This window comes from Scyliorhinus torazame, chromosome 24 (genome assembly GCF_047496885.1).
Source record: "Scyliorhinus torazame isolate Kashiwa2021f chromosome 24, sScyTor2.1, whole genome shotgun sequence".
NCBI lineage: Eukaryota > Metazoa > Chordata > Chondrichthyes > Carcharhiniformes > Scyliorhinidae > Scyliorhinus > Scyliorhinus torazame.
The window spans coordinates 50,762,291-50,888,822 of NC_092730.1; the positions used below are offsets into that span (position 1 = coordinate 50,762,291).

General features: G+C 46.6%; 40 non-coding genes across 40 annotated transcripts; 36 read left to right on the forward strand and 4 right to left on the reverse strand.

The window, feature by feature from the left end:
• Positions 1-8,900: 8,900 nt before the first annotated feature.
• Positions 8,901-8,983, reverse strand: trnas-uga (transfer RNA serine (anticodon UGA)). Its single transcript has one exon. It is a non-coding gene; the product is annotated as a tRNA-Ser (tRNA).
• A 690-nt stretch (positions 8,984-9,673) lies between these two features.
• On the forward strand, positions 9,674-9,746 carry trnak-cuu (transfer RNA lysine (anticodon CUU)). Its single transcript has one exon. It is a non-coding gene; the product is annotated as a tRNA-Lys (tRNA).
• Positions 9,747-18,236: 8,490 nt separating this feature from the next.
• trnaq-cug (transfer RNA glutamine (anticodon CUG)) lies at positions 18,237-18,309 on the reverse strand. Its single transcript has one exon. It is a non-coding gene; the product is annotated as a tRNA-Gln (tRNA).
• Positions 18,310-24,374: 6,065 nt separating this feature from the next.
• trnas-uga (transfer RNA serine (anticodon UGA)) lies at positions 24,375-24,456 on the reverse strand. The gene has a single exon. It is a non-coding gene; the product is annotated as a tRNA-Ser (tRNA).
• Positions 24,457-35,223: 10,767 nt separating this feature from the next.
• On the forward strand, positions 35,224-35,295 carry trnam-cau (transfer RNA methionine (anticodon CAU)). Its single transcript has one exon. It is a non-coding gene; the product is annotated as a tRNA-Met (tRNA).
• Positions 35,296-42,746: 7,451 nt separating this feature from the next.
• On the forward strand, positions 42,747-42,818 carry trnam-cau (transfer RNA methionine (anticodon CAU)). The gene has a single exon. It is a non-coding gene; the product is annotated as a tRNA-Met (tRNA).
• Positions 42,819-45,616: 2,798 nt separating this feature from the next.
• Positions 45,617-45,699, forward strand: trnal-cag (transfer RNA leucine (anticodon CAG)). Its single transcript has one exon. It is a non-coding gene; the product is annotated as a tRNA-Leu (tRNA).
• Positions 45,700-49,604: 3,905 nt separating this feature from the next.
• trnal-aag (transfer RNA leucine (anticodon AAG)) lies at positions 49,605-49,687 on the forward strand. The gene has a single exon. It is a non-coding gene; the product is annotated as a tRNA-Leu (tRNA).
• Positions 49,688-51,906: 2,219 nt separating this feature from the next.
• trnal-aag (transfer RNA leucine (anticodon AAG)) lies at positions 51,907-51,989 on the forward strand. Its single transcript has one exon. It is a non-coding gene; the product is annotated as a tRNA-Leu (tRNA).
• Positions 51,990-63,415: 11,426 nt separating this feature from the next.
• On the forward strand, positions 63,416-63,487 carry trnag-ucc (transfer RNA glycine (anticodon UCC)). Its single transcript has one exon. It is a non-coding gene; the product is annotated as a tRNA-Gly (tRNA).
• A 1,172-nt stretch (positions 63,488-64,659) lies between these two features.
• On the forward strand, positions 64,660-64,742 carry trnal-aag (transfer RNA leucine (anticodon AAG)). The gene has a single exon. It is a non-coding gene; the product is annotated as a tRNA-Leu (tRNA).
• A 675-nt stretch (positions 64,743-65,417) lies between these two features.
• trnag-ucc (transfer RNA glycine (anticodon UCC)) lies at positions 65,418-65,489 on the forward strand. The gene has a single exon. It is a non-coding gene; the product is annotated as a tRNA-Gly (tRNA).
• Positions 65,490-66,649: 1,160 nt separating this feature from the next.
• Positions 66,650-66,732, forward strand: trnal-gag (transfer RNA leucine (anticodon GAG)). The gene has a single exon. It is a non-coding gene; the product is annotated as a tRNA-Leu (tRNA).
• Positions 66,733-67,407: 675 nt separating this feature from the next.
• Positions 67,408-67,479, forward strand: trnag-ucc (transfer RNA glycine (anticodon UCC)). Its single transcript has one exon. It is a non-coding gene; the product is annotated as a tRNA-Gly (tRNA).
• Positions 67,480-68,640: 1,161 nt separating this feature from the next.
• On the forward strand, positions 68,641-68,723 carry trnal-aag (transfer RNA leucine (anticodon AAG)). The gene has a single exon. It is a non-coding gene; the product is annotated as a tRNA-Leu (tRNA).
• Positions 68,724-69,397: 674 nt separating this feature from the next.
• Positions 69,398-69,469, forward strand: trnag-ucc (transfer RNA glycine (anticodon UCC)). Its single transcript has one exon. It is a non-coding gene; the product is annotated as a tRNA-Gly (tRNA).
• A 1,160-nt stretch (positions 69,470-70,629) lies between these two features.
• Positions 70,630-70,712, forward strand: trnal-aag (transfer RNA leucine (anticodon AAG)). Its single transcript has one exon. It is a non-coding gene; the product is annotated as a tRNA-Leu (tRNA).
• A 1,907-nt stretch (positions 70,713-72,619) lies between these two features.
• trnal-aag (transfer RNA leucine (anticodon AAG)) lies at positions 72,620-72,702 on the forward strand. Its single transcript has one exon. It is a non-coding gene; the product is annotated as a tRNA-Leu (tRNA).
• Positions 72,703-73,377: 675 nt separating this feature from the next.
• Positions 73,378-73,449, forward strand: trnag-ucc (transfer RNA glycine (anticodon UCC)). The gene has a single exon. It is a non-coding gene; the product is annotated as a tRNA-Gly (tRNA).
• Positions 73,450-74,609: 1,160 nt separating this feature from the next.
• trnal-aag (transfer RNA leucine (anticodon AAG)) lies at positions 74,610-74,692 on the forward strand. Its single transcript has one exon. It is a non-coding gene; the product is annotated as a tRNA-Leu (tRNA).
• A 675-nt stretch (positions 74,693-75,367) lies between these two features.
• Positions 75,368-75,439, forward strand: trnag-ucc (transfer RNA glycine (anticodon UCC)). The gene has a single exon. It is a non-coding gene; the product is annotated as a tRNA-Gly (tRNA).
• A 1,160-nt stretch (positions 75,440-76,599) lies between these two features.
• On the forward strand, positions 76,600-76,682 carry trnal-aag (transfer RNA leucine (anticodon AAG)). Its single transcript has one exon. It is a non-coding gene; the product is annotated as a tRNA-Leu (tRNA).
• A 675-nt stretch (positions 76,683-77,357) lies between these two features.
• trnag-ucc (transfer RNA glycine (anticodon UCC)) lies at positions 77,358-77,429 on the forward strand. Its single transcript has one exon. It is a non-coding gene; the product is annotated as a tRNA-Gly (tRNA).
• A 1,161-nt stretch (positions 77,430-78,590) lies between these two features.
• Positions 78,591-78,673, forward strand: trnal-aag (transfer RNA leucine (anticodon AAG)). The gene has a single exon. It is a non-coding gene; the product is annotated as a tRNA-Leu (tRNA).
• A 674-nt stretch (positions 78,674-79,347) lies between these two features.
• Positions 79,348-79,419, forward strand: trnag-ucc (transfer RNA glycine (anticodon UCC)). Its single transcript has one exon. It is a non-coding gene; the product is annotated as a tRNA-Gly (tRNA).
• A 1,160-nt stretch (positions 79,420-80,579) lies between these two features.
• Positions 80,580-80,662, forward strand: trnal-aag (transfer RNA leucine (anticodon AAG)). The gene has a single exon. It is a non-coding gene; the product is annotated as a tRNA-Leu (tRNA).
• A 675-nt stretch (positions 80,663-81,337) lies between these two features.
• trnag-ucc (transfer RNA glycine (anticodon UCC)) lies at positions 81,338-81,409 on the forward strand. The gene has a single exon. It is a non-coding gene; the product is annotated as a tRNA-Gly (tRNA).
• A 1,160-nt stretch (positions 81,410-82,569) lies between these two features.
• trnal-gag (transfer RNA leucine (anticodon GAG)) lies at positions 82,570-82,652 on the forward strand. Its single transcript has one exon. It is a non-coding gene; the product is annotated as a tRNA-Leu (tRNA).
• Positions 82,653-83,327: 675 nt separating this feature from the next.
• On the forward strand, positions 83,328-83,399 carry trnag-ucc (transfer RNA glycine (anticodon UCC)). The gene has a single exon. It is a non-coding gene; the product is annotated as a tRNA-Gly (tRNA).
• A 1,160-nt stretch (positions 83,400-84,559) lies between these two features.
• trnal-aag (transfer RNA leucine (anticodon AAG)) lies at positions 84,560-84,642 on the forward strand. The gene has a single exon. It is a non-coding gene; the product is annotated as a tRNA-Leu (tRNA).
• A 675-nt stretch (positions 84,643-85,317) lies between these two features.
• trnag-ucc (transfer RNA glycine (anticodon UCC)) lies at positions 85,318-85,389 on the forward strand. Its single transcript has one exon. It is a non-coding gene; the product is annotated as a tRNA-Gly (tRNA).
• A 1,160-nt stretch (positions 85,390-86,549) lies between these two features.
• trnal-aag (transfer RNA leucine (anticodon AAG)) lies at positions 86,550-86,632 on the forward strand. Its single transcript has one exon. It is a non-coding gene; the product is annotated as a tRNA-Leu (tRNA).
• A 675-nt stretch (positions 86,633-87,307) lies between these two features.
• On the forward strand, positions 87,308-87,379 carry trnag-ucc (transfer RNA glycine (anticodon UCC)). The gene has a single exon. It is a non-coding gene; the product is annotated as a tRNA-Gly (tRNA).
• Positions 87,380-88,540: 1,161 nt separating this feature from the next.
• Positions 88,541-88,623, forward strand: trnal-aag (transfer RNA leucine (anticodon AAG)). The gene has a single exon. It is a non-coding gene; the product is annotated as a tRNA-Leu (tRNA).
• A 674-nt stretch (positions 88,624-89,297) lies between these two features.
• trnag-ucc (transfer RNA glycine (anticodon UCC)) lies at positions 89,298-89,369 on the forward strand. Its single transcript has one exon. It is a non-coding gene; the product is annotated as a tRNA-Gly (tRNA).
• A 377-nt stretch (positions 89,370-89,746) lies between these two features.
• On the forward strand, positions 89,747-89,829 carry trnal-aag (transfer RNA leucine (anticodon AAG)). Its single transcript has one exon. It is a non-coding gene; the product is annotated as a tRNA-Leu (tRNA).
• A 3,465-nt stretch (positions 89,830-93,294) lies between these two features.
• On the forward strand, positions 93,295-93,366 carry trnag-ucc (transfer RNA glycine (anticodon UCC)). Its single transcript has one exon. It is a non-coding gene; the product is annotated as a tRNA-Gly (tRNA).
• A 1,154-nt stretch (positions 93,367-94,520) lies between these two features.
• trnal-aag (transfer RNA leucine (anticodon AAG)) lies at positions 94,521-94,603 on the forward strand. The gene has a single exon. It is a non-coding gene; the product is annotated as a tRNA-Leu (tRNA).
• A 10,311-nt stretch (positions 94,604-104,914) lies between these two features.
• On the reverse strand, positions 104,915-104,986 carry trnag-ucc (transfer RNA glycine (anticodon UCC)). Its single transcript has one exon. It is a non-coding gene; the product is annotated as a tRNA-Gly (tRNA).
• Positions 104,987-117,800: 12,814 nt separating this feature from the next.
• On the forward strand, positions 117,801-117,882 carry trnas-cga (transfer RNA serine (anticodon CGA)). Its single transcript has one exon. It is a non-coding gene; the product is annotated as a tRNA-Ser (tRNA).
• The last annotated feature ends 8,650 nt before the right edge of the window (positions 117,883-126,532 follow it).

The following is a 126,532-nucleotide window of genomic DNA, read 5'->3' on the forward strand; positions in this document are numbered from 1 at the left end:
GCACTTCAGCAAGCCCATGCCTTGGACGATGATAGACGAGCACAAATCCTGAATGCGTTGAATGCCACATTTCAAAAGCCCATAAACATCTCTGCTATACTGAAGAGCCAGAGGAATTTCTGGAACCTTTTTAATGACATCTCCCGTGGGCAGTCAGGTGACATGCTGTCCCAGAGTGATCAGAATTCCCTTCAATATTATGCTGTATTAATGTATTGCCTACCACCTTCCGTGCCTACTGCTGTGAAATGTGGTAACATGAATTGGACAGAGAACGACCCTTCCCAGATGGCCCGGGCAGTCAGATTTTATTGTAAGGAGGGTGTAGACCAGGAAGGAGACTCAGTTACAAAGATTAAGACTGAGTTTATAATGAAAGAGGATGATCTGAGACCCCAACCAGCGGCAGATATAGATGGAACAATGCATGTTTTAATTGTGGCCGTACAGATCACTGGCATCAGGAACGGCCCTTTAAAAGACGGGCAGCAGAAGGAGACTACCCGACCCTAAAGGAGGGGGTACCCACCAAGGGGAGGACAGACGAGGTAGACCTTATTATATTATTAGCATTGCGCATGTCAAGGAGACACAGCCGGAGTAAGAGATACAGACAGTGAGAATTTGGTAGTTTGGTGCAGTGAGGTAACCAGGAAAGCTAAGTGGTTAATCTAATTGTGCTGTTTTTCAGTTGAAAGTGCAGGGTAGATTAGTGTCTGATTGGCTGCAGCTGCCCCCACCATAAACTTAAATTAAACTAATTAATTAATTAGTGATGGCTGGTCAGGTGATGTGCTTGAGCTGCTTGATGTGCGAGCTGGCAACTCGAAGAGCTCCGGCTCAGAGTTGATGAGCTGGCGTCTGAGCTTCAAACACTGAGGCACATCCGGGAGGGGGAGACTTACCTGGACACTGTGTTTCAGGAGGCAGTCACACCTGTCAGAGTAAGTAGTTTAAATCCTGCCAGTGGCCAGGGACAGCAGGGTGTGACTGCAAGTCAGGCAGGTAAAGGGAACCAGCAGTCAGGAATTCAGGAGCCTCAGCCCTTGACTCTGTCCAACAGGTATGAGGCACTTGCTCCCTGTGTGGATGGCGAACAGGGTTGCAGGAAGGATGAGTCAGCTGACAAAGGCACCATGGTTCAGCAGGCCATTCAAGGGAGTAAATAGGCAAGTCGTAGTTCTGGGGATTCTATTATCAGGGGGATAGATAGTATCCTTTGCGAGCAGGATAAAGAGTCCCGCATGGTATGTTGCCTGCCCGGTGCTAGGGTGTGGGACATCTCTGACCGGCTTGAAAGGATACTGGAGAGGGAGGGGGAGGATCCAGTTGTTGTGGTCCATGTCGGTACCAACAACATAGGCAAGTCTAGGAAAGAGGACCTGTTTAGAGATTATAAAGAGCTAGGATTCAAATTAAAAAAACAGGTCCTCAAGGGTCATAATCTCCGGATTACTGCCCGAGCCACGTGCAAATTGGCATAGGGAGGCAAGAATAAGGGAAGTTAACACGTGGCTGAAAGAGTGGTGTGGGAATGAGGGGTTCCTTTTCATGGGACACTGGCATCAGTTTTGGGACAGGGGGGACATACACCGTTGGGATCGTCTCCACCTGAACCGAGCTGGGACCAGTGTTCTGGCGAAAAGAGTCAATAGGGTGGTCAATAGGACTTTAAACTAAAGATTGGGCGGGAAGGGAAAGTCAGGGAACCAAGAGGTGAAGTAATCAGCGGGGAGCGTAGCTGCTGAGGAATACAAAAAAACACGAACAGACAAAACTCAAGAGTGGTTACGATTGTCCCCATCCCACAAAATATGACACAGCGTATGGAAAGGCTCAGTAAACCAAGGTCCACCACACTAAGAAAACAAAACGGGACGATCAATAGAGAATTACTGGTGCTATATTTAAATGCGCGCAGTGTACGGAACAAGGTGGATGAGCTTGTGGCCCAGATTGTGACTGGCAGGTATGATGTGGTAGGCATCACAGAGACATGGTTGCAGGGGGTCCAGGACTGGCATTTAAACATCCAGGGATTCACAACCTCTCGAAAAGAGAGAGAGGTGGGCAGAGGGGGCGGGGTTGCCTTGTTAATTAGGAATGAAATTAAATCATTAGCACTAAACGACATAGGGTCAGATGATGTGGCGTCTGTGTGGGTAGAGTTGAGGAACCACAAAGGCAAAAAAACCATAATGGGAGTTATGTACAGGCCTCCTAACAGTGGTCAGGACCGGGGGCACAAAATGCACCACGAAATAGAAAGTGCATGTCAGAAAGGCAAGGTCACAATGATCATGGGGGACTTCAATATGCAGGTGGACTGGGTAAATAATGCTGCCAGTGGACCGAAGGAAAGGGAATTCATTGAATGTTTACAGGTGGGCTTTTTGGAACAGCTTGTGAGGAGCCCACGAGGGAACAGGCCATTCTGGACTTAGTGTTATGTAATAAGCCAGACTTGATAAAAGATCTTAAAGTAAGGGAGCACTTAGGAGGCAGTGATCATAATATGGTCGAATTCAATCTCCAATTTGAGAGAAAGAAGGTAGAATCAGATGTAAAGGTGTCACAGTTAAATAAATGTAACTACAGGGGCATAAGGGAGGAACTCACGAAGATCAACTGGGAGCAGAGCCTAGTGGGAAAGGCAGTAGAACAGCAATGGCAGGAGTTCCTGGGAGTAATTGAGGACACAGTACAGAGGTTCATCCCAAACAAAAGAAAGGTTATCAGAGGGGGGATTAGGCAGCCATGGCTGAAAAAGGAAGTTAGGGAATGCATCAAAGCAAAAGAATCATAGAATTTACAGTGCAGAAGGAGGCCATTCGGACCATCGAGTCTGCACCGGCTCTTGGAAAGAGCACCCTACCCAAGGTCAACACCGCCACCCTATCCCCATAAACCAGTAATCCCACCCAACACTAAGGGCAACTCTGGACACTAAGGGCAATTTATCATGGCCAATCCACCTAACCTGCACATCTTTGGACTGTGGGAGGAAACCGGAGCACCCGGAGGAAACCCACACACACACGGGGAGGATGTGCAGACTCCGCACAGACAGTGACCCAAGCCAGAATCGAACCTGGGACCCTGGAGCTGTGAAGCAATTGTGCTATCCACAAGGCTACCGTACTGCCTTTAAGAAGAAATTAATCTACACTATATCATTCTACCGTAATCCATGTACCTATCCAATATCTGCTTGAAAGTCCCTAATGTTTCCGACTCAACTACTTCCACAGGCAGTGCATTCCATGACCCCACTACACTCTGGGTAAAGAACCTACCTCTGACATCCCCCCTATATCTTCCACCATTCACCTTAAATTTATGTCCCCTTGTCATGGTTTGGTCCACCCAGGGGAAACGTCTCTGACTGTCTACTCTATCTATTCCCCTGATCATCTATCAAGTCGCCCCTCACCCTTCTCTGTTCTAATGAGAAAAGGCCGAGCACCCTCAATCTTTCCTCGTAAGACGTACTCTCCATTCCATGCAACATCCTGGCAAATCTCCTTTGCACCTTTTCCAAAGCTTCCACATCCTTCCTAAAATGAGGCAACCAGAAAGATAAAGCCTATAATGTGGCAAAGAGTAGTGGGAAGTCAGAAGATTGGGAATACTACAAAAACAAACAGAGGATAACAAAGAGAGAAATAAGGAAAGAGAGGAGCAAATTTGAAGGTAGGCTCGCCAGTAACATTAGGAATGATGGTAAAAGTTTCTTTAAATACATTAAAAACAAACGGGAGGCAAAAGTTGACATTGGGCCGCTCCAAAATGACGCTGCTTATTTTGTGATGGGAGACAAGGAAATAGCTGAGGAACTGAATAAGTACTTTGCATCAGTCTTCACAGTAGAAGACATGAGTAATATCCCAACAATTCCAGAGAGTCAGGGGGCAGAGTTGAATATGGTAGCCATCACAAAGGAGAAAGTGCTAGAGAAACTAAGAGGTCTAAAAATTGATAAATCTCCGGGCCCAGATGGGCTACATCCTAGAGTTCTAAAGGAGATAGCTGAAGAAATAGTGGAAGCGTTAGTTATGATCTTTCAAAAGTCACTGGAGTCAGGGAAAGTCCCAAAGGATTGGAAAATCGCTGTTGTAACCCCCCTGTTGAAGAAGGGAACAAGGAAAAAGACGGAAAATTATAGGCCAATTAGCCTAACCTCGGTTGTTGGCAAGATTCTAGAATCCATTGTTAAGGATGAGATTTCTAAATTCTTGGAAGTGCAGGGTCGGATTAGGACAAGTCAGCATGGATTTAGTAAGGGGAGTTCGTGCCTGACAAACCTGTTAGAGTTCTTTGAAGAGATAACAAATAGGTTAGACCAAGGAGAGCCAATGGATGTTATCTATCTTGACTTCCAAAAGGCGTTTGATAAGGTGCCTCACGGGAGACTGCTGAGTAAAATAAGGGCCCATGGTATTCGAGGCAAGGTACTAACATGGATTGACGATTGGCTGTCAGGCAGAAGGCAGAGAGTTGGGATAAAAGGTTCTTTTTCGGAATGGCAACCGGTGACGAGTGGTGTCCCACAGGGTTCAGTGTTGGGGCCTCAGCTGTTCTCTTTATATATTAACGATCTAGATGACGGGACTGGGGGCATTCTGGCTAAGTTTGCCGATGATACAAAGATAGGTGGAGGGGCAGGTAGTATGGAGGAGGTGGGGAGGCTGCAGGAAGATTTAGACAGTTTAGGAGATTGGTCCAAGAAATGGCTGATGAAATTCAATGTGGGCAAGTGCGAGGTCTTGCACTTTGGAAAAAAGAATAGAGGCGTGGACTATTTTCTAAACGGTGACAAAATTCACGATGCTGAAGTGCAAAGGGACTTGGGAGTCCTAGTCCAGGATTCTCTAAAGGTAAACTTGCAGGTTGAGTCCGTAATTAAGAAAGCAAATGCAATGTTGTCATTCATCTCAAGAGGCTTGGAATATAAAAGCAGGGATGTACTTCTGAAGCTTTATAAAGCATTAGTTAGGCCCCATTTAGAATACTGTGAGCAATTTTGGGCCCCACACCTCAGGAAGGACATACTGGCACTGGAGCGGGTCCAGCGGAGATTCACACGGATGATCCCAGGAATGGTAGGCCTAACATACGATGAACGTCTGAGGATCCTGGGATTTTCTTCATTGGAGTTTCGGAGGTTGAGGAGAGATCTAATAGAAACTTACAAGATAATGAATGGCTTAGATAGGGTGGATGTCGGGAAGTTGTTTCCACTAGCAGGGGAGACTAGGACCCGGGAGCACAACCTTAGAATAAAAGGGAGTCACTTTAGAACAGAGATGAGGAGAAATTTCTTCAGCCAGAGAGTGGTGGGTCTGTGGAATTCATTGCCACAGAGGGCGGTGGAGGCCGGGACGTTGAGCGTCTTTAAGACAGAAATTGATAAATTCTTGATTTCTCAAGGAATTAGGGGCTATGGAGAGAGAGCGGGTAAATGGAGTTGTAATCAGCCATGATTGAATGGTGGAGTGGACTCGATGGGCCGAATGGCCTTACTTCCACTTCTATGTCTTATGGTCTTATAGACCGACTTCTCCCAGGCAAACCCTTTCCCAACACAAGATTGACTAGCTAATTTAGTCATAAGTAATCTCCAATCGGACAGTGAACCTATTATCTCTCTGCAGACAGGAGATCAACATTACCCATTTGTAATCGACACTGGAGCAGCCATGTCTTCGGTGCAATCAGAACTTCGACTACCACTATCCGACCACACCCAGCATTTGGCGGGGCCCCAAGGATACGTGTGTGAGTATCCTATTTCTGAACCTGTGACAATCATTTATGAGAATAGGTCTACAGATCATCAGTTTGTGGTGACTACTGGATTCGACTGTAACTTGTTGGCCCGAGATTTATTGTGTATCTTCCAGCTACAGCTAGAGTGCAGAGACGAAGGGGTAACGGTTCAATCATGGAGGATGAGACAACAGTGCTATATTTCCATCACACCCTAGTGGTGGACGTTAGACATTGAGCATTCACTGCTCCACGTTACCCTGGCCTATGCCAGAACCGGACAGAACAGAGAGTTGGAGGACAAATACCGGACGTTAATTTGGACCGAATGACCAGTCAAGATTACAGCCACAGTCACGGGAAAAGATTTTGTTACAATACCACCACATTTATGGGCACAGTCAGCTTCTGTCGGCCCTCATATTACACGTCAGGTCCATGACTACCATGCCAAGGATCTGGGGCCTATGGTAAGGAGGGCAGTGGATCATTCAGATCTAACAGGGTACGCACTTCAAGCCATGCCAGACGCCACTTCCATAAAATATTTTGAGGTCCCTGAAACGATTAACACTCGACTTCAGTTAACCCACAGCTCTGGAAGAATAGGGGATTCCGTACCTCGGCCATCACGGAAAAGATCCCGCCGGGGTTTAGTTGATGACCTACTGCGGGCTCTCCTTATGTCCGCGCAGATTTCCGTCATTAAATGCGCTGCCCATACAAACGGTAAGACCCCAGTTGACGTTGGTAATGAACAAGCAGATTGTGCAGCGCGGACAGCCCTCAAATTCAGCGGTGCCTAAAATGCTAAGTCAGACAAAACGATCTGCTTTAAATAGATCTGCTTCTGACAAGCCAGTGCCAACCATCCAAGACGTCAGAAGGTTACAGCAGGACGCTCCTGAGAGTGATAAACAAATGTGGAAACGGTTAGGTTGTACATATGATTCTGTTTATTCTTTATGGACCACGGCAGCACATCTGACTTGTATGTCTGAGGTACTGGCTTTGTGGGTCATCGAATGTGCATACTTTACAACGCATTGTGGGGCTCGGGGGACTAGTGATTTGTTGCTGGACACTTGGTGGCACACTAAAATGCAGGGGCTGGCCCAGAGTATCAGTAATCGGTGTTTGATTTGTCAGCAATATAACACCGGCAAAGGTATCCCTTGCGGAATGAGGCAAGCCCCATTGCCCAGTGGTCCCTTTGAGACGCTCCAAATGGATTACATTGAGTTGGAAAGGTGTGAATGTTGTCAATGTTTTAAATATGTTTTGGTTATTGTGGATGTGTTCAGCAGATGGGTTGAGGTGTAACCGACTACCGAGATTTTGAAAGATCGCGCCCTAGTTTCGGGGGCCGTTCGGAGGAGGAGGAGCAGTCTCTGTCAGGGAGAGAACCTGAGAACATCTAAGACACTCAGAAGGTAAGAAGGTAAGTAAGTCATTTTTACTCATTATTACTTTTATACCTTTTTCAAATTGTGTGTGTCGGGGGGAAACTGAAGTGACATCACAGAAAAGCTGTGACCTGAGTGGCTGGTTGGGAATCTACACTGAATTAAAAAAATTAAGCATTGGTAACTAATTAAACATAATTACTGAATTATAATTTAGAGAGGCATCTAAGCCACAGATCGGAGAGTACTATATTTAGCTTTCGCATTTATATTAGAAATCTAGTGCTAGGAAACAGATAGTTAACAGTAACTTTTAAAAAATTAAAATAAAAATAATAATTTAAAAAAAAAACGTTTAATTTTAATTAATTGACGCAATGTCAGTTAGAGGGGTGCAATGCTCTGACTGTGAGATGTGGCAGGTCCGGGAGGCTTCCAGCGTCCCGGATGGCTTCATCTGCAGAACGTGCACCCAACTGGAGCTCCTCACAGACCGCCTGGTTCGCTTGGAGCAGCAATTGGATGCATTTAGGAGCATGCAGGTGGCGGAAAGCGTCATAGATCGCAGTTATATAAATGTGGTCACACCCAAGGTGCAGGCAGAGAAATGGGTGACCACCAGAAAGGGCAGGCAGTCAGTGCAGGAATCCCCTGTGGTTGTCCCCCTCTCGAACAGGTATACCCCTTTGGATACTGTCGGGGGAGGGGGTGTATCCTATCAGGGAAAAACAGGAGCAGCCAGAGCAGTGGCACCACGGCTGGCTCTGATGTTCAGAAGGGAGGGTCAAAGCGCAGAAGAGCAATAGTAATAGGGGACTCTATAGTCAGGGGCACAGATAGGCGCTTCTGTGGACGTGAAAGATACTCCAGGATGGTATGTTGCCTCCCTGGTGCCAGGGTCCAGGATGTCTCCGAATGGGTAGAGGGCATCCTGAAGGGGGAGGGCAAACAGGCAGAGGTCGTTGTACATATTGGTACTGACGACATAGGCAGGAAGGGGCATGAGGTCCTGCAGCAGGAGTTCAGGGAGCTAGGCAGAAAGTTAAAAGACAGCACCTCTAGCATTGTAATCTCGGGATTACTCCCTGTGCCACGTGCCAGTGAGGCTAGAAATAGGAAGATAGAGCAGCTAAACACGTGGCTAAACAGCTGGTGTAGGAGAGAGGGTTTCCGTTATCTGACCCACTGGGAGCTCTTCCGGGGCAGGTGTGACCTATATAAGAAGGACGGGTTGCATCTAAACTGGAGAGGCATAAATATCCTGGCCGCGAGGTTTGCTAGTGTCACACGGGAGGGTTTAAACTAGTATGGCAGGGGGGTGGGCACGGGAGCAATATGTCAGAAGGTGAGAGCATTGAGGGAGAACTAGGGAATAGGGACAGTGGGGCTCTGAGGCAGAGCAGACAGGGAGAAGTCGCTGAACACAGTGGGTTTGGTGGCTACCACGATCTTTTTACCCAGAAATCCGTTCACCTGAATGAAACCAAACCACGTTTCCATTCGCTGCCGTTGCTGCTTCTCCTTCCAAACGTTGCAGGAAACGTTATTATTTATTGGTTGTTGTTTTGAGTGCGAGCTTCTTTATATTTCGTTCAGTTACCAAATGAAAGGGTAAATATCTGACTGAACTCGATATAGGTTCAAACCGTTCATTTCCAAACATTCCGATTTATTCTCGAGTCAGTGGCTTGTGCGGGGAGTTCAGCAAATATTTCGAATCACAGTCGCTGCGAGCAGGGCTCGACTCTGCACGGGGAAATCCCATTGGATTTCAAGTCCAACGCCTTAACCACGTCGGCTATCGCAGCTGCGTCTAGTGCGTCATTCATTAGTAATTTGGTCGATAGAATACATTCTAAAACCAGCCTGGAATCACTCCAGGAAGTTACTGCATTCAAACGATCAACGGGGCCCCGGTGTTTATGTGATATTGAATCTTCGTGGAAAATGACCATTGGATTTGGAGAGAAGCCTTGAGAGACTCGAAAACCTCACAATTCCACCGATTGAATAGATTGTGGAACAACATCAGTTACATTGGAAATATATTAGAAATTCAAATGGAACAGGTACACAGTTTACAGTCTGGAAGAAAATTTAAATGATGAAATCTGGAAATTACAGCACAGAAGGAGACCTGTGCAGGCCGAACGGTCACCTGATGACCCGATGACGCAACTAAAATGATCACGTGTCGGGATTCCGGCAGTTCCCCGGATCGCGGTCAGAGCACAAGCCAGGAGGACCTGCTCAATTATTAAGTCAGTTGTTTTTATTACATGTCCTCGGTCGCCAGTCATTGAGAGACCAGCATTTCTACATGGTGTCAGGAATGGGCAGTATGGCAGAAGGACTTCACCGCATCAACCTCCTTGAATCATAGAATCGTAGAATCTCCAGCGCAGGAGGCCATTCGGCCCAACAAGTCAGCACTGACCCTCCGAATGAGAACCGCAGCAACTCTCTTCAAAAAATGTTTAATTGACACTGCATCAGCAGACCGGCTAGCTCAGTCGGTAGAGCATGGGACTCTTAATCCCAGGGTCGTGGGTTCGAGCCACACGTTGGGCGCTTCCTAGTTATTATCCGAAAATATTGATGCTGAATGAACTGTCTTCATAACAGGAGCACAAGGTTATGACCCTTGACTGGGAATCCAGAGGGTCTAAACGAACATTTCGAACAAAACGAGAATTAATAAATATGGAATTAAAATTTTGTCTCATTAACGGCGCAGAAAGGTTCTGCTTCCGACGGTTCTTATTTCCACAACTGGGAACACATTGACGCAACTACAGTGAAGATCTGTCACCGGCAGTGTCACGGACCTCTGGCACAGAGTCTGTCCCTGTTGCTCAGAAGGGAAGGGGGGAGAGGAGCAGAGCATTAGTAATTGGGGACTCTATAGTGAGGGGCACAGAGAGGAGATTTTGTGGGAGCGTGAGAGACTCACGTTTGGTATATTGCCTTCCAGGTGCAAGGGTACGTGATGTCTCGGATCGTGTTTTCCGGGACCTTCAGGGGGAGGGGGAGCAGCCCCAAGTCGTGGTCCACATTGGCACTAACGACATAGGTAGGAAAGGGGATAAGGATGTCAGGCAGGCTTTCAGGGAGCTAGGATGGAAGCTCAGAACTAGAACAAACAGAGTTGTTATCTCTGGGTTGTTGCCCGCGCCACGTGATAGTGAGATGAGGACTAGGGAGAGAGAGCAATTAAACACGTGGCTACAGGGATGGTGCAGGCGGGAGGGATTCAGATTTCTGGATAACTGGGGCTCTTTCTGGGGAAGGTGGGACCTCTACAGACAGGATGGTCTACATCTGAACCTGCGGGGCACAAATATCCTGGGGGGGAGATTTGTTAGTGCTCTTTGGGGGGTTTAAACTAATGCAGCAGGGGCATGGGAACCTGGATTGTAGTTTTAGGGTAGGTGGTTTGAAGTGTGTCTACTTCAATGCCAGGATTATACGAAATAAGGTAGTGGAACTGGCAGCATGGGTTGGAACCTGGGACTTCGATGTTGTGGCCATTTCGGAGACATGGATAGAGCAGGGACAGGAATGGATGTTGCAGGTCCCGGGGTTTAGGTGTTTTAGTAAGCTCAGAGAAGGAGGCAAAAGAGGGGGAGGTGTGGCGCTGCTAGTCAAGAGCAGTATTACGGTGGCGGAGAGGATGCTAGATGGGGACTCATCTTCCGAGGTAGTATGGGCTGAGGTTAGAAACAGGAAAGGAGAGGTCACCCTGTTGGGAGTTTTCTATAGGCCTCCAAATAGTTCTAGGGATGTAGAGGAAAGGATGGCGAGGATGATCCTGGATAAGAGCGAAAGTAATAGGGTAGTTATTATGGGAGACTTTAACTTTCCAAATATTGACTGGAAAAGATATAGTTCGAGTACATTAGATGGGTCGTTTTTTGTACAGTGTGTTCAGGAGGGTTTCCTGACACAGTTTGTTGACAGGCCAACAAGAGGCGAGGCCACATTGGATTTGGTTTTGGGTAATGAACCAGGCCAGGTGTTGGATTTGGAGGTAGGTGAGCACTTTGGGGACAGTGACCACAATTCGGTGACGTTTACGTTAAGGATGGAAAGGGATAAGTATACACCGCAGGGCAAGAGTTATAGCTGGGGGAAGGGAAATTATGATGCCATTAGACGTGACTTGGGGGGGATAACGTGGAGAAGTAGGCTGCAAGTGTTGGACACACTGGATAAGTGGAGCTTGTTCAAGGATCAGCTACTGCGTGTTCTTGATAAGTATGTACCGGTCAGGCAGGGAGGAAGGTGCCGAGCGAGGGAACCGTGGTTTACCAAAGAAGTGGAATCTCTTGTTAAGAGGAAGAAGGAGGCCTATGTGAAGATGAGGTGTGAAGTTTCAGTTGGGGCGATGGATAGTTACAAGGTAGCGAGGAAGGATCTAATGAGAGAGCTAAGACGAGCAAGGAGGGGACATGAGAAGTATTTGGCAGGAAGGATCAAGGAAAACCCAAAAGCTTTCTATAGGTATGTCAGGAATAAGCGAATGACTAGGGACAGAGTAGGACCAGTCAAGGACAGGGATGGGAAGTTGTGTGTAGAGTCTGAAGAGATAGGCGAGATACTAAATGAATATTTTTCGTCAGTATTCACTCAGGAAAAAGATAATGTTGTGGCGGAGAATGCTGAGCTCCAGGTAAATAGATTAGATGGCATTGAGGTACGTAGGGAAGAGGTGTTGGCAATTCTGGACAGGCTGAAAATAGATAAGTCCCCGGGACCTGATGGGATTTATCCTAGGATTCTCTGGGAGGCCAGGGAAGAGATTGCTGGACCATTGGCTTTGATTTTTATGTCATCATTTGATACAGGAATAGTGCCAGAGGACTGGAGGATAGCAAATGTGGTCCCTTTGTTCAAAAAGGGGAGCAGAGACAACCCCGGCAACTATAGACCGGTGAGCCTCACGTCTGTAGTGGGTAAAGTCTTGGAGGGGATTATAAGAGACAAGATTTATAATCATCTAGATAGGAATAATATGATCAGGGATAGTCAGCATGGCTTTGTGAAGGGTAGGTCATGCCTCACAAACCTTATCGAGTTCTTTGAGAAGGTGACTGAACAGGTAGACGAGGGTAGAGCAGTTGATGTGGTGTATATGGATTTCAGCAAAGCGTTTGATAAGGTTCCCCACGGTAGGCTATTGCAGAAAATACGGAGGCTGGGGATTGAGGGTGATTTAGAGATGTGGATCAGAAATTGGCTAGCTGAAAGAAGACAGAGGGTGGTGGTTGATGGGAAATGTTCAGAATGGAGTTCTGTCACAAGTAGAGTACCACAAGGATCTGTTCTGGGGCCGTTGCTGTTTGTCATTTTTATCAATGACCTAGAGGAAGGCGCAGAAGGGTGGGTGAGTAAATTTGCAGACGATACTAAAGTCGGTGGTGTTGTCGATAGTGTGGAAGGAAGTAGCAGCTTACAGAGGGATATAAATAAGCCGCAGTGCTGGGCTGAGAGGTGGCAAATGGAGTTTAATGTAGAGAAGTGTGAGGTGATTCACTTTGGAAGGAAAAACAGGAATGTGGAATATTTGGCTAATGGAAAAGTTCTTGAAAGTGTGGATGAGCAGAGGGATCTAGGTGTCCATGTACATAGATCCCTGAAAGTTGCCACCCAGGTTGATAGGGTGGTGAAGAAGGCCTATGGAGTGTTGGCCTTTATTGGTAGAGGGATTGAGTTCCGGAGTCAGAAGGTCATGTTGCAGCTGTACAGAACTCTGGTACGGCCGCATTTGGAGTATTGCGTACAGTTCTGGTCACCGCATTATAGGAAGGACGTGGAGGCTTTGGAACGGGTGCAGAGGAGATTTACCAGGATGTTGCCTGGTATGGAGGGAAAATCTTATGAGGAAAGGCTGATGGACTTGAGGTTGTTTTCGTTAGAGAGAAGAAGGTTAAGAGGAGACTTAATAGAGGCATACAAAATGATCAGAGGGATAGATAGGGTGGACAGTGAGAGCCTTCTCCCGCGGATGGAAATGGCTAGCACGAGGGGACATAGCCTTAAACTGAGGGGTAATAGATATAGGACAGAGGTCAGGGGTAGGTTCTTTACGCAAAGAGTAGTGAGGCCGTGGAATGCCCTACCTGCTACAGTAGTGAACTCGCCAACATTGAGGGCATTTAAAAGTTTATTGGATAAACATATGGATGATAATGGTATAGTGTAGGTTAGATGGCTTTTGTTTCGGTGCAACATCGTGGGCCGAAGGGCCTGTACTGCGCTGTATTGTTCTATGTTCTATGAATGTGCTCTGTATTTCAATGAGATCATGATTGATCTGATAGGATATGACGTGTTATGATCTGGTATGGTGGCACGTTGTCACAGTGCCTACCTCACAGTGCCCGCGATTCCGGTTCAATTCCCGCCTTTGGTAACTGACTGTATGGAGTTTGCACTTTTTCTCTGTGTCTATGGGTTTCCTCCGGGTGCTTCGATTTCCTCGCACGTCCAAATGTGCGTGGGTTAGGTGGAATGTCCATGCTAAATTGCCCCTTTGTGTTTATAAAGTTGGGTAGTGCGTTACAGGGATGTGGTTGGGGCATAGGGACTGTTTCAGAGGGTCGGTGCGGAGTCGATGGGCCGAATGGCCACCTTTTACATTTTAATGATTTCATGATAATCCTCATGCCCACTTTCCCGGCTATTCATCTCTAGATTTCATGATTAACCTTTAAAACCAATACTCCAACCAAGCCTCAGGTACCAGTAACTCAATGGTCGTAAATTTTCCGTCTGTCAATCATTTGATCTGTCTGAGGGAAGCCACATCCTGGAAACATCATACATTGACCCAGTTCTAAAGTAAATTAAGTCGCTTTAGTCCCTGATAACCATAGGCTGCTTTCCCCGTTGACGGTGAGATCTGACTGATGGTGATTTAACCTGAGGATCACGATACCTCAGGCGAATGGCAAGGCTGTGAAGGCGGGGTTTTCCTGATTCAGTTCTATTGTAACCGTGTGATCTGAATCTACTTAACCTGGTTCTCACTCTGTTAATATTGTCTCACGCTGAGGTACACCTCACCGATTGGATAGACGAGTGATCGTTCCTCAGTCTTGTCGTGGACGGACCCGCTGAATATTGAAGCATTTTCTGGAAAGTTTACCTTTCAACCAGGAATAGTCTCATCCCAACACAATAATTTATCTTTAATCTGCTCCAAGTATACTTTCATGACTCGCTGAAAGAATATAATCCCTATTTCCTGGGGAATGAAGCCAGGCAGGAGTAGAAACCTGTAACTGAATGATCAGAAAATGTCCATCGTGAAGTGTGTGCTCCGATGATCGACGGATTCCTCTGTGAAGCCGGGAGCGTTTGTTTTTGCTGTGAAATGCTGGTTGATTCCAGTCTTTCAGCGGGGGCCTTTCACACTGTGTGGAAACATCTTGGAAATAATATTGAAGTGTTTCATATCAGTCCATTCACAAAAGTCCCTGAATGTGATGGGAATTCATTTTACTGAAAAAAACTGCATTTCCAATATTGAACACGGGGCTGAAGACAAAAAGCGGATATTGTCCATCAGTTCACGAATGCAAAACGAATTAAGACTTTTTGACGCATACACTTGTGTGTTGAGCTGGCCGAGTGGTTAAGGCGATGGACTGCTAGTCCATTGCGCTCTATAACGGCGTTCGAATCCCATTATCGTCGATTTTTCATACGCTGTTTTCTCGGAAGTGGGACTCATTTTTCGATGATGGATCTGCAATCACTGACGTGCAAATCCATTCCAGGTTGTGAGGCCGGATTGCATCGAGCTGTGTTGGAAAAGCGAGAATTCAAAATTCAGTCTTGGTCTGATTGAGATGAATTGATCGGGTAGTGAGAGAGGAACCACTTTGATTTGACTTATTGTCACATGTACAGTATTTTTCTGCTTCCAAGGAACATACACATTACATACATAGTGGGCAAAAAAAGAATAATCGACGCAGTGCATTGACAAATGGTACATCGACAAACAGTAATTGGTTACAGTGCGGAACAAGTGGACAAACAAAGTAAATCCATGACCAACAGCAGCATAGGGCGTCGTGAATAGTGTTCTTACAGGGAACAGATCAGTCCGAGGGAGAGTTGTTGAGGAGTCTAGTAGCTGTGGGGAAGAAGCTGTTCCTATGTCTGGATGTGCGGGTCTTCAGACTTCAGTGCCTTCCACCTGATGGAATAATCTGTAAAAAGTCAAAACCTGGGTGGGAGGGTTTCTGATAATGTTGTCTGCTGTCTTGCGGCAGCGAGAGCTGTAGGCAGAATCACTGTGCGGGTGGCATGCTTGTGTGATGGGTTGGGCTGAGTTCACCACATTGCAGTTTCTTGCGAAGTTGGACCGAGCAGTTGCCATACCAAGCTATGATGCAGCCCGATAGGTTGCTCTCTATGGCGCATCTGTAGCGTTTGTGTGAGTCGATGCAGACATGACGATTTTATTTTCCTTCCTTAGGAGGTGCAAACGATGTTGGGCTTTCTAGATTGTTGCATCACCGTGAGTGGACCAGGACAGACTGTTGGTGATGGTGACCCCCCGAGATGTAAAGCTATCGACCATCTCCACTTCGCACCCATTGATGCAGACGGGTGTGTGTGTTGTGCAACGCTTCATGGCGTCGATGATCAGTTCCTTGGTCTTTCCGACATTTAGAGACAGGCTGTTTTAGGTACTGTTATGGGCGAGGCGTTTTCAGAAACCCAAAATGTATCAGAGAGTTCAACTAATCTCTCCCTTTAATGGATGTGTTGCTTTTCCTGGCACATGGCTTTTTCCCTAGGTGTGGGATTACAATTATGGTCACGTGGGTTTTTAAACAGAAAACACTGTTTATTCCATGAACTCAACTTAACATCCCCTGCAAACGAAGACACTCCCAATCACTTTTCAAACTTGCAGCTTTCTGGAAACCCACAGACACACACAAAGTGCTTTTTGAACTCAAACTAAAAACCTGCAAAATGGCTGACCTAAAGCCCAGTTCCACCCACTCTCTGACATCACTGTTTTGTTAAATGTACATTGCTTAAACATCCATGTCTTAAAGGTACACTCACATGACAGTGCACTATGCAACCATGTGATTTATCTACCTTCTGTATCTGATTCGTCATTGTTTGTGATACGACCTACCGCAGTGGTATCATCCACAAAATTATAGATTGAGTTGGAGCTAAATCCTGCCACACAGGATATGCCTCCATATTCAGCGGGTCCGTCCATGACAAGACTGAAGAACGATCACTCGTCTATCCAATCAGTGAGGTTTGCCTCACTGTGAGACAAGATTAGCAGAAGGAAAACCAAATTAATTAGATTCAGATCACACGGTTATACAAGACCTGAAACATAAAATCCCGCCATCTCACAATTCCCGTTCCAGCCTCCCCGAACCGGCGCCGGAATGTGGCGACTCGGGGCTTTTCACAGTAACTTCATTGAAGCCACTTGTGACAATAAGAGATTATTAGTATTATTATTATTATTGCTCCTCGACTGAGGTATGGTGATCCTCAGGTTAAATCACCACCAGTGAGATCTTACCCTCAAAGAGCCTGTGGTCATCAGGGACTAGAGCGACTTAATTTACTTTCGAACTGGATCAATGTATGACATTTCCATGATGTGACTTCACTCAAGACTGACCAAATGATTGACAGCCGGGACATTAACGACCATTGAGGAGTTACTGCTACCTGAGGCTTGGTTGGAATGTTGGTTTTAAAGGTTCATCATGAAATCTAGAGATATAAAGCCGGGAAAGTGTACATGAGGATTATCATGAAATCATTAAAATGTAAAAGGAGGCCATTCTGCCAATGGATTCTGCAACGATATTCTGAAAGAGCCCCTATGTCCCCACCACATCCCTGTCACACCACCCAACATTTTGAACACTAAGGGGCAATTTAGCATGGACAGTCCACCTAACCCGCACACATTTGGACTGTGCGAGGAAATCGGAGCTCCCGGAGGAAACCCACACAGACAGGGAGAGAAAGTGCAAACTCCACACAGTCAGTGACCAAAGGCTGGAATTGAACCCGGATCGCGGGCGCTGTGAGGCAACCACTGACAACGTGCCACCGTATGAGGTCATAACACGTCATATATCAGATCAAGCATGGTCTCATTGAAATACGGAGCATATTCGATGGCCTACTTCTGCTCCTACGTCTTATACCCTGATATTGTGTAAATGTGTTCCAGGTCTTGTGTAAAACTCTTGTTAAAACAACACAGACACCGCGTGTCAACTGCATCTGATTTTCTGGTGCAGAGAAGGTAATTGTGGAATACATGTCGTACCCATCAAACTCTGCTACTCACCTGACTGAGACTTGTTCTGTATCTGTAAATCACAGGTAGTGTTCGCGAGTGGAGGGAACACTCTGCACCTCAATCTCTGGAACAGGTTGTGAGAGCAGGATTCCTTCAATATGAGTCAATGTCTGGTACTGTATGTGAGGGTGGGTTTCAGTCTCTATCAGACATTGGTACTGAATGTCAGTGTGGAAATCTTTCTGTATCTATCAATCACAATTATTGTTTGGGAAAAGTGAGCTTAATACATAACAGCAGCGCTGCTGTAACAGACAGAGAAAGAAACACAAAAAATCAGGAAGAGACTATCAGGACACACATACAATGACACACAGAAAAGGTGCCGAGATGGCGAAAATGTTTTTTTAGGAAAATGTGTTTTCTGCTGCACACAGAGAGGCCCTGTTTGTAAATGTTTCCTGCTGTGCAACCTTGCTCTCTCTGTCGGTGACAGATCTTCACTGTGGTTGTGTCAAATCATTCTTCTGTTGTGTAAACGTGTCCCCAGTTGTGGAAATTGATCCGCCTAGAAGCAGAACCTTTATGAGCTATTACTGAAACGAAATTTCAATTCCAGATTTATTAAAGCTTGTCACCAAGGGTTAGTTCAGACCTCTGGATTCGCAGTCCAGCGACATAACCTTGCGTTCTTGTTGTGAAGACAGTTCAATCTTCAATCTTTTCCGATAACAGTAAGGAAGCGCCCAACATGGGGCTCGAAACCACGACCCTGGTATTCAGAGTTCCATGCTCTACCGACTGAGCTAGCCGAGCTGGTGCTGCATTGCCCATTAAACCTCTTCTTGTGGAGAGTGGCTGTGGTGCTCATTCGGACGTTATGTGATGACGTGTTGGGCCGAATGGCCTTCTACGATTCTATGATGCAAGGAGGTTGATGCGCTCAAATGCTTCTGCTATAATGTCCACTCCTGACACCATATAGAAATGCTCGTCTCTGAATGACTGGCAACCAAGGTGTTGTAATAAAAAATAATTGATTTCATAATTGAGCTGCTCCTCCTGGCTTGTGCTCTGACCGCGATCCGGGGAGAATTGCCGGAATCCAGACACGTGATCATTTAGTTGCGTCATCCCGCGACCATTCGATCTGCACTGGTCTCCCTCTGTGCTCTCATTTCTAGATTCATCATTTTAATTTTCTTCCAGACTGGGAAGTGTAGTGCTTCTGCATTTGAGAAGAAACATGAATTTCTAATATTTTTCCAATGTAACTGATGTTGTTGCACAAACTATTTAATCAGTGGAATTGTGCGTTTATGGAACACAGATTTTCGAATATCTGAAGGCTTCTCTCCAAATCGGATGGTTATTTTCCACAAGATTCAACCCCTCCTCACATAAATCCCGGGGCCTTTGATCGCTTGAATGCAATGACTTCCTGGAGTGATTCCAGGCTGGTTTTAGAACGTATTCTATCGACCAAATTACTGTTGAATGATGCAGCTGTGATGGCCGAATGGTCAAGGCATTGGACTTCAAATCCAATAGGGTTTCCCCCCCGCAGATTCGACTGTGATTCGAAATGTTTGTTCAACTCCCCCGGGAAGCTGCCGGCTCGACAATGAATCGGAATTTCGGTTGGTTGTCTGTTAACGGTATGAACATTTATCGAACGCAATTTGTTGGAAAAACGTCCTTTTTGGAAACTAAACGAAATATACAGATAAATAAGGAGATCACACTCAAAGCAACAATCAATAAATAATAACGTTTCCTGCAACGTTTGGAAGGAGAAGCAGCAACGGCAGCGAATGGAAACGTGGTTTGGTTTCATTCAGGTGAATGTATTTCTGGGTAAAAATATCGTGGCAGAAATGGAACATGTTTTTAAAATATTTCCTTGTTCTCTTTCCGTTGTCTCTCTATCTGTTTCTTTGTTTCCTTCTCTTTCCCTCACTCACTGTTTTTGTGCTTCTCCGGGGACTGATTGGATACACAGTCAAACTCAGCCCCATCTCATCCCAACTCTTCTGGACGAATGCGTCCTGGTGATGGACGATCGTGAATCAGTGGAAGAATCGACAAACTATTCCATTCTTGCTCTGTACGAAGGTCCATTCCTGGTTGTGAGGTGGCTCTGGGATAAAGGGATCGAGAGAGAACGAGTCTTACTCTTACTCTGAAAACCATTTCGTGCTCCATAAACACACCACTGACCACACAAATGATTGGGGCTCTTTGATGGTTTTCATCCAATTTGGCTTTTTCGGGAATGAAAGTAAAACTTTATCACGTCTGGTAATTAGTATTTTTATATAAACTACTCTAAACATATGAAACAATACTTGAGAAATGATAATTAACCAATATTAATCAATATTAAAAAAGTGTTCTGCAACGTTTGGAAGGAAAAGCCCATCCCATCAGGGCAGGATATGTTGGGAATGGACCGGAGTGAAACATTCCCAGACCATGTCCAACATGTTTCTCCTCAGCATGAAAACTCCCCGCGGAAAGACTGAAACAGACACTCATTTGATCACATCATGATTAACATCACTCACACCTTAACCATGAGGCCACTGATGAAGTCATGATGACTTCGAATTTCTCCTAAAATGCCAACTGAACCCACTGGCTGGCAGAATTACATTACCTACGTGATTGGCGAGGCGCATCCACAGGCCAACTTGGCGAGTGGTGCAAACTGACATCACTGCTTCTGGTCAGCTCCAGAACAGAGAGATAAATGTCACATTGTTCATTCATATTTCTGATTTATAATTGTGTGGGGAAACTGATGGGCTTTGGACGCAATTACAAGTTGCTTTAAGTGAGATCAAATCAGCGGCTGGCTCGTTGGCCGAGGGAGACCTGTGCCACACAAAGCAATAGAGACTGCAGATAGAGAATGAATGGAATATTCACATGTCACACCAGAGAACACGTAGGAGAACAATTCAGCAGTCAAGGGCATTGAGCCTCTGATCTCCGGGTAAGCGTTCTGCAAGGCGGCCTTCAGGACGCGCGACAAGGAAAATCGCCGAACAGAAACTTCTAGCCAAGTTCCGCATACATGAGTACGGCCTCAACCGGGACCTTGGATTCATGTCGCATTACATTTGTCCCCCACCATCTGGCCTGGGCTTGCGAAATCCTACCAACTGTCCTGGTGTGAGTCAATTCACACCCCTTTAACCTGGGGTGAGCCCTATCTGGTTTAGCACAGGGCTGAATCGCTGGCTTTAAAAGCCGACCGAGTCAGATCAGAAGCACGGCTCAATTCCTGGATCAGCCTCCCCGAACAGGCGACGGAATGTGGCTTTTCACGGTAACTTAATTTGAAACCTACTTGTGACAATAAGCGATTTTCATTTCATCTCTGGATCTGTAAAGACTTAATTACCTGCAAATGCTGGCATTCAAAGCATTGTCTTGCATTTTTGACTTTGCCTATATATATGTTTCCGAAACATACCTCTTCATTCACCTGAGGAACGAGCAGTGCTCCGAAAGCTAGTGTTTGAAACACACCTGTTGGGCTTTAACCTGGTGTTGTCAGACTTGTTACTGTGCACAGCAGGGACTGACAGATAAAGATTCAGTCACCACCCAAATGTCTATATGCACCTCCCCCAACACACGCGCATGCCCACTGCTACTGAAAGCCTTGTCATGATTCTGATATGCAGACGTTTTAACGGAAACTGGCAAACAACATAATGATTTTATCCACTCAATAACAATATCAGAGATTGATCATTACAGATTTAGTTCCACCTTCACACAGATTTTCAGAGAATGAAAGATATTAAATGAATGACAGACTCTCATACAGTCCCAGAGACTCTCGCAAAGCGATTTAACTGAATCCCAAAGACAGATTGTTGCAGAAGATATGTAACAATCCGAAGAATGATTGGTATATTACAAATATGGAATGAATCTGACTCTGCCCTATAGTGTCAGAGACTGAAAGATGCAGCAATTGTATTTCAAAATTGATCGCACTTAGCAGGGTGGTAGTGTCAAATAACCGGATGGTGCGAATCCTCAATGTGCAAATGGGACCTTGTCGCCACAAGGACTGTGTAATGGTCACTCTGAACGTCAGGACTATGGGAGACAGAGCTCCACAGACTGACTCCTACTTTCCACAGACCACCACTGACTGAATCATGGTGAATACCAAGAGCTGAATTATGTTGTCAACACTCACATAGAAATGGCACACAGAATAAAATGGCGAGATCGTGGAAAATGTGGACCGTTTTCCATGACCGGAAGCCACCACTGGAAAAAGGCAGATCCAGCAGATAGGATTCGCCCTAACCTCCAATGCGTCAGCTCAGCCTTCAGCAGATTGAGAAAGAGAATACTTGAGGAGCAGCTTCATGACAGAATCGTTCGGAGTGACCATTGCACAGTGCTTACTCAGCAACGGCAAAGACTGGTCCCGTATGTGTTTTATTCTGTTCGCAGTGGAGGCCAACAAACCAAAAATAACCCAATTTACCCAATGATCCCAGTACGAAAAGCAAGGGACAAAAATTGTTTCTTTTGATTTTATTTCAACAACGAAACTGCGAGGGCAGCATGGCGGCACAGTGGTCAGCACTACTGCCTCACGGCGCCGAGGTACCAGATTCGATCCCGGCTCTGGGTCACTGTCCGTGTGAAGTTTGCACATTCTCCCGTGTTTGCGTGGGTTTCGCCCCCAGAATCCAAAGATGTGTAAGCTAGGTGGATTGGCCACGCTAAATTGCCCCTTAATTGGGAAAAATTAATTGGGTACTCTAAATTATTTTAAAACAAGGTGAAGACTGCGGATCCCGCTCCTGCTGTTTAATACAGATCACTATAACTGGCACAGTGAGCAGAAAGAAATTCGTGTTGTTTGTGTGCATTTCACTCCAATTTAAAACGCTCCTGAATGAAAGTGTCTGTGTCACACGGCTCCCGCTCAGCCAGGAGATGGCACCAGTCCACAATAAATGTATTTATGCAATATATTTATGATGTTCTGTGTGTCATTACATTGGACTCTTACTCTGGTCTGAGACATTACCTTGTCCTTGTGCCCTGATGCTGCCCTTTTCTTCCTGTTTCAGTAATAACTTTTTACTGGTATTAATTATGTAACTTACTTAGTGATTAATTTATTCAGCCACTAGGAGTGTTTTAAGCTCATTTTGTAAACGGAACTTTGCTTGGCTCGTTTTTTTGTTCCGTTTAACCCACCTATTTACTATTGTTGCAGACTGAGAACTTAGTTATTAATGTTGAAGATTGTCGTTTATTTAAACTAAGTTTCCACTCAAAACAAATTGATGCTGGTTATTACATAAGGAACCCATGGATGATGAAAACAATTGGTGAATTTTATTTGAGGAGTGTCCACTCCTTTTCTGTCCTGACCTGCGGTATCTAATTAAATAATTCACCACTGTGATGGGCAGGAACTGAATCTGGGTCAAATGCGGGACAGTCACCACTATACCATCACCTGTCCCTGGGCAATGTTGCCCCCTCTGTATTTATAGAACGAATACACAAACAATGAAGCGGGTGAATGTATTAAATCAGGGGTTCGATATTCTTGTAACCAATATGGCTGCAATGGGAATCTTTCATATTCCGATAGATCGGGTAGAGCTGGGTAGCTCAGTCAGAAATCAGATATCTGGGGATTTCAAGATGATTACTACAATGATAATATTTAACCATGTTAATGTTCTTTTGCTCCAATTGAAATGTGTTACGAATACAGCGTTACCGTGTTCTACAACTCGCGTTCAACCAGGAGATGGCAGCAGTGCGCAATAGTTTGGATATCCTGTTTGTGTCCACAGATCTCGACAGGAATGGAGCAGCTGCTGCACGGGCAGCTGGACAAGCAAGAGGCACAGATATTAACCAACTGCATCCGCTCCAAATAGATTCCCCAAATTATTGAACAAAACAAAAACAAGCACAAATCATATTTTAAGAAAGTATGACAGTGTCTCTGAAAACAATATACCAACACCTCATAAATAATCGGTTTGCCTAAACTAATTCAAGATCAACCGTTTCAATAACAGCCTTAATTCCTTGCCAGTTCTCAGACAGGCGCTGACTGGTTAGAAGATTGCATCACTTTTCAAGGTCCTGCTCAATAAAATCAATCACAGGCCCATGATCTGCTTTCCTCCTGTTCTCAGACACATCCACTTTGTACAAGGGCGCACTAACAGGTTTTCAGAGTAAGAGTCAGACTGCAGTCACCTCGTTCTCTCTCGATCCCTTTATCTCAGAGACACTCACAACAAGGAATGGGACTTCTCACAGAGCCAAGAATGGAATAGGTTGTCGATTCTTCCACTGATTCAGGACCGTCCATCACCAGGACGTGTTGGTCCAAAAGAGTTGGAATGAGATGGGGCTGAGTTTCGCTGTGTATCCAATCAGTCCCCGGAGAAGCACAAAAACAATGAGTGAGGGAGAGAGAAAGAAACAAAGAAACAGATAGAGAGACAAAGGAAAGAGAACAAGAAAATATTTTTTAAAAATGTTCCATTTCTGCCTCGATCTTTTTACCCAGAAATACATTCAGCTGAATGAAACCGAACCACGTTTCCATTCGCTGCCGTTGCTGCTTCTCCTTCCGAACGTTGCAGGAAATGTTATTATTTACTGATTGCTGTTTTGGGTGTGAGTTCCTTATTCATCTGAATATTTCGTTCAGTCCCCCCCCCCCCCCGCCCCCAAAAAAAATGCTAATAACTGACTGAACTTGATTAACGTTCAAACATCTTATTTACAAACCATCGGAAAACGTATTAATTTTCGAGTCAGCGGCTTGTGCGGGGAGTTGAACAAACATTTCGAAACACAGTCGCTGCGAGCAGGATTCGAACCTGCGCGGGGAAACCCCATTGGATTTCAAGTCCAACGCCTTAACCACTCGGCCATCGCAGCTGCGTTCAATGCGTCATTCATTAGTTATTTGGTCGATGAAATACATTCTAAAACCAGCCTGGAATCACTCCAGGAAGTTATTCCATTCAAGCGACCAATAGTCGGCCGGTGCAGACACGGTGGGCCGAATGGCCTCCTTCTGCACTGTATAATCTATGATTAATCTAGGAAAAAGGTTCGGCACAACATCGTGGGCCGAAGGGCCTGTTCTGTGCTGTATTTTTCTATGTTCTAATAGTATTTATGTGAGGAGGGGTTGAAACTTCGTGGAAAATGGCCATTGGATTTGGAGAGAAGCCTTGAGAGACTCGAAAATCTCAACTCCCTAGACGCACAATTCCACTGATTTAATAGTTTGTGTAACAACATCAGTTACATTGGAAATATATTAGAAATTCAAATGGAACAGGACCACACTTCCCAGTCTGGAAGAAAATAAAAATGATGGAATCTAGAAATCACGGCACAGAAGGAGACCTGTACAGGCCGAATGGTCACGTGATGACCTGATGAGGCAACTAACATGATCACGTGTCTGGATTCGAGCAGTTCTCCCCGGATCGCGGTCAGAGCACAAGCCAGGAGGGGCTGCTCAATTATTAATTTAATTATTTTTTATTACAAGACCTTGGTCGCCAGTCATTGAGAGACCAGCATTTCTACATGGTGTCAGGAGTGGGCAGTATGGCAGAAGGACTCCACCGCATCAACCTCCTTGTACCATCGAATCGTAAAATCTCCAGCGCAGAAGGAGGCCATTCGACCCAACGAGTCAACACTGACCCTCCGAATGAGCACCTCCGCTACTCTGCAAGAAGAGGTTTAATAGATAGTGCAGCACCATCCCGGCTAGCTCAGTCGGTAGAACATGGTACTCTTAATTTCAGGGTCGTGGGTTCGAGCCCCATGTTGGGCGTTTCCATATTAGTATCTCAAAATATTCATGCTGAATTAACAGTCTTCATAACAAAAACACAAGGTTATGTCGCTTGACTGGGAATCCAGTGGTGTGAACTAACCCTTGGTGATAAGATTGAATAAATCTGGAATTGAAATTTCGTCTCTGTCATGGCGCAGAAAGGTTCTGCTTCAGACGGATCGATTTACACAACAGGGAATGATTTGACTCAACCAAAGAACAAAGGAATGTACAGCACAGGAACAGGCCCTTCGGCCCTCTAAACCCGTGCCGACCATGCTGCCCGGCTAAACAACAATCTTCTACACTTCTTGGGTCCGTATCCCTCTATTCCCATCCTATTCATGTATTTGTCAAGATGCCCCTTAAATGTCACTATCGTCCCTGCTTCCACCACCTCCTCCGGGAGCGAGTACCAGGCACCCACTACCCTCTGCGTAAAAAACTTGCCTCGTACATCTACTCTAAACCTTGCCCCTCTCACCTTAAACCTAGTAATTGACCCCTCTACACTGGGGAAAAGCCTCTGACTATCCATTCTGTCTGTGCCCCTCATAATTTTATAGACCTCTATCAGGTCTCCCCTCAACCTCCTTCGTTCCAGTGAGAACAAACCGAGTTTATTCAACCGCTCCTCATAGCTAATGCCCTCCATACCAGGCAACATTCTGGTAAATCTCTTCTGCACCCTCACTAAAGCCTCCACATCCTTCTGGTAGTGTGGCGACCAGAATTGAACACTATACTCCAAGTGTGGCCTAACTAACGTTCTATACAGCTGCAACATGACTTGCCAATTCTTATACTCAATGCCCCGGCCAATGAAGGAAAGCATGCCGTATGCCTTCTTGACTACCTTCTCCACCTGTGTTGCCCCTTTCAATGACCTGTAGACCTGTACTCCTAGATCTCTTTGACTTTCAATACTCTTGAGGGTTCTACCATTCACTGTATATTCCCCACCTGCATTAGACCTTCCAAAATGCATTACCTCACATTTGTCCGGATTAAACTCCATCTGCCATCTCTCCGTCCAAGTCTCCAAACAATCTAAATCCTGCTGTATCCTCTGACAGTCCTCATCGCTATCCGCAATTCCACCAACCTTTGTGTCGTCTGCAAACTTACTAAACAGACCAGTTACATTTTCCTCCAAATCATTTATATATACTACAAAGAGCAAAGGTCCCAGCACTGATCCCTGTGGAACACCACTGGTCACAGCCCTCCAATTAGTGCAGTGCAGTGCAGATCTGTCACCGGCAGAGTCATTGTTCCACGACAGAGAGAACAGTCACACAGCAGAGAGCTCAGTTACACAGCTGAGAGCTCAGTTACACATCAGAGAGCACGGTTACACAGCAGGATATACATTTACAAACAGGGCCTCTCTGTGTGCAGCAGAAAACACATTGTCCTAAATACCCAATTTCTCCATCTCAGTATCTTGCTGGTTTGCACTGCACCTTTTCTGTGTGTCACTGTGTGTGCCCTGATAGTCTCTTTCTGTGTGACTTTCTCTATCTGTTACAGCCATGCTGATGTTACGTATTCATCTCACGTTTCCCAAACAAGAATTGTGATTGATAAATACAGAAAGATTTCCTCGCTGACATTCAGTACCAATGTCTGATAGAGACTGAATCCCACCCTCACATACAGTACCAGACATTGACTGAGAGGGAAACCGAGAATGGGAGGCAGTGTCATACTGGACTCGGAACTGTAACTTTCTCTCTCCACAGATGTTGCCAGACCAGCCGAGTATTCCAACATATTCCAATTCTCTTTCAGGATTTTATGAAGAATCTGCATTATGAAGAATGTGCTCGACGCTTCTATTTATAAAGATTGGTCCCGTGTGTCTATTGTTCTGTTCGCAGTGGAGGCCAACAAACCAGAAAGAACCAAATTGACCCAATGACGCCGATAAGAAAAGCAAGGGACAAAAAAGAGTTTATTTGGATTTTACTTTAACAACCAAACCAAATTCAACAGGAATTAAGAAGCCCATTCAGTTAATAAAATAAGCTTCGGTTGGGAAGTAATGGTAAGATTGTTTCAGCGGGACGTTGATCAGAAGGTGGCTCGTTTGTCTAAGGGTATGATTCTCGCTTTGGCGATTCTCACGTAGGCAATTCTGCTGCGATAAAATGCCAGAGGTCCCGGGTTCCAAGCCCGGACGAACCCTGCAAAGCACTTTTTAACATCTGTGCGATCGATATGGTGCCATTGACTGAACGCGGGAGCAGTTTTGAGGAAAAGTAGGGAGGGACGTGTTTGGCGCTTAACCGCTCCTTGACACCTGTTCTTCGGCTGCCCACAGTACAGTCGAGGTGACTCAGTTGACCTCTTCCAGAATCCTCCTCTGCCGCCTCCACTGAATGAAGTTCCTCCTGTTTGTCCACTGGAGGCGTTCTTCATTGAGTTCGGAATTTGGTGCATTTGCGTGCTATAGTGAGAGTTTCGTGACTGAGGGTGTACAAGGGTTAATTTTGATCTAAAGTCTAGTCTTTCTTTTATTTAGTTAATTAACTTAAAAGTTCCTGTTTGGTTGAGAAGGTGAATTTTCAACAAGCTTTAAACAAAGGTTCTACTTGTACGTACTTGCAGCTGGAGCTTATTGATTAGCTAATTGGATTAGGCCAGTCTCCAGAGGCTAGAATCACAGTATAAAAGTGATCCAGCTACAGTGCACACTTTGTTTCCTCTGAGTGATGAATTTGGTGCATTTGACTGCTACAGTGAGTGTTTGGTGACTGAGGGAGTTAGGTGAGGATTTAGTAAGGTGCTCCTTTAACTTCATTTCAGCAAAGAGCGAGAACGGAACCAGGAGTTTAAAGAGTGTGCAGCTGACTGGGAGCAGAGTCAGAGGCCGGAAGTCCAGTTGATCCACAGGGCAGCTATAATCTGTAAGGCAAGAAGGGTTGGAGGCTAGGGCAGTTACATGCTCATCCTGTAGGATGTGGGTGGTGAGGGATACCACCGGTGTCCACGCTGACTGTACCTGAGGGAAGTGCACCCAACTTCAGCTCCTCAGAGACCGTGTTAGGGAACTGGAGCTGGAGCTGGATGAACTTCGGATCATCCACGAGGCAGAGGGGGTTATAGAGAATAGTTACAGGGAGGTAAGCACACCCAAGGTACAGGACAAGAGTAGCTGGATTACAGTCAGGGGAATGGAAACAAACAGGCAGACAGTGCAAGGATCCCTCGTGGCCGTTCCTCTTCAAAACAAGTATACCGTTTTGGATGCTGTTGGGGGGGGGGGGGGGTGACCTACCGGGGGAAGGCCTTAGCGGCCAGCTCTCTGGCACTGAGTCTGGGTCTGGGGCTCAGAAGGGAAGGGGGAGAAGAGAAAAGCAATCGTAATAGGAGATTCAATGGTTAAGGGAATAGATAGGAGATTCTGTGGTCGCGAGCGAGACTCGCAGAAGGTATGTAGCCTTCCGGGTGCCTGTGCCAGGGATGTCTCGTATCGTGTCTTCAGGATCCTTAAGGGGGAGAGTGAGCAGCCAGAAGTCGTGATGCACATTGCTATCAACGAGGTAGGTAGGAAAAAGGGTGTGGAGGTAATAAACGGAGTTAGGCTGGAAGTTAAAAGCCAGAACAGACAGAGTTGTCATCTCTGGTTTGTTGCCGGTGCCACGTGATAGCGAGGCTAGGAATAGGGAGAGAGTGCAGTTAAACACGTGGCTGCAGGAATGGTGTAGGAGGGAGGGCTTCAGGTATTTGGATAATAGGAGTGCATTCTGGGGGAGGTGGGACCTGTACAAGCAGGATGGGTTGCATCTGAACCAGAGGGGCACCAATATCCTGGGAGGGAGGTTTTCTGGTAATCCTCGGGATGGTATAAACTAATTTGGCAGGGGAATGGGAACCGGATTTGTAGTCCAGCAACTAAGGTAGCCGATATTCAGGACGTCAAAGCGTGTAATGAGGCAGTGGGGAAGGTAACACTGACAAAGGAGAGTACTTTCAGGCACGGAGATGGGTTGAAGTGTGTATACCTCAACGCAAGAAGCATCAGGAGTAAGGTGGGTGAACTTAAGGCATGGATCGGTACTTGGGACTACGATGTGGTGGCCATCACAGAAACCTGGATAGAAGAGGGGCAGAAATGGTTGTTGGAGGTCCCTGGTTATAGATGTTTCAATACGATTAGGGAGGGTGGTAAAAGAGGTGGGGGGGGAGGTGGCATTGCTATTTAGAGATAGTATAACAGCTGCAGACAGACAGTTCGAGGAGGATCTGCCTACTGAGGTAGTATGGGTTGAAGTCAGAAATAGGAAAGGAGCGGTCACCTTGTTGGGAGTTTTCTGTGGGCCCAAATATTAGCAGAGATGTGGAGGAACAGATTGGGAAACAGATTTTGGAAAGGTGCAGATATCACAGGATAGTAGTCATGGGTGACTTCAACTTCCCAAACATTGAGTGGAAAGTCTTTACAAAGAACAAAGAGCAAAGAAAATTACAGCACAGGAACAGGCCCTTCGGCCCTCCCAGCCTGCGCCGATCCAGATCCTTCATCAAACCCTGTCGCCTATTTTCCAAGGATCTACTTCCCTCTGTTCCCCGCCCATTCATATATCTGTCTAGATGCATCTTAAATGACGCTATCGTGCCCGCCTCTACCAGCTCCGCTGGCAAAGCGTTCCAAACACCCACCACCCTCTGCGTAAAATACTTTCCACGCACACCTCCCTTAAACTTTCCACCTCTCACCTTGAAATCGTGACCCCTTGTAATTGACACCCCCACTCTTGGAAAAAGCTTGTTGCTATCCACCCTGTATATACCTCTCATAATTTTGTAGACCTCAATCAGGTCCCCCTTCAACCTCCGTCTTTCCAATGAAAACAATCCTAATCTACTCAACCTTCCTTCATAGCTAGCACCCTCCATACCAGGCAACATCCTGGTGAGCCTCCTCTGCACCCTCTCTAAATCATCCACATCCTTCTGGTAATGTGGCGACCAGAACTGCACGCAGTATTCCAACTGTGGCCTAACCAAAGTTCTAGACAACTGTAACATGACCTGCCGACACTTGTACTCAATACCCCGTCCGATGAAGGCAAGCATGCTGTATGCTTTTTTGACCACTCTATCGACCTGCGTTGCCACCTTCAGGGTACAATGGACCTGAACTCCCAGATTTGTCTGTACATCAATTTCCCCAGGACTCTTCCATTGACCGTAAAGTCTGCTCTTGAATTAGATCTTCCAAAATGCATCACCTCGCATTTGCCTGGATTGAACTCCATCTGCCATGTCTCTGCCCAACTCTCCAATCTATTTATATTTTCCTGTATTCTCTGACAGTCCTCCACGCTATCTGCAACTCCACCAATCTTAATATCATCTGCAAACTTGCCAATCAAACCACCTATTCCTTCGTCCAGATCATTTATGTATATCACAAACAACAGTGCTCCGAACACGGATCCCTGTGGAACACCACTAGTCACCTTGCTCCGTTTTGAGACACTCCCTTCCACCACTACTCTCTGTCTCCTGTTGCCCAGCCAGTTCTTTATCCATCTAGCTAGTACACCCTGAACCCCATACGACTTCACTTTTTCCATCAACCTGCCATGGGAAACTTTATCAAACGCCTTACTGAAGTCCATGTATATGACATCTACAGCCCTTCCCTCATCAATTAACGTTGTCACTTCCTAAAATAATTCGATTAGGTTTCTAAGTTATGACCTTCCCTGCACAAAACCATGCTGCCTATCACTGATAAGTCTATTTTCTTCCAAATGTGAATAGATCCTATCACGCAGTATCTTCTCCAACAGTTTGCCTACCACTGACGTCAAGCTCACAAGTCTATAATTCCCACGATTATCTCTGCTTCCCTGCTTAAACAAAAGGACAACATCAGCAATCCTCTAGTCCTCCGGGACCTCACCAGTGCTCAAGGATGCTGCAAAGATATCTGTTAAGGCCCCAGCTATTTCTTCCCTCGCTTCCCTCAGTAACCTGGGATAGATCCCATTCGGACCTGGGGACTTGTCCACCTTAATGCCTTTTAGAATACCCAAACTTCCCCCTTCCTTATGCCGACTTGACCTAGAGTATTTAAACATCCATCCTTAGCCTCAACATCCGTCATGTCTCTCTCCTTGGTGAATACAGATGCAAAGTACTCATTAAGAATCTCACCGATTTCCTCTGACTCCACGCATAAATTCCTTCTTTTGTCTTTGAGTGGGCCAATCCTTTCTCTAGTTACCCTCTTGCTCCTTTCTACGAATAAAAGGCTTTGGGATTTTCCTTAACCCTGTTAGCCAAAGATATGTCATGACCCCTTTTAGAACTCTTTATTGCGCGTTTGAGATGTGTCCTACTTTCCCGATATTCCTCCAAAGCTTCATCAGATTTAAGTCGCCTAGATCTTATATATGCTTTCTTTTTCATCTTCGCAAGTCTCACAATTCCACCCGTCATCCATGGTTCCCTAATCTTGCCATTTCTATCCCTCAATTTCACAGGGACATGTCGGTCCTGCACTCGAATCAACCTTTCCTTAAAAGACTCCCACATTTCAAATGTGGATTTACCCTGAAAGAGCTGCTCCCAATCCACATTCCCTAGTTCCTTCCGAATTTTGTTATACGTGGCCTTTCCCCAATTTAGCACTCTTTCTTTAGGACCACTCTCGTCTTTGTCCATGAGTAATCAAATAGTTTGGATGGGGTGGTGTTTGTGCAGTGTGTCCAGGAAGCTTTTCCAACACAGTATGTAGATTGTCCGACCAGTGGGGAGGACATATTGGATTTGGTACTTGGTAATGAACCAAGGCAAGCGATAGATTTGTTAGTGGGGGAGCATTTTGGAGATAGTGACCACAATTCTGTGACTTTCACTTTAGTAATGGAGAGGGATAGGTGCGTGCAACAGGGCAAGGTTTACAATTGGGGGAAGGGTAAATACAATGTTGTCAGGCAAGCATTGAAGTGCATAAGTTGGGAACATAGGCTGTCAGGGAAGGCCACAAGTGAAATGTGAAACTTGTTCAAGGAACAGGTACTACGTGTCCTTGATATGTATGTCCCTGTCAGGCAGGGAAGAGGTGGTCGAGTGAGGGAACCATGGTTGACAAGAGAGGTTGAATGTCTTGTTAAGAGGAAGAAGGAGACATCTGTAAGGCTGAGGAAACAAGTTTCAGTCAGGGCGCTGGAGGGATACAAGATAACCAGGAGGGAACTGAAGAAAGGAATTCGGAGAGCTAAGAGAGGGCATGAAAAATCTTTGGCGGGTAGGATCCAGGAAAATCCCAAGGCCTTTTACACATATGTGAGAAATATGAGAATGACTAGAGCGAGGGTAGGTCCGATCAAGGACAGTAGCGGGAGATTGTGTATTGAGCCTGAAGAGATAGGAGAGGTCTTGAACGAGCACTTTTCTTCAGTATTTACAAATGAGAGGGGCCATATTGTTGGAGAGGATAGTGTGAAACAGTAAGCTCGAGGAAATACTTGTTAGGAAGGAAGATGTGTTGGGCATTTTGTAAAAGTTGTGGATAGACAAGTCCTCCGGGCCTGACGGAATATATACAAGAATTCTATGGGAAGCAAGAGATGAAATTGCAGAGCCGTCGGCAATGATCGTTTCGTCCTTACTGTCAGCAGGGGTGGTACCAGGGGATTGGGGAGTGGCGAATGTCGTTCCCCTGTTCAAAAAAGGGAATAGGGATAACCCTGGAAATTACAGTCCAGTTAGTCTTACTTCGGTGGTAGGCAAAGTAATGGACAGGGCACTGAGCGATAGGATTTCTGAGTATCTAGAAAGACACTGCTTGATTAGGGATAGTCAGCACGGATTTGTGAGAGGTAGGTCTTGCCTAACAAGTCTTATTGAATTCTTTGAGGAGGTGATCAAGCATGTGGATGAAGGTAAAGAAGTGGATGTAGTGTACATGGATTTTACTAAGGCATTTGATAATGATCCCCATGGTAGGCTTATGCAGAAAGTAAGGAGGCATGGGATAGTGGGAAATTTGGCCTGTTAGATAACGAACTGGCTAACCGATAGAAGTCAGAGAGTGGTGATGGATAGCAAATATTCAGACTGGATCCCAGTTACCAGTGGCGTACCGCAGGGATCAGTTCTGGGTCCTCTGCTATTTGTGATTTTCATTAATGACTTGGATGAGGGAATTGAAGGGTGGGTCAGTAAATGTGCAGACGATACGAAGATTGGTGGAGCTGTGGATAGTGAGGAGGGCTATGGTCGGCTGCAAAGAGACAGATAGGATGCAGAGCTGGGCTGAGAAGTGGCAGATGGAGTTTAATCCTGAAAACTGTGAGGTTGTCCATTTTGGAAGGACAAATATGAATGCGGAATAATGGGTTAACGGTAGGGTTCTTGGCAATGTGGAGGAGCAGAGAGATCTTGGGGACTATGTTCATAGATGTTTGAAAGTTGCCACTCAAGTGGATAGAGCTGTGGAGAAGGCCAATGGTGTGCTAGCGTTCATTAACAGAGGGGTTGCATTTAAGAGCCGTGTGGTGATGATGCAGCTGTACAAAACAATGGTAAGGCCACATTTGGAGCACTCGGATACAGGACTCAGGCTGGGGTTCAAAAGGAGGAAACGCATGTCTTGTTTGAAATGAAACGACGATGAAGATTGAATTTTAGTCGATTTGTGCACGGAGCTTAGTTTTGACGACGACGCATTAGGATGGCCAGACGGTCTAAGATGCTGCGTTCAGCTCGCTGTCTCTTTTGGAGACGTGGGCTAGAATCTCTCTCCTGATATTCACTTTTCCTCCACGAGATTTAATTTCTCCAGCCAGATTTTCAACCTCAGGAAGATCATTGGACAAGCGTTGGCCTGAGGTCATGGGAGTCCTGCTTAAATGCGCACAGCAAGACCCCACAGGCAAAATCCCAGTTAATGGCTCGATAATCAGCTTCAGTGACTCTGGTTGAGGAATTCATATTGATCCCAGGACCCTTGGTAAAATTCGTCTTCTTAACTTATAAATAGTGTGGCTGGTTGGCTTGTTCACATGCCGAGAGGGGAAGTTGGGAACTCGGTTTCTATTGTGATTTATTGCTCGATAAACCTTATTTCCTGATTGTCCCACGGTGAGGTATTACTGGATATCGTTATATATCTATATTGCCCCTCTGTGGTGTACTACTGGATGACGTTTCCCGTGCAGCTTTGACAAATTGTCACGTGGACTAGAAACGTTAGCTCTTTTCTCTCGCTGCAGATGCTGTCAGACATGCTGAGACTTTAAAACATTTTCTCCGTGGTTCCCTCTGTGTGAGCTTTACAATGTTGTAATGTGTCATGCTGTCTTCTTCATTCCTGGGACTAATGTCGGGATGAGACTGCAAGAAACATTCTGATAGGTATTTGCTTCAAAGGAAACAGGAACGTACGTTACGTTTACTTTTGGTGAGAGGGAGAATGTAAATAGCAGAGAACAGCCTCGAATCCTCGACCTCAGGCTAATAACCCAGCACGCTTCCGCTGCGGCACTCTGCTCCTTAAACCAGGAGACACAACATTACTGCCCTGCGGTAGCCAGACAACTATTCATTTCCTCATTTATTCTTTCAACAAGAACACACTTTTGAGCACACTGATTCTGGTCAGCATATTCCAGTTAATTTACCTTCGTGCTCAATGGTTGTTCTGTGAAGGTGATGTGATTTCTTCTGTGACGTTGTTCTGATGGGAAAGCGGGAGTGACTGGAATCACCTTCATAGAATGAAGTTCGGGAAGAAAGTTTCACCTCTTTGGGAACGTTGTTCACGTTGTTACTGATTTCTTCAAACTTTGCCTCAAGACCGACGCCGAAGAGCGTCAACCGCGAGCAGAGTGGCGCAGCGGAAGCGCGCTGGGCCCATAACCCAGCGGTCGATGGATCGAAACCATCCTCTGCTATTTATATTCTCACTCACACCAAACGGAAACATGTGGCGATTTGTCAGCAGCACATCTGCCTTTTTCTTTATTAGTATCAAAATGGTGCTTTCAGTCCGATCCGCTCTTTGACACCTGTTCTTCAGCTACCCACAGTATAGTCGAGGTGACTAATTTGCCTTCTCCCAGAACACTCTTCTGGCACGTCTACTGGATGAACGTTCACCTGTTTGGACACTGGTTGGATTCTTCGGTTACTTTTCTGTGAAAGCAGCACCGGAAACAGTTGTGGAAAGAGATTGCCGCCGCCAGAATGCAACTCTCCAATTGGATGCTTCACATCGTTCAGATCTTAGTCTCTCAACATCTTCGTGTGAGGAACAGGTAGAGCGGAGATTCGGTACTTGTTGATTGAAGCAAACTGGCCAATGAAGCAAGAGAAGCTCCTTAACATCCAGCGGCTTGGACAAGGAGGACACTCACATAGAGGAGACTGGCTGGGATTCAAAGGTAGGAAAAGCATATCTTGTTTGAAATGAAATGACGATAAAGATAGAATTAAAGTCGATTTGTGCACGGATCGTGCTTTTGATGCCAGCGCATCAGGATGGCCGAGTGATCCAAGGCGCTGCGATCAGGTTGCAGTCTTTTCTGGAGACGTGGGTTCAAATCCCACTCCTGATATTGCCTATTTCTCCAGCGAGATTTTCAACCTCACGAAGATCCAATTCCTCTCATTGAATGGCAAAGCTTTGGTCTCAGGACATGAGATTCCTGCTTAAATACACACAGCAAGACCCAATATGCATACGCACAGCAAGACCCAACATGCAAAAGCCCAGTTAATGACTCGATAATCTGCTTCAGTTCCTCTGCTTGAGGAATTAATAGTGATCCCAGGACTCCGGGTAAAATTCGTCTTCTCTTGTAAATAGACTGACAGGTTCGATTGTTCACATCCATCCGAGAGGGGAAGATGGGAACTCGGTTTCTATCGCGATGTATTGCTCGATAAAGATTTATTTCCTTATTGGCCCCCTGCGAGATATTAGTGGAAATCGTTATATATCTATATTGCCCCTCTGTTGGGTACTACTGGAGAACGTTTCCGGTCCAGCTTTGACTTAGGGTCAACTGCACTCGAAAAGTTAGCTCTTTTCCCTCCCTACAGATGCTGCCAGGCCTGCTGACACTTTAAAGCATTTTCTCCGTGGTTCCCTATGTGTGAGCTTTGCAATGTTGCACTGTGTCATGCTGTCTCCTTCATTCTTGGGACTAATGTCGGGATTAGACTGCAAGAAATTTCTGATAGGTATTTGCTGCAAAGCAAACAGAAACGTGAGTTATGTTTACTTTTGGTGCGAGGGAGAATGTAAATAGAAGAGAACAGCCTCGATTCCTCGTCCTCAGGGTAATAGCCCAGCACGGTTTCACTACCGCACTCTGCTCCTTAAACCAGGAGGTACGGCATGACTGCCCTGCGGCAGCCACACAACTATTCACTTCCTCATTTTTTCTTTCAACAAGAATACACGTTTGAGCACACTGATTCTGGTCGGCACAGTTCAGATAATTCAGTTTCGTGCTGAATGGCTGTTCTGTGAAGGTGACGTGATTTCTTCTCTGACGTTGTTCTGATGGGAAAGTGGGGAATGACTGCAATCACCTTCATAGAATGACGTTCGGGGCGACAGATTCACCGCTCTGGGAACGTTGATCACGTTGTTACTGATTTCTTCAAACTTTACCTCAAGTCCGACCCCGCAGAGTATCAACCACGAGCAGAGTGGCGCAGCGGCAGCGTGCTGGGCCCATAACCCAGAGGTCAATGGATCGAAAGCATTCTCTCCTGTTTATTTTCTAATTCACACCAAAAGCAAACAAGTCGCTATTTGTCAGCAACACATCTGCCTTTTTCTTTATTAGTATCAAATTATTGCTTTCAGTCTGATCCGCTCCTTGACACCTGTTCTTCAGCGACCCACAGTGCAGCGAGGTGACTAAGTTGACTTCTCCCAGAACACTCTTCTCCCTCTACTGGATGAACGTTCACCTGTTTGGACACTGGAGGATTTCTCTCGGCGACTTGTCTGTGCAAGCAGCACCGGAAGCAGCTGTGGAGTGAAATTCCAGTCGTCAGGATGCAACTCTCCAGTCGGATACTTCACGTCGCTCCGATCATAGACTCTCAGTGCCTCCGTGTGAGGAACGGATAGAGCTGGAATTCGGTCCTTGTTGATCGGAGCAACTGATCAATGCAGCAATGAGAAGCTGCTTAACCCCCAGCGACTTGGGGAAGGATGGCACTCAGATACAGGACTCTGGCTGGGGTTGAAAAGGAGGAAACGTATGTCTTGTTTGAAATGAAACGACGATGAAGATTGAATTTAAGTCGATTTGTGCACGGAGCTTAGTTTTGACGACGACGCATCAGGATGGCCAGGCGGTCTAAGATGCTGCGTTCAGCTCGCAGTCGCTTTTGGAGACGTGGGTTAGAATCCCACTCCTGATATTGACTTTTCCTCCACGAGATTTAATTTCTCCAGCAAGATTTTCAACCTCAGGAATTTCATTGGAAAAGCGTTTACCTGAGGTCATGAGATTCCTGCTTAAATACGCACAGCAAGACCCCACAGGCAAAAGCCCAGTTAATGATTCGATAATCTGCTTCAGTGACTCTGGTTGAGGAATTCATATTGATCTCAGGACCCCGGGTAAGATTCGTCTTCTCTTCTTATAAATAGTGTGGCTGGTTGGATTGTTCACAACCGTCCGAGAGGGGAAGTTGGGAACTCGGTTTCTATTGTGATTTATTGCTCGATAAGCTTTATTTCCTTATTGCCCCACTGTGAGGTATTACTGGATATCGTTATATATCAATATTGCCCCTCTATGGGGTACTACTGGATAACGTTTCCCGTGCAGCTTTGACAAATTGTCACGTGGACTAGAAACGTTAGCTCTTTTCGCTCCCTGCAGATGCTTTCAGTCCTGCTGAGACTTTAAAACATTTTCTCCGTGGTTCCCTCTGCGTGAGCTTTACAATGTTGCAATGTGTCATGCTGGACGCTTTGTTTCAGGAGGCAGTCACACCCGGTAGAATAAGTACTGTTAATTCGGACAGTGGTCAGGGACAGAGTGGTGTGACTGCAAGGGATGCATGTAGGAGGATCCTGAGTTTAGGAATTGAGGAGCCTCTGCCCTTGACCTTGTCCAACAGGCAGGAGGTACTTACTCCCTGTGTGGATGAGGAAGAGGGCTGTTGGGAGGATGCGTTGACTGACCACTGCACCGTGGTACAGGAAGCCATTCAAGAGGGGCGAGCAAAAAGACAAGTGGTAGTTGTACGGGATTCTATAATTAGGGGGATTGATGTCATCCTTTGTAAGCCAGATCCAGAGTCCCACATGTTATGTTGCCTGCCCGATGCCAGGGTGAGGGACATCTCTGAGCGGCTTGAAATTATTTTGGAGAGGGAGGGGGAGGATCCAGTTGTTGTGGTCCACGTGAGGACTAACAACATAGGTAAGACTAGGAAAGAGGGCCTGTTTGGGGATTATCAAACACTAGGGACTAAATTAAAGAACAGGTCTTCCAGGGTTATAATCTGTGGATTACTACACGAGCCACGTGCCAATTGGCATAGGGTTGGGAAAATTAGAGAAGTTTCCCGCACTAAAGGAGTGGTGCGGGAAAGAGGGATTCCATTTCATGGGGCATTGGCATCAGTACTAGGGCAGGAGGGACCTGTACCGTTGGGACGGACTTCACCTGAACCATTCTGGGACCAGTGTTCTAGCGAATAGGATAAATAGGTTGGTCACAAGGACTTTAAACTAGCAAGTTGGGGGGGAAGGGAAATGTAAAGCTATGGACAGTATAATGGTTAATGGAGATTAAGGCAGCAGGTTACGTGACAGGTTATTATGTAGAGATATGGGTTCAAAGACAAGGAAAATTAGGAGAAATGGTAAGAGGAAAAATAAATTGCGAAAAGTTACTGATCAAGGTGTTAGGATTCATAACAAAGACATAAAAAACAACATAAGTGTACTTTACCTGAATGCTCGGAGTATACGAAATAAGGTAAATGAGTTGATGGCGCCAATCATCGTGAATGACTATGATTTAGTGGCCATTCCTGAAACATGGTTAAAAGATGGTCACAACTGGGAGTTAAATATCCAAGGGTTTCAGACTATACGAAAGGATAGAATGGACGGTAAGGGCGGTGGTGTAGCGTTGTTGTTTAAGGATGGCGTCCGGGCAATAGTAAGGGATGATATTGGTGTTATGGAGGACAAGGTTGAATCAATTTGGGGGAAATCAGGAATAGTAAGGCGAAAAGGGCACTGATAGCAGTAGTCTATAGGCCACCAAATAGTAACAGGATGGTAGGGAAGGCAATAAGCAAAGAAATAACAGATGCATGTAGAAATGGTACAGCGGTTATCATGGGAGATTTTAATCTGCATATCGATTGGTTTGACCAGGTTGGTAAAGGCAGCCTTGAGGAGGAGTTTATAGAATGTGCCCGGGACAATTTCCTGGAACAGTATGTAATAGAACCTACAAGGGAACAAGCGGTCCTAGATCTGGTCCTGTGTAATGAGGCAGGATTGATGAATGATCTCATAGTTCGGGATCCTCTTGGAAGGAGCGACCAGAATATGGTGGAATTTAAAATACAGTTGGAGGATGACAAGGTAAAATCAAACACTAGTGTTTTGTGCTTAAACAAAGGCGATTACAATGGGATGAGAGAAGAACTAGCTAAGGTAGACTGGGAGCAAAGACTTCATGGTGAAGCAGTTGAGGAACAGTGGAGAACCTTCCGAGCGATCTTTCAAAGTGTTCAGAAAAGGTTCATACCGACAAAAAAGAAAGACGGTAGAAAGGGGAAAAATCGACCGTGGATATCTAAGGAGGTGAGGGAGAGTATCAAATTGAAGGAAAAAACATACAAAGTGTCAAAAATTAGTGAGAGACTAGAGGACTGGGAAGTCTTTAAGGCACAACAGAAAACTACTTAAAAAAGCCATAAAGAAGAATAAGGTAGACTATGAAAGTAAACTGGCTGAGAACATAAAAGCAGATAGTAAAAGCTTCTACAAATATATAAGACAAAAAAGAGTGGCTAAGGTAAATATTGGTCCTTTGGAAGATGAGAAGGGAGATTTAATAATAGGAGACGGGGAAATGGCTGAGGAGCTGAACAGGTATTTTGGGTCAGTCTTCACAGTGGAGGACACAAATAACATGCCAGTGACTGATGGAAATAAAGATATGATAGGTGAGGACCTTTGAGATGATTGTAATCACTAAGGAGGCAGTATTGGGCAAGCTAATGGGGCTAAAGGTAGACAAGTCTCCTGGCCCTGATGGGCTGCATCCCAGAGTGTTAAAATAGAAGGCTAGGGAAATTGTAAACGCACTAGTGATAATTTATCAAAATTCACTAGACTCTGGGGTGGTCCCAGAGGATTGGAAAGTAGCAAACGTGACACCACTGGTTAAAAAAGGAGGTTGGCAGGAAGCCGGTAATTATAGGCCGGTAAGCTTAACTTCGGTTGCAGGGAAAATGCTGGAATCTATCATTAAGGAGGAAATAGTGGGGCACCTGGAGGGAAATTGTCCCATTGGGCAGACGCAGCATGGGTTCACAAAGGGTAGTTCGTGTCTGACTAATTTGGTAGAATTTTTTGAGGACGTTACCAGTGCAGTAGATAACGGGGAGCCAATGGATGTGGTATATCTGGATTTCCAGAAAGCTTTTGACAAGGTGCCGCACAAAAGGTTGCTGCATAAACTAAAGATGCATGGCATTGAGGGTAAAGTGGTAGCATGGGTAGAGGATTGGTTAACTAACAGAAAGCAGAGAGTGGGGATCAATGGGTGTTTCTCTGGTTGGCAACCTGTAACTAGTGGGGTCCCTCAAGGATCAGTGATGGGCCTGCAGTTGTTCACAATTTACATAGACGATTTGGAGTTGGGGACCAAGTGCAATGTGTCAAAATCTGCAGACGACACTAAGATGAGTGGTAAAGCAAAAAGTGCAGAGGATACCGGAAGTCTGTAGAAGGTTTTGGATAGGTTAGGTGAATGGGCTAGGGTCTGGCAGATGGAGTTCAATGTTGCCAAGTGTGAGGCTATCCATTTTGGGAGGAATAACAGCAGAATGGATTATTATTTAAACGGTAAGATGTTAAAACATGCTGCTGTGCAGAGGGACCTGGGTGTGCTGGTGCACGAGTCGCAAAAAGTTGGTGCGCAGGTGCAACAGGTGATTAAGAAGGCTAATCGAGTTTTGTCTTTCATTGCTAGAGGGATGGAGTTCAAGACTAGTGAGGTTATGCTGCAATTGTATGGGGTGTTGGTGAGACCGCATATGGAGTATTTTGTTCAGTTTTGGTCTCCTTACCTGAGAAAGGACATATTGGCACTGGAGGGACTGCAGAGGAGATTCACTAGGTTGATCCCAGAGTTGAGGCGATTAGATTATGACGAGAGGTTGAGCAGACTGGGACTGTACTCATTGGAGTTTAGAAGGATGCGGTGGGATCTTATTGAGACATATAAAATTATGAAGGGAATAGATAGGATAGATGCGGGCAGCTTGTTTCCGCTGGTCGGTGAAAGCAGAATCAGGGGGCATAGCCTCAAAATAAGGGGAGGTAGATTTAGGACGGAGTGTAGGAGGAACTTCTTCACCCAAAGGGTTGTGAATTTCTGGAATTCCTTGCCCAGTGAAGCAGTTGAGGCTCCTTCTTTAAACGTTTTTAAGAAAAAGATTGATGCCTTTCTAAAGAATAAAGGGATTCGGGGATATGGTGAACGGGCCGGAGAGTGGAGCTGAGTCCACAAAGATCAGCCATGATCTCATTAAATGGCGGAGCCGGCTCGAGGGGCCAGATGGCCTACTCCTGTTCCTAGTTCTTATGTTCTTATGTCTTCTTCATTCATGGGACTAATGTCGGGATGAGACTGCAAGAAACATTCTGATAGGTATTTGCTTCAAAGCAAACAGGAACGTACGTTACGTTTACTTTTGGTGTGAGGGGGAATGTAAATAGCAGAGAACAGCCTCGAATCCTCGACCTCAGGCTAATAAACCAGCACGCTTCCGCTGCGGCAGTCTGCTCCTTAAACCAGGAGACACAACATTACTGCCCTGCGGTAGCCACACAACTATTCACTTCCTCATTTATTCTTTCATCAAGAACACACTTTTTAGCACACTGATTCTGGTCAGCATATTTCAGTTAATTTACCTTCGTGCTCAGTGGTTGTTCTGTGTAGGTGATGTGATTTCTTCTGTGACGTTGTTCTGATGGGAAAGTGGGAGTGACTGGAATCACCTTCATAGAATGAAGTTCGGGAAGAAAGTTTCACCTCTTTGGGAACGTTGTTCACGTTGTTCCTGATTTCTTCAAACTTTGCCTCAAGACCGACGCCGAAGTGCGTCAACCGCGAGCAGAGTGGCGCAGCGGAAGCGTGCTGGGCCCATAACCCAGTGGTCGATGGGTCGAAACCATCCTCTGCTATTTATATTCTCACTCACACCAAACGGAAACATGTGGCGATTTGTCAACAGCACATCTTCCTTTTTCTTTATTAGTATCAATATGGTGCTTTCACTCCGATCCGCTCTTTGACACCTTTTCTTCAGCTACCCACAGTACAGTCGAGGTGACTAAGTTGCCTTCTCCCAGAACACTCTTCTGGCGCGTGTACTGGATGAACGTTCACCTGTTTGGACACTGGAGGGGTTCTTCGGTTACTTTTCTGTGAAAACAAGACCGGAAGCAGCTTTGGAAGGAGATTGCCGTCGCCAGAATGCAACTCTCCAATTGGATGCTTCACATCGTTCAGGTTTTAGTCTCTCAACATCTTCGTGTGAGGAACAGGTAGAGCGGAGATTCGGTACTTCTTGATTGAAGCAACCTGACCAATGAAGCAATGAGAAGCTCCTTAACCTCCAGCGGCTTGGACAAGGAGGACACTCACATAGAGGAGACTGGCTGGGATTCAAAAGTAGGAAAAGCATATGCTGTTTGAAATGAAATGACGATAAAGATAGAATTTATCTATCTTTACTAGGGTTTCCTGGGGTGGGCAACTTTCTCTAGTATTTTTATCTTTCAGGCATCTGATTGTCTACCAAGTACCCATAATACGTGGTTTCTGCAGCAAGATGATATGGCTTGTACCATACTTTCTAGAGAGTGCTGATGTGCAGCTTCATACTGGACAAATGTTGCTTTGCTCTTCGTGTTTTCTCTCTCTTACTCGAATAGGCTAAGGTTCAATATCCGTCCTTACATGCAAGGCTGTTTTCAGGACATCGTGGTACCAACTAAAGTTCACTTCGCAACAGCTAAGTGTTTGCTTGAATTAATGGGGAATTAAAAGAAAATTCCACCTGGCGTCTTTGGGTTGAATCAAGTTGTGAAGGCTAATCTAATACCGAATTTAAGTTGATTTGTGCACGGATCTTACTTTTGCCGCCAGTGCATCAGGATGGCTGAGTGGTCAAAGGCGCAGCGTTCAGGTCGTAGTCTTTTCTGGTGACGTGGGTTCAAATCCCACTCCTGATATCGACTTTTCCTCCACGAGGTTAAATTTCTCCAGCGAGATTTTCAACCTCGGGAAAATGCAATATCTCCCTTTCAATGGAAAAGCGTTGGTCTCAGTACATGAGATTCCCGCTTAAATGCGCACAGCAAGATCCAACATGCAAAAGCCCAGTTAATGACTCGATAATCTGCGTCAGTTACTCTGGTTGAGGAATTAATAGTGATCCCAGGACTCCGGGTAAAATTCGTCTTCTCTTGTAAATAGTCTCGCACGTTCGACTGTTCACATCCATCCGAGAGGGGAAGATGGGAACTCGGTTTCTATCGCGATTTATTGCTCGATAAAGATTTATTTCCTTATTGGCCCCCTGCGAGATATTACTGGATACCGTTATATATCTATATTGCCCCTCTGTGGGGTACTACTGGAGAGCGTTTCCGGTCCAGATATGACTAAGGGTAACCTGCACTCGAAAAGTTAGCTCTTTTCTCTCCTTGCAGATGCTGTCAGACATGCTGAGACTTTAAAACATTTTCTCCGTGGTTCCCTCTGTGTGAGCTTTACAATGTTGTAATGTGTCATGCTCTCTTCTTCAGTCCAGGGACTAATGTCGGGATGGGACTGCAAGACATTTCTGATAGGTATCTGCTGCAAAGCAAACAGGAGGACCGTGCGTTATGTTTACTTTTGGTATGAGGAAGAATGTAAATAGCAGAGAACAGCCTCGATTCCTCGTCCTCAGGGTAATGGCCCAGCACGGTTTCCCGACCGTACTCTCCTCCTGAAACCAGGAGGTACGTCATTACTGCCCTGCGGCAGCCACACAACTATTCACTTCCTCATTTTCTCTTTCAACAGGAACACACTTTTGAACACACTAATACTGGTCTGCACAGTTCAGATAATTTAGTTTCGTGCTGAATGGTTGTTCTGTGAAGGTGATGTGATTTATTCTGTGACGTTGTTCTGATGGGAAAGTGGGGAGTGACTGGAATCATCTTCATAGAACGAAGTTCGGGACGGCAGTTTCACCCGTCTGGGAACATTGATCACGCTGTTAATGATTTCATCAACCTTTGCCTCAAGTCCGACCCCGAAAAGAGTTAACCACGATCAGAGTGGCGCAGCGGAAGCGTGCTGGGCCCATCACCCAGCAGTCGATGGATCGAAACATTCCTCTGCTATTCGTGTTCTCACTCACACCAAACGGAAACAAGTTGCTATTTGTCAGCAGCACATCTGTGATTTTCTTTATTGGTATCAAAGTTTTGCTTTCAGTCTGATCCGGTCTTTGACAACTGTTCTTCACCGACCCACAGTACAGTCGATGTGACTAAGTTGACGTCTCGCAGAACACTCTTCTGGCGCGTCTACTGGATGACCGTTCACCTGTTTGGACACTGGAGGGGTTGTTCGGCTCCATGTCTCTGAAACCAGCACCGGGAGCAGCTGTGGAGAGAGATTGCAGTCGCCAGAATGCAACTCTCTAATTTTATACTTCACGTCGCTCAGATCTGAGACTCTCAATATCTTCGCATGAGGAACAGGTTGAGCGGGAATTCGGCCCTTGTTGATTAGAGCAAACTGATCAACACAGCAATAAGAAGCTCCTTAACCCCAAGCGGCTTGGACAATGATGGCACTCAGATACAGGTTTCTGGGTGGGGTTCAAAGGTAGGAAAAGCATATATTGTTTGAAATGAAAACACGATGAAGATAGAATTTAAGTCGATTTCTGCACGGAACTTAGTTTTGACGCCAGCGCATCAGTATGGCCGAGCGGTCTAAGGCGTTGCGTTCAGGTCGCAGTCTCTTCTGGAGGCGTGGGTTCGAATCCCACTCCTGATTTTGACTTTTCCTCCACGAGGTTAAATTTCTCCAGCAAGATTTTCAACCTCAGGAAGATCCAATACCTCCCTTTCAATGGAAAAGCGTTGGTCTCAGGATATGAGATTCCTGCTTTAATATGCACAGCAAGACAAATCCAGGCAAAAGCCCAGCTCATGACTCGATAATCTGCTTTAGTGACTCTGGTTGAGGAATTAATATTGATCCCATGACTCCGGGTAAAATTCGTCCTCTCTTCTTGTAAATAGTCTGGCAGGTTGGATTGTTCACATCCGTCCAAGAGGGGAAGTTGGGAACTCGGTTTCTATTGTGATTCATTGCTCGATAAAGCTTTATTTCCTTATTGGCCCCCTGTGAGTTATTACTGGATATCGTTATATATCTATATTGCCCCTCTGTGGGGTACTGCTGGATAACGTTTCCGGTGTAGCTTTGACAAAGGGTTACCTGGACACGAAACGTTAGCTCAATTCTCACACTCCAGATGCTGTCAGATCTGCTGAGACTTTAAAGCATTTTCTCTGTGGTTCCCTATGTGTGAGCTTTACAATGTTGTAATGTGTCATGCTGTCTCTTTCATTCTTGGGACTAATGCCGGGATGAGACTGCAAGAAATTTATGATAGGTATTTGCTGCAAAGCAAACAGGAACGTGCGTTATGTTTACTTTTGGTGTGAGGGAGAATGCAATTAGCAGAGAATACCCTCGATTCCTGGACCTCCGGCTCATGCCCCAGCACAGTTCCGCTGCGGCACTTGCTCCTTAAACCAGGAGCTACAACATTACTGCCCTGCGGTAGCCACACAACTATTCACCTCTTCATTTTTTCTTTCAACAAGAACACACTTTTGAGCACACTAATTCTGGTCAGCATAGTTCAGATAATTTACTTTCGTGCTAAATGATTGATCTATGAAGGTGATGTGATTGATTCTGTGACGTTGTTCTGATGGGAAAGTAGGGAGTGACAGGAATCATCTTCATAGAACGAAGTTCGGGACGGAAATTTCACCTCTCTGGGAACATTGATTCCGCTGTTACTGATTTCATCAAACTTTGCCTCAAGTCCGACCCCGAAAAGAGTCAACCACGATCAGAGTGGCGCAGCGGAAGCTTGGTGGGCCCATAACCCAGAAGTCGATGGATTGAAACCATCCTCTGCAATTCGTGTTCTCACTCACACCAAACGGAAACAAGTTGCTATTTGTCAGCAGCACATCTGCGATTTTATTTATTGGTATCAAAGTTTTGCTTTCAGTCTGATCCGGTCTTTGACACCTGTTCTTCAGCTACCCACACTGCAGTCGATGTGACTAAGTTGACTTCTCCCAGAACACTCTTCTGGCGCCTCTACTGGGTGACCGTTCACCTGTTTGGACACTGGAGGGGTTGTTCGGCTCCATGTCTCTGAAACCAGCACAGGGAGCAGCTGTGGAGAGATATTGCAATCGCCAGAATGCAACTCTCCAATTGGATACTTCACGTCTCTCAGATCTTAGACATTCAATACCGTCGTGCGAGGAACAGGTTGAGCGGGAATTTGGTCCTTGTTGATTAGAGCAAACTGATGAATGCAGCACTGAGAAGGTCCTTAACCCCCAGCAGTTGGACAACGATGGCACTCAGATACAGGACTGCCTGGGGTTCAAAATTAGGAAAACATATCTTGTTTGAAATGAAATTACGATGAAGATAGAATTTAAGTCGATTTCTGCACGGATCTTAGATTTGACGCGAGCGCATCAGGATGGCCGAGCGGCTAAGGAGCTACGTTCAGGTCGCAGTCTCTTCTGGAGGCGTGGGTTCCACTCACACCCCTGATTTTGACTTTTCCTCCACGAGGTTAAATTGCTCCAGGAAGATCCAATACCTCCCTTTCAGTGGAAAAACATTGGTCTCAGGTCATCAGATTCCGCTTAAATACGCACAGCAAGACTCCACAGGCAAAAGCGCAGTTCATGGCTCTATAACCTGCTTCAGTGAAACTGGTTGAGGAATGAATATTGATCCCAGGACTCCGGGACAAATTCGTCTTCATTTCTTGTAAGTAGTCTGGCTGGTTGGATTGTTCACATCCGTCCGAGAGGGGAAGTTGGGAACTCGGTTTCTATTGTGATTCATTGCTCGATAAAGCTTTATTTCCTTATTGGCCCCCTGTGAGTTATTACTGGATATCGTTATATATCTATATTGCCCCTCTGTGGGGAACTGCTGGATAACGTTTCCCGAGCAGCTTTGACTAAGAGTCACCTGGACTCTAAACTTTAGCTCTTTTCTCTCCCTACAGATGCTGTCAGACCGTCTGAGACTTTAAAGAATTTTCTCTGTGGTTCCCTATGTGTGAGCTTTACAATGTTGTAATGTGCCATGCTGCCTCCTTCATTCCTGGGACTAATGTCAGGATGAGACTGCAAAAAGTTTCTGATAGGTATTTGCTGCAAAGCAAACAGGAATCTGCGTTATGTTTACTTTTGGTGTGAGGGAGAATGTAAATAGCAGAGAATACCCTCGATTCCTCGACCTTAGGCCAATGAACCAGCACGCTTCCGCTGCGCACTTTGCTCCTTCAACCAGGAGCTACGTCATTACTGCCCTGCGGTAGCCACACAACTATTCACTTCCTTATTTTTTCTTTCAACAGGAACACACTTTTGAACACACTAATACTGGTCAGCATAGTTCAGATAATTTATTTTCGTGCTGAATGGTTGTTCTGTGAAGGTGATGTGATTGATTCTGTGACGTTATTCTGATGGGAAAGTGGGGAGTGACTGGAATCACCTTCATAGAATGAAGTTCGTGACGGAAGTTTCACTCTCTGGGAGCATTCATCACGCTGTTACTGATTTCTTCAAACCTTGCCTCACGTCCGACCCGGAAGAGAGTCACCCACGAGCAAAGTGGCGCAGCGGAAGCGTGCTGGGCCCATAACCCAGAGGTCGGTGGATCGAAACCATCCTCTGCCATTCATATTCTCAATCACACCAAACGGAAACAAGTTGCTATTTGTCAGCAGCACATCTGCGATTTTCTTTATTGGTGTCAAAGTTTTGCTTTCAGTCTGATCCGGTCTTGGACAGCTGTTCTTCAGCTACCCACACTGCAGTCGATGTGACTAATTTGACTTCTCCCAGAACACTCTTCTGGCGCCTCTCCTGGATGACCGTTCACCTGTTTGGACACTGGAGGGGTTGTTCGGCTCCATGTCTCTGAAACCAGCACAGGGAGCAGCTGTGGAGAGATATTGCAGTCGCCAGAATGCAACTCTCCAATTGGATACTTCACGTCTCTCAGATCTTAGACATTCAATACCGTCGTGCGAGGAACAGTTTGAGCGGGACTTTGGTCCTTGTTGATTGGAGCAAACTGATGAATGCAGCAATGAGAAGCTCCTTAACCCCCAGCAGTTTGGACAAGGATGGCACTCAGATACAGGACACTGGGTGGGGTTCAAAAGTAGCTAAAGCATATCTTGTTTGAAATGAAATGACGATGAAGATAGAATTTAAGTCGATTTGTACACGGAACTTGTTTTTGATGCCAGCGCATCCGGATGGCCGAGTGGCTATGGCGCTGCGTTAAGGTCGCAGTCTTCTCTGGAGGCATGGGTTCGAATCGCACTTTTGACATTAACTTTTCCTCCACGAAATGTTCAACCCCAGGAAGATCCAATACCTCACATTCAATGGGCAAGTGGAGGGACGGACTTTGTAGATTGGAGCAAACTGGTCAATGCAGAAATGAGAGCTCCTTAACACACAGCGTCTTGGAGAAGGATGGCATTCAGATACAAGAGTCTGGCTGGCGTTCAAAAATAGTAAAACCACATCTAGTTTGAAATAAAATGAAGATGAAAATTGAATTAAAATCGATTTGCCCATGGAGCATATCTTTGACCACAGCGCGTCAGGATGGCCGAGCGGTCGAAGGCGCTGCGTTAAGGTTGCAGTCTCCTCTGGAGGCGTGGGTTCGAATCCCACTTCTGACATTAACTTTTCCTCCACGAGGTTACGTGTTTCCAGCAAAGCGTTCAGCACCAGGAAGATCCAATACCACCGATTCAATTGGGAAGCGGTGGCGTAAGGACATGAGATTCCTGTTCACATTCGCAAAGCAAGGCCCAACAGACAGAAGCCCAGTCCATGACTGGATGATCTGCTCAGTGAGTCTGGTTGTGGAAATAATATTGATCGCAGGACGTCGGGTAACATTTCTCTTCTCTTGTTGTAAATAGTCTGGCTGGTTGGAATGTCGAGGTGTCTCAGTTGACCTCTCCTAGAATCCTATTCTGCCGCCTTTCCTGGATGAACTTCCTGCTGTTTGGACACTTAAGGGTTCTTCGGCTACTTGTCTGTGAAAGCAGCAGCAATGGAGAGTGATTCGAGTCGCCAGAATGCAACTCTCCAATTGGATCCTTCACTCCAGTCATACCTTACACTCTCAATACTTCGTGTGAGGAACAGGTAGGCGGCAGTTCGGATTTTGTTGATTGGAGAAAACTGATCAATGAGGAGGTCATTAACGAGCAGGGGCTTGGAGAAGCATGGCTCTCCGATACAGGATTCTGTCTAGGGTTTAAAAATAGGAAAGGAGCATCAAGTTTGAAATGAAATGTCGGTGAGGGTAGAATTTAAATCGATTTGTGCACCGAGCATATGTTTTGCCTGGCCGAGCGGTCGAAGGCGCTGCGTTAAGGTCACAGGCTCCTCTGAAGGCGTGGGCTCGAATCCCCCTTCTGATATTAACTTTTCCTCCACGAAATGTTCAACTCCAGGAAGATCCAATACCTCACATTCAATGGGCAAGCGGTGGGCTCAGGACATGGGATTCCTGCTTAAATTGGCACAGCATGACCCCACAGGCAGAAGCCCAGTTCATGACTGGATGATATGCACAGCGAGTCTGGTTGACAAATTAATATTGATCCCAGGACTCCGGGTAAAATTCCTCTTCTCTTGTTGTAAATAGCTTGTCTTGTTGGGTGGTCGAAGTGACTCAGTTGACCTCTCCCAGAATCCTCATCTGCCGCCTTTACTGGATCAACTTCCTGCTGTTTGGACACTGGAGGGGTTATTCGGCTACTTGTCTGTGTAAGCAGCACCAGAAGCAGCTGTGGAGAGAGATTCCAGTCGCCAGTATACAACTGTCTATTTGGATCCTTCACGCCGCTCGGATCTTAGACTCTCTATACCTTTGTGTGAGGAACAGTAAGGCGGCAGTTCGGACTTTCTTGAATAGAGAAAACTGTTCAATGCAGCAATGAGAATCTTCTTAAACACCACCGGCTTGGAGAAGGATGGCACTCAGACACAAGACTCTGCTGGGGTTCAAAAATAGTAAAATCACATCAAGCTTGGAATGTAAAGACAATGAAGATAGAATTTAAATAGATTTGTGCACGGAGCATATATTTTGTCGCAACGTGGCACCGTGGCCGAGCGGTCGCAGGCGCTGCGCTAAGGTCGCAGTCTTCTCTGGAGGCGTGGGTTCGAATCCTACTTCAGACATTAACGTTTCCTCCACGAGGTTGTGTGTTTCTAGCAAAGCGGTCAACGCCAGGAAGATCTAATATCTCCGATTCAACGGGGAAGTGGTGGCGTCAGGACATGAGATTCCTGCTTACATCCGCACAGCAAGACCCCACAGACAGAAACACAGTCCATGACTCGATCATCTGCTCAGTGAGTCTGGTTGAGGAATTAATATTAAGCGCAGGACGCCGGGTAAAGTTTCTCTTCTCTAGTAAATAGTTTGGCTGGTTGGAATGTCGAGGTATCTCAGTTGACCTCTCCCAGAATCCTATTCTGCAGCCTTTACTGGATGAACTTCCTCCTGTTTGGACACTTCACGGTTCTTTGGCTGCTTGTTTGTGAAAGCAGCAGCAGACGCAGCTGTGGAGAGTGATTCCATTCGCCAGGATGCAACTCTCCAATTGGATCCTTCACTCCACTCAGATCTTAGACTCTCAATACCTTCGTGTGAGGAACAGGTAGGCGGCAGTTCGGTCTTTGTTGATTGGAGAAAACTGATCAATGCAGCAATGAGGAGGTCATTACCGCTCAGGGGCTTGGACAAGCATGGCTCTCCGATACAGGATTCTGGCTGGGGTTAAAAAAATAGGAAAAGATCATTAAGTTCGAAATGAAATGTCGGTGAAGGTTGAATTTAAATCGATTTGTTCATGGAGCATATCTTTGGCCACACCTCGTCAGGATGGCCGAGCGGTCGAAGGCACTGCGGTAAGGTCGCAGTCTCCTCTGGAGACGTGGGTTCGAATCCCATTTCTGACATTAACTTTTCCTCCACGCAATGTTCAACCCCAGGAAGATCCAATACCTCACATTCAATGGGCAAGCGGTGGCCTCAGGACATGAGATTCCTGCTTGAATTCGTACAGCATGTCCCGAAAGGCAGAAGCCCAGTTCATGACAGTAGTAGTTTAAATCCTGCCGGTGGCCAGGGACAGCAGGGTGCGACTGCAAGTCAGGCAGGTAACGGGAAGCAGCAGTCAGGAACTCAGGAGCCTCAGCACTTGACCCTGTCCAACAGGTATGAGGCACTTGCTCCCTGTGTGGATGGCGAACAGGGCTGCAGGAAGGATGAGTCAGCTGACCAAGGCACCATGGTTCAGCAGGCCATTCAAGGGGAGGGAGTAAATAGGCAAGTTGTAGTTGTAGGGGATTCTATTATCAGGGGGATAGATAGTATCCTTTGTGAGCAGGATAAAGGGTCCCGCATGATAAGGTGCCTGCCCGGTGCGAGGGTGCGGGACATCTCTGACCGGCTTGAAAGGATACGGGTGAGGGAGGGGGCGGACCCAGTTGTTGTGGTCCATGTCGATACCAACAACATAGGAAAGTCTAGAAAAGAGGACCTGTTTAGAGATTATAAAGAGCTAGGATTCAAATTAAAAAACAGGTTCTCAAGGGTCATAATCTCCGGATTACTGCCCGAGCCACGTGCAAATTGGCATAGGGAGGCAAGAATAAGGGAAGATAATACGTGACTGAAAGAGAGGTGTGGGAAAGAGGGGTTCCTTTGCATGGGACACTGGCATCAGTTTTAGGACAGGGGGGACCTATACCGTTGGGATGGTCTCCACCTGAACCGAGCTGGGACCAGTGTTCTGGCGAAAAGAGTAAATAGGGTGGTCAGTCGGACTTTAAACTAGAGAATGGTGGGGGGGGGGGGGGGGGGAGTCACGGAACCATGAGGTGAAGTAATCAGTGGGAAGCGTAGCTGCTTAGGAATACAAAAACGCACGAAAAGACAGAACTCAGGAGATGTTACGATAGTCCCCGTCCCACAAAATATGACACAGTGTATGGAAAGCCTCAGTAAACCGAGGTCCACCACACTAAGAAAACAAAAAGTGACGGTCAATAGAGAATTAAAGGTGCTATATTTAAATGCGCGCAGTGTACGGAACAAGGTAGATGAGCTTGTGGCCCAGATTGTGACTGGCAGGTATGATGTGGTAGGCATCACAGAGACGTGGTTGCAGGGGGTTCAGGACTGATATTTAAACCTCCAGGGATTCACAACCTATCGAAGAGACAGAGAGGTGGGCAGAGGGGGCGGGGCTGCCTTGTTAATTAGGAATGAAATTAAATCGATAGCACTAAACGACATAGGGTCAGATGATGTGGAGTCTGCGTGGGTAGAGTTGAGGAACCACAAAGGCAAAAAAAAAACATAATGGGTGTTATGTACTGGCCTCCTAACAGTGGTCAGGACCAGGGTCACAAAATGCACCACGAAATAGAAAGTGCGTGTCAGAAAGGCAAGGTCACAGTGATCATGGGGGACTTTAATGTGCAGGTGGACAGGGTAGATAATGCTGCCAGTGGACCCAAGGAAAGGGAGTTCATTGAATGTTTACAGGAGGGTTTTTTTTGGAACAGCTTGTGATGGAGCCCACGAGGGGACAGGCATTCTGGACTTAGTTTTATGTAATGAGCCAGAATTGATTAAAGATCTTAAAGTAAGGGAACACTTAGGAGGCAGTGATCATAATATGGTAGAATTCAATCTCCAAATTGAAAGAAAGAAGATAGAATCAGATGTAAATGTGTGACAGTTAAATAAAGGTAACTACAGGGGCATGAGGGAGGAACTGACGAAAATCGACTGGGAGCAGAGCCTAGTGGGAAAGACAGTAGAACAGCAATGGCCGGAGTTTCTGGGAGTAATTGAGGGCACAGTACAGATGTTCGTCCCAAAGAAAAGAAAGGTTATCAGAGGGGGGATTAGGCAGCCATGGCTGACAAAGGAATTTAGGGAATGCATCAAAGCAACAGAGAAAGCCTATAATGTGGCAAAGAGTAGTGGGAAGTCAGAAGATTGGGAAGGCTACAAAAACAAACAGGATAACAAAGAGAGAAATAAGGAAAGAGAGGATCAATTATGAAGGTAGGCCAGCAAGTAACATTAGGATTGATAATAAAAGTTTCTTTAAATACATTAAAAACAAACGGGAGGCAAAAGTAGACATTGGGCCGCTCCAAAATGTCCCTGGTAATCTACTGATGGGAGACAAGGAAACAGCTGAGGAACTAAATAAGTACTTTGCGTCAGTCTTCACAGTAGAAGACATGAGTAATATCCCAACAATTCAGGAGAGTCAGGGGGCTGAGTTGAATATGGTATCCATCACAAAGGAGAAAGTGCTAGAGAAACAAAGAGGTCTAACAATTGATAAATCTCCGGGCCCAGATGGGATACATCCTAGACTTCTAAAGGAGATATCTGAAGAAATAGTGGAGGCGTTAGTTATGATCTTTCAAAAGTCACTGGAGTCAGGGAAAGTCCCAGAGGATTGGAAAATCGCTGTTGTAACCCCCCTGTTCAAGAAGGGAACAAGGAAAAAGATGGAAAATTATAGGCCAATTAGTCTATCCTCGGTTGTTGGCAAGATTCTAGAATCCATTGTTAAGGATGAGATTTCTAAATTCTTGTTAGTGCGGGGTCGGATCAGGACAAGTCAGCATGGATTTAGTAAGGGGAGGTCGTGCCTGACAAACCTGTTAGAGTTCTTTGAAGAGATAACACATAGGTTAGACCAAGGAGAGCCAATGGATGTTATCTATCTTGACTTCCAAAAGGCCTTTGATAAGGTGCCTCACGGGAGACTGCTGAGTAAAATAAGGGCCCATGGTATTCGAGGCAAGGTACTAACATGGATTGACGATTGGCTGTCAGGCAGAAGGCAGAGAGTTGGGATAAAAGGTTATTTTTCGGAATGGCAACCGGTGACGAGTGGTGTCCCGCAGGGTTCAGTGTTGGGGCCACAGCTGTTCTCTTTATATATTAACGATCTAGATGACGGGACTGGGGACATTCTGGCTAAGTTTGCCGATGATACAAAGATAGGTGGAGGGGCAGGTAGTATGGAGGAGGTGGGGAGGCTGCAGAAAGATTTAGACAGTTTAGGAAAGTGGTCCAAGAAATGGCTGATGAAATTCAACGTGGGCAAGTGCGAGGTCTTGCACTTTGGAAAAAAGAATAGAGGCATGGACTATTTTCTAAACGGTGACAAAATTCATAATGCTGAAGAGCGAAGGGACTTGGGAGTCCTAGTCCAGGATTCTCTCAAGGTAAACTTGCAGGTTGAGTCCGTAATTAAGAAAGCAAATGCAATGTTGTCATTTATCTCAAGAGGCTTGGAATATAAAAGCAGGGATGTGCTTCTGAAGCTTTATAAAGCATTAGTTAGGCCCCATTTAGAATACTGTGAGAAATTTTGGGCCCCACACCTCAGGAAGGAGATACTGGCACTGGAGCGGGTCCAGCGGAGATTCACATGGATGATCCCAGGAATGGTAGGCCTAACATACGATGAACGTCTGAGGATCCTGGGATTATATTCATTGGAGCTTAGGAGGTTGAGGGGATATCTAATAGAAACTTACAAGATAATGAATGGCTTAGATAGGGTGGACGTAGGGGAGTTGTTTCCATGAGCAGGGGAGACTAGGACCCGGGGGCACAGCCTTAGAATAAAAGGGAATCACTTTAGAACAGAGATGAGGAGAAATTTCTTCAGCCAAAGAGTAGTGGGTCTGTGGAATTCATTGCCACAGAGGGCGGTGGAGGCCGGGACGTTGAGTGTCTTTAAGACAGAAGTTGATAAATTCTTGATTTCTCGAGGAATTAAGGGCTTGTATTGAGAACGGGTAAATGGAGTTGAAATCAGCCATGATTGAATGGTGGAGTGGACTCGATGGGCCGAATGGCCTTGCTTCCGCTCCTATGTCTTATGGTCTTATGACGGGATGATATGCTCAGTGAGTCTAGTTGACTAATTAATATTGATCCCAGGACTTCGGGTAAAAATCCTCTTCTCTTGGTGTAAATAGCTTGTCTTGTTGGATTGTCGAGATGACTCAGTTGACCTCTCCCAGAATCCTCTTCTACCGCCTTTACTGGATCAACTTCCTCCTGTTTGGACACTGGATGGGTTATTCGGATACTTGTCTGTGTAAGCAGCACCAGGAGCAGCTGTGGAGAGAGATTCCAGTCGCCAGTATGCAACTGTCTAGTTGGATCCTTCACGCCGGTCAGATCTTAGACTCTCTATACCTTCGTGTGAGGAACAGCAAGGCGGCAGTTCGGACTTTCTTGATTAGAGAAAACTGATAAAGAAGCAATGAGAATCTCCTTAACCCCCAGCGGCTTGGAGAAGGAAGGCTCTCAGATACAGGACACTGGCTGGGGTTCAAAAATAGTAAAATCCCATCAAGTTTGGAAAGAAATGTCAATGAAGATAGAATTTAAATAGATTTGTGCACGGGGCATATATTTTGTCGCAACGCGTCAGGATGTCCGATCGGTCAAAGGCGCTGCATTAAGGTCGCAGTCTCCTCTGGAGGCGTGGGTTCGAATCCCACTTCTAACATTAACTTTTCCCCCAAGTAATGTTCAACCCCAGGAAGGTCCATTACTTCGATTCCATGGGAAAGTGGTGGCCTCAGGACGTGAGATTCCTGCTTTAGTTGGCAGAACAAGACCCTACAGGCAGATGCCCAGTTCACGATAGATGATCTGGTCAGTGAGTCTGTTTGAGCAATTAATTTTGATCCCAGGGCGCCTGCCAAAATTTCTCTTCCCTTGTTGTTAATAGCCGGTCTGGTTGGATTGTCGAGCTGATTCAGTTGACTTCTCCCAGAATCCTTTTCTGCCGCCTTAACTGGATGTTCTTCATCCTGTTTGAACACTGGAGTGGTTATTAGGCTACTTGTCTGTGAAATCATCACCAGAAGCAGCTGTGGAGAGAGATTCCAGTCGCCACGATGCAGCTGTTATATTGGATCCTTCACGCCTCTCAGATCTTAGATTCTCAATACCTTCGTGTGAGGAACAGGTCGGCGGCAGTTCCGTCTTTGTTGATTGGAGCAAACAGATCAGTGCAGCAATGAGAAACTCCTCAAACCCCAGCGGCTTGGAGAAGGATGGCACCCAGATACGGGACTCTGGCTGGGTTACAGAAATAGGAAAAGCATATCAAGTTTGAAAAGAAATGCAAATGCAGGTAGAATTTAAATCGATTTGTGCATGGAGCATATATTTGGCCACACCTCGTCAGGATGGCCGAGCTGCCGAAGGCGCTGCGTTAAGGTCACAGTCTCCTCTGGAGGCGTGGCTTCGAGTCCCACTTCTGACATTAACTTTTCCTCCACGAGGTTACGTTTCTGCAGCAAAACGTTGAAGTTCAGGAAGATGCAATACCTCCGATTCAATGGGGAATGGGTGGCCTCAGAACATGTGATTCTTCCTTAAATTGGCACAGCAAAACCCCACAGGCAATAGCACAGTTAATGACTGGATGATCTGCTCTGTGGTTGAGGAATTAATATTGATCCCAGGACGCCGGGTCAAATTCCTCTTCTCTTGTTGTAAATAGCCTGTCTGGCTGGATTGTCGAGGTGACTCAGTTGACCTCTCCCAGAATCCTCTTGTGCCGCCTTTGCTGGATGAATGTCCTCCTGTTTGGACGCTGAAGGGGTTCTTTGTCTACTTGTCTGTGAAAGCAGCACCAGAAGCAGCTATGGAGAGAGATTCCAGTCGCCAGGATGCAACTGTCTAATTGGAGCTTTCACTCCGCTCAGATCTTAGACTCTCAACACCTTCGCGTGAGAAACTGGTAGGCGGCAGCTCGGTCTTTGTTGATTGGAGCAAACTGATCAATGCAGCAATGAGAAGCTCGTTAAACACCAGCGGCTTGGAGAAGGACGGCACTCAGATAGAGGACTCTGGCTGGGGTTCAAAAATAGGAAAAGCACATGAAGTGTGAAAAGAAATTACGATGAATATAGAATTTAAATCGATTTGTGCACGGAGCATATGTTTTGTCACAAAGCGTTAGGATGGCCGAGCGGTCGAAGGCGCTGCGTTAAGTTTGCAGTCTCCTCGGGAAGCGTGCATTCGAATTCCCTTCTGACATTAACATTTCTTCCACGAGGTTATGTTTCTCAAACAAAATGTTCAACCCCAGGAAGATCCAATACCTCCGGTTCAATTGGGAAGTGGTGGCCTCAGGACATGAGATGAACTTCCTCCTGTGTGGACACAGAAGGGGTTCTTTGGCGACTTGTCTGTGAAAGCGGCACCAGAAGCAGCTGTGGAGAGAGATTCCAGTCGCCAGGATGCAACTGTCTAATTGGAGCTTTCACGCCGCTCAGATCTTAGACTCTCAATACCTTCGCGTGAGGAACAGGTAGGCGGCAGCTCGGCCTTTGTTGATTGGAGCAAACTGATCAATGCAGCAATGAAAAGCTCCTTAACCCCCCAGCGGCTTGGAGAAAGATCGCACTCAGATGCAGGTCTCTGGCTGGGGTTCAAAAATAGGAAAAGCACATCTTGTTTGAAAGGAAATTACGAAGAAGATAGAATTTAAATCGATTTGTGCACGGAGCATATCTGTTGCCACAGCGCGGCAGGGTTCCCGAACGTTCGAAGGCGCTGCTTTAAGGTCCCAGTCGCAGCATTAAGATCGCAGTCTTCTCTGAGGCCTGTGTTCGACTCCCACTTCTGACATTAACTTTTCTTCCACGAGGTTACATTTCTCCAGCAAAATGTTCAACTACCAAACATCCAATACCTCCAATTCAATGGGGAACCGTTGGCCTCAGGACGTGAGATTCCTGCTTAAATTGGCACAGCAATACCCCACTGGCAAAATCCCAGCTAGTGACCGGATAATCTGCTCAGTGACTCTGGTTGAGGAATTAATATGGATCCCAGGACTCCGGGCAAAATTCCTCTTCACTTGTTGTAAATAGTCTGGCTGGTTGGATTGTCGAGGTGACTCATTTAACCTCTCACATAATCCTCTTCTGCCGCTTTTACTGCATGAAACTCCTCCTGTTTGGACACTGAAGGTGTTTTTTGGCTACTTGTCTGTGAATGCAGCAGCAGAAGCAGCTGTGGAGAGAGATTCCAGTCGCGAGAATGCAACTCTCTAATTGCATGCTTCACGCCGCTCAGATCTTAGACTCTCAATAGCTTCGTGTGAGGAACAGGTCGGCGGCAGTTCGGGTTTTTTGATTGGATCAAACTGATCATGCATCAATGAGAAGCTTCTTAACCGCCAGAGGCTTGGAGAAGAATGGCAGCCAGATACGTGACTCTGGCTGGCGTTCAAAAATAGGAAACGCACATCTCGTTCGAAATGAAATAACGGTGAAGATCGAACTTAAATCTATTTATGCACGGAGCATACCCTTTGCCACAAAGCGTCAGGATAGCAGAGCGGTTGATGGCGCTGCGTTAAGGTCGCAGTTTCCTCTGGAGGCGTCGGTTTGAATTCAACATCTGACATTAACATTACCTCCACGAGGTTACATTTCTCAAGAAAAATATTCAACCCCAGGATGATCCAATATCTCCCATGCAATGGGAGAGGTGGCCTCGTATCGTGCGATTCGTGCTTAAATTCCCACAGGAAAAAGCCCACTTAATGAATGGATAATCTGCTCAGTGACTCTGGTTGAAGCAGTAATATTAATCCCAGGACTCCGGGTATAATTCCTCTTATCTTGTAAATAATCTGTCTGGTTGGATTGTCGCGGTTACTCAGTTGACTTCTCCCAGAGTCCTCTTCTGCCGCCTTTACTGGATGAACGTCCTCCTGTTTGGACACTGCAGGGGTTCTTTGGCTACTTGTCTGTGAAAGCAGCAAGAGAAGCAGCTGTGGAGAAAGATTCCAGTCGCAAGAATGCAACAGTCTAATTGCATCCTTCACGCCGCTCAGATCTACGACTCTCAATAATGAGGAACAGGTCGGCGGCAGTTTGGTCTTTGTTGATTGGAGCAAACAGGTCAATGCAGCGTTGAGAAGCTCCATCACCCCCAGCGGCTTGGAGAAGGATGCCAGTCGGATGCAAGACTCTGGCTGTGGTTCAAAAATAGGAAAATCACATCGAGTTTAGAATGAAATGATGATTAAGAAAGATCTCAAATCGATTTGTGCACGGAGCAGGGCTTCTGCCAGAGCGCCTCAGGATGGCCGAGCGATCGTAGACACTGCATTCAGGTGGCAGTTTCCTCTGGAGGCGTGTGTTCGAATCCCACTGTTGACATTTACTTTTCGTCCACGAGGTTACATTTCTGCAGCAAAATGTTCAACCCCAGGAAGGTCAAATAACTCAGATACAATGGGGAAGCGGTGGCCTCAGGACATGAGATTCCTGCTTCGATTCGCACAAGAAGACCGTACAGATAGAAACCCAATTCATGGCTGGATGATCTGCTCAGTGACTCTGGTTGAGGAATTAACATTGATCCCAGGACTCCGGGTAAAATTCCTCTTCTCTTGTTGTGAGTAGTTTGGTTGGTTGGATTGTCAAGGTAAACTCAGTTTTTCGAAGAGGTCACAAAGATGATTGATGCAGGTAGGGCAGTGGATGTTATCTATATGGACTTCAGTAAGGCCTTTGACAAGGTCCCTCATGGTAGACCGGCACAAAAATTGAAGTCACACGGGATCAGGGGTGAGCTGGCAAGTTAGATCGAGAACTGGTTAGGTCATAGAAGGCAGAGTGCAGCAATGGAAGGGTGATTTCCTAATTGGAGGGCTGTGACTAGTGGTGTTCCGCAGGGATCAGTGCTGGGACCTTTGCTGTTCGTAGAAAACATAAATGATTTGGAGGAAAATGTAACTGGTCTGATAAGTAAGTTTGCAGACGACACACAGGTTGGTGGAATTGCGGATAGAGATGAGGACAGTCAGCGGATACCGCAGGATTTAGATCGTTTGGAGACGTGGGTGGAGAGATGGCAGATGGCGTTTAATCCGGACAAATGTGAGGTAATGCATTTTGGAAGGTCTAATGGAGGTAGGGAATATACAGTGAATGGTAGAACACTCGAGAGTATTGAAAGTCAGAGAGATCAAGGTGAACAGGTCCACAGGTCATTGAAAGGGACAACACAGGTGGAGAAGGTAGTCAGAATGGCATACAGCATGCTTGCCTTCATTGGCCGGGGCACTAAGTACAAGAACTGGCACGTCACGTTGCAGCTGTATAGAACCTTAGTTTGGCCACACTTTGAGTAGAGTGTTCAATTCTGGTCGCCACACTACCAGAAGGGTGTGGAGGCTTTATGAAGGGTGCAGAAGAGATTTACCAGGATGATGCCCGGTATGGAGGGCATTAGTTACGAGGAGCGGTTGAATAAACTCGGTTTGTTCTCACTGGAACGACGGAGGTTGACGGGCGAGCTGATAGTGGTCTACAAAATTATGAGGGGCATAGACACAGTGGATAGTCAGAGGCATTTGCCCAGGCTAGGGGTGTTAATTACTGGGCGGCATCGGTTTAAGGTGCGCGGGGCAATGTTTAGAGGAGATGTACGAGGCACGTTTTTTACACAGAGGATAGTGGGTGCCTGGAACTCGCTGCCGGAGGAGGCGGTGGGACCATGGACGATAGTAACATGGAAGGGGCATTTTGACAAATACAGGAATAGGATGGGAATAGAGGGATACGGAACCAGGAAGTGTAGAAGATTTTAGTTTAGACGGGCAGCATGGTCGGCACGGGCTTGGAGGGCCGAAGGGCCTGTTCCTGTGCTGTACTTTTCTTTGTTCTTTGTTCTTGTTTGAAATGAAATGACAATGACGATATAATTTAAATCGATTCGTGCACGGAACACACCGTTTGTCACTGTGCGTACCGATGGCCGAGCGGATGAAGGTGCTGCGTTTCGGTCACAGTCTCCATCTGGAGACGTGTGTTCGAATCTCACTTCAGACATTCAACTTTCATCCGCGCGGATCCATTTCTCCAGCGAAGTGTTGAACCCGAGGATAATCCAACACCTCCGATTCAATGGGGAAGTGGTGGCCTCAGGACGTGAGATTTTTGCTTAAATACGCACAGCAAGACCCCGCAGGCAGAAGCCAAGTTCATGACGGGATGATCTGCTCAGTGACTCTGGTTGAGGAATTAATAATGATCACAGGACTCCTGGTAAATTTTCACTTCCCTCGTTGTAAATAGTCTGGCTGCTTGGATTGACGCAGGTGAATCCGTTGGCTTCTCCCAGAATGTTCTTCTGCTGCCTTTACAGCATGAACTTCCTCGTGTTTGGACACTGGAGGCGTTATTCGTCTACTTGTCTGTGAAAGCAGCACCAGATGCAACTGTGGAGAGAGATTACAGTCGCCAGAATGCAACTGTCTAATTGGATCCTTTACGCCGCTCAGATCTAAGACTCTTAATACCTTCGTGTGAGGAACAGGTAGGCGGCAGTACGGACTTTGTTGATTGGAGCAAACTGATCAATGCAGAAATGAGAGCTCCTGAACACACAGCGTGTTGGAGAACGATCGCACTCCGATGCAAGAGTCTGGTTGGCGTTCAAAAATAGTAAAACCACATCTAGTTTGAAATGAAATGAAGATGAAAATTAAATTTAACTCGATTTGCGCATGGAGCATATCTTTGGCTACAGTGCGGCAGGATGGCCGAGCGGTCGAAGGCGCTGCGTTAATATCGCAGTCTTTTCTGGAGGCGTAAGTTCGAATCCCACTTCTGACATTAAGTTTTCCTCCACGAGGTTACGTTTCTCCAGCAAAATTTGCAACACCAGGAAGATCCAATACCTCCCATTCAATGGGTAAGCGGTGGCCTCCTGGAATGAGATTCCTGCTGATATCCGCACAGCAAGACCCCACAGGCAGAAGCCCAGTTCATCACTGGATAATTTGCTCATGACTCTATTTGAGGAATTAATAATGATCCCAGGATTCCGGCTAAATGTCTCGTCTCTTGTTGTAAATAGTCTGGCTGGTTGGATTGTCGAGGTGTCTCAGTCGACATCTCCCAGAAAACTCTCTGCCGCCTTTACTGGATGAATGTCCTCCTGTTTGGACACTGAAGGGTTTTCTGGCTACTTGTTTGTGAAAGCAGCCCCAGAAGCAGCTGTGGACAGAGATTCCAGTCGCAAGGATGCAACTGTAAAATTGGATCCTTCACGCCGCTCAGATCTTAGACTCTCAATACCTTCGTGTGAGGAACAGGTCGGCGGGTGTTCGGTCTTTGTTGATTGCAGCAAACTGATCAATGCAACGACGCGAAGCTCCTTAACCCCCAGCGGCTTGGAGAAGGACGGCACTCAGATACAGGACTCTGGCTGGTGTTCAAAAATAGGAAAAGCACAACTGATTAGAAATGAAATGACAATGAAGATAGAATTTAAAGTTCTTCAGTGAGCGATGGTGGTATAATGGTGAGCGTAGCTGCCTTCCAAACAGTTGACCTGGGTTCGATTCCCAGCCATCGCAGAAAAAACTTATTTCGAAATTTTGGGCAGCAAGGTAGCACAGTTGTTTCACAGCTCCAGGGTTCCAGGTTCGATTCCCGGCTTGGGTCACTGTCTGTGCGGAGTCTGCACGTAGTCTGCACGTTCTCCCCATGTCTGCGTGAATTTTACCCCGGGTGCTCCGGTTTCCTCCCACGGCATAAAGACGAGCTGGCTAGGGGAATTGGTCATGCGTAATTGCCCTTAGTGTCCAAAAAGGTGGGAAGGATTATTGGGTTGCGGGGTGAGGGTGATAGGATGGAATTGAGGTCTTAAGTGGATCGGTGCAGACTCGATGGGCCGAATGGACTTCTTCTGCACCGTATGTTCTATGTCTATTTGTGCACCGAGCATCACAGTTTCTGCAGCTCGTCAGGGTGGCCGAGCGGTCGAAGGCGCGGTGTTAAGGGCGCAGTCTCCTCTGGAGGCGTGGGTTAGAATCCTACTTTTGACATTGCCTTTTTTTCCACGAGGTTACATTTCTCCAAAAAATGTTCAACCCCAGGAAGATCTCATACCTCCCATTCAATGGAGAAGCGGTGGCCTCGGGACGCGAGATTCGTACTTAAATTCGCACAGCAAGACCCCACAGTCAGAAGCCCAGTTCATGACTGGATGATCTGCTCCGTGACTCTGGTTGAGGAATTAATACTGATCCCAGGACTCCGGGTAAATTTCCACTTCCATTGTTGTAAATAGTCTGGCTGGTTGGATTGTCGGACGTGAATCAGCTGGCTTCTTCCAGGAAGTTCTTCTGCCGCCTTTACAGCATGAACATCCTCGTGTTTGGCACTGGAGGCGGAATTCGCCTAATTTTATGTGAAAGCAGCACCAGATGCAGCTGTGCAGAGAGATTCCAGTCGCCAGGATGCAACTGTCTCATTGGATCCTTCCCGCCACTCAGATCTTAGACTCTTAATACCTTCGTGGAAGGAACAGTTAGACGGCAGTACGGACTTTGTTGATTGGAGCAAACTGATCAATGCAGAAATGAGAGCTCCTTAACACACAGCGCGTTGGAGAACGATCGCATTCAGACGCAAGAGTCTGGCTGGCGTTCAAAAATAGTAAAACCACATCTAGTTTGAAATGAAATGAAGATGAAAATTAAATTTAAATCGATTTGCGCATGGAGCATATCTTTGGCCACAGTGCGTCAGGATGGCCGAGCAGTCGAAGACGCTGCGTTAAGGTCGCAGTCTCCTCTGGAGGCGTGGGTTCGAATCCCACTTCTGACATTCCCTTTTCCTCCACGTGGTTACGTTTCTCCAGCAATATTTGCAACACCAGGACGATCCAATACCTCCCATTCAATGGGGAAGCGGTGGCCTCCTGGAATCAGATTCCTGCTGATATTCGCACAGCAAGACCCCACAGGCAAAAGCCCAGTTCATCACTGGATAATCTGCTCATGACTCTATTTTAGGAATTAATAATGATCCCAGGATTCCTGGTAAATGTCTCGTCTCTTGTTGTAAATAGTCTGGCTGGTTGGATTGTCGAGGTGTCTCAGTCGACATCTCCCAGAAAACTCTTCTGCCGCCTTTACTGGATGAACGTCCTCCTGTTTGGACACTGAAGGGTTTTCTGGCTACTTGTTTGTGAAAGCAGCACCAGAAGCAGCTGTGGAGAGAGATTCCAGTCGCAAGGATGCAACTGTATAATTGGATCCTTCACGCCGCTCAGATCTTAGACTCTCAATATCTTCATGTGAGGAACAGGTCGGCGGAAGTTCGGTCTTTGTTGATTGCAGCAAACTGATCAATGCAACGACGCGAAGCTCCTGAACCCCCAGCGGCTTGGAGAAGGACGGCACTCAGATGCAGGACTCTGGCTGGTGTTCAAAAATAGGAAAAGCACAACTGATTAGAAATGAAATGACAATGAAGATATAATTTAAAATTCTTCAGTGAGCGATGGTGGTATAATGGTGAGCATAGCTGCCTTCCAAGCAGTTGACCTGGGTTCGATTCCCAGCCATCGCAGAAAAAACTTATTTCGAAATTTTGGGCAGCAAGGTAGCACAGTTGTTTCACAGCTCCAGGGTTCCAGGTTCGATTCCCGGCTTGGGTCACTGTCTGTGCGGAGTCTGCACGTTCTCCCCATGTCTGCGTGAATTTCATCCCGGATGCTCCGGTTTCCTCCCACGGCATAAAGACGAGCTGGCTAGGGGAATTGGTCATGCGTAATTGCCCTTAGTGTCCAAAAAGGTAGGAAGGATTATTGGGTTGCGGGGTGAGGGTGATAGGATGGAATTGAGTTCTTAAGTGGATCGGTGCAGACTCGATGAGCCGAATGGACTCCTTCTGCACTGTATGTTCTATGTCTATTTGTGCACCGAGCATAACAGTTTCTGCAGCTCGTCAGGGTGGCCGAGCGGTCTTAGGCGCGGGTTAAGGACGCAGTCTCATCTGGAGGCGTGCGTTAGAATCCTACTTCTGACATTGCCTTTTTTTCCACGAGGTTACATTTCTCCAAAAATTGTTGAACCCCAGGAAGATCTCATACCTTCCATTCAATGGGGAAGCGGTGGCCTCGGGACGCGAGATTCGTACTTAAATTCGTACAGCAAGACCCCACAGTCAGAAGCCCAGTTCATGACTGGGTGATATGCTCAGTGACTCTGGTTGACGAATTGATACTGATACCAGGACTCCGGGTAAATTTCCATTTCCATTGATGTAAATAGTTTGGCTGGTTGGATTGTCGGACGTGAATCAGCTGGCTTCTTCCAGAAAGTTCTTCTGCCGCCTTTACAGCATGAACATCCTCGTGTTTGGCACTGGAGACGTTATTCGGCTACTTGTCTGTGAAAGCAGCACCAGATGCAGCTGTGCAGAGAGATTCCAGTCGCCAGGATGCAACTGTCTCATTGGATCCTTCCCGCCACTCAGATCTTAGACTCTTAATACCTTCGTGGAAGGAACAGTTAGACGGCAGTACGGACTTTCTTGATTGGAGCAAACTGATCAATGCAGAAATGAGAGCTCCTGAACACACAGCGCGTTGGAGAACGATCGCACTCAGACGCAAGAGTCTGGCTGGCGTTCAAAAATAGTAAAACCACATCTAGTTTGAAATGAAATGAAGATGAAAATTAAATTTAAATCGATTTGCGCATGGAGCATATCTTTGGCCGCAGTGCGTCAGGATGGCCGAGCGGTCGAAAGCGCTGCGTTGAGGTCGCAGTCTCCTCTGGAGTCGTGGGTTCGAATCCCACTTCTGACATTCCCTTTTCCTCCACGTGGTTACGTTTCTCCAGCAATATTTGCAACACCAGGACGATCCAATACCTCCCATTCAATGGGCAAGCGGTGGCCTCCTGGAATGAGATTCCTGCTGATATTCGCACAGCAAGACCCCACAGGCAAAAGCCCAGTTCATCACTGGATAATCTGCTCATGACTCTATTTGAGGAATTAATAATGATCCCAGGATTCCTGGTAAATGTCTCGTCTCTTGTTGTAAATAGTCTGGCTGGTTGGATTGTCGAGGTGTCTCAGTCGACATCTCCCAGAAAACTCTTCTGCCGCCTTTACTGGATGAACGTCCTCCTGTTTGGACACTGAAGGGTTTTCTGGCTACTTGTTTGTGAAAGCAGCACCAGAAGCAGCTGTGGAGAGAGATTCCAGTCGCAAGGATGCAACTGTATAATTGGATCCTTCACGCCGCTCAGATCTTAGACTCTCAATATCTTCATGTGAGGAACAGGTCGGCGGGAGTTCGGTCTTTGTTGATTGCAGCAAACTGATCAATGCAACGACGCGAAGCTCCTTAACCCCCAGCGGCTTGGAGAAGGACGGCACTCAGATGCAGGACTCTGGCTGGTGTTCAAAAATAGGAAAAGCACAACTGATTAGAAATGAAATGACAATGAAGATAGAATTTAAAGTTCTTCAGAGAGCGATGGTGGTATAATGGTGAGCATAGCTGCCTTCCAAGCAGTTGACCTGGGTTCGTTTCCCAGCCATCGCAGAAAAAACTTATTTCGAAATTTTGGGCAGCAAGGTAGCACAGTTGTTTCACAGCTCCAGGGTTCCAGGTTCGATTCCCGGCTTGGGTCACTGTCTGTGCGGAGTCTGCACGTTCTCCCCATGTCTGCGTGAATTTCACCCCGGGTGCTCCGGTTTCCTCCCACAGCATTATGACGAGCAGGCTAGGGGAATTGGTCATGCGTAATTGCCCTTAGTGTCCAAAAAGCTAGGAAGGATTATTGGGTTGCGGGGTGAGGGTGATAGGATGGAATTGAGGTCTTTAGGGGATCGGTGCAGACTCGATGAGCCGAATGGACTCCTTCTGCACTGTATGTTCTATGTCTATTTGTGCACCGAGCATAACAGTTTCTGCAGCTCGTCAGGGTGGCCGAGCGGCCGAAGGCGCGGCGTTAAGGACGCAGTCTCCTCTGGAGGCGTGGGTTAGAATCCTACTTCTGACATTGCCTTTTTTCCCACGAGGTTACATTTCTCCAAAAATTGTTCAACCCCAGGAATATCTCATACCTCCCATTCAATGGGGAAGCGGTGGCCTCGGGACGCGAGATTCGTACTTAAATTCGCACAGCAAGACCCCACAGTCAGAAGCCCAGTTCATGACTGGATGATCTGCTCAGTGACTCTGGTTGAGGAATTAATACTGATCCCAGGACTCCGGGTAAATTTCCACTTCCATTGTTGTAAATAGTCTGGCTGGTTGGATTGTCGGACGTGAATCAGCTGGCTTCTTCCAGAAAGTTCTTCTGCCGCCTTTACAGCATGAACATCCTCGTGTTTGGCACTGGAGGCGTTATTCGGCTACTTGTCTGTGAAAGCAGCACCAGATGCAGCTGTGCAGAGAGATTCCAGTCGCCAGGATGCAACTGTCTCATTGGATCCTTCCCGCCACTCAGATCTTAGACTCTTAATACCTTCGTGTAAGGAACAGTTAGACGGCAGTACGGACTTTGTTGATTGGAGCAAACTGATCAATGCAGAAATGAGAGCTCCTTAACACACAGCGTGTTGGAGAACGATCGCACTCAGAAGCAAGAGTCTGGCTGGCGTTCAAAAATAGTAAAACCACATCTAGTTTGAAATGAAATGAAGATGAAAATTAAATTTAAATCGATTTGCGCATGGAGCATATCTTTGGCCACAGTGCGTCAGGATGGCCGAGCGGTCGAAGGCGCTGCGTTAAGGTCGCAGTCTCCTCTGGAGGCGTGGGTTCGAATCCCACTTCTGACATTCCCTTTTCCTCCACGTGGTTACGTTTCTCCAGCAATATTTGCAACACCAGGACGATCCAATACCTCCCATTCGATGGGTAAGCGGTGGCCTCCTGGAATGAGATTCCTGCTGATATTCGCACAGCAAGACCCCACAGGCAGAAGCCCATTTCATCCCTGGATAATTTGCTCATGACTCTATTTGAGGAATTAATAATGATCCCAGGATTCCGGGTAAATGTCTCGTCTCTTGTTGTAAATAGTCTGGCTGGTTGGATTGTCGAGGTGTCTCAGTCGACATCTCCCAGAAAACTCTCTGCCGCCTTTACTGGATGAATCTCCTCGTGTTTGGACACTGAAGGGTTTTCTGGCTACTTGTTTGTGAAAGCAGCACCAGAAGCAGCTGTGGAGAGAGATTCCAGTCGCAAGGATGCAACTGTACAATTGGATCCTTCACGCCGCTCAGATCTTAGACTCTCAATATCTTCATGTGAGGAACAGGTCGGCGGGAGTTCGGTCTTTGTTGATTGCAGCATACTGATCAATGCAAAGACGCGAAGCTCCTTAACCCCCAGCGGCTTCGAGAAGGACGGCACTCAGATACAGGACTCTGGCTGGTGTTCAAAAATAGGAAAAGCACAACTGATTAGAAATGAAATGACAATGAAGATAGAATTTAAAGTTCTTCAGTGAGCGATGGTGGTATAATGGTGAGCATAGCTGCCTTCCAAGCAGTTGACCTGGGTTCGATTCCCAGCCATCGCAGAAAAAACTTATTTCGAAATTTTGGGCAGCAAGGTGGCACATTAGTTTCACAGCTCCAGGGTTCCAGGTTCGATTCCCGGCTTGGGTCACTGTCTGTGCGGAGTCTGCACGTTCTCCCCATGTCTGCGTGAATTTCACCCCGGGTGCTCCGGTTTACTCCCACAGCATTATGACGAGCAGGCTAGGGGAATTGGTCATGCGTAATTGCCCTTAGTGTCCAAAAAGCTAGGAAGGATTATTGGGTTGCGGGGTGAGGGTGATAGGATGGAATTGAGGTCTTTAGGTGATCGGTGCAGACTCGATGAGCCGAATGGACTCCTTCTGCACTGTATGTTCTATGTCTATTTGTGCACCGAGCTTAACAGTTTCTGCAGCTCGTCAGGGTGGCCGAGCGGTCGAAGGCGCGGGTTAAGGACGCAGTCTCATCTGGAGGCGTGCGTTAGAATCCTACTTCTGACATTGCCTTTTTTTCCACGAGGTTACATTTCTCCAAAAATTGTTGAACCCCAGGAAGATCTCATACCTCCCATTCAATGGGGAAGCGGTGGCCTCGGGACGCGAGATTCGTACTTAAATTCGTACAGCAAGACCCCACAGTCAGAAGCCCAGTTCATGACTGGATGATATGCTCAGTGACTCTGGTTGACGAATTGATACTGATACCAGGACTCCGGGTAAATTTCCACTTCCATTGTTGTAAATAGTCTGGCTGGTTGGATTGTCGGACATGAATCAGCTGGCTTCTTCCAGAAAGTTCTTCTGCCGCCTTTACAGCATGAACATCCTCGTGTTTGGCACTGGAGGCGTTATTCGGCTACTTGTCTGTGAAAGCAGCACCAGATGCAGCTGTGCAGAGAGATTCCAGTCGCCAGGATGCAACTGTCTCATTGGATCCTTCCCGCCACTCAGATCTTAGACTCTTAATACCTTCGTGGAAGGAACAGTTAGACGGCAGTACGGACTTTGTTGATTGGAGCAAACTGATCAATGCAGAAATGAGAGCTCCTGAACACACAGCGCGTTGGAGAACGATCGCACTCAGACGCAAGAGTCTGGCTGGCGTTCAAAAATAGTAAAACCACATCTAGTTTGAAATGAAATGAAGATGAAAATTAAATTTAAATCGATTTGCGCATGGAGCATATCTTTGGCCACAGTGCGTCAGGATGGCCGAGCGATCGAAGGCGCTGCGTTAAGGTCGCAGTCTCCTCTGGAGGCGTGGGTTCGAATCACACTTCTGACATTCCCTTTTCCTCCACGTGGTTACGTTTCTCCAGCAATATTTGCAACACCAGGACGATCCAATACCTCCCATTCAATGGGGAAGCGGTGGCCTCCTGGAATGAGATTCCTGCTGATATTCGCACAGCAAGACCCCACAGGCAAAAGCCCAGTTCATCACTGGATAATCTGCTCATGACTCTATTTGAGGAATTAATAATGATCCCAGGATTCCTGGTAAATGTCTCGTCTCTTGTTGTAAATAGTCTGGCTGGTTGGATTGTCGAGGTGTCTCAGTCGACATCTCCCAGAAAACTCTTCTGCCGCCTTTACTGGATGAACGTCCTCCTGTTTGGACACTGAAGGGTTTTCTGGCTACTTGTTTGTGAAAGCAGCACCAGAAGCAGCTGTGGAGAGAGATTCCAGTCGCAAGGATGCAACTGTATAATTGGATCCTTCACGCCGCTCAGATCTTAGACTCTCAATATCTTCATGTGAAGAACAGGTCGGCGGGAGTTCGGTCTTTGTTGATTGCAGCAAACTGATCAATGCAACGATGCGAAGCTCCTTAACCCCCAGCGGCTTGGAGAAGGACGGCACTCAGATGCAGGACTCTGGCTGGTGTTCAAAAATAGGAAAAGCACAACTGATTAGAAATGAAATGACAATGAAGATAGAATTTAAAGTTCTTCAGTGAGCGATGGTGGTATAATGGTGAGCGTAGCTGCCTTCCAAGCAGTTGACCTGGGTTCGATTCCGAGCCAACGCAGAAAAAACTTATTTCGAAATTTTGGGCAGCAAGGTAGCACAGTTGTTTCACAGCTCCAGGGTTCCAGGTTCGATTCCCGGCTTGGGTCACTGTCTGTGCGGAGTCTGCACGTTCTCCCCATGTCTGCGTGAATTTCACCCCGGGTGCTCCGGTTTCCTCCCACGGCATAAAGACGAGCTGGCTAGGGGAATTGGTCATGCGTCATTGCCCTTAGTGTCCAAAAAGGTAGAAAGGATTATTGGGTTGCGGGGTGAGGGTGATAGGATGGAATTGAGGTCTTAAGTGGATCGGTGCAGACTCGATGGGCCGAATGGACTCCTTCTGCACTGTATGTTCTATGTCTATTTGTGCACCGAGCATAACAGTTTCTGCAGCTCGTCAGGGTGGCCGAGCGGTCGAAGGCGCGGGTTAAGGACGCAGTCTCCTCTGGAGGCGTGCGTTAGAATCCTACTTCTGACATTGCCTTTTTTTCCGCGAGGTTACATTTCTCCAAAAATTGTTCAACCCCAGGAAGATCTCATACCTGCCATTCAATGGGGAAGCGGTGGCCTCGGGACGCGAGATTCGTACTTAAATTCGTACAGCAAGACCCCACAGTCAGAAGCCCAGTTCATGACTGGATGATATGCTCAGTGACTCTGGTTGACGAATTAATACTGATACCAGGACTCCGGGTAACTTTCCACTTCCATTGTTGTAAATAGTCTGGCTGGTTGGATTGTCGGACGTGAATCAGCTGGCATCTTCCAGAAAGTTCTTCTGCCGCCTTTACAGCATGAACATCCTCGTGTTTGGCACTGGAGGCGTTATTCGGCTACTTGTCTGTGAAAGCAGCACCAGATGCAGCTGTGCAGAGAGATTCCAGTCGCCAGGATGCAACTGTCTCATTGGATCCTTCCCGCCACTCAGATCTTAGACTCTTAATACCTTCGTGTGAGGAACAGTTAGACGGCAGTACGGACTTTGTTGATTGTAGCAAACTGATCAATGCAGAAATGAGAGCTCCTTAACACACAGCGCGTTGGAGAACGATCGCATTCAGACGCAAGAGTCTGGCTGGCGTTCAAAAATAGTAAAACCACATCTAGTTTGAAATGAAATGAAGATGAAAATTAAATTTAAATCGATTTGCGCATGGAGCATATCTTGGGCCGCAGTGCGTCAGGATGGCCGAGCGGTCGAAGGCGCTGCGTTAAGGTCGCAGTCTCCTCTGGAGGCGTGGGTTCGAATCCCACTTCAGACATTCCCTTTTCCTCCACGTGGTTACGTTTCTCCAGCAATATTTGCAACACCAGGACGATCCAATACCTCCCATTCAATGGGCAAGCGGTGGCCTCCTGGAATGACATTCCTGCTGATATTCGCACAGCAAGACCCCACAGGCAAAAGCCCAGTTCATCACTGGATAATCTGCTCATGACTCTATTTGAGGAATTAATAATGATCCCAGGATTCCTGGTAAATGTCTCGTCTCTTGTTGTAAATAGTCTGGCTGGTTGGATTGTCGAGGTGTCTCAGTCGACATCTCCCAGAAAACTCTTCTGCCGCCTTTACTGGATGAACGTCCTCCTGTTTGGACACTGAAGGGTTTTCTGGCTACTTGTTTGTGAAAGCAGCACCAGAAGCAGCTGTGGAGAGAGATTCCAGTCGCAAGGATGCAACTGTATAATTGGATCCTTCACGCCGCTCAGATCTTAGACTCTCAATATCTTCATGTGAGGAACAGGTCGGCGGGAGTTCGGTCTTTGTTGATTGCAGCAAACTGTTCAATGCAACGACGCGAAGCTCCTTAACCCCCAGCGGCTTGGAGAAGGACGGCACTCAGGTGCAGGACTCTGGCTGGTGTTCAAAAATAGGAAAAGCACAACTGATTAGAAATGAAATGACAATGAAGATATAATTTAAAGTTCTTCAGTGAGCGATGGTGGTATAATGGTGAGCATAGTTGCCTTCCAAGCAGTTGACCTGGGTTCGATTCCCAGCCATCGCAGAAAAAACTTATTTCGAAATTTTGGGCAGCAAGGTAGCACAGTTGTTTCACAGCTCCAGGGTTCCAGGTTCGATTCCCGGCTTGGGTCACTGTCAGTGCGGAGTCTGCACGTTCTCCCCATGTCTGCGTGAATTTCACCCCGGGTGCTCCGGTTTCCTCCCACGGCATAAAGACGAGCTGGCTAGGGGAATTGGTCATGCGTCATTGCCCTTAGTGTCCAAAAAGGTAGGAAGGATTATTGGGTTGCGGGGTGAGGGTGATAGGATGGAATTGAGGTCTTAAGTGGATCGGTGCAGACTCGATGGGCCGAATGGACTCCTTCTGCACTGTATGTTCTATGTCTATTTGTGCACCGAGCATAACAGTTTCTGCAGCTCGTCAGGGTGGCCGAGCGGTCGAAGGCGCGGGTTAAGGACGCAGTCTCCTCTGGAGGCGTGCGTTAGAATCCTACTTCTGACATTGCCTTTTTTTCCGCGAGGTTACATTTCTCCAAAAATTGTTCAACCCCAGGAAGATCTCATACCTGCCATTCAATGGGGAAGCGGTGGCCTCGGGACGCGAGATTCGTACTTAAATTCGTACAGCAAGACCCCACAGTCAGAAGCCCAGTTCATGACTGGATGATATGCTCAGTGACTCTGGTTGACGAATTAATACTGATACCAGGACTCCGGGTAAATTTCCACTTCCATTGTTGTAAATAGTCTGGCTGGTTGGATTGTCGGACGTGAATCAGCTGGCTTCTTCCAGAAAGTTCTTCTGCCGCCTTTACAGCATGAACATCCTCGTGTTTGGCACTGGAGGCGTTATTCGGCTACTTGTCTGTGAAAGCAGCACCAGATGCAGCTGTGCAGAGAGATTCCAGTCGCCAGGATGCAACTGTCTCATTGGATCCTTCCCGCCACTCAGATCTTAGACTCTTAATACCTTCGTGGAAGGAACAGTTAGACGGCAGTACGGACTTTGTTGATTGGAGCAAACTGATCAATGCAGAAATGAGAGCTCCTGAACACACAGCGCGTTGGAGAACGATCGCACTCAGACGCAAGAGTCTGGCTGGCGTTCAAAAATAGTAAAACCACATCTAGTTTGAAATGAAATGAAGATGAAAATTAAATTTAAATCGATTTGCGCATGGAGCATATCTTTGGCCACAGTGCGTCAGGATGGCCGAGCGGTCGAAGGCGCTGCGTTAAGGTCGCAGTCTCCTCTGGAGGCGTGGGTTCGAATCCCACTTCTGACATTCCCTTTTCCTCCACGTGGTTACGTTTCTCCAGCAATATTTGCAACACCAGGACGATCCAATACCTCCCATTCAATGGGGAAGCGGTGGCCTCCTGGAATGAGATTCCTGCTGATATTCGCACAGCAAGACCCCACAGGCAAAAGCCCAGTTCATCACTGGATAATCTGCTCATGACTCTATTTGAGGAATTAATAATGATCCCAGGATTCCTGGTAAATGTCTCGTCTCTTGTTGTAAATAGTCTGGCTGGTTGGATTGTCGAGGTGTCTCAGTCGACATCTCCCAGAAAACTCTTCTGCCGCCTTTACTGGATGAACGTCCTCCTGTTTGGACACTGAAGGGTTTTCTGGCTACTTGTTTGTGAAAGCAGCACCAGAAGCAGCTGTGGAGAGAGATTCCAGTCGCAAGGATGCAACTGTATAATTGGATCCTTCACGCCGCTCAGATCTTAGACTCTCAATATCTTCATGTGAGGAACAGGTCGGCGGGAGTTCGGTCTTTGTTGATTGCAGCAAACTGATCAATGCAACGATGCGAAGCTCCTTAACCCCCAGCGGCTTGGAGAAGGACGGCACTCAGATACAGGACTCTGGCTGGTGTTCAAAAATAGGAAAAGCACAACTGATTAGAAATGAAATGACAATGAAGATAGAATTTAAAGTTCTTCAGTGAGCGATGGTGGTATAATGGTGAGCATAGCTGCATTCCAAGCAGTTGACCTGGGTTCGATTCCCAGCCATCGCAGAAAAAACTTATTTCGAAATTTTGGGCAGCAAGGTAGCACAGTTGTTTCACAGCTCCAGGGTTCCAGGTTCGATTCCCGGCTTGGGTCACTGTCTGTGCGGAGTCTGCACGTTCTCCCCATGTCTGCGTGAATTTCACCCCGGGTGCTCCGGTTTCCTCCCACGGCATAAAGACGAGCTGGCTAGGGGAATTGGTCATGCGTCATTGCCCTTAGTGTCCAAAAAGGTAGAAAGGATTATTGGGTTGCGGGGTGAGGGTGATAGGATGGAATTGAGGTCTTAAGTGGATCGGTGCAGACTCGATGGGCCGAATGGACTCCTTCTGCACTGTATGTTCTATGTCTATTTGTGCACCGAGCATAACAGTTTCTGCAGCTCGTCAGGGTGGCCGAGCGGTCGAAGGCGCGGGTTAAGGACGCAGTCTCCTCTGGAGGCGTGCGTTAGAATCCTACTTCTGACATTGCCTTTTTTTCCGCGAGGTTACATTTCTCCAAAAATTGTTCAACCCCAGGAAGATCTCATACCTGCCATTCAATGGGGAAGCGGTGGCCTCGGGACGCGAGATTCGTACTTAAATTCGTACAGCAAGACCCCACAGTCCGAAGCCCAGTTCATGACTGGATGATATGCTCAGTGACTCTGGTTGACGAATTAATACTGATACCAGGACTCCGGGTAAATTTCCACTTCCATTGTTGTAAATAGTCTGGCTGGTTGGATTGTCGGACGTGAATCAGCTGGCATCTTCCAGAAAGTTCTTCTGCCGCCTTTACAGCATGAACATCCTCGTGTTTGGCACTGGAGGCGTTATTCGGCTACTTGTCTGTGAAAGCAGCACCAGATGCAGCTGTGCAGAGAGATTCCAGTCGCCAGGATGCAACTGTCTCATTGGATCCTTCCCGCCACTCAGATCTTAGACTCTTAATACCTTCGTGTAAGGAACAGTTAGACGGCAGTACGGACTTTGTTGATTGGAGCAAACTGATCAATGCAGAAATGAGAGCTCCTTAACACACAGCGCGTTGGAGAACGATCGCATTCAGACGCAAGAGTCTGGCTGGCGTTCAAAAATAGTAAAACCACATCTAGTTTGAAATGAAATGAAGATGAAAATTAAATTTAAATCGATTTGCGCATGGAGCATATCTTTGGCCGCAGTGCGTCAGGATGGCCGAGCGGTCGAAGGCGCTGCGTTAAGGTCGCAGTCTCCTCTGGAGGCGTGGGTTCGAATCCCACTTCTGACATTCCCTTTTCCTCCACGTGGTTACGTTTCTCCAGCAATATTTGCAACACCAGGACGATCCAATACCTCCCATTCAATGGGGAAGCGGTGGCCTCCTGGAATGAGATTCCTGCTGATATTCGCACAGCAAGACCCCACAGGCAAAAGCCCAGTTCATCACTGGATAATCTGCTCATGACTCGATTTGAGGAATTAATAATGATCCCAGGATTCCTGGTAAATGTCTCGTCTCTTGTTGTAAATAGTCTGGCTGGTTGGATTGTCGAGGTGTCTCAGTCGACATCTCCCAGAAAACTCTTCTGCCGCCTTTACTGGATGAACGTCCTCCTGTTTGGACACTGAAGGGTTTTCTGGCTACTTGTTTGTGAAAGCAGCACCAGAAGCAGCTGTGGAGAGAGATTCCAGTCGCAAGGATGCAACTGTATAATTGGATCCTTCACGCCGCTCAGATCTTAGACTCTCAATATCTTCATGTGAGGAACAGGTCGGCGGGAGTTCGGTCTTTGTTGATTGCAGCAAACTGATCAATGCAACGACGCGAAGCTCCTTAACCCCCAGCGGCTTGGAGAAGGACGGCACTCAGGTGCAGTACTCTGGCTGGTGTTCAAAAATAGGAAAAGCACAACTGATTAGAAATGAAATGACAATGAAGATATAATTTAAAGTTCTTCAGTGAGCGATGGTGGTATAATGGTGAGCATAGCTGCCTTCCAAGCAGTTGACCTGGGTTCGATTTCCAGCCATCGCAGAAAAAACTTATTTCGAAATTTTGGGCAGCAAGGTAGCACAGTTGTTTCACAGCTCCAGGGTTCCAGGTTCGATTCCCGGCTTGGGTCACTGTCTGTGCGGAGTCTGCACGTTCTCCCCATGTCTGCGTGAATTTCACCCCGGGTGCTCCGGTTTCCTCCCACGGCATAAAGACGAGCTGGCTAGGGGAATTGGTCATGCGTCATTGCCCTTAGTGTCCAAAAAGGTAGGAAGGATTATTGGGTTGCGGGGTGAGGGTGATAGGATGGAATTGAGGTCTTTAGGGGATCGGTGCAGACTCGATGAGCCGAATGGACTCCTTCTGCACTGTATGTTCTATGTCTATTTGTGCACCGAGCATAACAGTTTCTGCAGCTCGTCAGGGTGGCCGAGCGGCCGAAGGCGCGGCGTTAAGGACGCAGTCTCCTCTGGAGGCGTGGGTTAGAATCCTACTTCTGACATTGCCTTTTTTCCCACGAGGTTACATTTCTCCAAAAATTGTTCAACCCCAGGAATATCTCATACCTCCCATTCAATGGGGAAGCGGTGGCCTCGGGACGCGAGATTCGTACTTAAATTCGCACAGCAAGACCCCACAGTCAGAAGCCCAGTTCATGACTGGATGATCTGCTCAGTGACTCTGGTTGAGGAATTAATACTGATCCCAGGACTCCGGGTAAATTTCCACTTCCATTGTTGTAAATAGTCTGGCTGGTTGGATTGTCGGACGTGAATCAGCTGGCTTCTTCCAGAAAGTTCTTCTGCCGCCTTTACAGCATGAACATCCTCGTGTTTGGCACTGGAGGCGTTATTCGGCTACTTGTCTGTGAAAGCAGCACCAGATGCAGCTGTGCAGAGAGATTCCAGTCGCCAGGATGCAACTGTCTCATTGGATCCTTCCCGCCACTCAGATCTTAGACTCTTAATACCTTCGTGTAAGGAACAGTTAGACGGCAGTACGGACTTTGTTGATTGGAGCAAACTGATCAATGCAGAAATGAGAGCTCCTTAACACACAGCGTGTTGGAGAACGATCGCACTCAGAAGCAAGAGTCTGGCTGGCGTTCAAAAATAGTAAAACCACATCTAGTTTGAAATGAAATGAAGATGAAAATTAAATTTAAATCGATTTGCGCATGGAGCATATCTTTGGCCACAGTGCGTCAGGATGGCCGAGCGGTCGAAGGCGCTGCGTTAAGGTCGCAGTCTCCTCTGGAGGCGTGGGTTCGAATCCCACTTCTGACATTCCCTTTTCCTCCACGTGGTTACGTTTCTCCAGCAATATTTGCAACACCAGGACGATCCAATACCTCCCATTCGATGGGTAAGCGGTGGCCTCCTGGAATGAGATTCCTGCTGATATTCGCACAGCAAGACCCCACAGGCAGAAGCCCATTTCATCCCTGGATAATTTGCTCATGACTCTATTTGAGGAATTAATAATGATCCCAGGATTCCGGGTAAATGTCTCGTCTCTTGTTGTAAATAGTCTGGCTGGTTGGATTGTCGAGGTGTCTCAGTCGACATCTCCCAGAAAACTCTCTGCCGCCTTTACTGGATGAATCTCCTCGTGTTTGGACACTGAAGGGTTTTCTGGCTACTTGTTTGTGAAAGCAGCACCAGAAGCAGCTGTGGAGAGAGATTCCAGTCGCAAGGATGCAACTGTACAATTGGATCATTCACGCCGCTCAGATCTTAGACTCTCAATATCTTCATGTGAGGAACAGGTCGGCGGGAGTTCGGTCTTTGTTGATTGCAGCATACTGATCAATGCAAAGACGCGAAGCTCCTTAACCCCCAGCGGCTTCGAGAAGGACGGCACTCAGATACAGGACTCTGGCTGGTGTTCAAAAATAGGAAAAGCACAACTGATTAGAAATGAAATGACAATGAAGATAGAATTTAAAGTTCTTCAGTGAGCGATGGTGGTATAATGGTGAGCATAGCTGCCTTCCAAGCAGTTGACCTGGGTTCGATTCCCAGCCATCGCAGAAAAAACTTATTTCGAAATTTTGGGCAGCAAGGTGGCACATTAGTTTCACAGCTCCAGGGTTCCAGGTTCGATTCCCGGCTTGGGTCACTGTCTGTGCGGAGTCTGCACGTTCTCCCCATGTCTGCGTGAATTTCACCCCGGGTGCTCCGGTTTCCTCCCACAGCATTATGACGAGCAGGCTAGGGGAATTGGTCATGCGTAATTGCCCTTAGTGTCCAAAAAGCTAGGAAGGATTATTGGGTTGCGGGGTGAGGGTGATAGGATGGAATTGAGGTCTTTAGGTGATCGGTGCAGACTCGATGAGCCGAATGGACTCCTTCTGCACTGTATGTTCTATGTCTATTTGTGCACCGAGCTTAACAGTTTCTGCAGCTCGTCAGGGTGGCCGAGCGGTCGAAGGCGCGGGTTAAGGACGCAGTCTCATCTGGAGGCGTGCGTTAGAATCCTACTTCTGACATTGCCTTTTTTTCCACGAGGTTACATTTCTCCAAAAATTGTTGAACCCCAGGAAGATCTCATACCTCCCATTCAATGGGGAAGCGGTGGCCTCGGGACGCGAGATTCGTACTTAAATTCGTACAGCAAGACCCCACAGTCAGAAGCCCAGTTCATGACTGGATGATATGCTCAGTGACTCTGGTTGACGAATTGATACTGATACCAGGACTCCGGGTAAATTTCCACTTCCATTGTTGTAAATAGTCTGGCTGGTTGGATTGTCGGACATGAATCAGCTGGCTTCTTCCAGAAAGTTCTTCTGCCGCCTTTACAGCATGAACATCCTCGTGTTTGGCACTGGAGGCGTTATTCGGCTACTTGTCTGTGAAAGCAGCACCAGATGCAGCTGTGCAGAGAGATTCCAGTCGCCAGGATGCAACTGTCTCATTGGATCCTTCCCGCCACTCAGATCTTAGACTCTTAATACCTTCGTGGAAGGAACAGTTAGACGGCAGTACGGACTTTGTTGATTGGAGCAAACTGATCAATGCAGAAATGAGAGCTCCTGAACACACAGCGCGTTGGAGAACGATCGCACTCAGACGCAAGAGTCTGGCTGGCGTTCAAAAATAGTAAAACCACATCTAGTTTGAAATGAAATGAAGATGAAAATTAAATTTAAATCGATTTGCGCATGGAGCATATCTTTGGCCACAGTGCGTCAGGATGGCCGAGCGATCGAAGGCGCTGCGTTAAGGTCGCAGTCTCCTCTGGAGGCGTGGGTTCGAATCACACTTCTGACATTCCCTTTTCCTCCACGTGGTTACGTTTCTCCAGCAATATTTGCAACACCAGGACGATCCAATACCTCCCATTCAATGGGGAAGCGGTGGCCTCCTGGAATGAGATTCCTGCTGATATTCGCACAGCAAGACCCCACAGGCAAAAGCCCAGTTCATCACTGGATAATCTGCTCATGACTCTATTTGAGGAATTAATAATGATCCCAGGATTCCTGGTAAATGTCTCGTCTCTTGTTGTAAATAGTCTGGCTGGTTGGATTGTCGAGGTGTCTCAGTCGACATCTCCCAGAAAACTCTTCTGCCGCCTTTACTGGATGAACGTCCTCCTGTTTGGACACTGAAGGGTTTTCTGGCTACTTGTTTGTGAAAGCAGCACCAGAAGCAGCTGTGGAGAGAGATTCCAGTCGCAAGGATGCAACTGTATAATTGGATCCTTCACGCCGCTCAGATCTTAGACTCTCAATATCTTCATGTGAAGAACAGGTCGGCGGGAGTTCGGTCTTTGTTGATTGCAGCAAACTGATCAATGCAACGATGCGAAGCTCCTTAACCCCCAGCGGCTTGGAGAAGGACGGCACTCAGATGCAGGACTCTGGCTGGTGTTCAAAAATAGGAAAAGCACAACTGATTAGAAATGAAATGACAATGAAGATAGAATTTAAAGTTCTTCAGTGAGCGATGGTGGTATAATGGTGAGCGTAGCTGCCTTCCAAGCAGTTGACCTGGGTTCGATTCCGAGCCATCGCAGAAAAAACTTATTTCGAAATTTTGGGCAGCAAGGTAGCACAGTTGTTTCACAGCTCCAGGGTTCCAGGTTCGATTCCCGGCTTGGGTCACTGTCTGTGCGGAGTCTGCACGTTCTCCCCATGTCTGCGTGAATTTCACCCCGGGTGCTCCGGTTTCCTCCCACGGCATAAAGACGAGCTGGCTAGGGGAATTGGTCATGCGTCATTGCCCTTAGTGTCCAAAAAGGTAGAAAGGATTATTGGGTTGCGGGGTGAGGGTGATAGGATGGAATTGAGGTCTTAAGTGGATCGGTGCAGACTCGATGGGCCGAATGGACTCCTTCTGCACTGTATGTTCTATGTCTATTTGTGCACCGAGCATAACAGTTTCTGCAGCTCGTCAGGGTGGCCGAGCGGTCGAAGGCGCGGGTTAAGGACGCAGTCTCCTCTGGAGGCGTGCGTTAGAATCCTACTTCTGACATTGCCTTTTTTTCCGCGAGGTTACATTTCTCCAAAAATTGTTCAACCCCAGGAAGATCTCATACCTGCCATTCAATGGGGAAGCGGTGGCCTCGGGACGCGAGATTCGTACTTAAATTCGTACAGCAAGACCCCACAGTCAGAAGCCCAGTTCATGACTGGATGATATGCTCAGTGACTCTGGTTGACGAATTAATACTGATACCAGGACTCCGGGTAAATTTCCACTTCCATTGTTGTAAATAGTCTGGCTGGTTGGATTGTCGGACGTGAATCAGCTGGCATCTTCCAGAAAGTTCTTCTGCCGCCTTTACAGCATGAACATCCTCGTGTTTGGCACTGGAGGCGTTATTCGGCTACTTGTCTGTGAAAGCAGCACCAGATGCAGCTGTGCAGAGAGATTCCAGTCGCCAGGATGCAACTGTCTCATTGGATCCTTCCCGCCACTCAGATCTTAGACTCTTAATACCTTCGTGGAAGGAACAGTTAGACGGCAGTACGGACTTTGTTGATTGGAGCAAACTGATCAATGCAGAAATGAGAGCTCCTGAACACACAGCGCGTTGGAGAACGATCGCACTCAGACGCAAGAGTCTGGCTGGCGTTCAAAAATAGTAAAACCACATCTAGTTTGAAATGAAATGAAGATGAAAATTAAATTTAAATCGATTTGCGCATGGAGCATATCTTTGGCCACAGTGCGTCAGGATGGCCGAGCGGTCGAAGGCGCTGCGTTGAGGTCGCAGTCTCCTCTGGAGGCGTGGGTTCGAATCCCACTTCTGACATTCCCTTTTCCTCCACGTGGTTACGTTTCTCCAGCAATATTTGCAACACCAGGACGATCCAATACCTCCCATTCAATGGGGAAGCGGTGGCCTCCTGGAATGAGATTCCTGCTGATATTCGCACAGCAAGACCCCACAGGCAAAAGCCCAGTTCATCACTGGATAATCTGCTCATGACTCTATTTGAGGAATTAATAATGATCCCAGGATTCCTGGTAAATGTCTCGTCTCTTGTTGTAAATAGTCTGGCTGGTTGGATTGTCGAGGTGTCTCAGTCGACATCTCCCAGAAAACTCTTCTGCCGCCTTTACTGGATGAACGTCCTCCTGTTTGGACACTGAAGGGTTTTCTGGCTACTTGTTTGTGAAAGCAGCACCAGAAGCAGCTGTGGAGAGAGATTCCAGTCGCAAGGATGCAACTGTATAATTGGATCCTTCACGCCGCTCAGATCTTAGACTCTCAATATCTTCATGTGAGGAACAGGTCGGCGGGAGTTCGGTCTTTGTTGATTGCAGCAAACTGATCAATGCAACGACGCGAAGCTCCTTAACCCCCAGCGGCTTGGAGAAGGACGGCACTCAGATGCAGGACTCTGGCTGGTGTTCAAAAATAGAAAAAGCACAACTGATTAGAAATGAAATGACAATGAAGATAGAATTTAAAATTCTTCCGTGAGCGATGGTGGTATAATGGTGAGCATAGCTGCCTTCCAAGCAGTTGACCTGGGTTCGATTCCCAGCCATCGCAGAAAAAACTTATTTCGAAATTTTGGGCAGCAAGGTAGCACAGTTGTTTCACAGCTCCAGGGTTCCAGGTTCGATTCCCGGCTTGGGTCACTGTCTGTGCGGAGTCTGCACGTTCTCCCCATGTCTGCGTGAATTTCACCCCGGGTGCTCCGGTTGCCTCCCACGGCATAAAGACGAGCTGGCTAGGGGAATTGGTCATGCGTAATTGCCCTTAGTGTCCAAAAAGGTAGGAAGGATTATTGGGTTGCGGGGTGAGGGTGATAGGATGGAATTGAGGTCTTAAGTGGATCGGTGCAGACTCGATGGGCCGAATGGACTCCTTCTGCACTGTATGTTCTATGTCTATTTGTGCACCGAGCATAACAGTTTCTGCAGCTCGTCAGGGTGGCCGAGCGGTCGAAGGCGCTGGTTAAGGACGCAGTCTCCTCTGGAGGCGTGCGTTAGAATCCTACTTCTGACATTGCCTTTTTTTCCACGAGGTTACATTTCTCCAAAAATTGTTGAACCCCAGGAAGATCTCATACCTCCCATTCAATGGGGAAGCGGTGGCCTCGGGACGCGAGATTCGTACTTAAATTCGTACAGCAAGACCGCACAGTCAGAAGCCCAGTTCATGACTGGATGATATGCTCAGTGACTCTGGTTGACGAATTAATACTGATACCAGGACTCCGGGTAAATTTCCACTTCCATTGTTGTAAATAGTCTGGCTGGTTGGATTGTCGGACGTGAATCAGCTGGCTTCTTCCAGAAAGTTCTTCTGCCGCCTTTACAGCATGAACATCCTCGTGTTTGGCACTGGAGGCGTTATTCGGCTACTTGTCTGTGAAAGCAGCACCAGATGCAGATGTGCAGAGAGATTCCAGTCGCCAGGATGCAACTGTCTCATTGGATCCTTCCCGCCACTCAGATCTTAGACTCTTCATACCTTCGTGGAAGGAACAGTTAGACGGAAGTACGGACTTTGTTGATTGGAGCAAACTGATCAATGCAGAAATGAGAGCTCCTTAACACACAGCGCGTTGGAGAACGATCGCACTCAGACGCAAGAGTCTGGCTGGCGTTCAAAAATAGTAAAACCACATCTAGTTTGAAATGAAATGAAGATGAAAATTAAATTTAAATCGATTTGCGCATGGGGCATATCTTTGGCCACAGTGCGTCAGGATGGCCGAGCGGTCGAAGGCGCTGCGTTAAGGTCGCAGTCTCCTCTGGAGGTGTGGGTTCGAATCCCACTTCTGACATTCCCTTTTCCTCCACGTGGTTACGTTTCTCCAGCAATATTTGCAACACCAGGACGATCCAATACCTCCCATTCAATGGGGAAGCGGTGGCCTCCTGGAATGAGATTCCTGCTGATATTCGCACAGCAAGACCCCACAGGCAAAAGCCCAGTTCATCACTGGATAATCTGCTCATGACTCTATTTGAGGAATTAATAATGATCCCAGGATTCCTTGTAAATGTCTCGTCTCTTGTTGTAAATTGTCTGGCTGGTTGGATTGTCGAGGTGTCTCAGTCGACATCTCCCAGAAAACTCTTCTGCCGCCTTTACTGGATGAACGTCCTCCTGTTTGGACACTGAAGGGTTTTCTGGCTACTTGTTTGTGAAAGCAGCACCAGAAGCAGCTGTGGAGAGAGATTCCAGCCGCAAGGATGCAACTGTATAATTGGATCCTTCACGCCGCTCAGATCTTAGACTCTCAATATCTTCATGTGAGGAACAGGTCGGCGGGAGTTCGGTCTTTGTTGATTGCAGCAAACTGATCAATGCAACGACGCGAAGCTCCTTAACCCCCAGCGGCTTGGAAAAGGACGGCACTCAGATGCAGGACTCTGGCTGGTGTTCAAAAATAGGAAAAGCACAACTGATTAGAAATGAAATGACAATGAAGATATAATTTAAAAATCTTCAGTGAGCGATGGTGGTATAATGGTGAGCATAGCTGCCTTCCAAGCAGTTGACCTGGGTTCAATTCCCAGCCATCGCAGAAAAAACTTATTTCGAAATTTTGGGCAGCAAGGTAGCACAGTTGTTTCACAGCTCCAGGGTTCCAGGTTCGATTCCCGGCTTGGGTCACTGTCTGTGCGGAGTCTGCACGTTCTCCCCATGTCTGCGTGAATTTCACCCCGGGTGCTCCGGTTTCCTCCCACGGCATAAAGACGAGCTGGCTAGGGGAATTGGTCATGCGTAATTGCCCTTAGTGTCCAAAAAGGTAGGAAGGATTATTGGGTTGCGGGGTGAGGGTGATAGGATGGAATTGAGGTCTTAAGTGGATCGGTGCAGACTCGATGGGCCGAATGGACTCCTTCTGCACTGTATGTTCTATGTCTATTTGTGCACCGAGCATAACAGTTTCTGCAGCTCGTCAGGGTGGCCGAGCGGTCGAAGGCGCGGGTTAAGGACGCAGTCTCCTCTGGAGGCGTGCGTTAGAATCCTACTTCTGACATTGCCTTTTTTTCCGCGAGGTTACATTTCTCCAAAAATTGTTCAACCCCAGGAAGATCTCATACCTCCCATTCAATGGGGAAGCGGTGGCCTCGGGACGCGAGATTCGTACTTAAATTCGTACAGCAAGACCCCACAGTCAGAAGCCCAGTTCATGACTGGATGATATGCTCAGTGACTCTGGTTGACGAATTAATACTGATACCAGGACCCCGGGTAAATTTCCACTTCCATTGTTGTAAATAGTCTGGCTGGTTGGATTGTCGGACGTGAATCAGCTGGCTTCTTCCAGAAAGTTCTTCTGCCGCCTTTACAGCATGAACATCCTCGTGTTTGGCACTGGAGGCGTTATTCGGCTACTTGTCTGTGAAAGCAGCACCAGATGCAGCTGTGCAGAGAGATTCCAGTCGCCAGGATGCAACTGTCTCATTGGATCCTTCCCGCCACTCAGATCTTAGACTCTTAATACCTTCGTGGAAGGAACAGTTAGACGGCAGTACGGACTTTGTTGATTGGAGCAAACTGATCAATGCAGAAATGAGAGCTCCTTAACACACAGCGCGTTGGAGAACGATCGCACTCAGACGCAAGAGTCTGGCTGGCGTTCAAAAATAGTAAAACCACATCTCGTTTGAAATGAAATGAAGATGAAAATTAAATTTAAATCGATTTGCGCATGGAGCATATCTTTGGCCACAGTGCGTCAGGGTGGCCGAGCGGTCGAAGGCGCTGCGTTAAGGTCGCAGTCTCCTCTGGAAGCGTGGGTTCGAATCCCACTTCTGACATTCCCTTTTCCTCCACGTGGTTACGTTTCTCCAGCAATATTTGCAACACCAGGACGATCCAATACCTCCCATTCAATGGGGAAGCGGTGGCCTCCTGGAATGAGATTCCTGCTGATATTCGCACAGCAAGTCCCCACAGGCAAAAGCCCAGTTCATCACTGGATAATCTGCTCATGACTCTATTTGAGGAATTAATAATGATCCCAGGATTCCTGGTAAATGTCTCGTCTCTTGTTGTAAATAGTCTGGCTGGTTGGATTGTCGAGGTGTCTCAGTCGACATCTCCCAGAAAACTCTTCTGCCGCCTTTACTGGATGAACGTCCTCCTGTGTGGACACTGAAGGGTTTTCTGGCTACTTGTTTGTGAAAGCAGCACCAGAAGCAGCTGTGGAGAGAGATTCCAGTCGCAAGGCTGCAACTGTATAATTGGATCCTTCACGCCGCTCAGATCTTAGACTCTCAATACCTTCGTGTGAGGAACAGGTCGGCGGGAGTTCGGTCTTTGTTGATTGCAGCAAACTGATCAATTCAACGACGCGAAGCTCCTTAACCCCCAGCGGCTTGGAGAAGGACGGCACTCAGATGCAGGACTCTGGCTGGTGTTCAAATATAGGAAAAGCACAACTGATTAGAAATGAAATGACAATGAAGATATAATTTAAAATTCTTCAGTGAGCGATGGTGGTATAATGGTGAGCATAGCTGCCTTCCAAGCAGTTGACCTGTGTTCGATTCCCAGCCATCGCAGAAAAAACTTATTTCGAAATTTTGGGCAGCAAGGTAGCACAGTTGATTCACAGCTCCAGGGTTCCAGGTTCGATTCCCGGCTTGGGTCACTGTCTGTGCGGAGTCTGCACGTTCTCCCCATGTCTGCGTGAATTTCACCCCGGGTGCTCCGGTTTCCTCCCACGGCATAAAGACGAGCTGGTTCGGGGAATTAGTAATGCGTAATTGCCCTTCGTGTCCAAAAAGGTAGGAAGGATTATTGGGTTGCGGGGTGAGGGTGATAGGATGGAATTGAGGTCTTAAGTGGATCGGTGCAGACTCGATGGGCCGAATGGACTCCTTTTGCACTGTATGTTCTATGTCTATTTGTGCACCGAGCATCACAGTTTCTGCAGCTCGTCAGGGTGGCCGAGCGGCCGAAGGCGCGGCGTTAAGGACGCAGTCTCCTCTGGAGGCGTGGGTTAGAATCCTACTTCTGACATTGCCTTTTTTTCCACGAGGTTGCATTTCTCCAAAAATTGTTCAACCCCAGGAATATCTCATACCTCCCATTCAATGGGGAAGCGGTCGCCTCGGGACGCGAGATTCGTACTTAAATTCGCACTGCAAGACCCCACAGTCAGAAGCCCAGTTCATGACGGGATGATCTGCTCAGTGACTCTGGTTGAGGAATTAATACTGATCCCAGGACTCCGGGTAAATTTCCACTTCCCTTGTTGTAAATAGTCTGGCTGGTTGGATTGTCGGGCGTGAATCAGCTGGCTTCTTCCAGAAAGTTCCTCTGCCGCCTTTACAGCATGAACATCCTCGTGTTTGGCACTGGAGGTGTTATTCGGCTACTTGTCTCTGAAAGCAGCACCAGATGCAGCTGTGCAGAGAGATTCCAGTCGCCAGAATGCAACTGTCTCATTGGATCCTTCCCGCCTCTCAGATCTTAGACTCTTAATACCTTCGTGTAAGGAACAGTTAAACGGCAGTACGGACTTTGTTGATTGGAGCAAACTGATCAATGAAGAAATGAGAGCTCCTTAACACACAGCGCGTTGGAGAACGATCTCACTCAGATGCAAGAGTCTGGCTGGCGTTCAAAAATAATAAAACCACATCTAGTTTGAAATGAAATGAAGATGAAAATTAAATTTAAATCGATTTGCGCATGGAGCATATCCTTGGTCACAGTGCGTCAGGATGGCCGAGCGGTCGCAGGCGCTGCGTTAAGGTCGCAGTCTCCTCTGGAGGCGAGGGTTCGAATCCCACTGCTGACATTCTCTTTTCCTGCACGTGATTACGTTACTCCAGCAATATTTGCAACACCAGGACGATCCAATACCTCCAATTCAATGGGGAAGCGGCGGCCTCCTGGAATGAGACTCCTGCTGATATTCGCACAGCAAGATCCCACAGGCAGAAGCCCAGCTCATCACTGGATAATCTGCTCATGACTCGATTTGAGGAATTAAGAATGATCCCAGGATTCCGGGTAAATGTCTCGTCTCTTGTTGTAAATAGTCTGGCTGGTTGGATGTCGAGGTGTCTCAGTCGACATCTCCCAGAAAACTCTTCTGCCGCCTTGACTGGATGAACGTCCACCTGTTTGGACACTGAAGGGTTTTCTGGCTACTTGTTTGTGAAAGCAGCACCAGAAGCAGCTGTGGAGAGAGATTCCAGTCGCAAGGATGCAACTGGCTAATTGGATCCTTCACGCCGCTCAGATCTTAGACTCTCAATATCTTCATGTGAGGAACAGGTCGGCGGGAGTTCGGTCTTAGTTGATTGCAGCAAACTGATCAATGCAACGACGCGAAGCTCCTTAACCCCCAGAGGCTTGGAGAAGGACGGCACTCAGATACAGGACTCTGGCTGGTGTTCAAAAATAGTTAAAGCACAACTGTTTAGAAATGAAATGACAATGAAGATAGAATTTAAAATTCTTCAGTGAGCGATGGTGGTATAATGGTGAGCATAGCTGTCTTCCAAGCAGTTGACCTGGGTTCGATTCCCAGCCATCGCAGAAAAAACGTATTTCGAAATTTTGGGCAGCAAGGTGGCACAGTAGTTTCGCAGCTCCAGGGTTCCAGGTTCGATTCCCGGCTTGGGTCACTGTCTGTGCGGAGTCTGCACGTTCTCCCCATGTCTGCGTGAATTTCAACCCGGTTGCTCCGGTTTCCTCCCACAGCCTAAAGACGAGCTGGCTAGGGGAATTGGTCATGCCTAATTGCCCTTAGTGTCCAAAAAGTTAGAAAGGATTATTGGGTTGCTGGGTGAGGGTGATAGGATGGAATTGAGGTCTTAAGTGGATCGGTGCAGACTCGATAGGCCGAATGGACTCCTTCTGCACTGCATGTTCTATGTCTATTTGTGCACGGAGCATAACATTTTCTGCAGCTCGTCAGGATGGCCGAGCGGTCGAAAGCGCTGCGTTAAGACCGCAGTCTCCTCTGGAGGCGTGGGTTAGAATCCTACTTCTGACATTGCCTTTTTTTCCTCGAGGTTACATTTCTCCAAAAATTGTTCAACCCCAGGAAGATCTAATACCTCCCATTGAACGGGGAAGCGGTGGCCTCGGGACGCGAGATTCGTACTTCAATTCGCACAGCAAGACCCGTCAGTCAGAAGCCCAGATCATGACTGGATGATCTGCTCAGTGACTCTGGTTGAGGAATTAATACTGATCCCAGGACTCCGGGTAAATTTCCACTTCCATTGTTGTAAATAGTCTGGCTAGTTGGATTGTCGGACGTGAATCAGTTGGCTTCTTCCAGAAAGATCTTCTGCCGCCTTTACAGCATGAACATCCTCGTGTTTGGACACTGGAGGCGTTATTCGGCTACTTGTCTGTGAAAGCAGCACCAGATGCAGCTGTGCAGAGAGATTCCAGTCGCCAGGATGAAACCTTCTCATTGGATCCTTCCCGCTACTCAGATCTTAGACTCTTAATACCTTCGTGTAAGGAACAGTTAGACGGCAGTACGGACTTTGTTGATTGGAGCAAACTGATCAATGCAGAAATGAGAGCTCCTTAACACACAGCGTGTTGGAGAACGATCGCACTCAGATGCAAGAGTCTGACTGGCGTTCAAAAATAGTAAAACCACATCTAGTTTGAAATGAAATGAAGATGAAAATTAAATTTAAATCGATTTGCGCATGGAGCATATCTTTGGCCACAGTGCGTCAGGATGGCCGAGCGGTCGAGAGCGCTGCGTTAAGGTCGCACTCTCCTCTGGAGGCGTGGATTCGAATTCCACTTTTGACATTTACTTTTCCTCCACGTGGTTACGTTTCTCCAGCAAAATTTGCAACGCCAGGAAGATCCAATACCTCCCATTCAATGGGTAAGCGGTGGCCTTCTGGAATGAGATTCCTGCTGATATTCGCACAGCAAGACCCCACAGGCAGAAGCTCAGTTCATAACTGGATAATCTGCTCAGTGACTCTATTTGTGGAATTAATAATGATTCCAGGATTCCGGGCAAATGTCTCGTCTCTTGTTGTAAATAGTCTGGCTGGTTGGATTGTCGAGGTGTCTCAGTCGACATCTCCCAGAAAACTCTTCTGCCGCCTTTACTGGATGAACGTCCTCCTGTTTGGACACTGAAGGGTTTTCTGGCTACTTGTTTGTGAAAGCAGCACCAGAAGCAGCTGTGGAGAGAGATTCCAGTCGCAAGGATGCAACTGTATAATTGGATCCTTCCCGCCGCTCAGATCTTAGACTCTCAATACCTTCGTGTGAGGAACAGATCGGCGGGAGTTCGGTCTTTGTTGATTGCAGCAAAATGATCAATGCAACAATGCGAAGCTCCTTAACCCCCAGCGGCTTGGAGAAGGACGGCACTCAGATACAGGACTCTGGCTGGTGTTCAAAAATAGGAAAAGCACAACTGATTAGAAATGAAATGACAATGAAGATAGAATTTAAAGTTCTTCAGTGAGCGCTGGTGGTATAATGGTGAGCATAGCTGCCTTCCAAGCAGTTGATCGGGGTTCGATTCCCAGCCATCGCAGAAAACTTTATTTCGAAATTTTGGGCAGCAAGGTAGCACCGTGGTTAGCACAGTTGTTTCACAGCTCCAGGGTTCCAGGTTCGATTCCCGGCTTGGATCACTGTCTGTGCAGCGTCTGCACGTTCTCCCCATGTCTGCGTGAATTTCACCCCAGGTGCTCCGGTTTCCTCCCACAGCATAAAGACGAGCTGGCTCCGGGAATTGGTCATGCGTAATTGCCCTGAGTGTCCAAAAAGGTAGGAAGGATTATTGGGTTGCGGGGTGAGGGTGATAGGATGGAATTGAGGTCTTAAGTGGATCGATGCAGACTCGATGGGCCGAATGTACTCCTTCTGCACTGTCTGTTCTCTGTCTATTTGTGCACGGTTCATAACATTTCCTGCAGCTCGTCAGGGTGGCCGAGCAGTCGAAGGCGCTGCGTTAAGATCGCAGACTCCTCTGGAGGCGAGTGTTAGAATCCTACTTCTGACATTCCCTTTTTTTCACGAGGTTACATTTCTCCAAAAATTGTTCAACCCCAGGAAGATCTAATACCTCCCATTCAATGGGGAAGCGGTGGCCTCGGGACGCGAAGTTCGTACTTAAATTCGCACAGCAAGACCCCACAGTCAGAAGCCCAGTTCATGACTGGATGATCGGCTCAGTGACTCTGGGTGAGGAATTAATGCTGATCCCAGGACTCCGGGTAAATTTCCACTTCCCTTGATGTAAATAGTCTGGCTGGTTGGATTGTAGGACGTGAATCAGTTGGCTTCTTCCAGAAAGTTATTCTGCCGCCTTTACAGCATGAACATCCTCGTGTTTGGACACTGGAGGCGTTATTCGGCTCCTTGACTGTGAAAGCAGCACCAGATGCAGCTGTGCAGAGAGATTCCAGTCGCCAGGATGCAACTGTCTCATTGGATCCTTCCCGCCACCCAGATCTTATACTCTTAATACCTTCGTGTAAGGAACAGTTAGACGGCAGTACGGACTTTGTTGATTGGAGCAAACTGATCAATGCAGAAATGAGAGCTCCTTTACACACAGCGCGTTGGAGAACGATCGCACTCAGATGCAAGAGTCTGGTTGGCGTTCAAAAATAGTAAAACCACATCTAGTTTGAAATGAAATGAAGATGAAAATTAAATTTAAATCGATTTGCACATGGAGCAAATCTTCGGCCGCCGTGCGTCGGGCTGGCCGAGCGGTCGTGGGCGCTGCGTTAAGGTAGCAGCCTTCTCTGGAGGCGTGGTTCGAATCCCACTTCTGACAGTCCCTTTTCTTCCACGTGGTTACGTTCCTCCAGCAAAATTTGCAACACCAGGAAGGTCCAATACCTCCCATTCAATGAGGAAGCGGTGGCCTCCTGGAATGAGATTCCTGCTGATATTCGCACAGCAAGACCCCACAGGCAGAAGCCCAGTTCATAACTGGATGATCTGCTAAGTGACTCTGGTTGAGGAATTAATACTGATCCCAGGACTCCGGGTAAGTTTCCACTTCCCTTGTTGTAAATAGTCTGGCTGGTTGGATTGTCGGACGTGAATCAGTTGGCTTCTTCCAGAAAGTTCTTCTGCCGCCTTTACAGCATGAGCGACCTCCTGTTTTGACACTGAAGGGTTCTTTGGCTACTTGTTTGTGAAAGCAGCACCAGAATCAGCTGTGGAGAGAGTTTCCAGTCGCAAGGATGCAACTGTATAATTGGATCCTTCACGCCGCTCAGATCTTAGACTCTCAATACCGTCGTGTGAGGAACAGGTCGGCGGGAGTTCGGTCTTTGTTGATTGCAGCAAACTGATCAATGCATCAATGCGAAGCTCCTTAGCCCCCAGCGGCTTGGAGAAGGACGGTACTCAGATTCAGAATTATGGCTGGTGTTCAAAAATAGGAAAAGCACAACTGATTAGAAAGAAAATGCGAATGAAGATATAATTCAAAGCGGGTCTGTGAGCGATGGTGGTACAGTGGTGAGCACAGTTGCCTTCCAAGCAGTTGACCCGTGTTCGATTCTCGGCCATCGCAGAAGAAATTTATTTCGAAATTTTGGACAGCAAGGTAGCATCGTGGTTAGCACAGTTGCTTCACAGCACCAGGGTTCCAGTTTCGATTCCCGGCTTCGGTCACTGTCTGTGCGGAGTCTGCATGTTCTCCCTGTGTCTGCGTGAATTTCACCCCGGGTGCTCCGGTTTCCTCCTCCAGCCCATAGACGTGCAGGCTAGGTGAATTGGCCATGCAAAATTGCCCTTCGTGTCCACAAAGGTAGGAAGGATTATCCGGTTGCGGGATGAGGGTGATAGGGTGGAATTGAGGGCTTAGGTGGGTCGGTGCAGACTCGATGGGCCGAATGGCCTCCTACAGCACTGTATGTTCTATGTCTATGTCTATTTGTGCACGGAGCATAACATTTCACCCAGCTCGTCAGGATGGCCGAACTGTCTTGCTGGAGGCGAGGGTTCGAATGCCACCTCCGACATTAACTTTTCTTCCACGTGCTTACATTTCTCCAGCAAAATGTTCAGGCCCAGGAAGATCCAATACCTCCCATTCAAAGGGGAAGCGGTGGCCTCGGGACGTGAGATTCGTGCTTAAATTCGCACAGCAAGTTCCCACAGGCAGAAGCCAAGTTCATGACGGCATGATCTGCTCAGTAACTCTGGATCAGGAATTAATAATGATCCCAGGACTCCGCGTAAATTTCCACTTCCCTTGTTGTAAATAGTCTGGCATGTTGTATTGGCGGATGTGAATAAGTTGGCTTCTCCCAGAATGTTCTTCTGCCGCCTTTACAGCATGAACATCCTCGTGTTTGGACACTGGAGGGGCTATTAGGCTACTAGCCTGTGAAAGCAGCACCAGAAGCAGCTGTGCAGAGAGATTCCAGTCGCCAAGATTCAACTGTATAATTGGATCCATCACGCCGCTCAGATCTTAGACTCGTAATACCTTCGTGTGAGGAACAGGTAGGCGGCAGTACGGACTTTGTTGAATAGAGCAAACTGATCAATGCAGAAATGAGAGCTCCTTAACACACAGCGTGTTGGAGAACGATCGCACTCAGATACAAGAGTCTGGCTGGCGTTCAAAAATAGTAAAACCACATCTAGTTTGAAATGAAATGAAGATGAAAATTTAATTTAAATCGATTCGCCGATGGAGCATATCTTTGGTTACAGCGCGTCAGGATGGCCTAGCGGTCGAAGGCGCTGCGTTAAGGTTGCAGTCTCCTCTGGAGGGGTGGGTTCGAATCCTACTTCTGACATTAACTTTTCCTCCACGTGGTTACGTTTCTCCAGCAAAATGTGCAACCCCAGGAAGATTCAATGGGTCAGCGGTGGCCTCCGGGAATGAGATTCCTGCTTACATTCGCACAGCAAGACCTCACAGGGAGAAGCCCAGTTCATAACTGGATAATATAAGAACTAGGAGCAGGAGTAGGCCATCTGGCCCCTCGAGCCTGCTCCACCATTCAATGAGATCATGGCTGATCTTTTGTGGACTCAGCTCCACTTTCCGGCCCGAACACCATAACCCTTAATCCCTTTATTCTTCAAAAAACTATCTATCCTTATCTTAAAAACATTTAATGAAGGAGCCTCTACTGCTTCACTGGGCAAGGAATTCCATAGATTCACAACGCTTTGGGTGAAGACGTTCCTTCTAAACTCAGTCCTAAATCTACTTCCCCTTATTTTGAGGCTATGCCCCCTAGTTCTGTTTTCACCCGCCAGTGGAAACAACCTGCCCGCATCTATCCTTTCTATTCCCTTCATAATCTCATATGTTTCTATAAGATCCCCCCCCCTCATCCTTCTAAATTCCAATGAGTACAGTCCCAGTCTACTCAACCTCTCCTCGTAATCCAACCCCTTCAGCTCTGGGATTAACCTAGTGAATCTCCTCTGCACACCCTCCAGTGCCAGTACGTCCTTTCTCAAGCAAGGAGACCAAAACTGAACACAATACTTTAGGTGTGGCCTCACTAACACCTTATACAATTGCAGCAGAACCTCCCCAGTCTTAAACTCCATCCCTCTAGCAATGAAGGACAAAATTCCATTTGCCTTCTTAATCACCTGTTGCACCTGAAAACCAACTTTTTGAGACTCATGCACTAGAACACCCAGGTCTCTCTGCACAGCAGCATGTTTTAATATTTTATCATTTAAATAATAATCTCTTTTGCTGTTATTCCTACCAAAATGGATAACCTCACATTTGTCAACATTGTATTCCATCTGCCAGACCCTAGCCCATTCACTTAGCCTATCCAAATCCCTCTGCAGACTTCCAATATCCTCTGCACTTTTTGCTTTACCACTTATCTTAGTGTCGTATGCAAACTTGGACACATTGCCCTTGGTCCCCAACTCCAAATCATCGATGTAAATTGTGAACAGTTGTGGGCCCAACACTGATCACTGAGGGACACCACTAGCTACTGATTGCCAACCAGAGAAACACCCATTAATCCCCACTCTTTGCTTTCTATTAATTAACCAATCCTCTATCCATGCTACTACTTTCCCCTTAATGCCATGCATCTTTATCTGATGCAACAACCTTTTGTGTGGCACCTTGTCAAAGGCTTTCTGGAAATCCAGATATACCAGATATACCACATCCATTGGCTCCCCGTTATCTACCGCACTGTTAATGTCCTCAAAATATTCCACTAAATTAGTTAGGCGCGACCTGCCCTTTATGAACCCATGCTGCGTCTGTCCAGTGGGACAATTTCCATCCAGATGCCTCGCTATTTCTTCCTTGATGATAGATACCAGCATCTTCCCTACTACCGAAGTTAAGCTCACTGGCCTATAATTACCCGCTTTCTGCCTACCTCCTTTTTTAAACAGTGGTGTCACGTTTGCTAATTTCCAATCCGCCGGGACGGCCCCAGATAATTTTGGTAAATTATCACTAGTGCATTTGCAATTTCCCTAGCCATCCCTTTTAGCACTCTGGGATGCATTCCATCAGGTCCAGGAGACTTGTCTACCTTTAGCCCCATGAGCTTGCCCATCACTACCTCCTTGGTGATAACAATACTCTCAAGGTCCTCACCTGTCATAGCCTCATTTCCATCAGTCACTGGCATGTTATTTGTGTCTTCCACTGTGAAGACCGACCCAAAAAACCTGTTCAGTTCCTCAGCCATTTCCTCATCTCCCATTACTAAATCTCCCTTCTCATCCTCTAAAGGACAAATATTTACCTTAGCCACTCTTTTTTGTTTTATGTATTTGTAGAAACCTTTACTATCTGTTTTTATATTCTGAGCAAGTTTACTCTCATAATCTATCTTACTCTTCTTTATAGCTTTTTTTAGTAGCTTTCAGTTGCCCCCTAAAGATTTCCCAGTCCTCTAGTCTCCCACTGATCTTTGCTACTTTGTATGTTTTATCCTTCAATTTGATACTCTCCCTTATTCCCTTAGATATCGACGGTCGATTTTCCCTCTTTTTACCGCCCTTCCTTTTTGTTGGTATCTACCTTTGCTGAGCACTGTGAAAAATCACTTGGAAGGTTCTCCACTGTTTCTCAACTGTTTCACAATAAAATATTTGCTCCCAGTCTATCTTAGCTAGTTCTTCTCTCATCCCATTGTAATCTCCTTTGTTTAAGCGCAAAACACTAGTGCTTGATTGTACCTTCTCACCCTCCATCTGTATTTTAAATTCCATCATATTGTGATCGCTCCTTCCGAAAGGTTCCCTAACTCTGAGATCCTGAATCAATCCTGTCTCATTACACAGGACCAGATCTAGGACCGCTTGTTCCCTCGTAGGTTCCACCTAGGAAACTATCGCGGATACATTCTATAAACTCCTCCTCAAGGCTGCCTTGACTGACCTGGTTAAACCAATCAACATGTAGATTAAAATCCCCCATGATAACTGCTGTACCATTTCTACATGCATCTGCTATTTCATTGTTTATTGCCTGCCCCACCATAATGTTACTATTTGGTGGCCTATAGATTACTCCTATCAGTGACTTTTTCGCCTTACTATTCCTGATTTCCACCCAAATGGATTCAACCTTATCCTCCATAGCACCGGTGTCACCCCTTACTGTTGCCCGGATGTCATCCTTAAATAACAGAGCTACACCACCTCCCTTACCATCCACTCTGTCCTTCCGAAAGGTTTGATACCCTCGGATATTTAACTCCCAGTCGTGTCCATCCTTTAACCATGTTTCAGTAATGGCCACTAAATCATAGTCATTCACGACGATTTGCGCCATCAACTCATTTACCTTATTCTGAATAATACGAGCATTCAGGTAAAGTACACTTATGTTGGCTTTTTTACCTCTGTTCTGAATCTTAACACCTCGATCAGTAACCTCTCCTAAGTTATATTTCCTCTTAACCTTTCTCCTAATTTTCCTTGTCATCGAACCCATATCTTCCTGTAACAACCTGCCGCGTCGCTTAATATTAATGTTTTCACTTCCCGTTTTATTTCTTTTATTATTCGTGGTCCTATTCACTGAGCTCCCCTCAGTCACTGTACCTTGTACCGTCGCCCTTTTTGATTTTTGACTATGGCTTCTCTGCCTTACACTTTCCCCATTACTGCCTTTTATTTCTGTCCCTGTTTTACAACCTTCCAACTTCCTGCATCGGTTCCCATCCCTCTGCCACATTAGTTTAAACTCTCCCCAACAGCTCTAGCAAACACCCCCCCCCCCCCCTAGGGCATCAGTTCCAGTACTGCCCAGGTGCAGACCGTCCGGTTTGTACTGGTCCCACCTCCCCCAGAACCGGTTCCAATGTCCCAGGAATTTGAATCCCTCCCTCTTGCACCATCTCTCGAACCACGTATTCATCCTCTCTATCCTGACACTCCTACTCTGACTAGCTCGTGGCACTGGTAACAATCCTGAGATTACTACCTTTGAGGTCCTACTTTTTAGTTTTCCTCCTAGCTCCCTAAATTCAGCTTGTAGGACCTTGTCCCGTTTTTTACCTATATCGTTGGTGCATATGTGCACCACGACAGCTGGCTGTTCACCCTCCCCCCCCCCCCCCTCCAGAATGTCCTGCAGCCGCTCCGAGACATCCTTGACCCTTGCACCAGGGAGGCAACATACCATCCTGGAGTCTCGATTGCGTCCGCAGAACCGCCTGTCTATTCCCCTTACAATTGAGTCCCCTATCACTATAGCCCTGCCATTCTTCTTCCTGCCCAGCTGCGCAGCAGAGCCAGCCACGGTGCCATGAACCTGGCTGCTGCTGTCTTCCCCTGGTGAGCCATCTCCCTCAACAGTATCCAATGCGGTATATCTGTTTTGCAGGGAGATGACCGCAGAGGACACCTGCACTGCCTTCCTACTCTTGCTCTGTCTTTTGGTCACCCATTTACTATCTCCCTCAGTACCTTTCACCTGCTACTTGTTTCTAGCTTGAAATTAAATGACGACGAAGATAGAATTTTAATCGATTTGTGCACGCAGCATATCTTTTGCGACAGCGCGTCAGGATGGTCGAGGGTTCGAAGTCACTGCGTTAAGGTCACAGTCTCCTCTGGAGGCATGGGTCCGAATCACACTGCTGATATTAACTTTTCCTGCACGAGGTTACATTTCTCCAGCAAAATGTTCACCCCAGGAAGATCCAATGCCTCCCATTCACCGGGGAAGAGGCGGCCTCAGGACGTGAGAATCCTGCTTAAATTGGCACAGAAAAACCTAACAGGAAAAGATCAGTTATTGACTGGATAATCAGATCTGTGACTCTGGCACTCAGATACAGGGTTCAAAAATAGTAAAAGCACATCAAGTTTGAAATGAAATGACGATGAATATAGAATTTAAATCGCTTTGTGCATTCCACTGAAACAATTTACCATTTCCTCCGAAGCAAAGCTTATTTTATCAAGTCAATGTGCTTCTTAATTCCTGTTAAATTTTGTTTCCTTGCTGATGTAAAATCAAAAGAAAGACTTTTTGTCCCTTGGTTTTATATCGGGATCACTGGGTCAATTTGATTCTTTCTGGTTTGGTGGCGTCCACTGCGAACAGAACAATAGATATAAGTGAGCAGTCTTTACAAATAGAAGAGTCGAGCACAAGGGCAATGCCGCTATGCAGATTCTTCATAAAATCCTGAAAGAGAAATAGAAAATGTTGGATAACTCGACTGGTATGGCAACATCTGTGGAGAGAGAAAGACAGTTACAGTTCCGAATCCAGTATGAAACTCCCTCCCATTCTCTGTTTCCATCTCCATAGCTGCTGCCAGGCCTGTTAAGGATTTCCAGCATTTTCTGTTTTTATCACGGGATTACACGCCAGCTCTAGGCGGCTGTCATGGGCACGGTGGGCGGAATGGACTCATCCTGATCTGTAACCATTTTATGATTCTCTAAACAAGAGTTAGCAACGGGAAGTATCCAATTGGAGAGTTGCACCCTGGCGTATGTAATCTCCCTCCACAGATGCTACCGGTGCTACTTTCACAGACATGTAGCCGAAGAACACCTCCAGTGGACAAAACAGAAGGAAATTCATCCAGTGGAGGCGACAGAGAAGGATTGTGGAAGAGGTCAACTGAGTCACCTCGACTGTACTGTGGACAGCCGAAGAACTGATGTCAAGGAGCGGTTAAGCTCCAAACATGACCTTCGCCCCTCCCTCCTTTTCCTCCAAACTGCTCCTGAGTTCAGTCAATGGGACCATATCGATCGCACAGATGTTATAAAGTCCTTGCAGGGCTCGGCGGGGGTTTGAACCCGGGACCAATCGCATTTTGCCGATCAGAAGACCTTAAGCGAGAATCATACCCCTAGATCAACGAACAAGCCGGAGATCAGTATTCCGCTGAAACCATCTTACCATTACCTCCCAAGCAAAGCTTATTTTATCAACTCAACTGACTTCTTAATTCCTGTTGAATTTGGTTTGGTTGTTAAAGTAAAATCAAAAGGAACTCCCTTTTGCCCCTTGCTTTCCTTATCGGGATTATTGGGTAAATTTGGCTTTTTCTGGTTTGTTGGCCTCCACAGGGAACAGAACAATAGACAGAAGGGACAAGTCTTTGTAAATAGAAGCGCCGGGCACGAGGGCAATGCTGCTATGGAGATTCTCCACAAAATCCTGAAAGACAAATAGAAATTGCTGGACAAATCGTCTGGTATGGTAACATCTGTGGAGAGAGGAAGAGAGTTACTATTCCGAATTCAGAATGACCCTGTTTCCCATTCTCTGTTTCGCTCAACCCAGCTGCTGCCAGGCATGTTGGGATTTTCCAGCATTTTCTGTTTGTATCACGGTACTATACGCCAGCTCTAGGCGATTGTCATGGACACGGTGGGCGGAATGGACTCACCCTGATCTGTTACCATTTAATGATTCTCTAAACGAGTGTGAGCAACGTGAAGTATCCAATTGGAGAGTTGCATCCTGGCGACTGGAATCTCTCTCCCCCGCTGTTTACGGTGCAGCCTTCACAGATACTTAGCAGAAGAATCCCTCCAGTGGACAAACAGGAGGAAATTCACCCAGTGGAAGCGGCAGAGGAGGGTTCTGGGCGAGTGCATCAGTGCCTGTCACTGTCTGTAAGTGTGCAATTCTACCAGTCAGTGTCTGTGACTGTGAGTGTATGAAAATGAAATGAAATGAAAATCGCCTATTGTCACAAGTAAGCTTCAAATGAAGTTACTGTGAAAAGCCCCTAGTCGCCACATTCCGGCGCCTGTTCGGGGAGGCTGTCACGTGAATTGAACTGTGCTGCTGGCCTGCCTTGGTCTACTTTCAAAGCCAGCGATTTAGCCCTGTGCTAAACAGCCACACGCTGATTGGAAGTATCAGCGTGTGTAAATGTCTGTGAGTTGTGATTGTAACTGTTAGTATCTGTTAATGCCTGTTAGTGTGTGATTGTAGCTATCAGTGTATTTCAGTGTATGTGAGTTGTGATTGTATCTTTCAGTGTTTGATACTGTGTGTGAAGGTACAATTGTATCTGTCAGTGTGGGTTACTGTCTGTAAGTGTCTGATTGCATCTGTCAGTCTCAGTTCTTATCTGTGAGTGTGATTTACCTGACAGATTGTTACTTTCTGTCAGTCTCAGTTGCTGTCAGTATCTGTCAGTGTCTGAAAATACTGCAAATTGTTATTCGTCCTCTCCACAATGCTCATAATTGAAAACAGACACTTCTCTAATTGTTACAGTGCTCCAGGAGATCCGACACCCAGACTATAGAATTGGTGGATTCTATGGACTACTTCATGCAACATTATTTGTTTGTCTCTGAAATCCATTCTCCCTCCTGTACTCGTCCAGATTTCACTTAAAAACATTTCTGCTATTCGTCTTAATATTGATCCTCAAGATAAACACTTCCAAATTCTACCAACTCCATTGGGAAATACATGAATATAGATTGTTTAAATTTTACTTACTTCTAACACCTCTCAGTCCTGCCGATCACATTCTATCACCGGTTCTTCATGTTGACCTGTTTCTGCAACACCGACAGTTCATGTGAATCTCCCCCGCTCTGTTGCGGTTCTGTGTCGTGGCCAATAGATGTCAGCACACTCTGGTGGAACGAAGTTCGCAGGTCAGAGTGACACACAACTGATAACAATTGTTTATATTATATTGAACTTGGGACGGCGGGATTTATGAGAACATAATATTTGGTGATGATCTTTTCTTATATTTTGGTTGTGTTGAATCCGTCAACATGTTGTATGTGGGAGTGAGGTGCATTCGCTCTGCCCTTCTCTGGTCCCGTTTGTAAATGGGGGGTTCCTGTCACTCTCAGGTAATGAGTGAGAGTGAAAGAGACAATCTGAACCTGACAATCTTCGTCACTATATGTGCATGTGGATACGTTTACAGTGGAACCGCTCCTTGACACCAGTTCCTCGGCTACCCACAGTACAGTTGAGGTTACCGGGATGACTTCTCCCCTAATTCTCTTCAGCCAGCTCTCCAGGATGAACCTCCTCCTGTTTGTAGACGGGAGGGGTTCTTTAGCTACTTGCCTGTAAGAAGATCGCGTATTAAAATTCAATAAAGTAAAGGAGTTGTATCATGTGGTTAATGAGATGCACAATAATCCATTGTACTCTACACACGTGGAATGAAATCCCATCCTCGTCTGTAATGTGTCTGTTGTGTCTCTGTTTGGTCCACTTCATGAGCAAAAAGTAAAAATGCTGTGATTTTTAGCATTTGTTCAAGGGCTTGGAGGGTGGCGATTTCGTCCAACACTGTCCATGTTGATACCACGTTATAAAAAGGTGAGAAAGTTACTTATTTCACTCCCTGCCCTAATTGCGCATAAATCCTGAGTTCGAAATTGCTTCTTCCTCTCAATTTGAAACTCACAAAGTCGCGCAAGAGATAAGTTCATAAGGTATAGGAGCAGAATTAAGCCATTAGACCGATCGAGTCTGCACGCCATTCTATCATGGCTGAGTTGTTCCTCATTTGCTACCTACAAAGTTACAGATGAAGTGGTCGATTGCAATATCAGCCAGAGCACCTCCTCCCGAGAACACACGTCTTTGGAGCGGGAGTAGGCAATTTAGCCTACTGAGCCTAACACCTTCCAGGTGATCCTGGCTTATGCCATCCTGGCCTCAACTCCACCATCCTGCCCGTTCTCCATAACCCATCAACTCATTACCAATAAACATCTCTCTAACCCCCCCCTTAACTTTACTCACTCTCCCTGTATGCAACGCACCCTGGGGTAGCGAAGTCCACAAAATCACAACCCTTTGGGAGAAGTAGTTTTTCCTCAAATCTTTTTAAATTTGCAATCTCTTATTCTAAAACTATGACCTCTCGATTTAGAATGCCCCATAAGAGGAAGCATCAGCCCCACGTCTACTTTATCCATACCTTTTGGCATCTTATACACCTCAATTAGATAATTGCGCATAGATTCTGAGTGAGAAACTGTTGGCCAGTCTTCCTCAGTTTGAAACTCATGGTGTCGCGCAAAATCATCCGATACAACTATTACTGCGATGGCCGGGATCCGAACCCGGTACAACTGCTTGGAAGAAAGCTGTGCTGACCACTGCACCACCATCGCTGCATTTCCAAATTTGAACACCAGGTGGAATAGATGGAGGCCGATACTTTCCATCTGTTCATGGATGCAAAACGAGTGAAGACCCGTTAACTTGCGCGCTTGTGGGCCGCGGTAAAGGCGATCGACTGATAAGCTATTGTGTTCTGCACACGTGGGTTCGAATCCCATCCTCGGCTGAAACGTGTCTGCTATGTCTCTGTTTGGTCCATGTCACGAGCATAAAGTAAAAATGCTGTGATTTTTATCCACTGTTTCCGCGAAATGTGACTCATTTTTCCAAGGTGGATCCACAATCACTGATGTGACAGTCTATTACAAGTTGTCAGGCCAGAATGCATCCAGTTGGGTTAGAGGACCGAACGGAGGCAGACGTGTTTGGGGCTGAACCGCTCATTGACACCAGTTCTTCTTCGGCTATCCACAGTCTCGGCGAGGTGACCGGGCTGACTTCTCCCACAATTACCTTCTGCTACCTCTCCTGGATTAATTTCATTCTATTTGTCCACTGGAGGAGTGCGTCGGCTGCTTGTCTGTGAGAAGATCGGACATTAATGTTTCATGAAGTAAAGTAGTTGTACCACGTGGTTAAGGGGCTGCACAATAATCCTTTGCGCTCTGCGCACGTGGGTTCGAATCCCATCCTCGGCTGAAACGTGTCTGCTCTGTCTCTGTTTGGTCCATGTCACGAGCATAAAGTAAAAGTGCTGTGATTTTTAGCTTTTGTTTAAGGGCTTGGGGGTGGTTAATAGTCGAACACTATTCATGTTGAAATCACATTACAAATAGGTGAGAAAGTTACTTATTTAACTCACTGCTCTAATTGCGCATAAATTCTGATTTGGAAACTGTTTCTTCCCCTCAGTTTGAAACTCACGAAGTCGCGCAAAAGATACGTTCATAAAATATCAGGAGCAGAATTAAGCCATTAGACACATCGAGTCTGCCCCGCCATTCTATCGTGCTGATATGTTCCTCATCTGCTACCGACAATGTTTCAGATGAAGAGGTCGATTGCGCTTTAGCCAGAACACATCCTCTCTGGAAAACAAGACTTCGGAGCTGGAGTAGGCAATTTAGCTTCGTGAGCCGAACACATTTCATGTGATCTTGGCTGATCCCATCCTGGCCTCAACTCCACCGTCTGGCCCGTTCTCCACAACCCTTCAACTCCTCACCAATAAAAATCTCTCTAACACCTCATGAAATTTACTCAGTCTCCCTGCATCCAACACACTCTGGGGTACCGAATTCCACAGACTCACACCCTTTGCGAGAAGTAGTTTTTCCTCTACTCTTTTTTAATTTGCGATCTTTTATTCTAAGGTCATGACCTCTCGTTTTAGAATGCGCCACAAGAGGAAGCATCAGCTCCATGTCTACCTTTCCGGACCTTTTGGCATCTGATACACCTCAGTTAGATAATTACACATACACTCAAGTGAGAAACTGTTGACCAGTTTTTCTCAATTTGAAACTCACGATGTCAAGACATCCGAGCTAACAATTACTGCGATGGCCGGGAATCGAACCCGAATCAACTGCTTGGAAGGCAACTATGCTCACCACTATACCACCATCGCTTCATTTCCATCGTTGAACACCAGTTTGAAACGAACGAGGCAGATAATTTCCATCAGTTCATGGATGCAAAACAAATTGAGTCGTATTGGCGTCTGAACCAGTGGGACGAAGTGGCCGCGTGACTAAAGCGATGGACTGTTTATCTTTCGTGCTGTGTACACGTGGGTTCGAATCTTGTCCTCGTCGATTTTTCATCCACACATTTTTCGGAAGTGGAATTCAGTTTTCCACGATCGATCTGCAATCACTGATGTGACAATCCTTTCCAGTTTGTCAGGCCAGATTGCATCGAGTTGGATTAAAGGGAGGAATGGAGGCAGACGTGTTTGGGGCTTAACCGCTCATTGCCACCAGTTCTTCGGCTCCCCACAGTGCAGTCGAGGTGATCGGATTGACTTCTCCCATAATTCTTTTCTGACGATTCTACTGGATGAACTCCCTCCTGTTTGGACACTGGAGGGGTTCTTCGGCTACTTGTCTGTGAAAGTAGCACCGGAAGCAGCTGTGGAGAGAGATTGCAGTCGCCAGGTTGCAACGCTCCATTTGGATGCTTCACGTCGCTCAGATCTTAGACTCTCAATACCTTGGTGTGAGGAACAGGTAGAGTGGGAATTCGCTCCTTGTTGATTGGTGAAAACTGACCAATGCAGCTTTGAGCAGCTCCTTTATGCCCTGCGGCTTGGAGAAGGGTGGCACTCAGATACAGGACTCTGGCGGGGGTTGAGAAATAGGAAAAGCATCACTACGCCGAGGTCCCAAGTTCGATCTTTTTCTGGGTAGTTGTCCGCGTAGAGTTTACACATTCGCCCCGTGTTGGCGTGGGGTCGCCCCCATCACCCAAAGATGTGCCAAATAGGTGTATTGAACACGCTAAATTGCCGCTTAGTTGGAAAAAATGAATTAGGTGCTCTAAATTTATTTTTAAAATAAATAAATGGGAAAAGCAGATCTAACTTGAAATGAAATGGCGTTGAAGATATAATTTAAATCGATTTGTATCTTCTATCGCAACGTGTTCGGATGGTTGGGCGGCCAAAGGCGCTGTGTTAAAGTCGAAGCCTACTCTGGTGCTCTGGGTTCGAATTCCACTCCTGATATGGACTTGTGTTCCACGAGGTTACATTTCTCGAGCAAGATTTTCAAACCTGGGAAGATCACATACCTCCCATTCAAGGGAAATCCTAGGTCTCAGGACATGCCTAACCTGTTGACATTTTACAGCATTTTCTCCGTGGTTCCCTATGTTGTAATGCTGTCTCCTTCATTCCTGGGACAAATGTCGGGATGATAGGTATTTGCTGCAAAGCCAACAGGGACGTGCGTTATGTTTACTTTTGGTGTGAGTGAGAATGTATACAGCAGAGAACAACCTCGAACTAGGGCTAATGGCCCAGCACGGTTCCGCTGCGGTCCTCTGCTCCTTAAACCAGGAGCTACGGCATTACTGCCCTGCGGTAGCCAGACAACTATGCACTTCCTCATTTTTTCTTTCACCAAGAACACACGTTTGAGCACACTGACTCTGGTCAGTATCGTTCAGATATTTTAGTTTCGTGCTGGATGGTTAGTCTGTGAAGGATCTGTGATTTATTCTGTGCCGTTGTTCTGATGGGAAAGTGGGAGTGACTGGAAACAACTTCACAGGAGGAAGTTCGTGGCGGCAGTTTCACCTCGCTGGGAACATTGATCAACCTGTTACTGATTTCATCAAACTTTGCCTCAATCCGATCCCAAACAGACTCAACCACGAGGAGAGTGGCGCAGCGGAAGCGTGCTGGGCCCATAAACCAGAGGTCGATGGATCTAAACCATCCTTTGCTATTTGTATTCTCACTCACACCAAAAGCAAACAAGTCGCTGTCACCCAGCAGCACATCTGCCGTTTTGTTTATTAGTATCAAAGTTTTGCTTTCAGTCCGATCCGCTCCTCGACACCTGTTCTTCAGCTACCCACAGTACAGTCAAGGTGACTCAGTTGACTTCTCCCAGAATGATCTTCTGCGGCATCTGCTGGATGAAATTTCTCCTGGTTGGACACTGGAGGGGTTCTCCGTCTACTCGTCTGTAAAATCAGCATCAGGAGCAGCTGTGGAGAGAGATTCCAGTCGCCAGGTTTCAACTGTCCAATTGGATACCGCACGTTGCTCAGATCTTTGAATCTCAATGCATTCGTGGGAGGAACAGGTAGAGCAGGAATTCGGTCCTTGTTGATTGGAGCAAACTGATCAATGCAGCGATAAAATGCTCCTTAAGCCGCTGCGGCTTGGAGATGCATGGCACTCAGATACAGGACTCTGGCTATGGTACAAAAATAGTAAAAGAACATTTAGTTTCAAATCAAATGACGATGAAGATAGAATTTAAATCGATTTGTGCACGGAGAATATCTTCGGCCGCAAAGTGTCAGGATGGCCGAGCGATCTAAGGCGCTGCGTTAAGGTCGCCGTCACCTCTGGAGGCGTGGCTTCGGATACCATTCCAGAGATTGAGTTTTCCTCCAAGAGATTACATTTCTCCTGCAAAATGTTCAACTCAAGGAAGATCCAGTACCTCCCATTCAATGGGGAAGCGGTGACCTCATGACATGAGATTCCTGCTTAAATACGCACAGCAAGACGCAACAGGCAAAAGCCCAGTTAATGACTGCATAATCTGCACATAAACTCTGATTGAGGAATAAATATTGATTCCTCGACTCCGGGGAAAAATCGTCTTCTCTTGTGGGAAAATGTCTGGCTGGTTGGAGTGTTCACATCCGTCCAAGAGGGGAAGTTGGGGACTCGGTTTCTATTGCGATTCATTGCTCGATAAAGATGTATTTCCTTATTGGCCCCCTGTGAGGTATTACTGGAAATCGTTGTATATCTATATTGCCCCTCTGTGGGGTACTACTGGAAAGCGCTTCGAGTCCAGCATTGACAAAGGGTCAATGCTGGATCAACTTCCTCCTGCTTGGAGATTTTACATCATGTTCTCTGTGGATCTTTGTTTGTGAACTTTACAGTGTTGTAATGCTGTCTCCTTAATTCCTGGGACAAATGTCGGGATGAGACTGCAAGCAAGATTCTGATAGGTATTTGTTGCAAAGTTAACAGAAACGTGAGCTATGTTTACGTTTTTGTCAGTGTGAATGTAACTGCAGAGAATGGCCTCGATTCCTCGACCTCGGTCTAATAGCCCAGCACGCTTCCGCTGCGGCACTCTGCTCCTTAAACCAGGAGCTACAACATTACTGCCCTGCGGTAGCCACACAACTATTCACTTTCTCATTTTTTCTTTCACCAAGAACACGCGTTTGAGCACACTGACTCTGGTCAGCATCGTTCAGATATTTTACTTTCGTGCTGAATGGTTGTTCTGTGAAGGGGATGTGATTTCTTCTGTGACGTAGTTCTGATGCGGAAGTGGGGAGTGACTGGAAACACCTTCATGGAAGGAAGTTCGTGGCGGCAGTTTCACCTCTCTGGGAATATTGATCAACCTGTTACTAATTTCTTTAAACTTTGCCTCAAGTCCAAGCCCAGAGGCATTCAACGAGGTGCAGAGTGGCGCAGCGGAAGCGTGCTGGGCCCATATCCCAGAGGTCGATGGATTGAAACCATTCTCTGCTATTTATACGTTCACTCATTCGAAAAGCCAACAGTTTGGTGTCACCCAGCTGTACTCCTGACTATAACTTTATTAGTATCAAAGTTTTGCTTTCAGTCTGATCCGCTCCTTGACACCTGTTTTTCAGCTACCCACAGTACAGTCGTGGTGACTCAGTTGACTTCTCCCAGAATCGTCTGCTGCCGCATCTCCTGGATGGAATTTCTCCTGTTTGGACACTGGAGGGCGCCTTCGGCTACTTGTCTGTGAAATCAGCTGTGGAGAGAGATTCCAGTCGCCAGGATGCAACTTTCCTATTGGATCCTTCACGTCGCTTAGATCTTAGACTCTCAATACCTTCGTGTGAGGAACAGGTAGAGCGGGAATTCGGACCTTGTTGATTGGGGCAAACTGATGAATGCAGCAATGAGAAGCTCCTTAACCACCAGCGGCTCGGAATAGGATGGCACTCAGATACAGGCCTCTGGCTGGGGTTCAAAAATCGTAAAAGTACATCTAGTTTGAAATGAAATGACGATGAAGGTGGAATTTAAATCGATTTCTGCACGGAGCATATATTTTGCCACAACGCGTCAGGATGGCCGAGCGGTCGAAGGTCACAGTCTTCTCTGGTGGCGTGGATCCGAATCCGCCTCCTGATATTGACTTTTCCTCCACGAGGTTACATTTCTCCAGCAAAATGTTCAACCCACGAAGATCAAATGCCTCCCATTCAATGGGGAAGCGGCGATCTCAGCACAAGACATTCCTTCTTAAATTCGCACAGAATGATCCCACAGGTAAAAGCCCAGCCAATGACTGGATAACCTGTTCAGTGACTCTGGTTGAGGAATTAATAATGATCCCAGGACTCCGGGTAAAATCCTTCTTCCCTTGTTGTATATAGTCTGGCTGGTTGGATTGTCCGCATCCATCCGAGAGGGGAAGCTGGGCACTCAGTTTCTATTGTGACTTATTCCTCGATAATGTTTTATTTCTTTATTGCTCCCTTGTGACGTATTACTGGTTATCGTTATAGATCTATATTGCCCCTCTGTGTGGTACTACTGGATAATGTTTCGTGTCCAGCTTTGACAAAGTGTCACCTGGACTCCAAACGTTAGCTCTTTTCTCTCCCCATAGATGCTGCCAAAGCAGCTGAGATTTAGAACGTAGAACATAGAACATTAGAGCGCAGTACAGCCCTTCAGCCCTCGATGTTGCGCCGACCTGTGAAACCACTCTAAAGCCCATTTACACTATTCCCTTATCGTCCATATGTCTATCCAATGACCATTTGAATACCCTTAGTGTTGGCGAGTCCAATAATGTTGCAGGCAGGGCATTCCACACCCTTACTACTCTCTGAGTAAAGAACCTACCACTGACGTCTGTCTTATATCAATCTCCCCTGAATTTAAAGCTATGTCCCCTCGTGCTAGACATCAACATCCGAGGAAAAAGGCTCTCACTGTCCACCCTATCCAATCCTCTGATCATCTTGTATGCCTCAATTAAGTCACCTATTAACCTTCTTCTCTCGAACGAAAACAGCCTCAAGTCCCTCAGCCTTTCCTCATAAGATCTTCCCTCCATACCAGTCAACATTCTGGTAAATCTCCTCTGTACCCTTTCCAATGCTTCCACATCCTTCCTATAAAGCGGTGACCAGAATTGCACGCAGTACTCTAAATGCAGCCGCACCAGAGTTTTGTTCAGCTGCAACATGACCTCATGGCTCCGAAACTCAATCCCTCTACCAATAAAAACTAACACACCGTACGCCTTCTTAACAACCCTCTCAACCTGAGTGGCAACTTTCAGTGATCTATGTACATGGACACCGAGATCTCTCTGCTCATCCACACTGCCAAGAATCTTACCATTAGCCCAGTACTCTGTCTTCCTGTTATTCCTTCCAAAATGAATCACCTCACACTTTTCTGCATTAAACTCCATTTGCAACCTCTCCGCCCAGAGCTGCAGTTATCTATGTACATGTAAAGGTGTTACAGTTAAAAAAAGCTAACTACAGGGGCATGAGGGAGGAACTGACGAAAATCGACTGGGAGCAGAGCCTAGTGGGAAAGACAGTAGAACAGCAATGACAGGAGTTTCTGGGAGTAATTGAGGACACAGTACAGAGGTTCATCCTAAAGAAAAGAAAGGTTATCAGAGGGGGGGGGGGGGGGGGTGGATTAGGCAGCCATGGCTGACAAAGGAAGTTAGAGAATGCATCAAAGCAAAAGAGAAAGCCTATAATGTGGCAAAGAGTAGTGGGAAGTCAGAAGATTGGGAAGGCTACAAAAACAAACAAAGGATAACAAAGAAAAATAAAGAAAGAGAGGATCAAATATGAAGGTAGGCTAGCCAGTAACATTAGGAATGATAGTAAACGTTTCTTTAAATACATTAAAACAAACGGGTGGCAAAAGTAGACATTGGGCCGCTCCAAAATGACGCTGGTAATCTGGTGATGGGAGACAAGGAAATAGCTGAGGAACTAAATAAGTACTTTGCGTCAGTCTTCACAGTAGAAGACATGAGTAATATCCCAACAATTCAGGAGAGTCAGGGGGCAGAGCTGAATATGGTAACCATCACAAAGGAGAAATTGCGAGAGAAACTAAGAGGTCGAAAAATTTCCGGGCCCAGATGGGCTACATCCTAGAGTTCTAAAGGAGATAGCTGAAGAAATAGTGGAGGCATTAGTTATGATCTTTCAAAAGTCACTGGAGTCAGGGAAAGTCCCAGAGGATTGGAAAATCGCTGTTGTAAATCCCCTGTTCAAGAAGGGAACAAGGAAAAAGATGGAAAATGATAGGCCAATTAGCCTAACCTCGGTTGTTGGCAAGATTCTAGAATCCATTGTTAAGGATGAGATTTCTAAATTCTTGGAAGTGCAGGGTCGGATTAGGACAAGTCAGCATGGATTTAGTAAGGGGAGGTCGTGCCTGACAAACGTGTTAGAGTTCTTTGAAGAGATAACAAATAGGTTAGACCAAGGAGAGCCAATGGATGTTCTCTATCTTGACTTCCAAAAGGCCTTTGATAAGGTGTCTCACGGGAGACTGCTGAGTAAAATAAGGGCCCATGGTATTCGAGGCAAGGTACTAACATGGATTGACGATTGGCTGTCAGGCACAAGGCAGAGAGTTGGGATAAAAGGTTCTTTTTCGGAATGGCAACCGGTGACGAGTGGTGTCCCGCAGGGTTCAGTGTTGGGGCCACAGCTGTTCTCTTTATATATTAACGATCTAGAGGATGGGACTGGGGGCATTCTGGCTAAGTTTGCCGATGATACAAAGATAGGTGGAGGGACAGGTAGTATGGAGGAGGTGGGGAGGCTGCAGAAAGATTTAGACAGTTTAGGAGAGTGGTCCAAGAAATGGCTGATCAAATTCAACGTGGGCAAGTGCGAGGTCTTGCACTTTGGAAAACAGAATAGAGGCATGGACTATTTTCTAAACGGTGACAAAATTCATAATGCTGAAGTGCAAAGGGACTTGGGAGTCCTAGTCCACGATACTCTAAAGGTAAACTTGCAGGTTGAGTCCGTAATTAAGAAAGCAAATGCAATGTTGTCATTTATCTCAAGAGGCTTGGAATATAAAAGCAGGGATGTACTTCTGAAGCTTTATAAAGCATTAGTTAGGCCCCATTTAGATAACTGTGAGCAATTTTGGGCCCCACACCTCAGGAAGGACATACTGGCACTGGAGCGGGTCCAGAGGAGATTCACACGGATGATCCCAGGAATGGTAGGCCTAACATACGATGAACGTCTGAGGATCCTGGGATTATATTAATTGGAGTTTAGGAGGTTGAGGGGAGATCTAATAGAAACTTACAAGATAATGAATGGCTTAGATAGGGTGGACGTAGGGAAGTAGTTTCCATTAGCAGGGGAGACTAGGACCCGGGGGCGCAGCCTTAGAATAAAAGGGAGTCACTTTAGAACAGAGATTAGGAGAAATTTCTTCAGCCAGAGAGTGGTGGGTCTGTGGAATTCATTGCCACAGAGGGCGGTGGAGGCCGGGACGTTGAGTGTCTTTAAGACAGAAGTTGATAAATTCTTGATTTCTCGAGGAATTAAGGGCTAAGGAGAGAGAGCGGGTAAATGGAGTTGAAATCAGCCATGATTGAATGGTGGAGTGGACTCGATGGGCCGAATGGCCTTACTTCCGCTCCTATGTCTTATGGTCTTATGGTCCCTCTGTAACTTGTAACATCCTTCCGCACTATCCACAACTCCACCGACTTTAGTGTCATCTGCAAATTTACTCACCCATCCTTTTTTACAGCATTTTCTCTGTGGTTCCCCATTTTTTACCTTTACAATATTGTAATACTGTCTGCTTCATTCCTGGGACAACTGTCGGGATGCGACTGCAAGCAGGATTCTGATAGGTATTTGCTGTAAAGCAAACAGGAACGTTGTTTCTGTTTGCTTTCTTGTGAGGGCGATTGTAAATAGCAGGGAATACCCTCGATTCTTCGTACTCGGGGTAATGGCCCATCATTCCGCTGCAGCACTCTGCTCCTTAAACCAGGAGCTACGACATTACTGCCCTGCAGTTGCCAGTCAACTATTCACTTCCTCAATTTTTCTTTCAACAAGAACTCACGTTTGAGCAGACTGATTCGGGTCAGCATAGTTCACATATTTTACTTTCCTGCTGAATGGTCGTTTCTGTGAAGGTGATGTGTTTTCTTCTGTGACGTTGTTCTGATGAGAAAGTGGGGGAGTGACTGGAGGAACCTTTCTGGAAGGAAGTTCCGGGCGGCAGTCCTCTGGGAACATTGATCAACCCGTGACTGATTTCGTAAAACATTATTTAAAATGTGACTCTCATGGGAGTCAAACCCACAACCATTGAACGTCTCACCACGACAGCAACCAGAAGTCCAACGCACTATCCGTTGCGCCATAGAGCCACACTTGCAGTAACCGCCCATCCCCACATGGGAATTTCCGATGTTGTCCAACAGGCAGTTCAAAAGTTCAGCAATTTGCACAGTTCAAAGAGTACATTTCAAGAGAACATTATTGTCTGAAATGGTTTGGGCCGGCCTGTGGTTGTGAAAAGAGTTCCAGGAATTCTGAACACCGTCGAACACTGAAAGGACATCGACTTGTTGGTGCAACAGGAGAACATATGGCAGACAAGAAATGAAGTGATTAATTTCTGTACGAAGAACACAAGTAGGCAATATAAAATAAAGGATATAATTCCAAAAGTGTGTGCAGGAACAGCGGGAAATTGATGGACAAGTGCATAAATCATTGAAGCAGGTAGAAAAGGTTGCAAGAGCCGTTAATAAAGCAGACGGTATACTCGGCTTTATTAATAGGGCACAGAGGACAAGATGACCTCTCTCCCTTTTCAGATTCTGATTGCAGTGTTTGTTGTGAAATATTTTATTGTGAAAACATGTTTTTCCGCTGCCTGAAAGGATGGTGGAGCAAAGACCCTCATAATATTGAAGTATTTAGATGTGCACTTGCCATCCCAGGGCACACAATGCTTTGGGCCAAGTTCTGGAAAATGGGATGAGAATGGTTAGGTGGTTGTTTTTCAGCAGCACAGACGTGACGGGCCGAAGGGCCTTTTCTGTGCTGTATGGTTCTATGACTCTATGAATGAAATGCAATGTGTGTTTTCAACTGTTTCTCTTGATATTCTGTTGTATTCCCAGGAACAAACAAACTGTGCTGGCCACTCAGCCCCTCGAGACTGTTCCACTCTTTATTTAAATTGAATTAGGGCTCGGCTGCATCTTCACTCCAGCTCCCTTACAGGATTTCAGAAACAATCAGACCAGAGCTTGTTAAAAATATGTGAAATATTCAAAACTATATTATTGACTCTGAGTTTCACTGGCTTGTTCGGCGCGAGTTCCTAATTTCCGTTACCTTTTGTGTGAAGAAACGTCTCTTTACCACATTCAACTCTCATGTTCTGCTTTTCTCATTGTTCTGGAGTGAAGTCCACACTGCAGAAAAACAACCTTCCCTCTGACCCTGTCTCTCGGGCTTTGTATTGAGGGACCGGGTTAGCACAGTAGTCGAAACAGCTGCCTTGTTCTGCAAAACAAAGTCAGCAGCGCGGATTCAATTCCCATTCTGGCCTCCCCGAACAGGTGCCGGAATGTGTCGACTTCACAGTAACTTTAAAGAATCCGACTTGTGATAATAAGCGATTATTATTTTTGTTATTTGTCCCATGATGATAATCTAAGTCTGTCTCTGCAATTGCTTTTGTTGCTGGTCACAGGCAGCAGGTGGCTGCAACGAGTGTGACCTGCTCACTGAAAGGGAATGCTGCTCCTGAATGCAGTAAATGGGACTAGCTCATGATAAATCGTTCAATGATTCATAAAGATCCCAGAGATGGATAATCAGCGATAATCACATCCAGAGAGACCTGCATAACCCTCAGAGCAGGAAGGACAACTCATTGTCCTTAGGCCCAAAACCAAAATACTGCGGATGCTGCAAACCCGAAACAAAGACAGAAAATGCTGCAAATATTCAGCTGATCCGGCAGCTTCTGTGGAGAGAGGAACAGGTCGTTCCAATGAAAGGTCAGGATCTGAAATGGTAACTATTTCTCTTTTCACAGATACTACAGATCCGTAAAGTATTTCCAGCATTCCCTTGTGATTACCTCAAAATACTCATACACTGTAGTTTAGTACGTTGAAGTGTCTGTTCCCTAAAGAAAAATCTAACTTCAAATCTCAGCCGAGCCTTATTCCCTTTGACCATGTGTAAGAATGAAAACTTCCTCCATAACAGCGGGATATCTGTCTTTTGCAAATTCTCCTTCCCTTTCCTGTGGAATATCAACAGGGATTTTAACACAATTGCTGATGTCAGCTGACGTTATCCAGTTGTTAAATCTTTCGACCAGAAATTCATCGAATATTCCCCATTTGATTTGAGTCCAGCTCCCAGAGGATCTATTCAGTGTTTTGTTTCAATATAAATTTAGAGTACCCAATTCATTTTTCCAATTAAGGGGCAATCCACCTACCCTGCACATCTTTGGGTTGTGGGGATGAAACGCACACAAATACGGGGCGAATGTGCAAACTCCACACGGACAGTGACCCAGGGCCGGGATCGAAAGTGGGACCTCTGTGCCGTTAGGTACTCTGCAGGTTGTGACTGCGCCGTCTAATGGAGACATGCTCACAGGACTGTGAGAGAGGCTTTCTTTCAGGGTTTAGGCCTCTTTTGATCCATCAACAGCAACCGGCTGTCTGCAGGGGATCTCGGAATGTCAAGCCCCTCTTCCCAAGATGGACTTAATCAGGGACAAGATGTTGGTTGAAGAGAGAATCAAATGTCTGAAGATTTGGTCTGAGATTCCTGATGTTTTGTGAAGAGAACAAGGTGGTGGAGCAAGGTGACAATAGCAGGATACAAGTTTGGGATATTATCCAGTCCTCAGGGAACTAAGGAAATTCGGCATGTCCACATTATCTCTTACCCACTTTTACAGATGCACCATTGAAAGAATCTATCTGGCTGCATCACAGCCTGTTATGGCAATTGCTCGGTCCATGACCGTAAGAAAATTCAGAGAGTCGTAAACACCGCCCAGTCCATCACACGAACCTGCCTCCCCTCCATTGACTCCATCTACACCTTCCGCTGCCTGGGGAAAGCGGGCAGCACAATCAAAGACGCCTCCCACCCGGATTACTCACTGTTCCAACTTCTTCCAATGGGCAGGAGATACCGAAGTTTGAGATAACGCATGAACAGCTTCTTCCCCGCTGTTAGCGGACTCCTAAACGATCCTCTTATGGACTGACCACATGAACACTACACCCCTGTATGCTTCACCCGATGCCGGTGTTATGTAGTTACATTGTGTAACATGTGTTGCCCTATTATGTATTTTCTTTTATTTCCTTTCCTTTTCATGTACTTAATGATCTGTTGAGCTGCTCGCAGAAGAATACATATCACTGTACCTTGGAGAACGTGACGATATACAAAATAAAATCCAAGGAGACCGTCCGAATATATTAGCCAGAAAACCATGGTCTCTTATTTTATTAAGTTAACTTATGTGTGGCATCTTGTCGAACGCGTTATTGGATATCCAAGTATATTACACCTTTTGGGTCTCCTTTATTTATCCTGGTGATTAACGCCGCAAAGAATTCCAATTAATCTGTCGTCCATGACGTTCCCTTCATAAAGCCGTGCTGAATCTGCTTGATTCTGAGATTCTGATTGAACACCCACACAAACTTTGCCTCCAGCCTGGAGCTCAATGTCTGAAGATAGTGTTTGACTTTCTAATGAAAACGATTGTAGTTTGAACAATTTGCTGTCGTTCCTTTGGTTATCTCCAGGCCTGTCGGGAAGTTGCTGGGTGACATGTACAATATTGTAGTGAGGAAAATGGAAAAGAAAATTGGTGCTATGACGCACCCTTTGTTTGTCTGCAGTTCTTATTGAGCCGGGTTTGTGTTGATTCACTTCGTGAGGATCACTGACTCTATGTGAATGCCGAACAGGCAGAGGATGTGACACATGCCCGTGAGCAGCTAAATTTGAGGATGATGCTCCATGAATCTTCACGGCTCTCAATGTGAAGTACTTTTGCGACATCGAAAATGACCATGTCCGGCAGCTGGAGCTTTCCGTGTATTTTCTGTGATCTGGGAAAAAGGGTATCATCAAAAACAGAACTGAAATGGAAATATTGACAGTGATTATTGACAGGGTGAAAACATCAGCTTCCTCTTTGCAGCGGATGGAAACGGCGTCTGACGTCGAGGAATTTAACGTTGAGTCCATGTGGTAGACCTGCTGCGGTCACTTCACACAGAAATCTGGTGGAACTTCCTGATAACCCAGTCATCACGTGACCACTCGGTCTGCGCAGGTCTCTTTCTGTGTTGTAAGATTCTTCGATTCCATTACTTTAATTTTGACCGAGACTGGGAAGTTCTGTACTGGTCCATTCAAAAAACATCAATTTATCGCATATTTCCTTTGCAACTGATAATTGTGACACAAAAGTAGAACAGTGCGTTATGGAAGGTGAGATTTTCGTGCAGCTCAAGGCGTTGCCCCAAATCTCATGGTCTTTTTCCATGTTAATTCTACCCTTCCCAGATAAAGACTGGGACACCGTTCATTGCATTACTGCAATACCTGGAGTGCATTTTACAATGCTTTCGACAAGCGAGCTGTCAGCTGCAATGGCCGAGTGGTTAAGGCGTTGGACTCGAAATCCAATGGGGTTTCCCCGCGTAGGTTCGAACACTACTCGCAGCGGCTATGATCCGAAACCATTACTCCGTTTGGAACAATCTGTTTGCAGAACACGATGTCAATCTAAGTATCAATTTGAAGTTCTTGTTCATTCAATGTATTCGGATTAAATGTCTGTGTCATGACAGAAGAACCTTCCTTTTTCTCATTCTGCTTTCGCTCTGAATTTTCTTATTTGTCAGGATAGTTTCACAACCTCAGTAACGTTCATATTAATTTCACCGGGCACCAGAATTGTGAAAATCGATGATAACAAAGCTTCAAATTTATTTTTGCCTGTCATTTGTTAGATCTTTTTGTTCTCTTATTTTGAAATTGACCAGCTCGCATAAATTTCTAAATAAATTGGCGCAACAATGGCCGGTAATCGAACCCTGGTTAACCACCGGGAACACCGCGGTGCTCCCCACTATGCCGGTTCAGGCGATGGACTAGAAATCCATTGGGCTTTCCCCGCGGAGGTTCGAATCCTGATGACAACGTGTCTTCCTTTACTCATGCAATTTACAAATTCACGCAAGTTTCGTTGTCATAAGTTATGCCTTACATGGAAAGCTGTGAGGTGGTGTAAAACACAGAAATGTCAAAGGAACTTTCGTGAAAATGTGTCGAACGGCAAGACTTCTCTGCCGTTCTTAATGGCCGCTGGTCTCGCCGACGAATGAGCAAAATGTCTGGATATCATTTTATTGCTCAAATCAAAGGCTAATGGATGAATAGAACGAGGTGCGAGCAGGCAGTGGGACTGCACCGGCTACCTTCCACACTTCAACCATCTGCAGCTTAGTTGGATGGGCCATGTTTACTAGGCCTTTACTTTCCAGACATTAGGTGGAGTTATGGGCAGGGCATGGACAGGGTATGAAATGAAATATGAAATATGAAAATCGCTGATTGTCACAAGTAGGCTTCAAATGAAGTTACTGTGAAAAACCCCTAGTCGCCACATGCCGGCGCCTGTTCGGGGATGCTGGTACGGGAACGGTATGATGCTCGTTCGGAGGGTCGGTGCAGACTTAATGGACCGAATAGCCCTTCTCTGCCCGCAAGGGAATCGATTTTTCAATTAATTACAGCAGCTCATTGGAGAGATTTGCCCAGACAATGGACTGGAGGAATGAATGTCGCCTCTGATATGACAGCCTGGAAGTTGAGAACGAGAAACTAGTAATCGGATATTTCCACTGACGGTGAATGACTCCGAAACAAGGGTCTCCAATCCCTTTGCTCCTCCAAGGTCTATCGTTTCTCACCATCTGCAAAGTACACCAATTTCCCACTGGTCCTGCAATGTAAGGCTGTTGTGTAACCCCGCACATCTTTACTGACTGCCTCTGCGTCTACTATTCATTGCATTTCCAGCCTGTATTCTACTGGCACATATCAGTTTATTTCGTTCTAGCCGAGGAATTCACATATTCCTTTTTCATATCTCCGCCAATCTAAATTGCAGAATGGATGCGACAAATGACAGAAGAATATAAAATCTTCGAGTTCCTCCCGCTGAAGAACGCACTCCGATGGCATCTTCAACGTAGCTGTTGCAGGTATTGGATAATATCAAGCTCTAAATAAAACAATATTTATGATTACTATTGCGACGTTTGCATTTGAATTTTATGTGTAGGAGCATGATAGTGCGTTGAATAATAGAATAATTGTGTATTTATTTCTGTTATCTCTCAATCTGTTTGTGTTGAGCTGCTTTGTGTATCAATGTGTTTTGACCTGATTGAAAACTGAAGGAAAGATGTTGCCTTTTCTTTGCCTGTCTTTTCTGTGACTCTGTTCCAATTATGGCAATCAATAAGTTTGCCCACCTTTCTTTTGATATCTATGTTCTAATGCTCAGAGTCGCCAGGTATCATATGATACCACCACAAGGTTCAACCGGCTATTGATCAAAGAGCCAAACACCAGTTAGATAGTTCAAGGTCAAGGGTACTTTATTTACACACAATTAGTCATGCAACATAAACACTGCTAGTTAACTACACCTATCGACTAAGACAACCTGTACTTAACTTCAGACACCCGGCTTAGGTCAGAGGAACAGTGGCTGCTGTCCAATTCTGGAACACTCGAGTCTGGAGAAATAAGTGCTGCTCCGCTCGGCTCATCCGTCTGGTAGCGAGCGTTGAACTTGCACTTACTTCTGGTGTTACTGCACTTGGAAATGGTCGTGGCCGGGGCGCAAGGTCCAAGAGAGGACGAATATCTGGCAAACTCTTCTACTTATACTTGGGGGGGGGGGGGGGGGGGGGGCTTCGTGTTCTTTTGGCGGTCCTTCAGTTTGGACCCCACTAATTGGGTGACCCCTGATCACTCTGTTCGATTCCTAACCAATAAGTTGGCGGGGACCTGGATGGCTGGCCGTGTTCCAAGCGGTCACTGACCCGGTTGCTTACGCTTCCCCTGAACAGGGAGTGGCGCTGAAATGTCCTGGACTGTACCGGTCGCTCGAGTACCAGTCCTTTGTTTTGGTGAAGATGGGCCATCAAATGCTAATCGGCCGCATCAAAATGCTAATTGGTCGGAGTTTCGATAACGTCTGGATTTCTTGCTTGCAAATATACATCTCAGGCTCTGAGCCTGCCTGAGCCTTGCCTTGTCCGTTTTACCCGCTAGGCTTTGCGAGTTTCTCTGTCCCTAGTTGTAAGTGGCCATCCCAGATGGCTACACTCCGTCCTCTTGATCCTCATCGCGAAGCGTGAAGGATCACAATACTGGGTCTTCTCCTGTTCTCTGAAATGCCAGTACTCTCAATCAAGGACAGGTTCTACCCTACTCTGTGCCACGGGTCGAAAGCATTTACCTAAATCTCCCTGATACAACACGTACCTAAATATTCCTAAGGGGCCTTTTAACATTCAATCCTATATTCCATTCTCCGTATAAATAATATAAAAGGAGAACCTCTAACTGTGTCTCAGTAAACTACCCTCATGCTGCTATTTAACAATCAAAGAACTTATCTTGCAGCACAAAAATCCAATAGCAGTATCACATTTCTTCCTATCACTAACATTCATATACAGAAAATTAACTTTATTAACGAAGCAACAACTGTGGAATTTATGAAATAAAAAAGTTCAGAAAGAGTGTGGGGTTTGCTGGAGTCCGAGGATAGGGACTCTAACTGTGTATACTGGAGGGCGGGAGGCTCTCCTTCTCCATTTCCGCAATCTGATTGTCTGGGTGACTCTGCAGAATATGGCTATCACTAGTAAGGCTTCTACTGTTTTTGACAGGGAGTACCATTTAATCAGATTCTCACACCATGTGGGGGTATCGGTGGCTGGGTCTATGTGTGATGTCGTGTCCAGGCTGGGGTTGTTGTGTTGGGTTGTCGTGTTCGGGGCCTCTGTGGTGAGGGAGGTAGAGGTAGGTAACTCGCGCAACTGTATTGTTCCAGCTATGGTCATGATGCAGATCATCAGGGTCGTCTTCATCTTGTTCAGGCTTTTCTCCGTCTGCAGGTATCTTCGTATCTTCTTCGGGGAGCAAGCAAAATGTCTGTTATTATCTTGTTGCTTAACATCTCGTTTGTCTGTCTGTTTCTCCTTAACGTCAATTTCCCGTTAGAATCGTCACCATATGTGACTCCCTCATTTTATTTGTATACCAACCATTTGCGGAGACAAGACATCCGAAAAACAAATTCTGTCACAGTGCCAGCAGTCTCGCAGCTGGTGTTTGATGGGCTGAGTGGACGGACAATTTCTCCGTCCTCTGCAAACTCGTTTTTCCAACGAAGTGATTCTGACATGTAAATAGTAGGTGGGGGATAACAACCGAAGGGTTGCCTGAAAGGGGCAAAGTTGTGGCAAAATGCATTCTTTAAACCACAGGAATGAAAAAGAACAGCAAAGAGATTCGAAAATAATTCTCTGAATGGCGTGCGTATGATCTGCGGCAGGGCAAGAATGGGTGGGATCCCCGGGTAGGGTGGTGACCAGTGCCTTTACACCACTCCCCGAGCTTGGCTGACCAAATGTATAAGGGGTCCTCAGGCAGGGCGGCGATAAATGCCGTTACTCTACTGCCCGAGTGACCTTCCAAGAGCGGTACGAATTTGGAAATTTGTTTTCTTAACTGCCATGTGGCGTCAGAAGAGTAGTTATTACTGTATCAGGAAAGTATTCGTGAGGCTGACACAAAATCGTACAAGAGAGAATATACAACATTTAAAAACAAAGTAAAGAACAAAAGTGGACAGGTTCCATCAGAGTATAGGACACCGTAAATCTCAATCGGTTCCTGTCTCTCATCATCTGGACACCTCAAGGTTCCATTCTGAAAAGGATTTCAAAGGGGTTACCATGGTGGGTGTCAGACATGGAGTCATCAGCATCTCCCAGGTGCCAAACTCGCGTGTAGAGTTTCCGTGCTAACACCGCGTTTGCCGATGTGGGGTCCATTCCATCATTCCGTGTCAGACGACAGGAATGATCGCTTTGCCAGTGTTTCATGTTCCATATGGCGGTCTGGGCAATGTCCCTATCGGCGGGTGGTGGGTAAGTTTCCGGTGTGGGCAAATAAATCGTCACGAAGGGGATGAATGTATCCTGATCGGTGTCTCTGGGGCTGCAAAGACTGGGGTCTGGCCTGTGTGTCCATTGTTCGGTTTTCTCATGGGCTTCAGTTGTGCTGTCGCTGTCAGCAGAATCAAGCGTCAGGGTGAAATTTTATTCTAGGCGCCGGGTCAAGGTTGTGTGTGTGGACGTGCTGCTGCTGCTGGGGGAGGGGGGATTGGGTTGTCAGTGGGCGGGTCTTCATTGTTTGCCATCGCCGACGAGAGGTGGTGCGAGTGGCTGCACTGGGTTCCATAAACCTTAAGCTGATTTGCATGGAACCATCCTGATTTTCCGTTCGGATACGTGATTTCATAAACTGGGGGGCTTACTTTCTCCGAGGTTGAATAGGGACTTGCAAATTTAGGGGAGAGGAATGAGCTGTGGTTGTATAAGGTGATCATTACTTGCTGTCCGACTGTATACTCTGTCGGGTGTACCGTCTTATCAAAGCAGGCTTTACTCTGCTTTCATTTTGCACCTAGTCGAACAGCTGCAGCGACTTGTGCTGCTTTAATATTTTCTACCATGTGCTGGACTGCTTTCTCATGGGTCAGGGTGGGGACGGCGGCGCTGGCCAAATCAATTCCAAATAAATACTCGGTACACTTCATGGGTCGTCCGGTTATGAGAGTATATGTGGACGTGCGATTTTCTCAGGGTATATCCTGTTGAAATCGACACTGTGTTCCGAACAAACATCAGTGCGAATGGGAGAACTGTGTGCCATGTCGTGTTGTGCTGCTGCACCGTTTTCTTAAGTGTTGCCTTTAGTGTTCGATTCGTGTGTTCCACAATGCCGCTGGACTGCGGGTGATAGGCAATGTGGAACTTTTGCTTTATACCAAGAATGGGCATAACGTTTTTCATAACCCTGCCTGTAAAGTACGAACCTTGGTCCGACACAGTACTACAGGGGAGTCCCCATCTGGTGACAATTTGCTCGGTTAGGATCTTTGCCGTGGGCTTGGCTGTATTTGTTCTCGAGGGGAAAGTTTCGACACATTTCGTAAATGTATCGCTTACAACCAACACATATTTGTATCCATTTCTGCAGGGTGGGGGTGGGGGGGGGGGTGGGGGGGCGGTGGGTGGGAACCAATATAATCTAGCTGAAGGTTTGTCCACGGGCCATTCACAGGGCGGGTGTGTCGTAGCTGGGCTTTTTTCGCATATCTATCCGGGCTGTTCTGTGCACAAATCAAGCAATTTTCAACGTAATGGGATACGTCGGTTTTCAAATCAGGCCACCAGCAGAGAGGTCTGAGGTGGGCAAGGGTGGATTCAATTCCTTGGTGTCCATATCCGTCATGGAAATAACAAAATATTTGGTTCCTGTCCTGGGTGGGGACTATATAAATGCCATCTTTTAAAACGATTCCATCATGGATCGTGGAAGAATTCCTAACATTTTCGCAGGGAGCTGAGAAGTTTCCTTTTAAAATTCCCTTCAATGTCTCGTCTTCCTTCTGGGCCTGGGTTAAGTCTTGGATGTTGGTCTGTGAGACCTGAACTGCGTGTACTGGGGCAGTCTCGGGGGGTTGCCAAAAGTGGCCATGTCGTGAGCCTGCCTTCGCTTGGGCATCAGCTTTCATGTTGCCGGGTGGGGAGGAACGATGGTGACTTCTTACTTTTACCGCACCAGATTTTCTGCCTCTCGCATTCTGAAGGATATATTTGATCAGTGGGGCTGAGGGTAGAGGTTTTCCGTCGTCGGAAATTAATCATTTAGACTCCCACAGGGATAGGAATTCTGTTAGGCTGTTGCAGACATGCAAACTGTCTGAATATATGTCTGCTGGGGCCGGAAACGAATCGGGGTGCTAGACAATGTAAGCGATGGCTGCTAACTCGGCTGCCTGCGAACCTAAGTGTCCAGGCAACTTTAAAGCAATTTCTTCTGAAGCGCGTCCCTGCGCATCCTCGACATAAATACCACATCCTGTGATCCTTTTTCCATCAAGGACTGTGGAGGAGCCATCTACATAGATTCTCAATGCTTTGTCTGTGTTTGTCTATCGTCGGATGCCTGTCTTTTTTGGTGCCGACTTTGGAACAAAGGGGCCTGTACTGTGCTTGGGGGCTATGATCTCGCACTCATGTGGGGTTCCTGCATCGTGCAAATGGTCGGCCAGAAACATGTGCGTTTTTGTCCGTTTTACCGTAATGTCGCTTCCTTGTACGAGTAGGGTCCATCGTGCTGTTTGAATGTCGCTTACTGTGCCGTCTTTTAGTCTGCGTCCAGTAAAAGCTGTGTCGGGGTATGCTCGGTCAAAATGGTTACTGGGTTGAGTCCGGTTACGTACGAGAAGCACTGTACTGCCCAGAAAACTGCTAACAGCTTTCGCAGGCTGAAAATCCCTGCTCGACTGCATCTAAAACACGTGAGGCATAGGATATGGTTCCGAAACGATCGTGCCTTTCCTGCAGTAGTACGACCGAAAGGTTTCGGTCGGTGGTCGCTACCTCTATCGCATATGGGGAGTGAGGATCTGGGGCTTGCAAGGCGGGGATTGTGCTCAGGGCGCGATTTAAAACATTCATGGCATCCGTGTGCTGTGGAAGCCATTTCCATGGGGCCTGTTTCTTTCTGAGCTCGGAAAGTGGGGCTGCTTTTGCGGCGAATCCATCTATGGGGTTTCTACACGATCCAACCACTCCTAAAAATGAACGGAGTGCTGTAACGTTCTGGGGCAACGGCAAATTTAGAATGGAATCTATGCGTTTGAATTCTATTTTACTCTTCCCATGCGTGATGACCGTACCTAAATTTGTGAAATTTCCCTGGAGGATTTGGGCTTTCTTGGGGTTAATTTTGCATTCAATTGTTGTGAGTAGTCCTAATAGTTCTGAAAGAAGCAAGATGTGTGCTTCCTTGGTGTCCATCTGTCGGAGCAAGTCATCCACATACTGAACAAGGCATTCAGGGCGGGAAAATTTAGATAAGCCATTCGCCAATTGTCTGTGAAAAATGGAGGAGAAGTTTTGGAAGGCACGTCCACGTGTACTGCTGTCCCTGGAACGTGAACGCAAATTTATACTGGCAACCTTTGTCCAGTGGTATGGACCAAAAACCATTGCTAATGTCCAATACCGTGAAAACGTTCGACTGGAGTCCCTGTTTTAACATGGTCTCGGAGCTCGTGGCAACAGTGAAGACTGCTAGGGGAGTCACTTTGTTCAATTCCCTGTAGTCGATGGTCAGTCGCCATGAACCATCTGGTTTTCTTACTGGCCAAATCGGGGCATTGTTCGTCGATGCTACTGGTCGAATCACTCCTTGATTTAATAAGCTTTAATAAGCAATTACCTTGACTATCTCTCCCTCGGCTTCCTGGGGGAAGCCATAGTGTTTCTGGGGCTTAGGATTGGGACCTGTAATGTTAACCACTCTTGGGAATTTGTCGCAGTCGTGCTTGTGCTGGGCAAACGCTGCTTTATGTCTCTTCAAGACCTCTCTAACCGCTTTGTCTGTGGTAATGGTTTGTGCATCAAACCAGTACTCTCCTAATGAGCTGCGTCAATGGGCATAATCTACTACCGTGAGCCTGGCGGCGGCTCGCGCTGCTCTAGCCATTTCCCATATACATCTGTTGACTGGGTCCAATGAAAGGTTGGTGCACTCATGAAATCTATGCCTAGGATGTGTTCTGCTGCCTGGGGTAAATCTACAAAAATGACCAAGTGTTTTGTTTTAATATTGCCAATCTGTACATCCACAGGGGCTGTGATGTGTCCGTGCTGGAGTTGACCTGTAAAGCGATGAAGGTTAATGGTGTCCGTAGTGGGCCATATCTCTCTTTGGTACATGGTGGAGGGGTTTACCGTGGTTCAGGACCCTCCTGTATCCCAAAGGAACTCTACGGGGCGTCCCCGGACGGTGCATGCAACTACCGGTCTTCCGGAGTTATCCTAAAGTGTATCTCAGACCCAGGTTGCGGAGCCCGAAGACCGTCAATCGGTGCCATTCATGGCCGAATTATCTGGTCGGGTGCTAACACAGTGGATGGGTCTGGCATTGTTTCTGGGCGGGGGTGGGGGGGGGGGGGGGTGCTTATTCCTTTGCTGCTTCGGGCGGC